Source organism: Mytilus edulis, chromosome 8 (genome assembly GCF_963676685.1).
Source record: "Mytilus edulis chromosome 8, xbMytEdul2.2, whole genome shotgun sequence".
In the NCBI taxonomy this organism is placed as follows: domain Eukaryota; kingdom Metazoa; phylum Mollusca; class Bivalvia; order Mytilida; family Mytilidae; genus Mytilus; species Mytilus edulis.
Genome location: NC_092351.1, coordinates 44,002,059 through 44,142,154, shown reverse-complemented (window position 1 = coordinate 44,142,154; position 140,096 = coordinate 44,002,059). Strand labels below are relative to the sequence as shown.

Genomic DNA, 140,096 nt, shown 5'->3' with positions numbered 1-140,096 from the left:
TTTGATTTTGAAATTAAGAATAACAACATAAAAAGTGTTTTTTTTTTTATCAAAAGCATGTGATATTTTTTTCATCCTGTCGTTAATTGGTTAGAAGTTCTAAACGTTAATGCATTCTTCATCAAATCTTCTAGACATATATCTTGAACATTCATGAGAAAAAAATTTCAAGTCTGTAAATTTCTAATCTCTTATATCTATTTATCTTAATATAAAAAAGAAGATGTGGTATGATTGCCAATGAGACAACTGTCCACAAGAGACTTAAATGACACAGACATTAACAACTATAGGTCACCATACGGCCTTCAACATATTTTATTGTTGAAAATTTATGCAAACGGAGGCACAAGTTTTACTATTTAGTATTGTTTCTCCGTTAAATACACAATTTAAAAATAATTGATCTTTAGAACAAATCTACAACATATACTTTTTATAACGTTTAAGTTCCGTTGAAAATAAAATTGTAAAAATGAAGTAGGTAGGTATTTTTTGTCCATTTCGACAGTAAGAACAGATATTACGTACCTTTCGATCATTTGTTATTCGTTTCATTAAATATAAGGATAGGACGCATATATATAGTGATTTGAAATGGGTCAAAATGTTAATAGAAGAATATCTCGTTTCCTGAAACAAAGGAAAAAAAAGCATTATTCTGGTAATCCAGAAAAAAAACGTGGTCACCTTTTATTGGGAATATTGAGAACAATAGTTTTCTCTAAATATATAAATGAGACTGATTCAATACATAAAGAACTCTAATTTTTCAACACTTTATTTTAACACTTGTAAATCATGTATTTGGAATCTTACAAGATCTTGCATTATCCAGACGTCATAAACAACCGAGGTAAGACAAGAGGATGCGTGAATAAAATTATATGTTAGAAATCGATCTTTGACATCATTGTTCAAAATTTATGTACTACTTACACAAAGAAAGGAAAGAATGTTGTAAATTGTATCATCGTTTTGTGAAGGTTTTCATTACATCTTCCTGATCGGACAATCAGGTGTTCAATCTTTAAAATTGCATCAATACTTTTTATAATTTATATTGAAAGACCATGGATAAATAAATGCAACAGTAATATACCGGTGTTCGAAATTCATAAGATGGAAAGCATGTTTTTCACACCGCTTAAGAAATATGAAAATACAACGAACATTAAAAACATATAAATAACACGTACACTTATCATCGCTGTATCAAATTTAACAGACTCTGATGTCATAATAAATAGAAACTCTAATATACAGGTAAATTTAAGTTAAAACATATACTGTTTTTCCAGCTATGAAGACCCCGAGATGATCATATATAAAAAATCCAAAATTGAGACATAAGACATGATTTATACTACAACAATATACGAATAATAACTAAGTTATAGAATTATTAGTCTTGAAGTGACAAAACATGAAACTTTGTATTTGCACCAGCCGCGCGTTTCGTCAACGAAAACCTCATAAGTGACGCTGGAATAAACATAAGTAAACAGAACACATAAAGTACGAAATTGAAGAGCAATGAGTACTTAAAAATTTGCCAAACACACTTAAGGTAATCTATTCCTGAGGCAGAAAAGCCACAGTTTTAAAAGATTTCATAGTTTGTAGAGAGTTAGTTTATAATTATGACCATACCAATGATAATACCTGTCAACACAAAAGTGCTGACTACAGCGCTTGTGATACCCACGGGGAATAAACACCCAGCAGCAGTGGCCTGGCATTGCCCTAGTGGTTGAAATTAAACTTATCATATATACCAGGTTTGGAATTTTGTATTTACGCCAGACGCGCTTTTCGTCTAGAAAAAAAACTTCACCGGTGACTTTCGAATAAAAAGTTAAAGAGGCGGCATGAACGTATCATTGGCTGGCAGGTAAATAATTCAACTCATTTGTATCCTAACTCACGTATAATTCAATGTTATCTTTACCAGATATTGGCTTTACATAGACTTATAATGTGTTTTTTTCTCAAATGAATAGAGTGTCAAAATAAAAGAGTAAAACAAGGCAGCCTTTTGTTGATTCGGCCATCAAAAATTCTTTCAAATACAAGTAAAACAATAATTTATATAATTATTTATTTCTATGACATGGACGGAAGAAACTCAAACAGATCTAGTAAAATCGTCATTACAGAATTGCACATGTTGGTATGTTTATCTATATTCATACTTATGTTTATTCTAGGTCCTATAACCAACGGAATTCTTCGGAGCTAGTTATATTAGTACTCATGATATGCTGATACATTATAAGGAATCAATGCATCATAAATTGTTTATGATTTTTTATTTGGACAGACGTTTCCGAATTTGATAAATAACACTGAAAATTTTAATTGAATCGATGAACATGAATTTGACAGCTAATTACCTTTCAACCATGTTCTTTAAGACTAAAAGCTTAATCAGAACCTTTAATGGAAATAATGAAAAGTCTTCATCATTTTCAAAAGCATTCAAAAAAATAAAATTTAAGTCTAAGGAGAGGGTAAATGATTTGGTTTTAAAAAAAAGTTACATTAAAGATCATAATTTAGTTTATCTTACCTCCTATACATTTCTATATGTTTGATTAAAAGCGTTCGCGTGGAGACCGTGTATATTTGATATTAGGGTAGTAGGGAGGCGGGTCTTATTTCATACACGGTTAGTGATGGTGTTACGTCCCTTTATATACCATATTAGGTAAGAAAAGAGGCGGGGCTTACTTCAAACACGGTTAGTCGTGGTGTTACGTCCCTTTATAAAAACCATATGGTTTTCACCCCATATTGAATTTACTGACCCCATTTATACCGTATTAGGGCACTATCAAACTATGTAACTAATAATCCGTCTCTATCTGTACACGATGATATCGATGAAGTTGGATATTAATTATTAAATTTCACCTGTTCATATGTTTCATTCACCTTTCGTCTGTCACGATTTTTCTCTGGGTGTTGATTTGATTAAAACTAATTTGGTTTCGATAAAAGTATTTAGGCTGTAAAGAACATGTGAAACTGTGATCTACTGCTCACTGATGATACCCCCACCAAAAAACGTAACGGTAAACAGGAAGTTGTTGAGTTGTGAATCTGTAAACACATCATTCATTATAGATGATTTATATAAACCCTGAAACCAAAGAAGAAGATTCAGTAAGACCCATTTCTGGCCCCAACATATATCAGTTTTACAAAATTGATATAATGTAAACTTTTAGCTATTGATTGGAAAGTAGAATACTTTTGCTACATAAATATGGGCTGTTTTTGACATTATAATGCACATATATCGGGTACTAGCGTCATTAAGTCATGCTAAATAACTGAAATCTTCACAATTTCAGCATTTGAGTTAAACTTTTCACGGTTTTTGTCTTAAATGGAAGTGGCTGCATCCATGTTCATTCTTAATATTCAAAAAACTATCTGAAAAGTTAAATATTATGGCATATTTGATAGATTTTTCATATTTAAGCTTGAATATGAGCGTCTGAAATGACTAAATCAGTTCAAATCTTTCACACAAACTAATTGAATTGACTGAAGTACACACTTAAGTGTTTAAAAAGTGTACAAAATCTTTTATGAGATGAATTTGAAATTTGAGGACAAAATGGACCCTTACCGTTCAGAAATCATTGTAAAGGAGTTCTCCCGAAAACTGTAACGAAAATTGTCAACTTGGATGCCATGTGTAAATGATGTAGATGTATTGTAAACAGGAATCATTGAGTGGTGAATATGAAAACGCATCATACGGTATAGCTAACTTATATAAAACCTGAAACAAAATTTCTGAAATTCTTGTAGTTCCTGAGAAAGATGCGACGACAAATGTTCATGGGACAGACGGACGGTTCGACAGATGGCTGGATAGACGGATTGGTGGATGGACAGACAGACAGAAATAAAACAGTATATATTATCAAGTTTCATCAGAAAGAAAAATAAACGATAAAAATACTTGTTGATAAAAGAAATATGAATAACATTCGTTTGCTAATGCTACACAATTAAAATACAAACATTTTTAGATAATTTTTAAATGTTTGAAGAACTCACATGTTGCAAAGTACCATCTTCATATGCGTTCACTAAACATGATAAAGATTTACTGTCATTTGATAATAAAAAAGCAATACAACAATACAAATACAACGATATATATACATTCTAGCTATAAATACGTTGACAAAATAACTTTGTGTGACATATCAAGCTATCAAGTCGGCTTACGACAGTGTCGGTAGAACTTTTAGGTGGGAGGGTAGTAATTCCTAGCTCATAAGGTTTAATAAATTCCTTTTTAGAACTTTCACCACTTCAAACACTGCCTAAAATTCTACATACATGTACACAGTTAACTGAAGTACTTTCATTATACTATTCAAAAATTAATTTGAATATGTATCATGACTGTTTACTATTTTTGCTATCTATAATAACTATAGGCTACTAGTGTATATAGGTCTTTTATCATGCAGTAAATATAAAATTCTCAAAAATATTCATATTTCATATTTTTCTACACCTGATTCATCGTTCAGTTTGGGAAAGTATGTTCCGTTGATACTGTATTTGTTGTCCAATCACTCTGTGCAGATACATTGACTCAAGTAGGGTACACAAAATAGCAACTTAGATTTCGGAATGCAAATACTACAGTGCCACCTTTGAGATATGGAGAAACATGTTGACACATCGAAAATAATTTTGTTATTCATATCGTTTATCTATTATATAGTCTATTTCTTGGATCTATTAACAGATACAAGATATTCGTGATAAAGAGATTAAGACACCAATAATATTCACTATTTCAATACTCATTTGACATATTCAGGTAACAAATGCATGTGGTCTTGTTTAAATTGAAATATTAGTTTTTCAACCCTATTTATTGCCTTGTCGTTATTCTATTTCCTGCCAATTGTTCATTTAAAAACATGATACCTTAATAACTCTGTAAAGGTTCAATGATATTCTATTTTCAATTTTGAACCTTTCTAGCTAAATGTGTATCAAGTACTTAAAAAACAACACTTTAAAGAAGAAATAAATAATTGAAACACCTGTCAGTCTATATAGGTCCCGGATGGTTATTGTTCTTTTTTTGTTTACAAAAATAAAGATTAACTGGCAAAATTATAGTTCTGAATGTGGTCTATTTCTATCAAGATTTTTTTACCTTAGAGTCCTATGATTTTTCAACTTGCACAAAAACAATTATCAGATTTATCTTTGTAGTTCTTTAATCAGATCAGAAATTTTAAATTTTATACTTAAGGGGGTTCGCGGGTCTAAATCAATTATATAGGATTTCTCTATATTTTTCTATAAATGAATTTTATCTTATAGTTAATAGAAAAATAAAATAAAAAAGTGGGGTCACCGTTCATTTGCGCTCACAATCTGCCTTCGACAGAAGCATACAATTTGTAAAGGTGGGTTTTTTCTGTTGTAATAGGAGAAATAAAGGTAATATCGAAATAAAAAAAGAAATTTATTACAGAAATCGCTCAAATTTTACAATAATTTGATTAAGTACAGCTTATATGGAAATTATTTTAAAAAATATAGGTCACCGATGAGTTAAAAAAAAGATATTTCAATTTTAAAGCCAAAAATGGCATTTTTCCACCAAAGGGAGATAATTTGGAACTTTTTCAATGATGTATACATTTTAAAAGTCAAATGGGGCCAACACGAATTGTTTGTTTTGAATGATTTTTGTACCATATGATAAAGTAACAACTACAAAAGGTAACAAATAAAATTTGAAATGAAAAACAAATGCGCAAACACTAGAATAAAACATTAAACCCATATAAAAAAGTACTAAGCTGTAGAGCATTGAGCAGCAATCATTATCAAAAGTTAGACAAATACTACTAAAGATGTACATTCCTGGGATAGAAAATCTTTATTATTTTTCTTTTTTTCTTTCAAACCGTTAATTTATAATTATGACCATACCAAAGATCAATTATGACAACATAAAAATACTGACTTCTTTAATTTTAGATTATCATTGCAGAAGTTGTGTATCTTTTGTTTTACGTTAGTTTTCCGATATTTGTATTTGTGCTATAATGTTTCTTTTGGTCTTATGATCTTTTACGTGACGCGTATTTGTGCATTCAGCTATGATGATTTTGGTTTTCCACGTTCCAGATGAATCTGGTTCAAGAGATGAGATTCGGAAGCATAAGATTTGTAAAGGGTTGTGCTGAATCTGAATACACTGCTATTTATATTTTAGTTAATTTGTATTTAGAAGAGGGGCGAACAATACCAAAGGGACGTTCAAACTCATAAATAGAAAATAAACTAAAAACGTTATGGCTACAAAACAAAAATGTATATTAACTTATGCTTTACTTTATTATATGCGGTTTCCTCAACATCCCAAATGACACCCTTTTCGCGCAATGTTGCACAAACGACGTCAATTAAAGGAATATGATACAAGAACCATTGCAAACATAGATTTTCGAGCGTTCACATTTATAATAAAAACCATCTCCATGTATCAAAAAGACGTTATAAAGTTCACATTAAATACAAAACACACGGTATATGTTTCGATAGTTCACACCATTCCAAGTATCCTGTTCATTCGTAAACACATGATATTGCTGAAGTTATGTTTTATACTAACACATAGTATTAATTCATTGTTTCATTCATAGGTAATAAGTGTCACTGTTACGGCTTAACTCTAAAAAAAAAAACCATGGAATAATGAGCAGCAGCGTTAAACATGCTTTCTCACAAATATTATGTTAATGATAATTTAAAAAAAAACCGAGGGATAACTTTATCTGTCTGTCAATTGTGTTAATGAAGTTTCGGAAACAGTAGTTAAACTAAAACATGAAGAAAAGTTCTCCTTGACGTCGAAATATCTGCCATGGAATACACGTCCATTCTATACTGTTGTGTGCAACCAGGTAAGTATTATCCAATTTAATAAATATATATTGTTTTCTTAAAATATATATTGGACATACATTGAATGGGTTCCGATGTGGAGCAAAATCTATTAACCATTCTGGAACAACTTTTTTGATTGAGTCATGTGCTCAGTCTTAAGTTTTCTATGTTGTGTTTTGTATTCTTTTTACTTTTGTCTGTCTTTTTTATTCTTATAACTTAGACTAAAGGGTTTGAATGTATTTTTTGTATCTTTCGACTAACATTTTGCGACAGTTGACATGTCATAATTAAGTAGTGAATTGTAATATTGAATTGATTGCGTGTACAATTTTTTCTTATTTGTACGAGTTTAGCTATGACGTTAATGCGGACTTTTTTCTTTATCAAATTAATGAATTTATTTTTTTTCAAACTAAATTGTATTATGTCTTTATGCAGTGTATACGAATCGGAATGATATTACTGAAATTGAAGAGTTTCCACATTAAAGCGGCACTAGTTGTCAGATTCATGTTCACCGATTTGACTCAAATTTTCATATTTGATTTACAAACATTTATTCGAATTGAAAATAGTATAAATACACAATTTACAGGACATGACTTCAATAATATGTAGCTTCGTTAAGTGTGTATTATATTCTTGACGCTATCTAATTAACTAACGAGCTGACTTCCGAAGACCACCGATGGTCATATAAGCGATATACTCATAAATTAAGATATAAAATAACAAACGAAATAGTGCAAATAGATTTTCTAGGTCTTTAAAATTATATTATAGAGTAAAAGTATGTGTTAATCATCGTTTTTAACTGCATAAGAAAGAATTTTTGTGAATCGAATCCGTCAATCAATAATTTACCTTTTTTTACTTTTAATGTTGTCATTCTTTTCCTTTAAATAACCAAACACATCATGTGTTGTGAATGTCTAGCTAAAAGGGTTACATTGAAGTTCATAAGAAAACGGAATCAATTAGATCGAATGATTCACTTGCAAGTGAATAATTCATCACCAAAGATTCTTAAGTTAGGCTTAATTTAACAAAATTTAACCATACTGGCTGCTAAAATTGAATTGTTATTTTACTATTTCACTTTCATAAATGATTGAACAAATCAAACTGATGCATTAGATTTTTTCTCTATGTTCTAGTGCTCCTTAAAAAAGGGGACGAAAGATACCAGAGGGACAGTCAAACTCATAAATCGAAAATAAACTGACAACACCATGGCTAAAAAAGACAAATAGACAAACAATAGTACACATGACACAACATAGAAAAGTGAAGAATCCGGTAAATAGTTTAAATTAAAATTTAAAGCCAAATATCCGTTTTTTAGCTCAAGAATTATGTGCTGAATGAGAGACCATAAAATCACCTGTGAGTGGAACGCATACGTATATCAGAAATTTTGTCATAAAGTTCTATTCATAACATTTAATTTCCAAAAAGAAAAAGGCAGGAGATTTATTTCACTCCCGGCATGCAAAAAGACTTCAACTACGTCACACAAGTCAGGAAGTTTGAAGAAATACAATTACTAATTCCCTATTTTCTTCTTATGTTTTTTTATGGTATTATGAACATAATAAGATAATAAGTGAAAAATCGCGAAGTTTCCCTTTAATAATGGAAGTTTATTTCTAAAACAAAATACAATCAAACCATGGCTGCCTGTTAATCAATTAAATGCATCTAAGATACGATGCTTAAAATTGTGTACGTCAGACGGGTCTAAATCAGTTAATAACCCCTGACGCCCGAACGGAAAAAGTTAAAACAAAAATCCAAATGAAGTACAAAGTTGAAGAGAATAGACACCAAAAAGTCCAAAAATATTTGCCTTATAGAGCTAAGGGGGTATATTTGCGGTAATACAATTCTTTTATAGAAATTTAAAAGTTTGTCAAGAGTTGATGTATTATTAAGACCAAATACATGATAATTAATGAAAACACAGTCTGATAACAAGACCAGGAGTTATAACTAAACAAGAACTATCTTTAAAAAAGATATCCGACGTATTTAAATTTGAGTACATGTTTAAAACTATCATTTCGATAACCTTCAGAAGCACAAAGATACCATTTAAATAACGTTTTCTCTGTTTGTGTTCAGTATTCTCGGTCCTCGTATCTTTCTGTTTACATTCACCAAAACCCCGCGGAAATCTCACATGCGTAGGTGCGTTCTAAAAGTCATGTACGTTCGTACAACAAAGTTTACATTAAAAATTATATAATTGTCCCGAATAAACAGCTTTCACGGATGCAAAGAGCTATTGGAGAAACAATTATTTTAATAAAAATATAAATCTTTGTAAGATCTAGTTCAAATATTTATAGTTTTTCACTTGCTTTCCATCACGATATAATTAACGAGACGTTTTTTCAAACACAACCAAATCACCCACCATGACAGCATTTTGTCCAATCACAGAAAGGATTTTCGAGCATGCTTCTTCTGTTGCCATAGTTAAGCGTCCTTAAGTTCAAAGGGCACAAACCGAAACTATACTGACTACGTCGGAAAAAGTATATTTATTTTCATATCTTAATTGCTGAATTTTTATTTGCTACAGTTGAATAACAAGAATCATCTCAATTAACTTTGAAATAATTGTTTTTATAAAGAAATCAATTGTTTTGCCAATTTCTTTTCTCACTTTATTGGATGTTCAAGCGTTTTAACCCTTCCGCCTGTTATCAATTTTGCCGTCAAATAGTTGGGTATAACGTCATAGTCAGAACTCCCCCGTCCAACTCACACTCTTTACATTACGACGAGTCTTTATTGTATTGGTTTATAAGACCATTTTTTTTAAAAGGGGCAACATAAATTATTGTTTTATGTCGATTGCTGCATTGTAAAAGGACAATTGTAGCTTTTTCGTTATCATACTGCTAGATAAACATTTACAAATTTACTACTGAAATTTATGAAAGATTTGCTACCTAAGCCTGTACCTGTGTTTTAACTAGATATCACGTGGTACAGAAAGACAAATGTTATGTTAGCTAGGTGCGTGTGAACTTTTAAAAGTAAACTAGTACTCAATTACTTTATGAATGAAAATACCATCAATATTTTGTTCTATAAATAGGCCATATATTTATTTATATATATTTACCAGATTTATCATAATATTATGATAAAGAATATTGTATTTTTGAGGGGTGTAAACTGCATTAACAAAGACATTTTTTTTTTATTTATATGTAGTTTATAATGAACTTGTTTGCCTTTTTGACGTTGTTTGCTTTTCTTATCGTGTCCTTATCAGTTTCTCTCTACCTATGAGTATCAAATGTGACCTTGATATCTCATATGTCTTTTCTTTTTAACGTAGTTTTAAGGATCAAATTTCTTAGCCTTATGATGAAAAATCAAATCATTTGAATTTGTCTTTGTAAAAAATTTATCTTTACGGTTTGTTTAGTAATACAGCATAATAAAAAACGAGAACGGTGAAATTCTAAGACGAACTAACTTACTTGCTTTATGGAGGCATTTTCGCATGCACATTTATACATATTTTTGAAATGTTCGAATGAAAATATTTTCCTTTCCATATTTCAATTGAAGTTTTTACAAAATAGTTAGGCTTAGTTTAATTTTTTCCTTTGCATGGTTATAATATTTGCCTTAAGGTAGATTCATGGTATACCGCCATCTTGGAGTGTACAATCACAGTACAAAATCGGTCTAGTTATTCTCCCAAACTAGCAAATTTGGAAACAGATTTGCAATTTAATGGTTAGACTGTTTATTAATATAAAGAAAACTTGTTGATTTAGTGTCTTATTCAAACTATTTTAACAAATATATACCTCTTTGGTTTTTAAAATCATTTTTCTCTAATGAGCCATTTAAGAGGAGATAACTCTTTTAGTACAAAATTTATACTAGGCTAATAGGGAAATTTCTTATTTTTACTTGTGGCAAGAAAACAAGTTCGGTGACACCGTGTTTTCTTTTTATTTTCTTAAAACATATTATGAAAACTATCTTCTCACAATTTGTTTCAAAATTCTATCTTATAGAATTTTTTTTATGCACTCTTATGTTTTTTTTTTCATGAACAAACTAACCAAAATTAGGCAATTTTTACCGACTCATAGCTTGAAAAATAGCACGGTGACCCATACTTTTTATTATATTTTTGAAAAGCATAGTAAAAATCTTCATTTGGGCAAATTTTAAGACAATTCTGTCTCAAAAAACATTTACTTATGATCTACCGTAAGCTTGTATTAAGTATTCTTAAGGGATAACCACGATAAAGTGCAAGTGATCTGATTCGAACAGAGATAATGAATCAAACAGAAGTGAATCAATAATACCACGTTAGAGCCTTGCTCAAGTTTTTACTGACTGTAGAATTAAGAATGATAGTTCAATATACTGAAAACAATCTACATGCATAAGAAAATCATTTGAACTATACACAATTGAGTAAAAAAACATGTTTTTTTCTTTTCTAAATAGCATGTAATTATATAATATTTTTTGAAAAAAAAACTACAACAAATTTATGCGCTTTTTTTAACAATTATTCTTACAAAATTTAGATCTGCATCGTTTTGAATTCGTGTTGTTCTATTGTCTTGTATAAGTATTTCATTAAAATTTGAAAACTATACAGTTTAATTAAAATGTTTAAATCTAGTGATGAAATAAATCAGAAATCCTTGTTGTCGGTTCAGATTTAAAGTTTTAAGTAACGTTTGCTTGTAAAACACAATGAATTAAATGCTTACTAGATTACTGCTACTTAATTTATCTTTAAATCTGATTGATATGTGTCGCAAATACGACGCCGAAACCATGTCAAACTCCAATTGACAGGTATCATGTACAAATCAGTAAATAAAGCTGTTTTAGTAAGAAATGTAAATGTAGTGGGGTGTAAGAACGTTGACTGAAATACATTCTTAAAATGTATGCAGGATCAACGCTATAACAACCTGTTAAAACTACTAAATAAGCATCGAACAAGTTCAATTCTGATCATTAATTTTTTTTGCTGGTATCATGATTGTTACATTTCATTTTGAAATTAATTTTCATTTTAAAATGCTACGAAATTTCTCTAAGCAAATCAAAATAACGTATTATAACGAAACATAAGTATTCGTGATCGTTTTATTTCGCAATAAAAGCGAAAGAAAGTACTACCACGAAAATTTCCCTGAGGTTTGTATTTGTATTGTACTTATAAAACTTTATAAAGATATTTCTAAAATATACATCAAAATGGGTTTAACGGAACAATATCTTATGAATATTAATAGAAACATTTTCGAAAGTATAAAGATATTTAAACATAGAAAAACATAATTTCACTTGTCGTTTGCTTTTTAACTTCCTACTTTTTTACCGTTCCTTCTTTTTTTATGCGAGCGTCACCGGTGAGTCTTTTGTAGACGGTACGCACATCTGGCGTTAAAATTTATAGTCGTCGTATAAAGTATGAGTTTATTTCCAACCATCAGGTTTGATGACATTGCTAGTAGTACTTTCCTTTATGAGGGTTTCACCAGCCCAGGAGTCAACACATCTGTGTCGATATACACTGTCATTAATATGGACATATTTATAAATGCACTTTTTATTGCATTTTCGAAATATATTGAATTTTCTAACCCAAGAATAAAGAACGTTATCTGTTAACGACAAAACCTTTTGAATTTGTGCTCTTCAGCAATATGGCTGTTTAAATTGTTGCCGATTATCACGGATGAGTCTTTTGTTAATGACATGGCGTAGACAATTGTATTCCTAGCATCTACATATGCTGAGTTTATTTTATTGTTTCAAGTGTAATGAGGGCAATTCTACTCGACGTGTACAAATGTTGTAATTCCATTTCCTAAATATTTTTTTTTATTTTTATACTTATTTTAGTTGTATTTCATTCAGAAAAGTAATGTGTGTTTGTTTTCTGTTAAATTCACTGATCAAACAAACATGTTACACCAATTATTAGAAAAAGGCAGTTTTTTTGTATCCTCGAAATGACAAAAAGTTCAATTGTTTGAAGATTATTTCTATTTTTGAAAGATTTTCAATTATAGTTGCTATGATACTTTAACTGAACTTATGTCGTATTTATTTCAGCTGAGCATAAACTAGTAATATACACTGCAAATTAAATTACAATAATAAACTAATTGTAGCTTTATTAATTGAAACGGTGATTATCAACAGGTCGTTTTCAGAATATCACTATTATATCGTTTTAGAATAGAAACATTAATTTTATTAGTATGTTCAAGTAAATTATGATCAAGAATACATGCATAGCTCGAATTGAGTATATTTTCTGATTGATCAAGCAAAAATCTATACAATTGCTAATTGATGGACAAAATGTGTCATGTAAAGGGGTAAAACAGGTGAGGTAAATACTATATGTACCCTTCCAACCTGTTGCCTACAAATATATTTTGCTATGTACTTACAGTTTCTGTTTGAATAAGATATTTTCCTAACGCTTCTGTACCAAAGAATTATACTCTACATTTAAATACACGTCCTTCATAATTAGATAACAAAACTACTATGATTAAACTAAAAGGTAATATTAAGTTTTAACTTATAAATTTGACATCGTTAATTGTCGTGTTTGAATTCTGTTTCCTGTCAATTGTTTACCAGTGAAATGTGATACATTTTTGGAAATCATGTTACTTTCCCTACGTGGGCTTTCTCAAAGAAAAAGAGAGCCATTTCCTGTAATAAACTATAGTCGAAAGATACAGAAGGGACATTCAAACACAGAAGTCGAAAATAAACCGACAATACCATGGCATTAAAAGAAAATGAAATATACAAAAAAATATACAAAACACATCATAGAAAATTTAAGACTGAGAAACTATATCTCCGCTCAACCTCGGGATGATAACCATTTTTAGTATTATATAACATATCGTCAAAAATAAAAGACTTACACATTTTGTACGTCATACTAACCAATTACACCCGGATAAAAAAAATGCCAAATAAAGTACGAAGTTTAAGAGCATTAAGGACCACATATTCCCGAAAGGTTTGTTAAATACATCTAAGGTATGACAATTGATTTGACAATCATTAAAATCTCAAAAATTCAATATTTTCAAATAAATTTGACCTACCTAGTAAATTATACTTTAATATAATTTCTTTCTATAATGGCGATACCTTAATGCCTTTTTATATATTTCAGAATTTGTGTCTTTAGGCCACCCCAATTTGATTAATAGTTCTTTGGATTTTCCCGCTCCTGTTTTTGAGAAATAAAGTTTTTAACAACAACAAAAAAACCTACCGCTTCAGTATTTTTTGGGTCCGCATGCCGCACCGAAATGAGTATTACCTTGAAATTTATTTTCTCACTGACGCTTTGTTTTTGCATATAATTTAATCTGGGTTCAGACAGGGCAAGGAGAAATTGATAGAAGCTGTTGTGTGACCTTATTGATCTGGCTAGTACTATATAGATTGTGGGTGATTTTCAGATAATTTAGAATAAGGGACAACTGTGCAGACTAAACTTTAAAATGCTTTGTGGTATAAAGACCCTATCCTACTGTGAAATATGTCAAAATCCTACTATCAAAAAAAAATCTATTCCATATCAAAAATTTATTCATTCCCAGAGTGCATCTTACAATTCACAGTAGTAGATAGTTTTGATGAGAACACATATCCTTCTGTTCGTCTTTTAATAGGTTAATTGACAATGATACAAATATCCACCAAAATTCAAAAGAAGTATAGATGTAAGCAATTATATGCAACCAAACATTCTTAAACCGTGAGAAAATCCTGTGTTTTGTTTGCGGCCTTTCCAGAATTAATTGTATGGGGAGAGAAAGGCACCTGTATTAACATTTGATTGGTGGTGGTTATTTTAAGAAAAATTGCTTGAACACTTAAATGAAGTATCCAAATGAAAATGTATGCATTGTTGGGTCAGATAAAAAGTGCCTTCCTTCCCTCCATAATACATTTATTTTTGGGACAGCCCTTGGTGGAATATAATTCAACCTCAAACATTGTCAAAAAAGGCTGTTCTCCATAAAGTTACAAACTGAAAGGTCTTTGGTATTGCCATTTCTAAGAAGCATTTAAGAGTTTTCTTTCCAATATTTGCTGCTGCAAGGTGAAAGAGTCTACAGTTGTTTGCTTAGAGTCAGAATAATGTATTCAAATGGGATAACAGGCCTTATGCCTCAAAACATCAGTGATTTTCCATCTTTTTCTGTTTGATAAACCTAGCATGTATCACTTTAAAAAAAAAGATATCGCTCGCTCCTCTTGCAGACCACTTGCCTGTCAAAAACTCATTTTTGACAGTTTTTGGCTCGCTCGCCCCATTTTTGTTTTAGCAAATGTCCGACGAACTATTTCTCAAATTGGTGTGGCCTTATTGAGCACTAATCAATATAAATCAAACCTAAGTAATGCATTTTCTCCCTATTTATGTTTTTAGAGGTAAAACCGACACACAAAACTTGGTGTACAATACTTGTATATCTTTACCCGGAGATGGCCTATGCACACCTAGCTCGTGCAATGAAAAGCGGGCACTTAAGCAAATATTATCATGAAACCAGTTGGTTCAGACATGTTGTTTTATTGTTTACTGCGACAAAAAAAAACACACACAACAAAAAACAGACACTTTACCCAAAAAAAAAATTCAAACCTTATGGAATGTTTTAACACAATAAGTAGCTTTCGAAAACGGAATTTTAAAAATGAGAAAATCGGGGGGGGGGGGGGTAAAAAAACGGGCATTATCGTACTTGTCGTTTGTTTATGTTGAAGGCATCTATCCATGTGAACAAAAAACAAAGGATCTGATCAATTAAATGTTCATCATATAAGACAGAAATCAAGAAATTTAGAAAGTCTATCTGTTAAGAACATAAATTTACGACAAATAGGATGTTTTTAGTGATTAAAAAGTAGTTAATTTAACTTTTCTATATAGCAACATTTCAGCAGTGCCTTTATATAAAAGAGATGTCTTCATGTTGAAACGATATTCTAGAAAAACTTGATAGTGGTTTGCTGCTGACAATAAGCGTTTGAACTAAAAATGGTACATCAATAAAGTGATATCATTCCTTTGAAGGTTCATGGACGTCATCATGATTTGGTGAACATCCATGGAATAACTGTGTTACATATGACATTTTATATGTTTGAATTTTGTAGTCATAAGTTCCCTGATCCTTTATGTAATATGAGCTTATTATGAACAACGCGATTCATACTAAATGTGGAGCAGGATCTACTTTACATACAGGAACGCATGCATCTTCCCATTCATGTTAGGGTTCGTGTTGCTCAGACTTTTGTTTTTGATGTAGTGTTTAAAATACTCTTGTTGTCTTTTTGTCGGTTTTTATCTTTGTTCTTTGTGTTTTCTGTTGATCTTCGATTTATGAATTTTATTGTCCCTCTGGTATATACCATCAGTCCAAATGACACATAGCCCGTCTCAACTGTTGATGCATATGAAATATATGTGTATTTTACGCACAGCCATAGATTGTCATTGCTATTTTTGGTACATCTTCGGAATTATTATTTTGATCAACCTCATCATTTGCATATTATATCCGTCCTTTCATTTGTTAAGATTCGAGCGCTACTGCTGAGTTTCAAGTAGAAAAAAAACGTGTGTTTTGGCGAACGTAATACAGAGCCAGGCTGTTTGGTGATTTTATTTGCCTCTTGTGTTGCTTCAAATCACGAATTGGTTGATCTATACGATGTTTCCTTGTCTTAACTTACCACTGACCTTTTTACCACGACATAGATTGTAAACCACAATCTAAGACGTGGAAAAAACGTGACCAATTCCAGAACTGTTGCCGAAGGCGAATTCGTATTTTTATACGACTTGTCTTGGCATTTATACAACCAACATTCATGTATTTAGTAATGATGTTTATTTTGTTAGTACGGTTGGATATAGTGTTATATCTTGTCGTTGGTGGTTTTAATTCTGTATTTTCGGTGCATTTCACATATGTCTTATTTGTCAGTATATTCGAGCATTTTTCCATTTTGATGGATAAAGTATTGTGTAGGTCCAAATAATTATTACGTCTTCACAGCATCAATTTCAAATAGCCTTTCTAGACCATCTTAAATAAAGGCAACAGTAGTATACCGCTATTCGAAGGTCATAAATCGGTTGAGAGAGAAAAAAAACGGGTTACAAACGAAAATCGAGGGAAACACATCAACTTTAAGGGGAAAACAAAAAAACACACGACAATGCAACACACACAGAAACGAACTATAAGATAACAACTGCCATTTCTCCGGGCTTGGTAGAGGATATTCTGCAGTTTACATGTTGTAATGTGCCATTACATCATTTATTTATGTACTTCTCTGTGCTGAGTGTGCTTGTGTACATTTGTACTGAACTCTTGTCAAATATTACTATAATTTTAGCGGTATTTTTTTAATAATCCGTGGTAAGCGGGATGTTTGGATTTATTTTCTTGTAAACGGTTGATGACATTTGAACAGCGGTATAATACTGTTGCCTTAATTCTTGACTGATGAGTTATCAAGCCTTAAACTAGCTACTTTGTTGGAGCGGTCTAAAACGTCAATTTTGATAATTTGACATTTTCATGTAACATTGTTTGCTTAAAAATATAACACAGAACGTTTTCTATATCTTAACAAAAATGCCTGGAGAGGGAAATTTAAAATCTGCTAAATTAATCAATTAACGTTCAGTTGAAATATTAAATTGGAAGGAGATCAAATTAGGTAGACAAGTTTGGTGAGTTTGATATATTGTATTGTAACTGAACCTCATACAATTTTTGTGTATTCTTTGACCCTGGGTATAATAGCGTTACCTTTCCAATTTCACTAAATAACTGATTGAACTCACATTTCCGACTGGACATGGTTTAGTAATTTTATTGATCGTCATCTGGTAACATATCATATATCTACACATTTATTTCTCACACAATATCGCACCTGCAGTGTTTATTTAAACAATGATGAAATATTACTATTCATTCACGCCCTAATTACAAAATAATGAATAAAAGGTTTTGATTTCAACATCGGAACTATTACCTAGTGTAGTTTAAAACCTATACAGTATTATGACACATTACATATTCTTGATTAAGTCTTTAAAATACTATTTCAAATGACATAAACACAAATTATTTCCTGTCTATCCTACAAAATATAGGAGGAAAGTGCGTTAAGCGTTAAATTACGTGCACTCGTTGTCATGTCGTACTTGCAAATCTTACAAAGCTATAAAAATTCATAGAAAAAGAAATTATTTCATTTAATAAAATTTTAAGATAACATATTTCTTATTAATCATTGAGACCCCCGCACTATAGCATACCTTTTTCTTGTTTTTCATATCAAGCTTCCGTAACCCCTGGCATTACGGAATTCTGATATCTTGTACATTTCATTGTTCACAGTTCCAATCCACACCCCTGAATCAAAAGCATGTTTGTCTAAATTGTAAGATAAATTGAAATATCTATATATTTAGTCCTCAGATTTATCTAAATCCGGTAATTTCGGAGTAAAAAAAATGAATTTCAAATATAACTACCAAACATTATATGTAACATTTTCCTTTTGCTTTTATGGTAACATTGCATATACACTTTGCTAGTAGTATTATCTCTCAATAAGTATTCTGTACACACCAAACACATAATACATAACTACTTAGTTTTGTTTTTATTAGTCTTATCTGTATAGAGTTGGGTAATTAGTCGAATGCATTATTTGCTACCTAAGTAATCTATAATATACACAAAAATATATCATACAGTATAACATGTACTAACACTGTATGTTTGAGTGATAAACAAAGAAACACATTCATATAATTATACTAGTAAGTATTTTAAGAAAAACAATAATGAATGATAGTGTATAACTGTAATTATAACGGAATAAAATTGAGAATGGAACTTCGGTATAAGCCAAAGAGACAACATTCCGACCAAAGAGCAATTAAAAGTCGAAGACCTCCAATGGGTCTTCAACGCAGCGTGAGAATCGCAGACCCAGAGTTGGGCATCAGCTGCCACCTAAATAAACATATGTACTAATTCATCTTTTTTCAGTCGATTTATACCATGCTATAGTAGCTATATTGTAAGTGACCCTCAAGTGTCTAGCATTGATGAACGTAACTATTAATCTGCATATGTCGTTGATGTTGCATGCCATACGTTATTTATATGTTATTGAAACTCTTGAGAAGGAATGCTTTATGAGGCGATAGGAAATGAAATTGGATTGTTAGAATCCACAAAGAAAGTGTTTATTTTCAATGATTTCTATTAAATCTTTTATGGAACTAGGTTCAATATAACATAGTAATATACGTATTTTCCCCTCTAAGTCATCACCTGAATATCTGTTTCAAGTCTGTAGCACTTAAAAGTCCGAGAGCAAGTTTTTCATTTTCAAAAAGAAATACTTTAACATGTATAATGAAATTAAAATCGGGAGTGTCATATGATGCTAAAACCATAATTCCGTATGTATTATTAGTTTTTTTTCTATGAAATAAACAAAATCCTTTTGGTTCAAGTTATTGACATTTTATTTTGTACCAAATGTATTTTAACTATGACAATGCTTGAATAAATTTCAATTTATTTACTCTCATTTTCATTTTAGGCATAAGCATTAATGCCTGGACATAATTTTTCAGGATTTAGGTATAAATCGTAGGTTTAAGGGAGCTCGCGGGAATAAATCAATTAATTTTTTTAATATTAGATTTCTCTTTATTTTTTTTATAAATGAACTTTATTATATACTTAATAGAAAAATGAAATAAAAAAATGGGGTCACCGTTCATTTAAGCTCACAATCTTCCTCCGAAAGAAGCAGACATTTTTGTTAATGTCCTTTTTTCTGTTGAACTAATAAGAGAAATAGAGGTTATATCGAAGTAAAAAAAGAACTAAATTACATAAATCGCTTGAATTTTACAATTATTAAGTTTATGTACCGCTTATTCGAAAACAATAATAAAAAAATATAGGTTACCGATGAGTTAAAAAAAAATTCAATTTAAATACCAAAAAATTGCCAAAAAAAATTGCACCAAAAGGAAACAATTTCAATGTTTTCATCTAGGGCCAAACCGAATCGATTTTTTGTTGATTTTTGTACCATATCATAAGGTAATGACTAATAGTGTAATACATTTGTAAATGAAATTTGTAATGAAAAAAAAATGTTTTATTTTTGCTGAAATTTTTGTACCCGCGAGCCTCAATAAAGTATTAATTGTATACTTAAATCATAGGATTTAATTTGAGAATTATGCCTAGCATCATTTAGACAATAGACTTACTGCCTAGGCGTTAGCCACTACCTGGGATTTAAGCCTAATGCCTAATTTCACTTATTGCCGCTAGCAAATAGTTTGCGATATTCACCTAGGTCCATTATTCTTGAATTATTAACAACCGTGTCATCAATTCTAAATTTACAGCGTGTCTCTACAGCAATAAAATTTTAATTACTATTAAATGCTTCAAAAAATTTCAGTCGTCAACGTCATGTTATGGCATATAAAGAATAAAAATGCAAAAATTAAAATCAATTAAAATCAATTAAAACATTTATAACCCCATTTAGATTTTAAACTTGCAAGTTCTCACAGTATTAGTTTTACGAAAGACATGTCATCAAATCCGGCCACAATGTTCTGATCGGTCCGTGATCTTACCTCCCTCCACGCCACGGGACCTCCCTCAACATGCCGCATGATTGGCTGAGAAAAAGCAAATAATTATTTCAAAGACAATAGCTTGAAGTAAAAATTAACTAACAAAAAGAACACAATAACAACCAAAACCAAGGAGTAAACAAAGACTAAAAAAAAAAAAGGACATTTACATCAACAGTTATAAATAATAAATAAGAAACAACACTAACTCTGCTTCACCGGGAGTGAAATCAGGTGCTCCGGAAGGGTGCGGCAGTTTCTCGCGACATTGAAGACCCATTGGTGGCCTTCGGCTCTATGGTCGGGTTGTTGTCGCTTTGACACATTTCCCATTTCCATTCTCAATTGTATTGACATAATGTAGGACCATAAGTGTGCATGATTGTACGGAAATACACCATTTCTCATGCTTTATTTTACTAAATAGATTTTAATACATAGACGAAACTCGCAACTGACGTATCAAAGTATAATGCATGCATGCAGTTATCTATTTTTCTAATTATTATTTTTAGATCCATATCTTTCGTTAAATGAACTTTAAAGGTTATCTTATTAACCTATTGAAATAATTTTATATATAAAATTTGTTTGTTTTTTAACTTTTAAAGAGATTAACTTAGGAGTGTGTCATTTCCGCTTATATGAATATTGTCGGCAATAGATGACATTGTCAGGTCGTATAGAAGTAGTGCTATCGCGTATTTTAATGTTATGCAGTTAGGATATTTTTTTTGAAATGTAAATGAACATGTATGCATAAGTCGAACTATACAATTTTTCTTTTTGTCTTTCAAATTGTTCAATTATGAGAATTGAAAATTTATTAAAAGTTTAGCTGTATAAGATTTAACCTTAGTTTGCACTAGATCAAAATGTTTAAATATATTTTTAATTTGATGATTCACACGGTAACAGTCCACTTGAATACATGTCATCCTGCTCGGATACAATATTCTGACTCCGAGCCGATCCGTTTTTGCTCTTACTCATTAATGCTTCGTGCTGAGTGGAGAAAAAGCAAATACAAAAGATTGACCCATGTTCAAAACCGCAACTTCCTGCACTCCTCACCCATGTTCAAAACGACGAATATCTGCACTCGAGGCAAACGACCATCCGCAAGATAACCTACGCGGCAATTTACAGATGAATAAATAATCATTAAAATTTGAAAGACCATAAACAAAACTTAAACCTACCTTACTCGTATACTGTATCTGCTTTTCTGTGGGTAGGAATATTATTATATCACATGAATTTCATTTTCCCGAATGTGTCCTTTCAGAAGGTAAATTATGTTTTGTTAAATGTCATCAAATTTGATCTCTGAATGTCCATCGTATTTGTTATAAATGTACTTGCATTAGTGCACTTAATCTTTTTCTCTCATAAAATAGCATTCCGTACACTTTGCACCACAATAAAACTGAATCAATAGATTACGTTAAAAAAAAGTATCCGGTCTCGTATTTTCTAGTGATTTCCTTTCAATTGTTTACCTGTAAGATCATATAGATATGAGAAAATGAATCTTCATATTTGCCATTCGATCTCACGTCATTTTCATATGATGCAAATATTGCTTGGAGGTTGTTTTATTGAAGTTATCAAAGGTACCAGGATTATAATTTAGTACGCCAGACGCGCGTTTCGTCTACATAAGACTCATCAGTGACGCTCATATATAAAATATTTATAAAGCCAAACAAGTAAAAAGTTGAAACCTTTTCCGTTCCAATAAAACTTTGCATGTTAATATCAAAATATCTGCTATGAAATTTTCATTGACACTGGCATTATTTTGGATTAAACGTTTACAAAACTGTGAATGTTCCGCAACGCTTATGATTTTCTACCTCAGGTATTGAAGAAATTGGTTCTTTTTTGACAAACCTTTCGGAATTTCGGGTTGTCAATGCTCTTCTATTTCGTATACAGTTTTTGTTATTTGATCGTTATTATGATGAGTCTTTTTAAGGCAAAACGCACGTATTGCGTTATACAATTGTATCTGGTGTGTTTGTGACTAGATGCACATTTTACACTCAGAATTGGTGTAATCTAGCTAAACAGAATTATGATTTTTTGATAAAATTGTGAATGGAAATGGGAAATGTTCCAAAGAGACGATAACCCGACCAATGCAATCAGCAAAAGGCCATCAATAGATCTACAGCACATCTAGATAATCCCACACCCAGAGAAGGACTTCATCTGGCTCCTAAACAGAAATGTGTGTTAGTTTAGTAAAATTGACCCCACACTAAACTCCGAAACATATAAATGAACTAAGATTAAAAATATATATTTGTTTAACATGGAGACTCCTTATTCGGGACAGGCGCAAAAATGCAGCGATGTTAAACATATTTTGTGAGATCTCAACCCCCTAATACATTTAACCAATGAAGAATAGATAAAAACTCATCAATATATATATGCACAGTAAAACTCAGTTCAAAAAAAGTACGAGTACAAAGGAACAAAAGAAACTAAACAAAATGACAATGATACATTAATTAACAAAGAACTACTAGCAGTTAATGACATGGCTGCTCCAGACGTCAATTTGACTGATTAACAGATTATTTCTTCATCTCGTTAGTAGATTAAGAAAGTATCATGCCATCATAAGAAATACATATGAGAAGTACATTACCCGTATCATGCAAACACTTTGTCTAAAATAAATGTGTTTACAATTGACGGAAAGACCCTACGAGTGAATCTATATACAAGCCAAACTATGTCATCTTCAATACCTGAAAACAGTATCGTTACTAGTATATCCCTTATGATACAGTCTGTTTCAATGTTTGGTTAGATTTTGATTAACAAAATTTTGTGCATTTAATATTCAAAACTATTAAGGTTTGAGTTTACCTAGTTCTAGTGTTCCTCAGAAATCTCATAGTCTTCTATAAAATATAAACCATCAAAATAGTGATTAAAAACTATTTGGGATTCACAAAAATGCAGACTAAGGTTAACAATTGGAATAATCTGCAAATGAGAATTTACTTTTGTCCTCGAATTCTGACTTCCAAATAATACATTCGACTGGTAAGATACCGCCACAAATATTCAGTTCACCAACAACTGTCTCAAGTGTATATGTTTGATGTGTTTGGAAATAAATTCACATTTGTCTTCGCATTTTTATTTTTTCTTGACATACCGAATTAGACTTTTCACCGGATTTGCACATGTACTAACACAATCAACGCGAAAGAGTGTTAACCTTACGGGGCTAATAATATCACACACAGAATTATGTTGGGTTCCTGCTGCTCAGTCATTGGTTTTTATGTTGTGTTTGGTATTGTTGTTTGTCTGTTTGTCTTTTCGGTTTCAGCGATAGAGTTGTCACTTTATTTTCGACTTATTACTTTGAATATCACTTTGGCATCTTGCGTTTTATGTTTATGGGATACGTTTGTACATTTCAATTGTGAACAGAATTAAAAACAACGAAGTTTATAAATTACTTAGAGATATATTGAACTCTTTCATTACAATGGTATTGTCTCTATGAGCTGCGACACCATATGATTTTTCTAGTTTTATTCACACCAAATTTACTGTAAAAAAAAAACTAGTATTATATCAAAGAATTATCACATTTGTAATTAATGTAAGATAACTTCTCTGTACATGTGTTTTTGAGATTTTTAGTATCTTTTGTTTGTTTGTTATAGAAGGGCGTCACAACATGCATACAGTTGTCTTAAAAAATGTTTAAGGAATCAAGTGATGCCACTTAATTAATTCAATTTGTCTGCATCATATAAATGGTTATTGAAGGTACCAGGATTATAATTTAGTACGCCAGACGCGCATTTCGTCTATACAAGACTCATCAGTGACGCTCATATCAAAATAGTTATAATGCCAAACAAGACAAAGTTTAAGAGCAATGAGGATCCAAAATTCCATATAGTTGTGCCAAATACGGCTAAGGTAATCTATGTCTGGGATAAGAAAATCCTTAGTTTTTTCGAAAAACTTAAAGTTTTGTAAACAAGGACGAAACATCCACCAGCAGTGGCATCGACCCAGTGGTATGAATAGTTATAAAAGGTACCAGGATTATAATTTAAATTCTGACATTGATATATACACAATATTAAAACAAAAATGCAGAAGCAGGATACATGCTGTAGTAGTTTAGATGATGCGGGCAACAATGTATCCTTGACAGCAGAATGACTACAAGTGTCAAATGAAACGTGTGTTGTTCACCTGTAAAAAAGTTCCAAAAATCATAGATATCGTATGATTTATTTTCATAAAACGGCATTTAAAGAATGAGGAAAATGCATTATCTGTAATAAAACCAAGTAACACGATGATGAAGAAGAAAAGGGGGGTATCGACCTTGATCGATTTTGCACGGTTTAAGAAACTTGTTTTGTAACTAAATGATATTTATCAAATTATGACAGGTACTTTATATTGATATATAATAATTCTAAACGTTTTTAAACAAATAAATTATGAATATACATAGATGTCTTTATTAAACATTTAATTAAAACTAACATTTAATTCATTTATAAATTTTGTAATAATTTAAAATTAAAGCAAATAACTATATGTAAATCTAAATTTATGAAACTGTTCAAGGCAGACAATAAACGCATCGATTCAATAGACTTTTTGGAATTGAATCATAGTATACAGAGGTGTCACTCAAGATTGCATAAAAATGACAAATCGAAGGAATTATGTTCTTTTTTACTCTGCTCCAAACATAAAACTTTTCTGATAACTTCAAAATCAAACAACTGAAGTCTGCCACTATTTGCAATAACAAGTTAAAATTGTCAACCGAAAGTTTTGCTATTATTTCATAAACATGCTGTCTTCTGTATTGTTATAGTTTGTGTATCTTTCATTTGAGTATTTAGAACAATAGAAAGTTTAGGCTTCAAAAGTCTACATAATTATTGACTTTATACAAAAAATATCGTCCTTTTAAAACATTAAGTGAATCACAAGTAATGAGCGACTTTATAGTAAAATCATTTCTTAAAACCCTGCAAAAAAATTCATTCTTATTGATATCAGTCATAAAGTGCATTAAGCCCCAGTCCCACTAGACCACGATCGCACCACGCTCACCGCAATCTAAAATAGATTTAGATTGTGGTGAGGTCGCGGTATGAGCGGCATGAAAATGTTAATTTTCGTTGCTTTCCCCTTATGGAAATATAAGCCCTCTGGCACATAGTTGCGGCAGCAGTATGGCTATGCTGCGGCTTTGTTGCTGCAAACTGTTGCGGCTTCGATGCAGCGATAGCATATTTCGTATGCAAATTAGTTTTCTGGCACCATAATTGCGGCTATATTCTGGCACCGTTGCGGCAATATTCTGGCATCATGTAGCGGCACTGATGCGGCTATAGCGTAATTCGTATGCAAATTAGTTTTCTGGCATTATGATTGTGGCGCTTTTGCGGCGCTAATACGGCTATATTCTTGCATCATTTTAGTGACAAAACATGCGAATAGGCCGTGTTTTGTATAAAATATATTGTGCCCGCAAAAACAAGTTGTCAATGCATATATATGACATGCATTCATGCATTATAAATTTGTATGCACAGGCACATAAAATAAATGTATCTGCATAAAAAATATGAAAATTTTTAATGTGCCCTAAGTTTAACAAATAATATTGTGTTATTTACCAAACTACAAGTATGCAATTAAACTGCTGCAAAAAAAAAACCAACACAAACTTCACCGATACATGTATAGTGAACTCAGATGAGGCCATGTTATTGAAATACACAATTAGTACAAGATTGATCTTTTCTATACATGCAATTACTTGATATGAGTTTACTTACAAGTCTTCAAATCTTCCAAAAAAAAAAGCTAGAACACCAAATTCTTCAATACAATTATAATCACAAGCAACATGGTGGATTTCTAACACACTAGTACAGGGAATAGCTAAAAACGCAGGAAATGACATCATCAAATTTTCTGGCTATATTGTGGTGCTCTTTAATTTTGAAAGGAATTAGTGTCGCAATGATGCCAGAACAATGCCGCTAGCAGCATCATCCGGCACTACTCCGGCAACAATCCTCTGGCAACCTGATTAGGTTGCAGCTTTAAAGCCGCAACGCTGCGGCAATGCTGCAGCAACATTTTAAATTTCATAAGGGTCACGATGCTACTACGTCCTAATTACGCTTCTACAACAATCCCGCTGCGATTAAACCACGTTCTCACCGCGCTTTTTCTGAGACCTCACTACGCTTATAAAGATCTTTCTACGCTCTTCACGTTCTCACTACGACCATACCACGAGTTATCCGATTGCAACACGATCTTACTGCGATTATACTACGTTCATACCGCGATTTTACTACTTTCTCAGCAATATCGTGTTTCATATCAATATAGTTCCATTCCTTCTATTTCTGATTAAAACGGAAATTTCTCGGAAACAATACAGTCATGCCACCAAAATCTACTAGAACACGTGGGCGTGGTGGTAGGGTTGGTGTAGAGGCAGAGGGATCAAAGTATGAACGCCATACTAAACTCCAAATAGTACACAAGAAACTAAAATTAAAAATAGTACAAGACTTAAAAAGGCCAGAGGCTCCTGACTTGGGACAGGCGCAAACATAGTGGGGTTAAACATGTTTGTGAGATCTCAACCCTCCCCCTTTACCTCTAGCCAATGAAGAAAAGTAAACGCATAACAATACGCACATTAAAATTCAGTTCAAGAGAAGTCCGAGTCTGATGTCAGAAGATGTGACTAAAGAAAATAAACAAAATGACAGTAATACATAAATAACAACAGACTACTAGCAGTTAACTGACATGCCAGCTCCAGACTTCAATTAAACTGATACTATACACATAAGTAGTGTAATACTTGTCATCAAGAGATGTCGGAACGACCAATCAAACCTAAATTACAACCTATTGCTGGTCCATAAAGCTCAAATGACGATATTTTAGTGAACGATAGCAGAGATGACACAGATGTTTCAATATATATAGGAAGATGTGGTATGAGTGCCAATTAGACAACTCTCCATCAACGTAAAAATCTATAAAAGTACACCATTATATGCCAAGGTACGGCCATCAATACGAAGCCTTGGCTCACACCGAACAGCACGCTATAAAGGGCCCCAAAAATACTAATGTTAAACCATTTAAACGGGAAAAACCAACGGCCTAATCTATATAAAAACGAAAATCATGGTTGAGCCGTTAGAGCAAATGGATAAAATAAATACATTCAGACAAACAAAATCTAGGGAGTTTTTTATATATTTAATGTGAAAATGACAATAAAAATGATGGTCGTAGTGTGAACGTAGTTATGTCGTGAGAAGAGCGTGATGAGGACGACAAGGGCGTGCTAGAATCATACTATGGTCGTGATCAGCGTGGTAAAGTCGTAGTGGAAGCGTAGTTGGGTTGCGTTGAGAACGTGATGGTCGTAGTAAGGTCGTGATAACGTCGCTGTGAGATCGTAGCGCAATCTCTCCGAATAGAATCACGCTTTCGCTACGCTCTCGCTACGATTGTACAGCGACCTTTGCGATCTTACTGCGATCTTAGTGCGCTCTCACTACGTTTCTACTACGACCTAATTTCGCCACTACCGCACCAAGATTGTTTTGAACATGTTCAAAGTTGGCCACGCTCTTCACGATCTTGAAAACCTCACCACGACCGTGGTACGACCTTACTGCGGCCTACACGATCGTACCACGATCATCAAAATTTGCATTATTTTCACAGATCGTAGTGCGATCGTGGCCTAGTGGAACTGGTGTATTAGAATGAACAGTCGATTTCCCTCACAAAATGTTATCACACACAATAGTTATGTTCAAAACTACACAGTAGTGAAAAACATGATATGACCTTTATGTCGTGGGCATTAATCCTCTTGTTGTTTTGGCGGACTGTAAGAATATAGTAACGCTCTATATATCGCAACTTTCTCATTTCATTAAAAAAAAAAACTAATTTATGATCATTTATGGCTGACGACACTTAAATTTTTCTCACCAACTAGCATAAGAAAAATATACAGTCCCGTAAAAAAATATAAAACAGGCTAAATGATGTTCTACATTTTTGGTAACAAGAAAACCCGAAATAGAGGTAAATGCATACACCATTTATTAACTAGATATAGTGGTACAGATTTGTATCCCTTTAAAATGATCAGTGCGTACAATGTACAATCGAAAAAATGGACATTATGTCTGCATATTGACATAGACATAGATAATTTAATTCAGATAATCTATATTGTCTACCCTAGACCTGTTGATTGTTTGTCTTTTTCATTTTTAGCCATGGCGTTGTCAGTTTGTTTTAGATTTATGAGTTTGACTGTCCCTTTGGGATCTTTCGTCCCTCTTTTAGAATGACCTGCTTATACATAAAAGTTTTTTAATACTTAATGTATTAGTCATATGCCATATTGTCTTATAACACACTAAAATTACTATAGATGAACCATCTATCTAATCTCAAAATAGTTAAAGGAATTAATACATAACTTAAATATGTACATGAATTAACTGATGAACGTATACATACTACATACATAACAGTCCGTATATAAAATGTCACGATAAATCATCCACCAGTCGTGCTTAATACAGGGGGAAAAAGAAGGATGGTCAGCTGAAATATGTAAGTTTATAATATTATCCTTTCGGTAAGTGCATTTATATGGATTATTATTTCTATTTTTGCAGCGTTTCACATTTTTTCAATACACAAAAGTCGTCACCAAATACCCAAAAAGAGTCTGATACCAAATTTTTGTTAATGAATATGCTACAGTGATTCACTCGAAGTCACTTGACATTAATGATGTGATCAAACTACCAGTCCTTGCTGTAACATTAAAACATATTAAGCATTATTACACAAAAAAGTTTGGAAAAAGCACCAGTTAGAAAGTCGTCAATAACCCAAGTCGAAGAATTCATTTGAAAAGGAACAATCGTTCTAACGATAAAAAATTAGACATAAGACATAAACATGGCGAAATAATTGAACACCGCACACAATCATATCTACGATTCAATTTTGATGCAAGGTCAAAAGACTGTAGATTCCTAATAGTCCTGATTAGTACAAAAAAGACCGGTGACTGTAAAAAAAAATTTGAAAAATACAGCATAGTCCTACAAAACTAAACAACCGGTCAAAATATATGGTCTAACTAAGAAAGAAAAACATAACAGTCATCATCAATAAGCAAAACCCCAATGCTGAGGAAATAATCGGAAAATCCACAAAATTTTTCGAAAAATCAGACAAAGAAAAATTAAGCACCAATACAGTCTAAAGTATGAATAGGGAATGCAAACCAACATATGTTTGCCGATAATAAACATTGAACACCTTGAATTAGCAGAACAGTCATCACATTTCCAACAATTCAGACGTTACGTTTAGTTGCTCATCATATATAGGAACTACATCAGCAACTGAAAGAATGCATCTTTTCATCATCAATTTGCACTATGAATTTACACTGTTTTCGTGTATCATTTATTTTCAAAACAGTTGGTCGTTAAATAAATGGTTCAATGTATAAGAGTTAAACTCTGTTTTATGGTGAGATTTGTGGTTTAAGCAATTCAAACAACTTGATAAAAACAAGAAATTTCATCCTCGAAAAATCGGGGGAAATTTGTTTCGACACAAATATACTGTTTCTTATAAATCAACTCATTATAGATAGCAGGACTAAATTTTGTATATACGTCAGACGCGCGTTTCGTCTACAAAAGACTCATCAGTGACGCTCGAATACAAAAAAGTATAAAAAGGACAAAAAAAGTACGAAGTTGAAGAGCATTGAAAACCAAAATTCCTAAAAGTTTTGCCAAATTCAGCTAATGTAATATATGCCTGAGGTAGAAAAGCTTTAGTATTTCAAAACTTCAATGTTTTGGTTAACAATATGGAGATTTTGGTTAAACGTCAATAAGAAAGCAGCCCAACAAAACAAACAATCAGAAATAGTGTGTTCAACAACACTACAGTTCGCCAAGCTGTAAATTGACCTGTGGCTAAGATAGTTGACTAACATACTTTATAATCTACAAAAAACACTAAATTTACATGACTTTTTCAGAATGAAAAGACAAAAGGAAGAACACATTATTGCTAGAAAAATCAACAAGACCAAAATGAATAGAATAGATGGCGGTTTTGGTTGGGTTATTGTTTGTTCCGCTTTCATGACACTTATGCTGGTTGATGGAGTGCTATTCACACTTGGTATTTTATATATAGAATTTCTGGATGAATTTAAGGAAGGAAAAGGAAAAACTGCTTGGATAACCTCTCTTATTCCCGGAACTATGCTAACAGTTGGTATGATTTTTTTAAACATGACTTTTGTGTGTGTATATCATTATGTATCTTTTAAACGTATTCCTGTAAAATCAGACAAGTTGATTAACAATATAAATTGAGAGTATTTGGTGGAGTCGTGATCGATTTTATTAACCATGACACCTATCGGTTTGAGGCAGTACATTATAAAACGAGTGACTATATTTTCCAAACGACAAACGAAAATCGACAAGTCATTAAATTATGGTTGACAGGTTCTACACCTTCATCGATAATCACACAACAGGCATTGATCTTTATTATATACAAGAGTGACTTTTAACGTGAAGTTCTCATTTGATCCTCCAAACGAATTCGAGATTAAATAACTGTTATAAAATATACATACTAGATAATTATAAACTGAATATTTTTACTATACTATATTGTGATTGTTGTGTTTTTTGTTAAAGCTAATACATGTAAATGGAAACAATATCATTAAACATAGTTGCCTTTATTAAGAACGGCGGTAAAGGAGTAGAACAATACGGTTTTATTTACAATATAAACCAGGAGATGTGGTATTATTGCCAAAGATACAACTCTTCACAAGAGACCAAATGTCACAGAAATTAACATCGTACTGTCTTCAACAACAGGCAAAGCCAACACCGCATAGTCATTTATAAAACACCAGGAAATCACAAATGTAAACAAAATCAAATAAGAAAAAATACGGCCAATCATTGAACAAGAAAGTGAACGGAAAGCAAATATGTAAATACAAAAAACAACAACCCCTGTATATTACAGTCTCCTGACTTAGTTAAGTCACATACTTGTCATTTGGTGTTTTTGCAGCAGAAACATTAAGCTTTATATACTAACAGTACTTTGCTATTTCTATGTGAAGTTTAAAAGGATGGAATATTCACTATATGCCTTAGTTGTATGCAAATTTTGTAAAATAATTTATTGAGTCAACAATTAACTGAAGGGTAATTTAAGTTCAACTAAGTAAACGAGTGAGAATATAACGTCGAGCGAAGAAGGATTTTATATCTATATATATTTATATTCAATTTTAAGGTCCAATTACCGGTGCTTTGACAAATCATTTTGGGTGCAGACTAGTATGTATAATTGGTGCTCTTCTCTCTGCCACTGGATTTGTTCTCAGTTGTTTTGCTAACAGTGTGTATCACTTGTACTGTTCCCTTGGAATTATTACAGGTAAATGAAAGACAAAAAGTATTGCATATTTTTCACATAAATGATAGCATCATTACTTTCGATGTTTGTATGTATGAGTTGTGGTGTTTCCTTAGTTATGCCGGTCGCCAATAGGCAAAATTTGATTGATGATTGATTGATTCTTTACGCCACTTTCATCACCAAAGTGCTATTAGTATTCTTGGCAATCGGTCTGCATTTGTGGAGGAAGCCAGAGTGCCAGGAGAGACTCGGTTTTGGTGAGAAAATTTAACAATCCTATTACATCAAGATATGGGTAGAACGCACCTGTCATGGGTGGGATTCGAATTCGCAACCCCGGTGTTAACAGGATGTTGATACAATGGTTTGACAACTTAGACCACTAGGTCACTGATACCACTTCCTATGTGTATGGACCGTGTTAATAAAAAAAAGTTGTATTTAAATTATGCATTACCTGATTATGCCATTGAATTGAGATTGGTATACCTATTGCGATTTCAGTTAAAGATAAGACCTTTTTCCAGACCCTCTTTAAATAGGTAAATAATTGATAGCACAGTTCACTGCATATTGCTGCAGATTACAATGAAGTCAAAACGGAAAGTATCGAAATGTCCATATGTTTTATATTTTGCTTTCTTATTTCCAGTTTTTACACAAGACAACAAGACCTTTATTACTTTATGTATTTAACAGAAACTTGTATGATGAGGGTGTGTATGCTGTAGCATAAATAAGGTTATATTTTTGTAAGAAAGGTTATTTGAAAGAAGTCTCTCCTGGGGATTGATGAACAAAGTTTATTATATCTACATTGTCTAAATTGTGTTAGTTAGCTATACAACCAGGTTTAATCTTCGATTTCCTTCATGAGAAAATGTCTGTCCCAAGTAAGATATGAACGTTGTTGTCCAATCGTTTTATGTAAACGGACTTTTGGTTTTGTTTTTAAATATACGGACTTTCAATTTTGAGTTTAAACGGCGTTCGGTATTTTTGTTATTTTACTTTTTATATGTATAGTTCGTGCTAAAAAGAATTATGTGCTACCATTCGTCATAAGGATGCTTTGAAATGGAATAAGTAAAAAAAAAAAAAAGTACTTCGTTTCATTGCAAAATATAAAAATGCTTTTATTTCAATGCTTCAATGTAAGGAGTCAAGGTAAATAAAACAACTGTCTGTTTGAATATAATTCTTTATATCTTTTAAGGTTTAGGATTTGGTGGAATTTTTTTATCAACATTAGTATGTGTTGGACATCATTTTGAAAAGAGACGATCGTTTGCTATGGGTATATCTTTGAGTGGTTCAGGGGTAGGAATTTTTGTATTAGCTCCAGTTGTGCGTATTCTTATTGAAGAGTTTGGGTGGCGAGGTACTCTGTTGATAGAAGCAGGATTTATACTGAACATTATTGTGTGTGGTGCTTTTTTTCGACCGATGCAAAAACAGAGTGGAAGAAAGACTAAAAAATCTGAAACCAAGGAAGAAGCAATTGATTTATTACGATGCGACGATAATTTGATAAACATAAAAGAAAATTGTACCCCAAGTGATAAAAAATGTACTATTGAGGAAAATGCAAGCCAGGACGATGATGTACACGCATCTAAACAAGAAATAATAACACAAACAAAATCTACAAAAAATACAACTTTGAGTTTCTTTTCTAGACATTTTGATTTTGGGTTATTGACAAATCCAATATTTACTATTTTTGTAGTATCGAATTGCTGCACATGCCTCGGATTTAATGCACCATATGTGTATTTGCCAGATCGGGCAGAGGAAAAAGGTATGAACAAGTTGGACAGCGCATTTCTTCTTTCCGTTATTGGTATTTCAAATACATTTGGGCGTATTTTATTCGGATGGATTGCAGACCGAAAGGGTGTAAATCGTCTTTTGCTTTACGGTACAGCACTGGTCATTTGTGGCACTGTGAATGTTATGAATCCCCTTAATGATAGTAAAATTTATCTTATGATCTACGCATCTGTTTACGGAATGTTTATAGGTGAGTATGTATTCTTCTTATTCAAGATTATTGATTGGAGCTACAAAGGCGTAGCGTATTTTAATAAACAGTTGTAGACTGAAATAGAAAGTAAAAAAAAAAACAAAGAATAAGGTATTAGTTCTTTCGAAATCCAAACGGGGGGATAGGCTAATTACTTAAGAAGTTACTTATGGCAGCCGTAGATTTGTTTTTATTTAACCATGGGTTGGGTATTTTATATATTCAATTATCGTATCCCGAGCGATGAGTTAATATTATTCAGTAATAAATGGAAAAACTCACATTCTTCACCTAGATTAATTCTTTTGTATTATTTTATTACATTCCGAGGCGTAAAAGGACTAGTCAATTTTAGTCAAGGTATTTAGTACCACCATAAAACAGAAAAAGTAATGTTTATAGCAGCACAAGAACGAAACCAAAAGATTGAATGATTGATCACAGAAAGACATTTCTCTCCTTCCTGATGCTTGCTACGTTCTTTCTTTTCTTTTAACATTGTATCCTCTTTTCTATTTTATTTATCATATTGATGCTTCCTTAGTTTATTTACTTATATGTTTTGGAAAGAATGGTGATGCTAATAATACAAATAAACAGACGTTTTGTATAATTTAACTGTTAGTTAAATAATGAATAATTTCAATGTAGGTGTATTTGTAAGTTTGAATGCTGTGATACTGGTTGACCTCTTAGGATTAGCACGTTTAAATAAAGCATTGGGACTGCTAATGATGTTCCAGGGAATTGCAACTTTCATAGGTCCACCTTTATGTGGTAAGAGTTACATGTATAACATGTATTAGATCTATACAAAACGGATATACGTCAATGAAAAAGTAAACTTAACAAAAAAGAAATTTATACTTCAACATACAGTCTTCAAAAATATAGATTTGAAATAACATTGAAAAGATGCTACATGCACTAAAAAGAATGAAACATGCAGTTATAATTGACCCGTTGAGATATATTTGTTTATTCATTAGCATGTTTAGATGGTTAATTAGAAATTAAGATATACAGACACGGCAAGCTATACAAACTTGAAGCTGAAACCAACGGAAATACAAAAATAATAACATCAGTAAAATCAAGGTTTGTTTATGATTTGTTTTAGAACTTAAAATAGACCCGTCAGGATGGGTAAAATGGAACATACAATTAGTATGAATACAAGATTAGTACTTAAAATAGACCCGTCAGGATGGGTAAAATTGAACATACAGTTAGTAGAAATACAAGATATGTGAGTATACGTCAATGTGATGGCAATCCAATGAAAGGAATGACACTCTAGATGGTAACATACAGTCTTAAATAATAGAACGTCTATGAACTCTTTCACGCACAAAAATGTGTATAAATCCAAAAGAAACTGTCTGACGTAAACAACCAATTCTTCAAATAACAAAATTCCTCAAGATATGACATACGACAAATAACGATGTTGTTCCTGACATGAGACAGGCACGTAAAAATTGGCAGGGTTAAACCAGTTATTAAAGATCTCAAAACTCCCAAATTAAATCTCTATCAGAATACTAACAAAGCAATATAAATTATTCGTTCTTAAAAAATCATTGATCATTTTTCAGTTTTTAACTTATCATTTGCTCATTGACAAACTTAAAATTCACCTAAACGTATTATTATATAAAAATATTACTTTCAGGTTGGTTATATGATGGAACCGGAAGTTACAACATTCCGTTTTATTTTATTGGCGCTCTTATTATATTTGGCGGCGTGGAGTTATGTCTTATTCCTCTCTGCAAAAGAAGATTGTCAAGGAATATATAATGCATTATGGGAAAATAGCAAGATAACTATTTATAATAATAATTGTTCTTACTATTTGTGTGTTAAAAGGAACACTGCTGAAAACAGCTCCTATATTAGTATTTTGTTTGCATAAATAACAACATAAGAATAATTGATGTGGAATGATTGCCAATGGGACAGAAAACTAGCAGACACTAAACGAAGAAACTAAATGTAACCGTAGGACCATTAAAACTTCAGATTGCTAGTTGTTTCTGTATTCTGTTTGTATAAGGCAACAATGTTAACAACAATTCACATCGCATGGTGATTTCAACTTCCAAATTTACAACTCACTAGAAACATATTTTTGCGGTCTTTGACATTTAGATAGTCGAAGTCGACCGGTTTGAGAATTAACCGATTGTAACATATGAATGAAGATGCTGGATTCAAATGGATGGTGATGCATTCATAGCACAAGACGATTACCCAGTCAAAGAGACCGGTCTCGCATCTTTTGGATTTCATGAAACGATATAGATTCTACCAAACGATCCCTTTGATTGCGACATATCATCCATTCAAGATAGTTAAATATGAGGTATGTATATATTATAAAGAGTGAATAATAATGGTAGTCGACAGTATATAATAAAATCTGTTTATCAAATATTACCGTTTCAACATGCAAGAACATGCCTTTGGAATACACCTGATGCGGTTAGCGCGGGGCCTAATATCTTGAATGGTTACTTGCATGTACTTTTGAAAAGTTCAAAACAGAAAAACAATAACAGTACATCCACATTCTTCGAGTGACAATCTATAAAGATAGATTTTTAAATCTTAATCTTTATGAAATACTAAAAACGTACAACTAGAACAGATCATTATAATAATTTCAATAATGCAGCACTGGCTTGCATCTTAGCTACTGGAATTTTCTAACTATGACAATTCACTTGAAGGTTAAATAATATTTTGGTATATGTTTGTTACGTGTACCTTATCCTGCCATAGCATTTGAATTCACACTCAAATTTTAATGAAGTTAGCATTCATTAATCCTTAGCAATGTTATTCAGATCCTACAAAAATTAGTATTGCTGGCTCTATTTCGAAAGGTTTTTAAAAAAAATACAAAAAACAAAAAAAAACTACAGCGTCACGTAAAGAAGGTGAAATTCTAATGATATCGTAGTTCATCTTTTGGCTTATGGCCAAATTATAAATGCCATCAAAAAGCCAAAAATGCTGTTGTTATAGACTTAATAAAATTTTAAGTATATTTCACAAATGTTAAAGGATGAAAAAAACCTATCGGATTTAAAGCTTTGTAGTTTTTGTCGAACCTGCGAATTTTGTCGCAGAATACTCGACATAGGGATATTGATCCAGAGGCGGCAGTCGTTAACTTACCTATTAAAAGCTTTATATTTTAGCAGGTGGAACACTTGGATGTTTCATACTTTGTATATAGGTGCTTTATGATATGAAGTTTCCGTCTGTCATATATCCATTGTCCTTAACCTCATTTTCATGGTTCAGTGACTACTTGAAAAAAAAGTTAAGATTTTTTGTAATGGTTATTTCTTTCTTTATATGAGTAATATGATAACTATATTGAGTATGTGCATACCTTGCAAGGTCCTCGTGCCCGTCAGATAGTTTTCATATGACCTCGACATACCTGAAGCGAGACAGACGGACAAACGGACGAACGTTTTTTGATTTTAACGAACGTAATCTTTGTATTACTGGTAAAGTATTAAACCAGGGATATCGTTACCAAAAATAACTTAAAACCTTTACTAAATTTTTCCATAGATATAAAGATTTGGTAATGAAGTTTGGTTGTACCTGTAGAAAACTTATTTCAAACGGGATAGCACATCCTCATTCCTACGGAAATGTTGTTAACTGTGCACGGAAATTTAGAAATGATCCTTGTAAACTTATCGCTCCTTTAAATAAACTTATTAAGGTTGCCTATTCAACACTGTAATAAGATCATTGAATATTGTTTTTATTGGTATAAATATTGATTTTGTTATCGGTAAATTAAAAGCGAACTAAATAGTACTAGTATGTTATATGCATATACATATTCATCGATACCTGTAACTTGGCATTGCACAAGGTCATGTTTTTCTCTGACAGTTTATGACGTCTTTACCCTAAATCCATTGGATGTTGGATGTGTACGAATTAATAATTTAGTCTTAGATGCTTGATTTTTTTATTATTTGTTTGTGGCTTTGAACTAGCTTTCAGATAACTGCGAGTACTCTGTTCCTTGTGTTTTTTTTTTTGTTTTTTTGTTGTTGTTGTTGTTGGGATGTACAAGTACCTGGCCAGGTTCAATTGTATTTTTGTCAATCTGATGAGTTAAGCCTTTTTCAACTGATTTTTATAGTTCGTTCTTATGTTGTACTATTATACCACTGTCCCAAGTTAGGGGAGGGTTGGGATCCTGCTAACAGGTTTAACCCCGCCACATTATGCATGAATGTGCCTGTCGCAAGCCAGGAGCCTGTAATTCAGTGGTTGTCGTTTGTTTATGTGTTACATACAAATGTAGTTGTTTTTCGTTTACCTTTTTTATATATAAATAAGGCCGTTGGTTTTCTCGTTTGAATTGTTTTACATTGTCATTTCGGGGCCTTTAATAGCTGACTATGTGGTATGGGCTTTGCTCATTGCTGAAGGCCGTACGGTGACCTATAGTTGTTAATTTCTGTGTCATTTTTATCTCTTGTGGACAGTTGTCTCATTACAATCATACAACATCTTCTTTTTATGATTAATAACTGGGAAGCTAAATTCATATATTTTTCCGTTGAGTTTGTTCTCAACCTACTCGCATTATAAATTTTTAGACGTTAGTCAAGATATGCGGCAAAATATATACCTGTATCGTTTGTACCTTTTAGTTCAAGTTTTACAGGATAGATGCGTTCAACATAATCACAAAACTTTGATTTAATTTCTTCAGTATATCAACTGTAGAGTGGAACGTGTAGTTCAGGGATACTGCTGGCTCATTTACGTCTTGCCTAAGAAGCTTCTGTATGAAGTCACCTCGTGTGAATAAAGGAACAAGTCGGTAAGAAGAAGATGCGCACAATTCGTTCTCGTTGGACTGCCGTTTATTTGTTGAAATACACGTCACACGTAATTAACCAGATGCTCCGCAGGGCGCAGCTTTATACGACCGCAGATGTTGAACCCTAAACGGTTGGGGCAAGTATGGCCACAACATTCAAGCTGGATTCAGCTCTAAATTTGGATTGTGATTAAATAGTTGAAACAGCATAGGTATCTGACACAGAATGAATGTGGTCTAATGAATTTATTATAAAATATTTTATTTGCCTTTGAGCAATTCACTATGCTGTTGAATATTAATCCTCTCAAAAAAATGTTTGAAGAAATTTTCTTTCTATTTATGAAATCTGAAATGAGAAAAATTTAACCCCCCACCCCCATTTTTTTTCACATCCCCCTTTCCCTTTTTCCAAGACTGATCTCAATTCAAATTTCTAATGGAGTTTGCAACAATAACTACTCATTAAAAAACATCATAAAATATTAAAATGTAAAATAAAGTGCTTGTTATCACTGAATGGTAAAGATTGTTTTAATCTATCAGTTGGTAGTAAAAGTGAATATACATATTATATTGTATAAAACAATGATTTAAGTTGATTCAACTACTATTCTGGACAAAGAAAGATAACTCCAATTGAAAATGTCTTGCTATTGCACAATATTGTGCAATTAGATATTTCTTGCTATTGCACAGTACTGTGCAATTGAAAATATTTGCTATTTTACAATACTGTGCAATTGAAAATATTTGCTATTTCACAATACTGTGCAACTGAAGATTTCTTGCTCTTGCGCAATACTGTGCAATTGAAAATTTCTTGCTATTGCACAGTACTGTGCAATTGAAAATTTCTTGCTATTGCTGAATACTGTGCAATTGAAAATTTCTTGCTATTGCACAATAACTAATATAATAATTTTGGATCCTGATTTGAACCAACTTGAAAACTTGGGCCCATAATCAAAAATCTAAGTACATGTTTAGATTCACTTTTTGACCCCTAATTCCTAAAATGTTGGGACCGAAACTCCCAAAATCAATCCCAACATTTCTTTTGTGGTCATAAACCTTGTGTTAAAATTTCATAGATTTCTATTCACTTTTATTAAAGAGTGCGAAAACTAAAAGTATTCGGACGACGACGCTGAAGACGCTGACGACGACGACGACGACGCAGACGACGACGCCAACGTGATACCAATATACGACCAAAACAATTTTAATTTTTGCGGTCGTATAAAAAGTAGAATTCCAAAAATATCGAAATTTAAACGGAAAGTAAGGGGATACTATTAACCAGGAATCAAGCATCTTGATAATGTCAGTTTCAAAATTTTTTAATTTAAACAGAGTGATTGTTTAACAAAGTATGAGTTATCCCACATTTCGATAAATACTTGTATCTACATTTGCCATTCTTTTCTATGCAATGAGGTAAGCTCAGAGAGATATTCAAGCTCATAAGTCGAAAATAAACTGATCTTGTCATTACTAAGAAAAATAAGACCAGCAGACAAACAATAGTACACAAGAAACAACAACGAAAACTAAAGACTGAGAAACACGACCCTCACCAAAAGCTAGGAGTGTTTTCAGCTTATCATGAATAGTAGGCAGATCCTGTTTCACATGTGGCATCCGTCGTGTTACTCGTGTTTGAACAAACCCGGGTAAAGAGACGGGATAGTAGGTAGAAACATTAGGAACAAATCCGTTATTATCAGTGAGACGGATATTCCATAACTGCCAGTCAACTTCCGATGTCATCCGTAATACATAAAATGGATGATTTTTACGTCACCGCTTTGAACTCTTGGTTAAATAACTTCCTTTTGAGCAGCAACCCTCTATTAAGGAAATCATGATAGGAAATACAAACCTTAGAATATTTTATCAGCTGTGATATACATATCCCGTATGCAGTCACTGCTGGAATACTACATATTTAGAAATGGAAAGTTCATACTTGGGAAGCTGAAATCATCTCCTTTGTCATAAAATTTTGTTTTCAACCGGTCTTCATTGTTAATTTCTTGATAAGTCAAGATATGAGACAGACATAACTGTATCTGTTGTATCCTTTATCTAACGTTCCATTGGATAGATTGGACATAGTCACAATTTGTTTAATTATATAGTGAGAGAACATTATCTATATATAGCGGAGTAAAGTAAAGTTAAAACCTGTATAAAAGTCAGCCTTTTACTGATTAAGTAATAAGTCAGCAGGAAGAGGAGCACAGTTTCTTCCAATGGTATGTACAACTTTTTTTTAAGTTTGGAATTGAAAATATTTGAGTAAAGTCGAAAAAAAGTCAGTTGTTATATGGTCTCCATGCAAATATTCACTAGTAATTAAAATATGCATTATTTTTTCTTCTATTCAACAACAGTATTGCACAAGCTGTTAACAATTAATTTTCTGACACAGCTATCTCAGTGAAGATCTCTGTTTCATTAGTTCAGGCATTCTTCAGGTAGATAAACTGCATATTGATAGTCGTTTACAAAATATTAATATAACATTATAGATAAATAATGCTATTTTATTATAAAAAAGTATTTATATCATCTGGCGTTATTTTCGGAATTTCATAGTTCATCCGAGATTGGGATGATTTATAACCTATTACCAGTGAAATATATAACGTACCACGAAATGTTCACAGAAGGGGAAGATGAATGCAGACCTAAACTATACACATGTTACGTTGTAGTTCTCTATAACACATAATATAAAAACAGGTTCCCAATACGCGGTGAACAGTTATTTCCCATTGGAATTTCGATAATTTGACGATATTTCCATATCGAACAAAAGTGTTTATTGTAGCATTCTTTCGATTTATAACATAGTTGTTAAATCAGACTTATTAGCTCCTATACCTTACTAGAAATATGATTAGTTCAAAGCAATCGCGTGGAGACCGTGTATATCTCATATGGGGTTAGTAGGTGAGGTTTAAAGGATGTTACGTCCCTTCATAAAATCAACACGGTGTTGCGGAAACATCTTAAAGGTTTCGATAGACGGAGAAATTGATCTGAACGATTAAATTAATGCATACGTTTTTATATTGCTTTTGTATAGACATTTGGTAGACGGTTCTTAATATTGAAGACTTGCTCACTTAGATAGGCAACTACTAAAGTAGTCTAAATACCACATGTTAAGAAAGTCGGTAAGATCAATTCATTACAGACGTCGCGTACGGTGTTGGTGATAATACGGGTTTTGCTTTCCAGTTCGCCTTTATTGCATTTGTTAGAAGTTTCGGAATTGATAACTATATAAATGTATATATCAAAATGTGCGTAATTAAAAGTAGAAATGGAATATGCCTTAAAATCAATACTTTTATTAATTTTGTTACTCGAATGATCCCTAATAACACTGATTTTGAGCGTATAGACAAGTAACACCGCGACATATGATCAGCGTTGCTTTGAAGTTATTCTTGTCAATTTTTAAACTTATTAAAAAAAAGTTGTACTCCTAGCAAGAGTAGTCTTTGGTGTAAATGGTGTATGTTTTATTTATGACGTCATCGTTAACTGGACGCGTCTGACCAGGACGAAAAGTTCACTTTGTTTTGTGGTCAAGCCGAAAATTGAAAAAAAATATGGATAGGGGTGAAGTTAAGAGTGATTTTTAAAGGTAATTCAAATAGATTATTCCGAAAATGATATATCTTTTCATTCCGTATATAATAAGGAAAAAAAAAATACAAAGTTGTGTTACAACATTTCAAAAGATCGTGGCAGAGTTAATGATTTTTTGAAATTTGTTTTTCTGTCACAAAACCCAAATCTCGCATATTTTTTGGAGCTCTTCAAAATTCGAACGAATGCTGCAGATCCAAACCACAATTTACATATCCACCCTGCCTATGTCAAAATTATACAATGAAATTAATATACAACTTTTTATGTCTTCAATTAGTAAGTATTGTTTAAATTATGTCCTAAATTGTTCATTTTATTAAATCCGTTGAAATGTCACAGTCGCAGTTTTCTGACGTTTTTGCGTATTTGTAAAGTGTCTTATGAAAAGTAATAGGCATTTGCAGTCTTTTCTACGCTATGAAATTTTATTCAAACGTGAAAACTTTTTTTTAAGTGTATGAAAAAAAATTGTGTCGAAGTTTTAAGAGAAAATTTTGAAAAAAAATTAAACGCGATCTTTTTGTTTTTGTCTAGTCAAAATGGCACAAAACGCCGTATTTTACATTTTTGTTACAAGTATGATAAGTCATATTATACAGTTTTGGAGGGGGGGGGGGGGGGAATTTGAAATTATAATAGCACAAAAAATACTTTATAACATTAAAATCTACTGTTCAGGGATTTTTTTGAACCCATTTTCGATCACATGTCGGAAGTATTAACGACACAGTCAGCGACTACTTTTGTCTAGTCATAATGTCACACCATGCTTTTTTACTTGTTTTGACGTTACGTTCTGTAAAACTTGACATGTAGTGCCTAACGTCGAAAATTGCGGAAGCCTTTACGTGCCATGCTAATTTTAAACTTTTTCCAATCTGATATAACGAATTATGAATTTGATATAACATATTATGAATTTGATATTACAAATTATGAATTTGATATAACAAATTATAAATTTGATATATAGAGATTAATACATGGCCTTTTCCATATCAGCCTGGGTATCATCCCGAGACCCCCATATCAGCCCGAGACGGAGTCGAGGTGCTGATATCGGTCGAGGGATGATACCCAGGCTGATATGGAAAAGGCCATGTATTAATCGCTTTATCATATACTTCCGACAATAGTTTATGTAAGGCAAATAAACTAATGCAATAACTAAAACAGTCAAACATTTTATAAAGAAAATTAAAATTATGAATCAAATATACTATAGTTGTCCAACAACAGCATCATTAACTCCTTACATATTTATGGTAACATTTCCTATAGAGGCATTTTGAAACATTGAAAATTTGGAAGAGTTTTACGATCATTACTACTCCATGTTTGTTGTACTATAAAATGATTCATAATTGTCAATGGCATTTGTTAGCAAGTATTTTAAAACTATCCCCACAAAAGTTCCCGTAAATTTTGACGTCGTCATAAAAAACATCTGACGTCTCAATGGAAAAGTAAACAACCGATGACGAAAACACCGGAAGTAACTTGCACGAGAGGCACTGATATGGGTTTTTTGCACGAGATGCACCTGATATGGGTTATCAGCCCGGGTGGGAAGATATGGCTTGTGCACTTCCGCCCATTACACATATATGCAAAAGCTACATGTATCATATTAATGCTAAGTATATGATAAAACAGATTCTCTAATTCTTCGTCAATTTATCCCTTTCTGCACCCATTGTATAAAAAAATTTAATCAACGTGTGGTTCGTTTGATCTCAGTACTTCATTGGTTAAAATCCGATTGTGACGTCGAATTTTCTTGCTGTCCTCTGAATTTCCTATTGTGACGACATGAAAAAAGGCGACCATGCCTGACGACGTCACATAGAAAGAACACATCTTTTTGCAGATCATTCGAAAAGAAGGAATAAGTTTGCCTGCATAATGTTAGAAAATCATTAGAGAAACAGATTCCACCACCAAATCTCGTGTAATACGATATTTATCCACTCTCGACAGTTAAATTATCAATTTTAAAGTCCTCGCCGAGGCGGCTCGGACTTTAAAATTGAAAATTTAACTGTCTCGAGTGGATAAATATCGTATTACACTCGATGCAGTGGTGGAATCTATATTTATCAATTTGGTATAACAAATTATCAATTTGAGATAACAGATTATCAATTTGATATAACAAATTATCAATTAGAAATAACAAATTGTCAATTTGATTTAACAAATTGTGAATTTTTCTACCAATAGTATGATTTAATTATAATAATGAGATTGGTTGAAACATTGCGTAACCCAAATTGGCGCATTTTTTTTGTGTATTGATTCATTGTTTATCTGACGTCCAGCGACAAATATGTCATTGAATGCTTATTCAAAACTTTCTTAACAGGTTTAATGTTTCTGAAATCCTCTCCCTCCCTTTTTATCTATAATTATTTGAGGCAGTTTGGGGGACTAGTTTGAATGTTCTCTATTCAGTACATGGGACCTGGTGTCTTAGAACGAACGATTAAAATAGAAAAAGGATCAATTTATATTGCACATTTTCAAATCAGAAAGAATGGATAGTGTGTTTCTAGGGACATAGGAACATGAAAGAATAAAAAAATGCTGGCATGCTTCTTTATCAATTTCGATGGGCACATACAAGAATTAATAAAACATCCTTAAGTTCGTCCTTGCATTTTTCTTTATATATTTGTTTCAATATTTATTTTGTTTGCACACTTTTCATTAAAAAACAAAAACCCATGCGCGAGATCTGGAAGAGAAAACCCATGCACAATCAGTACAATACTGTCGATAAAGTTGCAGTAGGACCTGATTTTTCTCTTTATCTTGTCTAGATAGTGGTGCACATTCGCCTATACATTGTATTTTTATATAGGCAGTGGCTATTCGTCCGGCTAGCCGGACAAACATCGTGTTTTGAAGGTTTTGAATGAAGCACGCGTTGTTTTATAATATATTGTCTAACCTCGGATTATGAAAAAAAAAACTCATTCTTTAAAAAAAAACAAAAAAACTATACATTTGATTCAGATTTTTTTTATTCTAAAGGAACTTGGGTATTGGGTGGGCGGGTGGGGGGGATGCAAAAATGATTCTCTCTTTTGTTGTTCTGCCTATGAATTTCCTGTAAGGTAAATAGTCGGGCCAATTATTATTGGCTTCATCTATAATTTCAAAAGATCCTGAATTTATAGTTTCTGTGAAGTTTGGTTAAAGTTAGGTCCCCATATGATTATGTACGATTCTTCATTTAAATTGTTCGGCGATTTTTAATTCATATGAAATTTGAGAAGGGCAGGCACGTGTAACCTGTACCCAAAAGTAGGATTGTGTTTTCGATAAGATTTTTTTTAGAAAAAAATGTATATTAGATACAACAGAAAAAGGGGGGATACCAAAACCCTGGTGTCATATTCCCAGTCCAGGCATATCAGTATGTTTATAGATCTGCGTTGTAGTTACTATACTATATATAAAAATATTAATTTTCGCGAACCATTTAGGTCACGGAAATTCCAAAATATGGCATCAGTAAGGAGAGTTGTGCAAATAATGTGAATACACAGAACCCCCATCCAAATTATCTCCAGCTAAAAGTATTCATCTTTTTCTATTTTATATGTACTAACAATGTTCCATTTTTCTATAATTTCGATTAAAATATTCCAAAATCTGAGTAAAATTAGACAGAATGCCCCAAATAAACATTGTCTGATTGGTTGAAGTACTGTGGCGTCGATGCTTAGCATAATAAGCCTCGATGTAAAGCACACGCTTCACAGGAAGAAGGAGAGTTTTACAAATAATGTGAATACACAGATCCTCCATCCTATTTTTATTTTGATGGAAATGTTGCAGTGTTCATCATTTCTGTTTTGATTCTGCTCACAAAATTCCATTTTTTCTATAATTCCGATTTAGATATGTGGAACCCGCAATAAAAATAGATGGCCTCAATCACGTGGTTTCAATGATTTAATAGCAACGCAAAAAATTCCATTAATCATGTTGTACTTTGTTACCAATCGGAACTACTCGGCCTTTCTGGTTGCACGAAGTGAATAGCCGAGTAGTTCCGATTGACGATTGTTACATAAGCCGAATCACACATACGATCTTTGCGCTCAAATGTAGTTCTTGGTGAAGTATACAGGTAACTTCGTTTACGAAAATTTATACACACTTTTTCATTAACATATTATCAGACTTTTGCATATTCACGTTTGTTTATGCTGAACTGTAGTCGAATTCAATTCTATACATTTTTTTTTACGTGAAGCAGTAGGAGTAAGAATATTTTTTCGCGCCAATTTAAGCAGTTTCATCACGAAGAACAAAATTATTTATTGTTATTTTCGTGAAATTTTAGTCATATAGTTTATCAATTAGAGAATTTTTTGTAAGTATTACTTATTCATGTTAAGGTTCTACTGATGTGCTTCTCTAGACCTTTTTGACGGTCCGTTTTATCCCATTTATCTCAATACTATCTCCGATGACACAGACAGAAATGTCAACTCGACCTATTCGTGTCGAAAGTGAAAATCCATCTATTTGATGAAATAATTTTTTCTTCAACGGTTCATGCATTATTTTTGTATTATTTGATAACCAATCACATTCACGTTGCATGTTTGCATGAAAATGGTTATGTATTGGTGAATTGTAAGGGCGATGCAACATGCGAGGTCAGTGCGCGATCACGTGACATTATTATTTGTAAACAAACATGCTCCCCGTGTAACACGTGTCTGGATTATCCTTTCAAAGTGTTGTGAATTTTTCAATCACTATTTTATGATATATTTCTTTTTGTTTTTAGGTTTGCATATTAGTAGTCCAAGTGAATTAGACATAGTTCTGAGTCGTGTGTGTTTTTTTTTTTATTGAATTAGAAGGTAAGTCTACATAAGTTATATTTAACTTAAGTTTAAAAAGACGACTCCACTTTCACTCTATATTTAAAACCCGCATACTAATTTAAACAGCATTTGCTCTGCTTGAATGTTAATTTGCCCCTTCCCCGTCATTTCCCAGTGACGGATCCAGGAATTTTCATATGTGGGGGCCCACTGACTGACCTAAGAGGGGGCCCGCTCCAGTCACGCTTCAGTGATTCCTTATATAAGCAACCAAATTTTTTCCCAAAAAGGGGGGGCCGGGCCCCCCTCTAAATCCGCCTCTGTTTCCCTTTTAAATTTGCGCAAAAGTCATACTTTCAGTCCATTTCGTTAACGGCTGATTTGTGATTTTACCATCTTAACTGCAATTTTCATATTGAACACATTTGACCATTCAGTATGAGTTCCCAAGTTTTTGACTTATATGAAGGAGGCTTTAGGTCATGTTTTCCTAAACACCTTATTGCTATTTGTCTGTCTGGATTGTTATACCCATAAAATCTGATAGTGATGTATATGCAAGTTTTCAACAATCCCAGAAAATACACCTTATTGCTATTTAGTCCAATCTGGCAAAACCAGTCACATGTAAAACCATAGGCGGATCCAGGGGGGGGGGCCTGGGCCCCCCCTTTCGTGGGAAAAATTTGGTTGATTATATAGGGAATCATTGAAGCATGACTGGAGCGGGCCCCCTCTTAGGTCAGTCAACGGGCCCCCCCTTAGGAAAAGTTCTGGATCCGCCACTGAAAACTTCCTTTTTGGTTTTCGTGAACCATTTAGGTCACGGAAATTCCAAAATATGGCATCAGTAAGGAGAGTTGTACAAACAATGTAAATACACAGAACCCCATCCAAACTTGCTTTAGCTAATAGTATTCATCTTTTTCTATTTTATATGTACAAACAACATTCCATTTTTCTATAATTTCGATTAAAAAAATCCAAAATCTGAGTTAAAATAGGTCGAATGCCCCAAATAAACGTTGTCTGATTGGTTGAAGTACTGTAGCATCGATGATAAGCATAGAAAGCCTCGATGTAAAGCACACGCTTCACAGGAATAAGGAGAGTTTTACAAATAATGTGAATACACAGATCCTCCATCCTATTTATGTTTTGCTGAAAATGTTGCAGTGTTCATCATTTCTGTTTTGATTCTGCTAACAACATTCCATTTTTTCTATAATTCTGATTTAAAGATGTGGAAACCCGTAATAAAAATAGATGGCCTCAATGATTTTTAAAAGCAACGCAAAAAATTCCGTTAATACGACCTTGAGTTCAACCGGGGTTATAAAAACCGATTCACAAAATAGATCTCCTTGCGGTCAAATGTAATTCTTAGTGAAGTATACGGGTAAATTCAATTACGGAAATGTATCCACACTTTATCATTAATATATTACCAGGCTTTTTGCATATTCACGTTTTTTTATGCTCAACTTTAGTCAAATTCAATTCTATACATTTTTTTTATGTAAAGCAATAGGAGTAAGAATATTATTTCGCGCCAATTTAACCAGCATCACCAGCACCATCAAAATTATTTACCGTTATCTTTGTGAAATTTCAGTTATATAGTTTATTAATTAGAGAAATTTTGGTAAGTATTACTTATTAATGTTAAGGTTCTACTGATGTGCTTCTCTACCTTTTTGACGGTCAGTTTTATCCCATTTATAAATCTCAATATTATCCCTGATGACAAAAATGTCAACCCGACCTATTCGTGTCAAAAGTGAAAATCGATCTATTTGATGAACTAATTTCTTCATAAACTCTACATGCATTATTTCTGTATTATTTGATAACCAATCACATTCACGTTGCATGTTTGCATGATAATGGGTTATGTATTAGTGGATTGCAAGGGTGATGCAACATGTGAGGTCTGCGCGATCATGTGACATTATTATTTGTAAACAAACATGCTCCCCGTGTAACACGTGTCTGAATTATCCTTTCAAAGTGTTATGAATCTTTCAATCACTATTTTAATTTATGATATATTTTTCTGTTTTTAGGTTTGCATATCAGTAGTCAAAGTGAATTAGACATAGTTCTGAGTATTGTGGTTTTTTTTTTTTAAATTAGAAGGTAAGTCTACATAACTTCAATAGTCATTATTTAACTCTGAGACTACTATAACACATTATAGAAGTCTCAGTTTAACTGAAGTCTAAAAAGATGACTCAACTTTCCCTCTTATTCTCCCTCTATTTTTGAAACCTGCATACCAAATGAAAGGGCATTTGATCGGATCAAAAACAAATCCTCCTGCCCCCTCCCCCAGAATATCAAATGGTCGACCCCTAAGTCTATATATAGGATTTTTTTCTGCGACAAGTGCCTCAAACCATGTATCAAGATTTTTGAATAAAGGACCACAATAGGTAAAAGTCCAATTTAATATTAAATGTTTAAAGTTCTTAGACTACATTCATTCTGTGTCAGAAACCTATTCTGTTTTGACTATTTGATCACAATCCAAATTCAGAGCTGTATCGGGCTTTAATGTTGTGTCAATACTTGCCCCAACTGTTCAGGGTTCGGCCTCTGCTGTAGTATCAAGCTGTGCCCTGTGGAGCATCTGGTTTATTTGAAGGGTAGATGTTCCCGACCTGTTTATTAGTGGAATTGTGAATCAGGCCATTACTCTTCTCAATTGTATTAATGCATACTTTTCATGTTGGGACAGTTTCCCTCATTTTTGAAGGCTGTATGGTTGCCTATAATTGCTTTGTCATTTGAACATTTGTGGGTAGTTGTCTTATTGGCAATCTTATTACATATTTTAATTTTTATACGTATCCATCCTTCAGAAAAGTTGTTCCAAATGTAATGAATCCCCTCCAGGCTTGCCTTTATCTTCATTGGAACAATTTTTGGGATACGATTGCTTTCAAGCAATCTGTAGACTTATACTGGTGGCTCAGAGCATTGCCCTCGCGTCAATCGTTTTATTCTAAACATTAAGGAACATCTCAGATTCTTATGATTGGCTTTAAAAGGTAAAAACAAACAAAGGGATTGAACTTTAACAACTTTCCTATAATGTTCTTTTCATAATCTTCATGTTTGATAATTCCCTTGACTTATATGCGTGTTTTTAACAACATGGAAAATCAGAATTAAGCAGTATTTATATTTAGTGTTTTTATAAATTTAGAAACAGTTAGAGGGAATTCCCAGTTTTGATAAAATGCGAGGGTTCTCTGAATTCCGATAAATCTATTTCTGTCATATAAGAACTGAAGTGGAGTTTTTCTTATAATTTACCTTTATGAAGGTACCTTTTGAGATTGTACTTCCATAAAGAAATAGAGAACTATCTAGATATAGGAAGATGTGGTGTGAGTGCCAATGAGACAAACTCTCCATACAAATAACAATTTAAAAAGTAAACCATTATAGGTTAAAGTACGGCCTTCAACACGGAGCCTTGGCTCACACCGAACAACAAGCTATAAAGGGCCCCAAAATTACTAGTGTAAAACCATTGAAACGGGAAAACCAACGGTCTAATCTATATAAACAAAACCAGAAACGAGAAACATGTGTATATATTACATAAACAAACGACAACTACTGTACATCAGATTCCTGACTTAGGACAGGTGCAAACATTTGCAGCGGGATTAAACGTTTTAATGGATCCAAACCTTCTCCCTTTTTCTGAAACAATAGCATAACATCACAACAAAGAAAAACATACGATAAAATATCAATTGGCAGACTTAACTCAATCAAAAAACATATGATTAATCTAGGTCGTTTAATAAACATTTAATATACGTTCTTGATCCAGGTTATTTTGGGAAATTATGCGCATGGGTATTGTTTTCTTGACTTCGAGGGGTTTTCAATTGAATGGTTGCTCTGGATTCCCCACTCAATTAATTAATTTTTATCTCATGGGATCTTTTCTATGTATGTCTGGTATTGAAGGTTATTATTGTTGCATAATTTTAAATCATATGCATCATTTAAATTAAAATAAATATAGTCCACATCGTAGAACACCCCTTCAGGCGAAATGGAGTCTTCCATCTTATTGTTTCGAGTTGTCTCCCTTCCGGAAGTAACTTCCGTGAATTCTGAATCAAAACAATACGTCGAGTATTAGCTCGTTCTGTCAATAAAGTGTATCAGTGCCGGATCTAAAGGGGGGGTTCCGGGGGTTGGAACCCCCCCTTTTTTTGGCCGATCAATGCATTTGAATGGGAGCATATAGTTGGAACCCCCCCTTTACTCTGGGTTGGGAACCCCCCCTTTTTAATATGTCTGGATCCGCGCCTGTGTATTATATTAAAAACGATCGCAATTTAAACCGATAAATGTGTACGGAAAGGAGTCGTGATCACTGACCGAAAGGAAATTAAATATTTAAAGAGTTAGGAATTGGGTTCCTCCTAGAATTAAAGTAGGAAAATAGGTGAGAAGATACGAAGTGAAATTCCTTCTCTCACTCTGAGTCTCAGTGACTGCTGTGGAAAGTAAACCTGGAAATGATAGTACAAAAATTAAACACAATAGGCCTAATTGCATTGTTCATACACTTTTATCTGGGATTTGCTATTTTGTAACTATTTTACATGTGCAGTTAATTAGTTTTGAAAATAATATTATCCAGCTACATGTATACATGTACATGTGTCAACGAAACAACGGCAATCGTATCCCTCAGAGCAATCTGCTCTTTGATTTTTTTGGGGGGAGGGTTCCAAACCAGTTGTTTATAAGTTGCAAATCAGGCCATTACTTTTCTTAATTTAATTGTTGCTTACTTAACATGTCTAGACTGTTTTTTTCTCACTTTTTAAGGCTGTATGGTTGCCTATAATTACTTTGTTATTTTAACCTCTGGAAAGCTGTCTCATTGGAAATTATACCACATATATACAGATTTTTATATGGATTGTAGACCTGAAAAAGATTTTCAAAGTTGAATATGCTGCAAACTTCAAACAACCTACTACTTAATTACCATGCATGTCTATCATGAAACTTTTGATCAGAACTATATATAAGTGATTTCACCATTTCTTCATATGTGTACCACTATCAATCAACAGAACAAATGCAAATTATTTTTTTAATATTTGCATATGGTTTCCTTTAATTTCTCACATCTATTTTATTTGAATTTAGGGAAATAAGTATTATGTATATACAGACAAAACAAATCTCATGTCGATATATAACATGTATAACAATCAAACATCAACCCACACCAAACTGGCTGTAGTTGAAAAACATCAAAAGGGAAAATACAGTGAAATTTGGAGAATTTATATTATCACATGTACATTCATTTGAAATATATTTAAAATATTTTTTTCAAATTTTTTAGTTTTAGGTTCCACCTAGCTACCATATTAGAAAACTGGGATTTAAACGCTAGTCTATTAGAGGGATATTTCCAGTGGCGAATCCAGAAATTTTCATAAGTGGGGGTCCATTGACTGCCTAAGAGAGGGCCCACTCTGATCATGCTCCAGTGGTTCTCTAAATAATCAACCATTTTTTTCCCAGACAAGGGGGGGGGGCGGGGGGGGGGGGGGTAGGGCTCTTAATTCGCCCTCTTAATTCGCCTTTGATTTCATTGGTTGTAATTTTTATTTTATCATGAATCAGATTTGAACACGACTTGGGGAATGAAGGTAAAGACCGAATGTCAGTTTTAGTCTTATATATGTACTTTAATTTTAGTCTTATATGTATTTATGTGTACATATATAACTGATTCAGTGGCGATGGTGAATAGCTCTATATAGACACTGACAAGTCTTAGAGAACATTTATAGTTTTGAATGTTTCTTCATCAGTTGACTAGACTAAAATTAGGTGGAGGTATGTTTTTATTTCCAACAGAGGGGCACTCATGCTCAACCTATATCAGTTTGTGCATGAAGCGATTGATAGTTGCCAGACCCTGAATGATTATACCACAAATTTGTGAAAGTTTTAACCTATGCATATATACTTTAAATACGATAAAAAAAAATCATGTCTTTTTCAGGACTTCTGATCCAACCATGTAGAATGGCATGTTATTGAGATATGGTTCTGGTTGATGGATGTTCATGAAGGACCTGTAGTACAAAGTATATCACTGGATTGAGCTCTCTGTCAAAGTGTATTATTAAAGTGCTTTGCTTTGAGCTTGGTTCATTGTTATGCAATTCATTCTTTGTGAAATAAAGATTTTACAGACAACTCTCATGTACAAGGATGTCTGCAAGTATTATCATTTCTATGTACAATGTAAGTAACAGGGAGATAAAAGCATTTTTTGTTTGTTTGAACCAAACATTATTTGTCCATTGACCAAATTTGTTTTGCTTTCACCAGCTTTGAAGGAGATATTATCAAAGAATTGATAGAAAACAGCACAGAAGCTTACTTTCTAGCTCATCAGGCCCAAGCATCATGTTAGGCATTGTCATTACTAAAAACCAATAAATGTCTTCTAATCTGAGGATCAATTCAACATTTTAAAGTGTTTTACTAATGATACTGACAAGCCACCACAAAGATATACTGAGTGCCAATGAAAACGAACACTTTTGTTTTTTAAAAAAGTCTGATAATTTTTATTTATTTTATATTAGAACTTTGTAAAGTTGGTTGAAAATGACTTTAAAGACAATTGTCAACAACTTTACGGTTGGGTGATTTTTGGAACAAATGCGAAGTAAGGGTTATTTTGAACGGACATAAACCGAGTTCACCGCTTTTCAACATACGCACTATTTTCACGATTTTGTCATTTAAAGCTAGGCTAATGTCATGAATTTTCCCGCCCTTATTGTAAGGAAACTGCAATAAACATCTGAGTAAATTCCAGGACTTTCTGACAACCAGCGACATGCAGTTTCGGGCATGATCCAATGAAGCCTTTCACAGCATACAATAACCCAAATCATCCACAAATTCAACAAAAATGGATCAGTTAATGATAAGCCACATCCCGGGGTTCAAAAAGCAAGAAACGCTCAGCAAAACCGATACATTTGGTCTTTAACATATCCGATATCGACTCTGATGGATGTCCAAAGGTCACGTGAGTTCAATGGTGGTCACGGTAGATCCTATGGAGCAATTTCAGTAAAGCACCATTTGCGCAGAAATTCAACGGTTAAAGAGGACCACAGCCGACATCTAAACGGCCGTCTGGTGTAAACATCGAATTCTGTAGACCAAAAATCATTCATTATGTACCAAAAATCGTCAGTGGTGGTTACATAGACGTTTGGCACCCGCCTTGGCCAAAAGTTGTGCGTTTCGCCAGATTTAGGTCCGATAGAGCAAATTTTGCATCAGATTTGACATGGTTTAGAAGATGAAAACCACCACCAATATCATAAAGTCAGCTTGAGTTTGCTTTACAGGACAAGTGGAATAACATTCCTCGAGATAACATTAAACGTCCGGGATGATCAATTCCACGGCTCTGTCGAGATTGCGCTGCACAACGGGGTTGTAACATTTTTTTTAGGACTGTGATTTGATGATTCGACATTGGATCTTTCGTTTATCTATTACGCCCGAAAGATGACAATGAAACATTTTTGTTTGATATCGATCTATTGTTAGAATTGTTAATTTTCAAGAACAATTCATTTTGAAAGATTATGATTTCTAATATAAATTTTATTTTTGAAAAACCAAGTGTTGCGTTTTCATTGGCACTCAGTATATATAACTAGAACCATACAAATAGTTAGCAAATACAATTAAAAAAAGATGTGATATGATTGCCAATGAGACAATTCTCCACAACAGACCAAAATGACATAGAAATTAACAATAACAGGTCGCCACACAACCTTCAACAATGAGCAAAGCTAATGCAGCATAGTCAGCTATAAAAGGTCTCGAAATGACAATGTGAAACAATTCAAAGGAGAAAAATAACAGGCTTATTTATGTACAAAAAATAAAGAAAAAACGAATATTTAACACACAAACAAACGACAACCACTGAATTACAGGCTCCTTATATCATGTTCTCAGATATCATCTCCCAATTTAAAAAAATCACGAAAAATTGAACCTATTATGTGTTGCTCTCCTAGCTATAAAATGTATCCAAAATCAAAGATGTGGAACATACTCTATCATAATCATTTGGTAACTAATGCAATTAGTGTCTCTTCCATGCCTGTCTTGAACATAAAAACTAAACTAAATATAAAATAAACAATACTCCTAATGCTCCGGTTGGTTGTCATCGTGCAACACAGTTAATAACACATATAGGAAAATCATAGAACTACATTTATCATAAAACACTGTCAAACATCCAAACATACTATCCACACTCATCTGTGTCCACACTTGTATAACTAAAAAATAATGCATCCAAGCAAGTTTGATATAGTATTTTTCCGAATGCGTTTTGCCTCCATAAGGTAAATGGGGGTAAATCATCAATTTCACTTTAATTTCAGGCTTATTCCTCACAGTTAACATATATCACTTCTATAGACATTTGTTTAAAGCAATCACATTCTCTCTGGTTTTATCTGTGACATCTTTAAATATGAATCACGATCTCCAATTCTCAACACGTCCATTGCATACGCGCTTGTGTTATCCGACACCTCATCCGGGACACTTTCCACGTCACATGACACTTTTATTGATATTAAATATTTGCGCATCCGCAGACGGATGGCCGGACGAATAGAGATTTTTAACTATTCGTCCGGCTAGCCGGACGAATAGACACTCCGTTTTATATATGTTGTTGTTTGCAATTTGATGATAGTATCAAGAAAAACGAAAATAGCTGAGTGACAACTATAGAACTACTTTTATTTCCATGATGAACCAAAGTGAACATATATACATACAACTTTAATATTAAACCAGCATAAATTAATGCTCGTGGTTTTAGTATAATTATTCAACTAGGAAAGTTTTCGCTAAAATGGGCTATCGAAAATACAGCTGATCGGATTAATCCTGCGCTAAAATGGGCTCTAATGTCTGCGCTAAAATGTTCCCTAGTAGTTTTGCGCTAAAATTATCTGCGCCCATCTGTTTTCTTGTTCATAGTTGAGATTAAATTTCTTTTTGTTTATGAAATTGGCAAATTTTATTAAATTAATTTTATTGTGGTTAATTTGAATTTGCTTTCAACTGTTGATTCTTTTACCATTTAATACAGGCGATGAAACAAACGATTCAACTAATAAAAATTTTATTTTCGGAAATTACCAAAAGCGGATAACAAGAATAAGCCCTTGACATGCACCACTTGCGAGTATGATGGTCTTGCTGACCCGTGTTTTATTAAGAGAGAGCAATTATCTCTTGCACATAAAAGTCACCCTTTTAGATTTCGAAAAGAGCAGGCTAAGGCTACAAGGAAGCATTCGCACCCTCGAAGTGGAAACGGATTAATATAAGTTGTAATAACTTGTTTCCCAATCCACTATAAATAAATATGTTTAAACTAAAAGAAAAAGCAGCAGAAAAGACAGTGGTTTAAACTTTTTTTTTAAATATCCTATTTCAATCAAAAGAATGAGAAAATATCTTTGCTCCAAGGGGATAGTAATGTAAATGAATATTATTTTTCCGTTTTAATTTAACTGTACTTAAAAAAAAATATGTGCCGCTTTTGCATTTCGGTTCTATGCGTAGCAAGTCAAGCAAACCGCTCATATAACTTATGCTGTATAATTGAGCTGCACGAAATGAAAAAAAAGTACGACGTTATTTATACAATGCATGACAAATAACGTCAAAATAACGTTACCAAAACTAACACCAACACCGTACGGGACGGGACGTCTACACTATTTGCTAGTGGCATAATACGATATATATATGGGTCAGTAAATTCAATATGGGGATTCGAGCTTCACCATATATCGAGGTATGTCACTAGAACACTGTGTAACTATAGTACTCAAATATTTCTGAATAAGCTTGAAATAAAAAGAAAATCATTTAATCGTATACAAATTGTTTGCTTTTGTTGAGAACATGTAGAAGAAATGGTAGATTTTGCACCAATGTGAATGTCGTTGTAGTTGTTTTGAACGTCACTTGACGTATACGCGCCTGTCTATCATAACAGTGAGAGATTTAGCTAGCTATAAATAAATCCAGGTTTAATCTACCATTTGCTACAAAAAGGAATACCTTTACCAAGTCTGGAATATGACATTTGTTGTCCATTCGTTTGATGTGTTTGAGCTTTTGATTTTGCATTTGATAAGGGACTTTTTGTAATAAATTTTCCTTAGATTTCAGTAATTTTGTTATTTTACATCAACCATGTTCAACTGACGATGAACATGTTATTATAATAATACAATAAAACAATACCTTTGAAGTTTTAAACGAAGTATTTATCTGCATCACTCGAGTCTTCGTCCATTCTATTCAATTGTTTGTCTGATAAAAATAGCTTTAAAACATCCTCCTTCAGAAGAAAACTGCATACAGATGACGGAATTTGTTCATTCATTATATCTAAAAACTTGAAAAGTTTGTAGCCCATATAGTGCTGTCGGATTTTGTTTCTACAAAAAGTTTTTAACGTTTTCACTGGTAGGCAAGGTAACTCGGTTAAAGTAAATCTTTCAAAAGCTTTTATTTCGTCAGTTGACAGAGAATAATTAGTTATTTCTGACAGCAAGTCAAATAATGTATCGTTGTTTAAATTAAAACTCAGTGATTTAAACTTTACTATTCTATCTATATCATTGGCCTGAAGTCGCATTGATGAATTAGATCTAATTATTAGATGAAACATGTGTGTATCACTTATGAAAGATTGGTGATACGGCAACGTAAATAGGAAGTCGTCAATGTTCCCTAAACCTTTGTCATGGAGAAGAAGATATTTGATGACATGAAATGATGGAATAGCGCTATTCAACGTAAGAGGGGCTCGGTTAGTGTCGAAAAACACGCTTGAGGTAGTATTTTCATATAGACGATGGAGAATAGATACACGATTATACTCTGGGTCTGCTAATGTAGCGTAATAATCTTCATACGTTATTATTACATTTTTAAATTCCTTGTACATTGGATTGGCTACACGCCGTGCACCTGCCTTCAAAAGTAACGCAACAATTTCTGGAAAATTTAGCTGCTCGGCCCAGACAAGAATACTACATTCGTTAACTTCTGTATTTACATTAAACCCATATTCCACAAATTTGTTGAATGCAACAGTATCACCATGCAGAACTGAAGTAAACAATATTTCCCTAAAAAGCTTTGATTCTTTTTTAATTATTTTCGTTTTCCAAGATAGAAATCTTGAACAGAAATCTGATTTGTCAAATATGGTTGAATAAATCCACCTTGCATCTAAAACAAAAACAAGAAATTGATACATCAATATTGTCAGACCATATCAAATAGTGATATATATTTAAATAATGCAAACGTCTGAAAGAAAGCAAATAATGATCAGTTGTTCGATATAAGTTTTAATATAGTCTAAAAAAAAGTCACTTGAACTTCTTATGCTATAATAAATATCGTTTTCAATCTGATGTGTACGAATGAAGAGATTTTTCATTTTCGGAAGCTTAAGGTAAACGTAATTTTTCTGCTCATTCGTCGGGTTGTTGTCTCTTTGACATATTCCACATTTCCATTCTCAATTTCATTTGTTTGTTTGAGCTTCTGATTTTGCCATTTAATTAGGAACTTTCTGTTTTTAATTTCACTCAGGCATCGGTATATAAATATATATATATTATTTTGTGATTTTATTTTACACTGTCATTTGGTAAGGCCTTTTGATACTTGATGTTTGCTGTGAGCCTAGACTTCGTGTTGAAGGCTTTACTTTGACGTATAATGGTTTACTTTTAACAAGTTTTGACTTGAATGGAGAGTTGTCTCATTGGCAAAGTCTTCTTATATTTTAGTATATAACAATAACTATTTGAAAATATTGTGTTTCGAACCATACAGTCGCCATACTTCATTTAGACGAGTCTTAAATTACCTGATTTGTATATCAAATGAAACAATGATACGTAAGACTCTAATGGTAATTTCTTTACAGAAAGTAAATATTCCAGGTCATCTACATGCTTGTGTATGATAAGGTTATTCATCGTGTCACTCAGTAAATTACAAAACTCCATGCCGCTAACGTTCGCTTCTCTTAATAAACACCGATCCTTACGAATAATCTTGTAGAGCATTTTAAAATCGTGGATCATTGTAAGCTCTAAAACCAAAGAAAATGTGCCATAATCACAATTCAACACTCTTCCATTTTTGTTTACGGTGCAATTTATCGGAGCACTTAATATAGATCTTGGGTAGTTCGATACAACTTCGTACATTATGGAAGAGTTTTCATGCAAAACGGACAATAACGGTACTGACAAATGATGTAGAAGTGTAAATAAAGGTACATCATACATTTTTTTCTTGCAATATTTCAACATGGACACAATAAATTTATTCTTTCCAAAAAATATAGCCAAGTGAGTCCAGTAAACTCCAGCCGCCTGTTTCACTGAGTTACGTATTCTTTTATTACATGGAGGAAAATTCTTATCACATCTTTTCAATTTCCATGATTCAAAAATATCTTGTGGCATACTTGCGTGATTTTCCGTATCGACATACGAATCGTCACATCGCTTGGTAACCTGCGCAAAACCCTGATTCTGTAAAACGTGAGGACACATGCAATACGAAATACTTATTTCAAGAATATCTAAAATAGTTTGTTTTGAAACACCATCTTTAAATCCTCCTTCTAAATAGTGTGAGCATCCACAATTTTTTATCGATTTGTCAGTTGTTTGGATTTCTGTAAATGGACCAAAACATTTATGCTGAAGAAAAAGCATTATGAAAGACTATAAATAGGTTAGTGCATGCGTAACATGTAGATGTAAACACGTGACAATGTTAGCGGATGCTACACGTGTAGCAGGATTTGTTTAAAAGTTTATAGTTTGTTTACACTCTACGCTCACATCTGAATGTTTCAGGTATAATTTAAAAAAAAATACTACTTGAGTGTTTCATAATACTGAAAGACGAATATATATACTGTAACGAAAACCGAGCAGTCAGGCTTTGGTGTTAAACTATAAATGTGTAACCCTTAGTGTGTTGCTATAAGGATGTGTTTTATACCAATGTATAAGTATATATGAACTTAAGTTATAACTGGCGACCCTTCTTTGGTAGCGTGGTACTCTGGTATCCTGGTACTTTGTGGTATTCCGGTAGATCTAAGGTTGGTTCTGTATAGGTTTTGTGGTACTTAGTGGTATTCTGGTAGATCTTAGTTTGGTTCTGTTTAGGTTTTTGTAAGAATAACAGACTCGTTAAATAAAAATCAACTTGAATTAACTTTAACAACTGTTTAAGATGCGTTAAATATCTATAATTTATACAAATAGTATATGGCTTAACAGTATTCTAGTCTTACAAATAAATACCTTATTTTATTAGAATATCGTAAAGAAAATGGATAGCGGAAATCTGAGGCGGAAATATAAATACCTCAAAAGTTTAGTTTAGTTATCGGCAAATGGTAAATCAAATTCAATGTCAAAAGATAACGTTTCTCTCAAGAAGTTATTATCTAAATGTAACTTGTTAAAGAATTAACAAGCCCACATTATACGGAAGTAGTCTGGTTACTACTTAGTCTGGTATATATTAATGGTTTCGGTACATGTGTAGCGGAATCGGTTTTTATATATCTAAAATTATATGTTAGATTGCTTATTTCAATTTACAATTCATTTTCATTGTTATTATTTTGCTTACATGTTCGTATCTAGGGTAAACTAAAAAGTGTAGTTGATTTCCATTGGTTAATCACTAAGGGTTCTCGGTGTTTTACATAAGATAAATGATAAAAAGCTTTTCTTTCCTTCTCGGTAGTAATCAATAGTTGTTTGGATTAAAATATATTCGAGTGCACCTTTATATACAAGTTTGTATCGAAGTACGTGGTTGGTTAAAGTTGTTATTTCTTCACCTGTAATTAGTATATAAAGTAGATATTTTATTAATTCGGCCGCTTGATCGTATAAAGCCAAGGTCTGTATAAGACATAATCGACATTTGGTTTGAATAAAACCGCCGTTGTTTATCTTTATTATTAAGGGCTTACGGGTGTATTACATTTGTATACCCCGATGTCTGAATAAGACACTGCAACTTGGTTTGAATAAAACCGATATGCTTTATTTCTTAGGGTGATTGTTCGTTGCTTTATTTGGTCCGCTTTTAGTCCATAGCGTGTTCTAGTAAGAATTTAGTAAAGAAGCTTTTATATTTTGGGGGTTTGAATTTAAGATTTAATGAGATTACGATAGAGTTTCACCGTTTAGGGTATTTACGGTAAAATGCCATTTGTTTAGAAGCCGAAACTAAATATTCATTTTACATTTTTTATAGGAGTTTTTACATTATTTTACAATGTAATATTTTATGTGACTTTGATACTTTGTATTGTTATTGCAATATAATTTACATCTGTTGATATTTTGAGAGACCTTATTAAATTATATAAACTTACTTATCTCGATCTCTTCAGACAAGGAGACTCAGGGCCCAGTGGTTCGAACCTTTACATAAGGTTAACAGACGGTTTTATACAATTTATAGTCGGAAATATCAAGTAGACTTGTGTTTCGGGAATTAATCATTTCCGAGCCATAAGATCAATTACGCTTGATTTAATATAATTGTCCGATTACAGGTGTTTCAATTTGTAGTTAACTTAGGTATATTGAGGTCAATGTCAAGTATTGATTTGTCTGTGTACTTATAGGTAAAGGTGTGTTCGAAGAGTAGACACACGTATTTACAGTATTGTTGATTTGGACACACGATAAAAAGGAACTCGTCATTACAATGTAGAAATACCTGTAGCTTTAGAGGCTGAGTTAACATTATAGCTGACTTTAACAAATAAAACACAGAGTTAATAAAAGAAAGATATTTTATACATAGAAAAATACTGAGGTTAAACCGTCTCCTGTTACACATGTATAACGTGACGGTACCCAAATTGCACCTATTTTGACGGTTTTTTCATCTACGATTTTTAATGATAAAGACAGACATGTCCATTCTGTGTTTATTTTGTAGCTGTATCCTTCTTTATTATAAAGGTACACCAATTTGATTTTTATTCCATATGGAATCATAGAAAAATTGGTCTTAACTGACCTCCAAACCGGCAATGATTCTGAAATGAGGAGTACCCAAATTGCATCCATGCATAAATTCACATCGTCAAAAGTCTAATAACAGAGCTTTTGTTTAATTTCTTCAAATATTTTGAACAATTAGATATTAGTCTATGCTTACTCTTTATTATTTTTTAAATGGATACTTGTAACATATTGTATTTGCTCATTTTAAAAAGATGACGTTTTGATGACGTCGCATGGCGACGTTTCAGTACAGTTTGCTTTTTCAGTAAATACTTCATCTGTTGATAAATACTGTGAACGTTTTGTCCATATCTAAATAGTTTTACCTGTGTTGAAAGATGTGCTAAGTATCAAATCATAAAAATACAAATTGTTTAGTCTCTAGGAATTCTTGTAAGATTTTCGCTGCTAGTTTTGCTATAAAATAGGTGCAATTTGGGTACTCGGTGCAATTTGGGTACCGTTACGTTATATATTTTAAAAAATCGCTTGGAATTAGCGTGTGTTACTTGACCAGGGTAAAGTCGTTCTGAAGTCTTATCCATTTTCTCCACCGTATTTATACTTACAGTTGGAAAGCAGGTCACGGTTTGACCCCAAGTTTATCAGCAACAATAGAGTCACGTGACCGTGAAAATTCAGTAAAAAACCGGATGAGACAAACCTCATTTTAACTCACTGAATACTATTGTCGTAATAAAAACTTATTAACCTAACTAATCTTGAGTATCCATAGTTTATTCTCGTCAAAGCTCACACATCAAATCAAAGTCCTTTATTCTTTATTTTATCTGCAAACTTGGAGTTTGGGTGAAAATTGTCAAGTCTCCTGAACGAAAAATCTAAATATTTACGAGGAAACTAAAAATGATGGGCTGAATTTAAATTTGATAAAGCATCTCATTAAGACAAACACTCGATATGAATATCTCGGCAATAGAATGTTGGATACGCAAACGTCAAATTGATTTCAAACCGAAGCGGTGGTTTTTATGCCGATTTGTGCAAGTGGTTATCTCCCCTTAATATCACCAGTCAAAAATAAAAACCCAGCAAAATGCATAAAAATTAAAAAAGGAGTTTACTTTACAAAAATTAGAAAGAAAATAAACGAAACTCGATTTATAACTATGTTATGATAATATAAAGAAGAGATACTTCCCCCTATTTTTCAGAGAAGGACTAAATGTAAATATTAAAAGACAAAATATTACTGCAGTAAAAAAAAAACAATTCAGAAATGTGGATAATGACACCTACAAAATTAAAAACCTAGCTATATTGAAAGAAATTAGATCTGGCGGATGAAATATACTACATGTAATTTTTATATGTGGAATCATTCCTAGCAGAATTTTTTTTTAAACACTTCTGATTATATTTAATGCAATAAAACATAGTTTATACAATTTCAATAATCTTTCTGAAAATTGATATAATTATTAAATAAATAGTACTGATCATATATATTTTATATTCTATAAAGTGTGACCAAGAGTCACAACAAATTTCTTCAAATTAAGAGAGCCTTTAAACTCAAGCCTATGTTTCTTAGTTGAACAGTAAAATACAAAAAAGGGATTTATAAGTTTTATACCAAAAATATTGACAGAAGTTCTGTAAAAAAATATGCTTTAAATTATAAGTGAAAGTGACACAATTTTGAATTTCAGAATCATGATTATTGTAAAATTAAACTATTAGATTAGCTTGCACAGTAGCCCTTTGTCTTATTTCTCAGGGTATTTTATAGATTATGAAAGTAAACTTTTTGGAAAAAATGGGGCTTCTTCTCTTGAACAGGTTGCTGTATCAGCTTCTTTAAATAATTACATATTTATAAACAAAGTATTGTATATATACTTTTCATGAATACTAGTAATAGGAAATGAAATGAAACTGGTGGGACAAATTTTGTGCATTTTACTTCAATAATGATCAAAGATGCTTAAATTTGACAAGAATTTGTCTTTTGAAAAAATTCAATTTTGTAAGAACACATCTCTATGAATAAACTTCTTGTTTGGCTGACTTGGCTTGATAAGCTAGTTTTTGGTCTTATTTCTATAAAATTGAGAATGGAAATATAGCTTACTAAGTAAAGAGATAATAATATAAGCAAGATTTTATTAACTGACCTTCATTTTCTTTTTTCATATGTTATTTTCCTACAGAATTTTCTTTGCAATTCATTTTCAATTGCTATTTTTGTGCTTTTGTCCATCCATACAGTAGGCTATCAATAATTTGTCAGATCTGTCAGAATTTTCCAAGACGTTTAGCTTTAAACGCAATAAAGAAGATCTTTGTTTGTTGTTTCACTCCAATGTGTAAATTTTTACTATGCACATGACCCTGACACATATTTTGTTATAAACGTTACATGACGTATGTTGAAAAAAGAAAACAATGTCACCGTCAATTTGTGTAGGGGATCAAAAGGGGTTTTAGTTACTTTAAAATACAAGTATCGTATGGAATTGTGAAAATCCACAACTTTTAATCAAAATTTCATTCATGTCTTTAATAAAATCAGTATTTTAGAACACTTTGAAACAGGTACAATGAAAAGAAGCTAAACTTTACTGTTTTAAAGTAGAAACGTAGCTAAAACCAGATAAAAATTGACATGGCTGGTGGTCACTAAAATTGATGTATAAAAGTAAAAAATGATGGCTTCAAAACAGTGCATAAATTTGAAATAGGTTTCCCGGTTTCATTTAAGATTATAACCGTTCTTTTCTGTATTTGGATACGCAAACGTCAAATTAGGAAAAATCGATTTTTTTTTTTAAAAAGACGGACAGGATAAGGGAATAGCAATAACAAGCTATTTTTTGTAATGTTTGTATGTCGTAAAGAAATTATATTGGTCACAAAACCTACAAATTTTAAAATTTAATTGTAATAAAAGCATGACAAGTTGCAAAAAATACTTTAAACGTCAATCTTTTAGCCGATTGATTTGGCGGACTTTTTGACGTTACGGACGACCGTAGCGCCACCTAATTAATTCCCCCTGCTATTATAGCTGATAAAGCTTGACGACAACGGACGTTTCCAAGGACTTGCTTTCCAACTGTTAGGCTTACCATTCACCGAAATTACAAAATCTAAAGCCGACGTCATAACAAAAATAGGTTATGACGTCATTGTGGTGTACGTCATTTGAAGTAAACACAGCTGTTCCGATTGTAAAAACATAGAAAAGAATAATAAAAAGTTAACAAACATAGTTACACAAGAAATATATAATAGGAACAGTCAATTAACGGTAAGTATTTAACAACATCATCACACAATTTTAGGGAAAACAAGTTCCATTCCAAGGGACCCCCATTTCGTTACAATACATATATATGATACGTCATGTACAACGAAAGAGTCAAAATTACTTACCAAACCAAAACAAACATGACAAGTATAGTGGATTATCCTTGAACTTTCTAATTAATTCATCATCCGTGTCGTTTCGAATATCATTGAAAAGATCGCATTTCTCTTTCCTAGACAACTGACGGAAATACAAATCTGCAATGGATAACTTTGTTTATAGCATATATATACGAAGGAAAAATTGCTCCTTACCTTTGTTCTTTTATGCATGTAAATTGTAATATATACATATGACTAATAAAAAAAGCAACACAACTTCAATGACTGACAATAAAGTAAATTCTTCTATTCATTTTGATATTTCTTACTTGTCAATCATGTATGTATGTTATATATATGGTCAAATTTCAGGTCTACAATGTTCGCAACATTTGAGCGAAGGGATTAAAATTGAAAGTCAAAATGTTAAGGACTTTTGCACTTGGTCTTATTCATAAATGCATGCAACACAAAACATTAGCAAAGTGTTGTTACGGACGAAGGATGGATATATACCCTCCCACATCCTTCGACTGTGTTTTTGATGATTGATTTTCTTTGTTTCGATCTTTTGAGTTCAACCCTTTTCAACTGCTTTTTATAGTGTGTTCTGGTCTTGTGCTGTTACATCAATGTCCCAGGTTGGGGGAGGATTAAGAGCTCACATACATGTTTACCCCCACCTATTTTTTTTAAGTTTGTCATAAGACAGGAGTCTAAAGTTTCAGTAGTTGTCTCTGGTTCACATCTGTCATATTTGTGGGGTTTTTTTTGTAAATTGTTTTGTTACAAAATAAGCCCGCTAGTTTTCTCACTTGATTTTTTCTTTCATATTGTTCATGTCTGGGGTTTTATAGCCGACTATGGACTTCGTCTCATTGTTTAAGACCGTACAGTTGTCATCAATTTCTTACATCCACTTTATTTGACCTTTGGTAGATAGTTGTCTCATTGGGAATCAAACCACATCTTCTTTTTTTATATTCATCTGAAATTAAGTCGAACATTTTTAGTCTGCAAATTTGTGAAAAAAGCCATATCATGGCATTTAAGTATTTTTGTTTTGTTACAGAAGATCATTGGGATCAACATTTTTTGGGGTTTCTAGGCCATAATTTCACTCCTACCCATTTGTTCAGTGTAAGTCCAAAAGTCTTCTTCCCATCCTGATTTATCAATTTTAAAGAACCCCTATTTTTTCGTTTAGCAAACAGCAAACAGCTCTAAGACATACAAGCTTTATTTAAATTTGGCATATACGAGACAGTTGAAAACATCAGCTTTTAACAGATCAAATGAAATAATACAAAAAATGCATTTCAAAACACATAAAAAAAAGATGTTAGTATAACAAAACTGGAGTTCCGGTGAGCTGCCTTGAGTTTTATCTGTCATGTGACTTCCATCGCTATGTAAACAAAATGTAGACATCGTCACTCCCATCATATGTTGAGGAAACGGATGAAAGGGTTTGATTTTATACTGCACAAAATATTTAAAATACCCACAGTCTTACGGGAATCAAGATTACGTGTCGTAAACATAAAATATTTCTATACTAACCTACAGCCGGAATGAAGAGTCTGAAAGTGCTGGAAACTTTTAATACGTATAGAAATGACGTATTAAAAGTTTTAATTTTTTTTTATTTTATACATATACATGTGACCGAAACACAAAAGTTAAATCCAATAGTTCAAACAAACATATGATATCAAGGCATGCATGCACATATTGAAATGTTTAGCATTCACATACGAACATAATGTGGTTGTTGCGAGAAGACTTGGTATAATTTACGTATATTCTCTATATTGATAATGTTAACATAATAATGTATTTTCTGTAAAAATAGAATGATTTATCTTTATAGCATTACTGAATGAGCTAAACAGATTGCATGTAATCAAATTGCATAAAACTTCTAAAGCTTCTTTCATAAAATAATGTAGTGTCGATCAATTTTGATTACGTAGGAATTTTCCTAGCATTTAATTTTAAAGGAAAAATGCGTAAAACTCCGGCCTGTAGTAAGGAAAATACAAGGGGGGAATTTACATTGACTCGCGAAGCAATCATACTCAATAATGAATTCAACCCCTCGAAAACCATGTGTTTTATATACAAGTTAATTGATTATGAATTATAAATTCGAATGACTTTTCCCATCGCATGATTATATTATCTTCGCATTACTAATTAAAATCAATACACATGGTTGATGCACTAACTATAAACATGATAAATGTAAACAGTTTAACTCTTACCATAATTAAAAGAAGATTCCATTCGTTTTGAATGTTGTGTACTCATTACGTAAATCCACCCTCGCGTGCAGCAAATGTATAATTTTGTTTTACCAAAATGTTTGTAAACACTTATATATTATGGCCTAGTTCGATCACCAACCATACTTTAGTTTTGTTGGTATTAGTGCGCATGTCTGGTTAATTGAATAATCGAACTAACTTTGGTACCAGTTTAGTAAGTTAATATGGCGGCGTTTTTACGAAAAATGTGTATATTGGAAATGTTTGATGACGAAGACGAAGATATTCATCGCTTGCTTGCCAAGAGATCAATAAATACATTAAGTGTGATTAATATGACGACCAGAAGAAGTTTCATGCCAAAAGTGACGGATTACATGGCAGTAGTCGGACAAATGGCGGTCCCTCAGCACATAGATGATTTTAAAATGCATTACCGCATCAGCAGAGATGTTTTTCATATCATATTGGAAAGCGTTCAAGACTTATTAATTCGAGGAGGAAGGGGGCCACATGACACTGTCACCCCAGAGAAACAGCTTCTAGTATGTGTCAGCTATTTAGCGACAAACCAGTCTATGAGGGAAACTGCACATTTCTTTAATCTGTCGAAGTCGACAGTGCATCAGATCATTAAAGAAGTGTGTAATATTCTGGTTAATCTGCGTGATAGGGTAAGAAAATGTCAGTGACCTAGGAAAACTAACTCTGGACCATATTATTTTTGGTGTACTATATTGCGCTAGAAAATTTTAATTGATCTTATTCTTAATTCTTGACATCTTGTTTACAATTTTTAGCCGATTTATGGGGGAAAAGGTTAGTTATTAGTAACCATAGTTATTAGTAACCATAGCATATTTCTGAATTGGTATCTACAATTTAAACAATATAATCAAATGCTAATAATGTAACATGTGGTTTTTTTTTTAGATTATTCGTTGGCCATCACCTAGACAACAAACAGAAATCGCAACTGAGGTAGAAGCAGTATGCTCTTTGCCTGGGGTGACAGGTTTCATAGACGGTACACATATTCGACTGTCAGCTGCTATTGGTGGTGAAAGGGACTACTATAATAGAAAAGGGTATCCATCTATTCAGTTGCAGGTAAAACATATCACAGATCTTTCATTAGTAGCTATACAAATTTTAATTGAAGTAAAGTTTAATCATGTACAAAGATGTTTGTATATGGGGTTTCTGATTTTCATCCAACCGATTACAACTTCCATTAAGACTTTTGTCATGTCTTCCTTCAGGCTCATTGGTTGGTCCCAAAGTTTTTATGCAATTAACAACTTACACATTTCTTTTCTTTGGTAAAGTTGTTGTCTCTTTAACAGTTTTTAATTCTTTATTCTAATTTACATGATTATTTCATTGATGTTTTGCAGGCAGTGGTGGACAACAATATGAAAATCATTAATGCCTACACCGGATGGCCAGGCTGTGTGCATGATGCACGCGTTTTAAGAAACTCAAGTGTATACATCAAAGCTGAAGCTGGCGAGCTATTTTCACAAAATTATCACATCTTCGGGGACAATGCATATCCTCTTCGTAATTGGTTAGTTACGCCATTTAAGAACTTTGGAAATCTGACAAGGCAACAAATTAAATTTAACAAAAGGTTATCAGGTGTGAGACAAACAGTTGAAAGAGCCTTTGGTCATCTTAAAGGGCGATTTCGCAGACTCAGAGATGTGCCTCTTCATGATCATAAAGAAGTTTGCAATCTTATTATTGCTTGTTGCGTCTTACATAACTTGTGTATTATTAATGAGGATGATGTTGAAGGATACATTGAATATGAGGAAGAAGATCCCAATAACTTTCCAAATGTTTACCAAAATGGACATGCTGGTGTTCTAAGGCGTTTACAGCTTGTTAATATACCATAGATTTTACAATTAACATTACATTGGATGTTTGTATATTGTGTAATTCTGATACATGCAAATAAATCTGTTGCTGTTTAAATAAAATACTATTTTCTGTATCAATTACTTTAATTTCTATTAGGTTCAGGGAAAGTTTCTTAATATTTATGTTCTATAGTATAATCTTGTTAACTGAAGTTTGACAAATGAACCATAGAATAAGGTCAAGTAAACATACGTCTTGGCATTATTAGACAGACAGACATGTACGCGTTACAAGTAACCACACCAAAGATTAAATTGACCAATAAATTATGAAAATTAGGTCAGATGATTACTGAAAGACGGACATTTATAACTTTCAACCATTCAATACACCAAATATAAATGGACTGCTTATAGTAGTATCTGAGAAATAGACCATACAAGGAAAATGAGGTCAAGGTCAATGCAAATGAACATGCCATGTATGACAGAAAGAAACATTGTAACATAACGCATCTATATACTAGTATATATACAAAGTATACATCCAGGTCGTCTACCTTCTGAAAAAAAACTTCATCATTCTTTAGTAACAAGAATGGGCACACCAGATCATTATCCTTATGTTTCAGGCGAGACAAATCGGCAAATCACAATTTTAATTTCTATGTTCAAAACGTTGTACAAACCTAAATTGAGCCTACAATTCTGAAAGATCACATCATGATATATGTAATATGAACATCATTATAAACTAATCTGACCAAAAACTACAACTGAAAATGTACTTTTTTATTAACTACCTTTCACATGTAATTTTAGTGAACAGTAAAACCGTTGCCAATCCAATATATCAGCATACAATGAAGAAAGACCTCAACACAAGAAACATATGTACCAAGTTTCAAGTTGATGTGACTTCTATTTCACAATAACCTATAGCTACCTGACCAAAACCTGTAACTTGAAATCAAGTTTTTTGCACTCACATTTCGAAGTTAAGTGAACTATAAAATTGGGATCTAGACCGTTATTTGGCATAGAATTAAAAAAAATCCCATTTAAATCAACATGTGTACTAAGTAAGTTGATGTGACTTTTATTTCTTTTTAAACTAACTTGACCAAAAAATGTGACCTGACCTGTGACAGACGGACACACATATCAGAAAACAAAATGCCAATTTCCTACTGTAGGTTATGCACAAAAGGTTTAAAGACCGACAACAGACGCAAAATGATTGCAAAAGCTTACCCTAACTCGGTCAGGTAAAACAACAACAAAGATTTTTTGCTAAGGACAGACACACATGAATATGGCAGGTTATACTAGTTTTAAACATCCTTTCAACAGATTTTATTGTAACATAAAAAAATAAAACATTCAATCAAAAACAACCATTTTCTTTATGGTAAATTTAAAATAAACAGCATATAACAAACAAATATATTATGCTCATCAAAAAATCTTATTCACCTAACCAAGCTAGCTAAATGAATGGGAATAATACATGTATTTCAGCATGCTAACTTACATTTAAAGAGGTTCACTAGTAAAACAATCTAAAAACAAAATAATAGGAACTCCTTCAAAAATTTACATGTTAGACTTCCGTATTCAATAAAGAGTCATTTAGGAGCATGAAAAGCCATTTAATACAGATTTTAACTGTTTTTCATTGATATTTCAAAGACAATTGAAACATTCGATATAATATATATAAGATTTTAATTGAATTTGCCAAATTATATTTCTATCCATTTTTTTTTATACAATAAGAAAAATAATAAAGTGCCAATAATTTTGAAAGATTTAAACATGTAAAACCCATGAGTCTCCTTATAAGTCTTTATTTAACTAGAAAATATGACTAGAAAGAAATTATAATTCAAATGTAAATATTTTCCTTAACAATTAAATACAACGTACATTTATTGTACTATATTAACAGAGTTTCTCCCTGAGGTTTATCAAATAATAACATAATAATACGACTGGCATGACAGGTTCTCCTTCATTCTACACAAGGAAATTAAAATTAATAAATTCTGTAACAGGTAAAAATATTTCCCATTTCTTTCAATCATTTATTTACGATCTAGATCTTTTTTGTAAAGATCGAGCAGTTTATCAAATCTGTTCATTTTGTCTTTATGGAATTCTTCCATTTTATTCATGAAATCAGTGTTTTGCTTTTCAAGAAGACAAACAACATCTGTACTTTTTCTTTTTTTCCCTTTTCCATCTTCTCCCTGTCCCTTGGTAACTTTTGATGCTGGATTTTCAGTTTCGTTCGTTTCTTTTGCGTTTTTATTTTTATCTTTATCTGCAATTGTATCAAGCAGATAGGCAGGTCTGCTACTGGCCTTTGTGCCATATTGTTGATCAAAATCTTCTTTTAGCCTGAAATATTTAGCCTCTGATCCTGACCCTCTTGCACCATCAAGTACCTCTTTCCATCTCTTTTTTAGATTGAAGTACTTGTTCATCACTTGGGTTGCAGTAATGTTACATTTGAAAGTGCTATTAATTTCGTTTGCAATGTCTTTCCATAATGTATTGTGATTTCGGGTTTTACCAAATGCATCATGTCTTTCATGTCTTAAATGAACTAACATATCTTCTTGTTTGTCTGTCCAAAGATGAATATTACTGGTGCTACTAGTACATGTAGATGGTGTGTCTGCATTAAATGATGATGTAGATGGTGTGTCTGCATTAAATGATGATGTAGATGGTGTTTCTGCATTACATGATGATGTAGATGGTGTGTCTGGGTTACATGATGATGTAGATGGTGTATTTGCGTGATATGATGATGCAGATGCCATATCATCTGGCGAAGTATTAGAGTGCATATCTACCTGTGCTAATGGCATAAGGCCATTGACTATAATTTCTTTAACAGCCGGGTCTGAAAAAAAAAAAGATATCAATGATCACAATAACATAGATAATTTGGGGCACATAGAAACCAATGGAAATCTTGTAGTATTTTATCACAAATCAGCAAAATATAGGATAAACCTAGGTCAATAAAGGGTAAAATGTAGGTCACAGAAACTTCCTCGAAAAACATGTAACAAATCGTGATTGAAAATGAACAGTTCTTTTTGTGGATTAAGTGAATATAGCACAAAACTATTAATGAAAATTCATTGGATAAGGAGTTTTAACACAACTTTCATGTTTTTTTTTATTCCACTGGATATTTAAATATCTAAATCAACATTGAAGATTTTAAATTCTAACTTATATACCTGTGTCTTTAGACAGCAAAATTTTGGCAATGTCATCAGTACATTGCAATTTGTAGTCTGTCCCTTCCTTTGTCTTTGACTTCATTATAATTGTCTTCATTCTACAACATATTGATAAAAGTTATCATTTTGTAATGAATAAATCAAAATCAATTCACAACCAGAACATAGCAAATGGTATGACCAGAGTACTTCAATTAAGTGCCTTGTAGATCTTAACATTTATATATATACATACACTGTTTGGTGTAATTTTCAGACTTTATATATACGGACAAAATTTGTCAGCAGAAAATCTAACTCTAACACTGTTTGGTGTAATTTTCAGACTCATATATATATATATATGAAAGGATATTGCTTTTTTATAATTTTTTGTTTGAACACATTTAGTGTGTGACTATCCTAATCACAGTGTCTTGGAAATTATGACCGTCCATGTTTTAACTTGGTGTGCAGTATATTTACACTGCAACTTTGAGTTTCGGTATATTGCCTTTTAAGTCTTATCAAAACTTTTCTTTTTGTATGAAGAGAGTGTTACATCTCAAATTTGATATATACTGGATGACTGGTATATGAATGATTCGTTCATTGTTTAAGATTCTACAGTGACTTTCAAGATGAAGAACAGAAATAAAAACACTGTTCAATAATAATTTGTATCTATTCTATGTAGTTTCTGTTAAGAATTTGTATCTCTATGATTTACATTAGCTTCAAATCTAAATTTGGATCATTGTTTTCCTTTCATTGTTGTGTTTTTTTAATGTTGCCATGTTCCTTATAAATTGCCTTTCAGATGCTGATATTCTTATAGTGAAAGTTGTGTTTTGACATTTCTACTATATAATAACCGCCTTCAACAAGTTGAAGTTTACGTCACTACATTTTTAAGACATTACCAACAAGATTGTGTCTAAATAAAGTACAAGTACCTTAGTTTGCTGTTGCACAGGGTTCACAAGTTACAACTTGTATTTCTTTAGTGTTGAAAAATTCAAGAAGATCTATAAACTTTGCGCAATCAGCGTGAAAACAATTCATGCACGATGAACACCTCAAAATTGACCTAAAATAAAAATGAAATTCTGTTTAAAACTATGCTACAAACACACATTTTTGTTAGATAAAATAAATTGATGCAATGGACCACCTCATTCATAAAAAGTCATGTTCTCCATTTGTAAAATAAGATGAAAACAGGAAATAAGAATAAATGGAGAATGTGTTTATGTGACACAGATGACCCTGCTTACATGTACGAACATCTTAAACGGGGGCAGAACAATAACAGTTACAACACCCCAATTTCGAACTTGAGCTGTGTTACACAAATGTATGTAGTGACTACTAGTAATCAGAATTGTGCATAAATTGTGATAAAGAATCATCATGATCAAAAGTGTACCTTTGTGCATTTTGTTTGAAAGTACAACATGGCGACATGAGGTGAGTTTGTCTAATTGTCATTATTGAAATGGGAAAATTTATTTATTTATATGTAAATATATATATATTTTAATTTTAAAAATATACCAACATTTTGAACTGGTAATGAGCCTGCCAATAACTGGAAATAGCAGGATGAAAATGAAAACTCTGTCCCCCATATACTAGGAAAATACAGGATTCAGTTGTTTGAAAATAATTGTGCGGCAAAGCCATGAAAAATAAATACAACCAGCTTAGAAAAAAAAAGTACATGTATAAATAACTCATCTGAAACAAAATCCTGGCTCCCCCTAGAATATTAAATGTTTGTTCTCTTATCATGACTGTAGAAATGTGATATGCAACCGTAATGACTATTAGCTCAGTAACAACTATTAATTGTATACATATATTTTTTGTGTTACATACAGATAGACAGATTCATACCTGTAATCCCAATCAATATATATGATGACACCCGACTTCTCTTGACGTTCCAGACTTTCAATACTCAGTGGAGGTTTTTGGCAAATGAAGCAAGTCCACTTTTGCATTTGGCTTAGTTTTGATTCCATCTGAAAAAAAATATATTGATGTTGCAGAATTTTGATAATAACAAGAGAAATTCACTTTTCATGGATTTAATGAGTCTTGAGTTAGAGTGGCTGGACTCACAAACTTGACTTTAACAGTCACAATTCGAACAAAACATTGCCTTTAAACGTGCTTATTTGTTTTCAAGGGGGGGGGGGTTCCCCCAAACCCCCTGGCTACAGGTATGCGCCCTATGAGTCAAGAGCTAATAAAGAATAATAAGTCTACTATAATAAGCGATAGAAATAGGCATATACCGAGTTAGTCCAAATAATTATGACGTCTTCAAAGGCTCAGTTGTAATGGTGTTAATAGGCGTCAGACTCCAGGGGCGTATCCAGCCATTTTAAAAATGGGGGGTTCCCAACCCAGAGTAAAGGGAGAGGGGGGTTCCAACTATATGCTCCCATTCAAATGCATTGATTGTCCAACCCCCCCCCCCTCATGGACTTGACTGAGGGCAAAGATATTGCAAAGGCATATATTGTAGAACTACCTACAATGTAACATGGTTTAAGAGAGATCGTTCTCGAAAATCAATGTCACTCGGAATATGCGAAGTCTATCATGCTTATTTTCCGAACGAAAACGCATTTATTTTCCATACAAACATATCTTAGTTCGCTATGTGTTTTCTGGTATCAGTTCTACTTCTTTGTAATACTAATTGTCTACTGTATAAAAACATTTCCCCATTTTTCAATATTGACAATTGGACAAACTCACCTCATGTCGCCATGTTGGATCCAGAGAAACCCACGCTTTCAAATGGTTGAACCCTAGTCGGGCGCTGACATCACTTTAGTCGAACCAGAGCTAGTTCGATCACACTTTGGTTTCACCACTGTAACTACGGTTGATGATCGAACTAGGCCTATATGTTTTTCGACGGTCGTCTGCATATGTTTTTATCTGACTTCTGTGTATCGATTAGTTGTTATTAGAAGGGAGACAACTGCAAATACAATCATCATATGTACCAGGATTGAAAATTTATATTTACGCCAGACTCGCGTTTCGTCTACAAAAGACTCATCAGTGACGCTCGAATAAAATTTTTTAATAAGGTTAAATAAAGTACGAAGTTGAAGACCATTGAGGACCAAAAGTTTTTTCTAAATACAGCTAATAAAGGTAATCTATTCCTGACTCTGAGGAGGTAGAAAAGCCTTAGAAATTCAAAAATTCAAAGTTTTGTAAACAGTCAATTTATAATTATGAACATATTAATGAGAGCTCAACTCAACACATAATTGCTAACTACTGGGCTTGTGATACCCTCGGGGGGGGGGGGGGGGATTCCACCAACAGTGTCAAAAATATGTTTAACAAATATTTGATAACATCAAACATGTGTGGGTAGATTGTGTTTACTGCGGAAGTGGCACTTTAATATTTGTCTTGAATCTCTTTTAATGACGAGTAAGGATTTCATCTGGACACTGTTTGGTTGTTCTACTTAAACTGGTTGGAAAAAAAACCAAGATGCAATTATAATGTTACGTCTTGTGCTCCATTTATTCATGTTATTTAGCAATCGTCAATGGTCGTGCTAGGTTTCAATGTTGTTTTCAGATTAGACAATGTCATGTAGATATAACACACGATAACGCACATTTAGACCCTCATTACAGTATCATGATAAACTTCTGTTTTTTAAACATTTCAATAGAAACACTCATATTGCCCCTAATTTCAATTGATAAAAAGTTATTATAGGTCGACGAAAATACACATATTCATTATCATGATTGAACTTTGAATTATAAGATAACAGATGTTCATCATATTTATCGCTTTGCTCAAAATAACTAGTTGTCTCACTGTCTTTGTTATGTTTATGTAGATTATGAAACTGAAGGGATGTATTGTGGTAATATCCTATTCGATCCATATTCCGAGTATGGTAAACGGTTTAACTGGTGTAAGTACAGACAAGCATGTAATTTAACGTACGTTATTTGTGTTTCTGTTTGAACAGATGTATTAATGTTTCTTTAGTGTGAATATGAGAGTCAGGATTGGGTCTGACATTTCTCTTAAATCCCCTGGACCATTGGGCCAGTGGTCTTTTCTCAGCACTTTGTGTCCGTCGTCCGTCGTCCGTCGTCGTCCTCTGTTAAATTAAAAAAAAAGATTTTTCCTGAAAAAACTGCTGGCTCAAATTTAACGACATTTGGCTACAATCATCAATAAAGTATTTAGTTTTAGAAATGTGTCCTATAACCGTTTCACAGATGATATCTGATATGTTCCTCATGCCATAACTACAACCCTTCCCTTTTCACGAATGTTGCCTACCGAATTAGACCATTTACCGGATTAATAATAACTTGAGCATTGAGACGGGTGCCACATGTGGAGTAGAATCTGTTTTACCCTTAAGGAGCATCTGAGACCACACCCAGTTTTTGGTGGGGTTCGTGTTGCTTAATCTATAGTTTTCTATGTTATGACATGTTTACTATTATTTCTGTATGTCTTTTTCTTTTTAGCCATGGCGTTGTCAGTTCATTTTCGATTTACAAGTTTTCCTGTCCCTTTGGTATCTTATGTCCCAGCTCTTTTACGCCAAATCTGATTTTTTATCTGATTTTTTTTATATTGAATGGGAGGTAACTCTTATACAAATTTGAGTAAAATAAGAATTTGTAAAGTTAAAAATACTATGAGTTTCTCCAATTTAATGAACAGCAAAGATAAATTTGTTCTTGTTGGCTTAGCCAAGTTCTGTAAAATTGTAATGTCAATTTACAAATGATATTTACCTTCCCATTTATTCATGCATTTGTAAATATGTTTGTTCATGCATTATATCTTATTTGTTATATTGTTGTACTATCATGCCTCATGAGAGGCCTTTAGTGAAATGAAATGTTTCATGTTTCATGTTTCAAGAAAACAAATTAGTTGATTTAAAATAGACTCAAAGCAGGTACATTTAACCCAAATTTGATTTGATTTATCATATGCTTTTTGGGGAATAAAGTTATATTATCCCTATTGTAATTGTATTATATATATATTTTATTTTAAGTCTAAATTCATGGACTAAGTAATTAAGTAATTGTGTTATAATGTGTATCATAACTTATTTAGAAATTTGAAATAAAAATCGCAGTAAATTCATAGTAACCCCCCCCCCCCTTCCCCCACCCCCACCCCTTTTAGGGCCTTAGTGTATATATATTAACTTTAATTTACCTTTTGATCACACAAGTTGTCAAACAATATTGTATTAATCACGTGCTGAACCTTGTTCAATTCTTGGTTGCGACTCTGTGCAAGCAAAGAGTAAATAAACCCTATCCTCGGGACCATTGATGTAATTCGATAAGACTTTGTTTTTTTCTGTCAAGTTATCTGGTAGCATAAAATTCAATATTGTGCGACATAAAACTGGGAATTCATCACAAAGTTCTTCTACAATTTGACTCCAATTAAAATTTATCATATCCTCAAATAATTTCCCATACACTAAGTTTGCCTCTTTTTCTGTTTTTTTAAATATCATGCTGGTTGGATAATATTTTCATCAGTTCATCAGTTATAAGATGTTTGAAGGAATCATACTTTAAAAGAGTTTGAATACAAGTGCAGATCTGGATCCAAGTGGCACGATTTCAGCTAATTCTATTGGTGATAAATTATCATATTGTTGTTGTTTGACTATTATTTTTTTCAGACTTTTCACTGCTAATGTCTCTTCTTCTTTGGGTAAAGTTTCTTTTGTAGACTTAATTTTTAATCTCTTCCTGTGTGTACTAACAACACTATAGATGTGATCATGACATTCAACATTTATAGGTGTATCCTTAAATAATTCTTTACTACATGTAACTGTACTATTTGATTTGTTTTTCCTATTAAGACTATTTGTTTCAATTTCAGGTGTAGACAGTAATATCCCAGAATCATTAAGCGTATCATGCTTGGGTCTGATTGGCGTGCATGTAATATTTGATATGTCCCCAAGCTGTTTTCTCACAGTGTTACAATTTTGTGGTGTTGAAATATTACTGGAAGTTGACATGTGGGTTGATTTCGGTGATGAAGGTGTAAGATTTTCAACATTTTCTCCATTGTTACATGTAATAATTTCTTTTGCTTCTATTTTTACAATGTATATTAATGTTTTTCTCTAGTCTGATTCTAAAATTTCTTTCAATTCTTGTTAATTGTTAAAAACTACTGTCGTCTGTTTTGTTTACATTTTTGTTAATATTCCGGATGTGGTACAGTGACGTTGCTATGTAACATAGTAACGTGAAATCTCGTTAAAATCTCCAGGGCAAAAATCGGGCCATAGCGGTTGTTTAAGTGAAGCGTAATACAAGCGGATTCCAGTTTAAATTTTCAATTGATTCCTTATGAAGTTATTGCCCTTTATATCATTTTTTTCGTAAATTTGTGTAATATTTTACAAAAGATTTACCACTTAATCTACTGGTCCAAATAGAATAAAAGTTAAATTAGCACCAATTTTAAATAAGGTATGTTGACTGAAGAATGTGTCAAATGCGCCAGTCATCCAACCAACATGTCTGCAAAGGCTAAATAAAACCTTGGGGTCTACAATGGAAAAAAAACCTATTGCAAATGTCACAACTTTGAAACTAATTTCAATAAGGGGTCTTCAGTAACTATTATAAGACTACAATGGGAGGACCTGCTTTTGTTTAACCACTGGGCCAACAGAATTGCCTCAATTAATATTAGGGTATCTTAGACTATTAATTATGGTTTTAAACTTATTTTACATGATATCGAAAACAACAGTAGATGCAGGTGAGCGACACATGCTATTGGGAACCTCTAGTTTCTTTATTATTTATTTATGAATCCTCAAAATAATGATGTAAAATCATAATGACATTGTATGACTATAAATCAAAATTTATCTGTAATCGTATGATTTCTTTACTTTAAACATTGTACATTTCTGTAATCAGTATTATATTATCTATTTTTCATATTTTTCACTGTAATTTCATAGATGCTTTAACATACATAGATGTATAAACATAGATGTATACACGAAAATGTATAAACGTAGATGTATAAACATACGGATGTGTTTTTCGTTCATTTTTTTTTATATAAATAAGGCCGTTAGTTTTCTCGTTTGAATTGTTTTACATTGTCTTATCGGGGCCTTTTATAGCTGCCTATGCGCTATGGGCTTTGCTCATTTTTGAAGGCCGTACGGAGACCTATAGCTGTTAATGTCTGTTTCATTTTGGTCCTTTGTGGACAATTGTCTCATTGACAATCATACCACATCTTCTTTTCGATATATAGATGTATAAATATAGATGTATACACATAGATGTATAAATATAGATGTATAAACGTAGATGTATAAACATAGATGTATACACATAGATGTATACACATAGATGTATACACATAAACGTATAAACGTATAGATGTTTAAACATGGATGTATAAACGTAGATGTTTAAACATAGATGTATAAACATAGATGTATACACATAGATGTATAAACAGAGATGTATACACATAGATGTATAAACGTAGATGTTTAAACGTAGATGTATAAACGTAGATGTTTAAACATAGATGTCTACACAAAGACGTATACACATAGATGTATAAACATAGATGTATAAACATAGATGTTTAAACAAAGATGTATAGACAAAGATGTATAAATAAAATTATCATAGATACGAGGATTAAAACTTGAATTTACACCAGTCGCGCGTTTCGTCTAGTAAAAAAGATTCAGAGTTTATACGCGATAGTTTCATCTACAAATGACCTATCATTGATGCTCGAATTAAAAAAAGTTAAAAAAACCAAATAAAGTACGAAGTTGAAGAGCATTGAGTTGTGAAACAATTGTTAAGATTGTGGTAAAAACATCAAACTTTGCAGAGTTTAAGTGTAGGTCATAACCAACATTTATAGCTATGCACCCAAATCAGAATATAAATATGGCCGCTCTTGGCGCCCAATTTAAAATGGCCTCCATCAATCAACAGAAATCACAAAAATAATTAATAGCTTCACCAGTTTTTTGATCGTATTTGGTAGAGTAATCACTAATGACAAAGACTATCATCTGAGGACTTTGGATATTGAAGTACTGGTGGCTATATTGGATGATGGCCAATTTGAAAACAAGAATTTCAAATATATCAATTAATATCATTATTCGCTTTTTTAATAATTGGTATTTGCATTGAATAATGTTTTGATGCATTTACAACTCGATTTGCAAATGATTGTTATATAACGGATACTCACTAAGTTTACCTAAATAACTATTTTCGACAAAAAATACAAATATATCAATATCACAAATATGACCATATCAATGATAAATTCATTTCTATGCTGACTACTGGGCTGGTGATACCCTCGGGGAATTCAAACTCTACCAGTAGTTGCATCGACCCATTGGTTTTAAATTAACTCATCATAGATACCAGGATTATAGTCGCGCGTTTCGTCTAATAAAAAAGATTCAAAGTTTATACATGTATGCTTATACAGCTATAAACATAGATGTATACACATAGATGTATAAACATAGATGTATGAACCTTTGATTATACCTCTATGGTTATACTTTATACTTTTGCACCCCATTATTTTCTATTCTATATGAGCCGCGTCGGATAGAAATCGACCTTATGCAAATCGACGTCAAACCGTGTAACGTTACGATAAAGTTTCACAAAAGTTGACAATAAAGTAAATTCTTCTATTTATTTTGATATTTCTTACTTGTCAATCATGTATGTATGTTATATATATGGTCAAATTTCAGGTCTACAATGTTCGCAACATTTGAGCGAAGGGATTAAAATTGAAAGTCAAAATGTTAAGGACTTTTGCACTTGGTCTTATTCATAAATGCATGCAACACAAAACATTAGCAAAGTGTTGTTACGGACGAAGGATGGATATATACCCTCCCACATCCTTCGACTGTGTTTTTGATGATTGATTTTCTTTGTTTCGATCTTTTGAGTTCAACCCTTTTCAACTGCTTTTTATAGTGTGTTCTGGTCTTGTGCTGTTACATCAATGTCCCAGGTTGGGGGAGGATTAAGAGCTCACATACATGTCTACCCCCACCTATTTTTTTTAAGTTTGTCATAAGACAGGAGTCTAAAGTTTCAGTAGTTGTCTCTGGTTCACATCTGTCATATTTGTGGGGTTTTTTTTGTAAATTGTTTTGTTACAAAATAAGCCCGCTAGTTTTCTCACTTGATTTTTTCTTTCATATTGTTCATGTCTGGGGTTTTATAGCCGACTATGGACTTCGTCTCATTGTTTAAGACCGTACAGTTGTCATCAATTTCTTACATCCACTTTATTTGACCTTTGGTAGATAGTTGTCTCATTGGGAATCAAACCACATCTTCTTTTTTTATATTCATCTGAAATTAAGTCGAACATTTTTAGTCTGCAAATTTGTGAAAAAAGCCATATCATGGCATTTAAGTATTTTTGTTTTGTTACAGAAGATCATTGGGATCAACATTTTTTGGGGTTTCTAGGCCATAATTTCACTCCTACCCATTTGTTCAGTGTAAGTCCAAAAGTCTTCTTCCCATCCTGATTTATCAATTTTAAAGAACCCCTTTTTTTTCGTTTAGCAAACAGCAAACAGCTCTAAGACATACAAGCTTTATTTAAATTTGGCATATACGAGACAGTTGAAAACATCAGCTTTTAACAGATCAAATGAAATAATACAAAAAATGCATTTCAAAACACATAAAAAAAAGATGTTAGTATAACAAAACGGGAGTTCCGGTGAGCTGCCTTGAGTTTTATCTGTCATGTGACTTCCATCGCTATGTAAACAAAATGTAGAAATCGTCACTCCCATCATATGTTGAGGAAACGGATGAAAGGGTTTGATTTTATACTGCACAAAATATTTAAAATACCCACAGTCTTACGGGAATCAAGATTACGTGTCGTAAACATAAAATATTTCTATACTAACCTACAGCCGGAATGAAGAGTCTGAAAGTGCTGGAAACTTTTAATACGTATAGAAATGACGTATTAAAAGTTTTAATTTTTTTTTATTTTATACATATACATGTGACCGAAACACAAAAGTTAAATCCAATAGTTCAAACAAACATATGATATCAAGGCATGCATGCACATATTGAAATGTTTAGCATTCACATACGAACATAATGTGGTTGTTGCGAGAAGACTTGGTATAATTTACGTATATTCTCTATATTGATATTGTTAACATAATAATGTATTTTCTGTAAAAATAGAATGATTTATCTTTATAGCATTACTGAATGAGCTAAACAGATTGCATGTAATCAAATTGCATAAAACTTCTAAAGCTTCTTTCATAAAATAATGTAGTGTCGATCAATTTTGATTACGTAGGAATTTTCCTAGCATTTAATTTTAAAGGAAAAATGCGTAAAACTCCGGCCTGTAGTAAGGAAAATACAAGGGGGGAATTTACATTGACTCGCGAAGCAATCATACTCAATAATGAATTCAACCCCTCGAAAACCATGTGTTTTATATACAAGTTAATTGATTATGAATAATAAATTCGAATGACTTTTCCCATCGCATGATTATATTATCTTCGCATTACTAATTAAAATCAATACACATGGTTGATGCACTAACTATAAACATGATAAATGTAAACAGTTTAACTCTTACCATAATTAAAAGAAGATTCCATTCGTTTTGAATGTTGTGTACTCATTACGTAAATCCACCCTCGCGTGCAGCAAATGTATAATTTTGTTTTACCAAAATGTTTGTAAACACTTATATATTATATGTTTTTCGACGGTCGTCTGCATATGTTTTTATCTGACTTCTGTGTATCGATTAGTTGTTATTAGAAGGGAGACAACTGCAAATACAATCATCATATGTACCAGGATTGAAAATTTATATTTACGCCAGACTCGCGTTTCGTCTACAAAAGACTCATCAGTGACGCTCGAATAAATTTTTTTAAAAAGGTTAAATAAAGTACGAAGTTGAAGACCATTGAGGACCAAAAGTTTTTTCTAAATACAGCTAATAAAGGTAATCTATTCCTGAGGTAGACTCTGAGGAGGTAGAAAAGCCTTAGAAATTCAAAAATTCAAAGTTTTGTAAACAGTCAATTTATAATTATGAACATATTAATGAGAGCTCAACTCAACACATAATTGCTAACTACTGGGCTTGTGATACCCTCGGGGGGGGGGGGGGGGGGGGGGGGATTCCACCAACAGTGTCAAAAATATGTTTAACAAATATTTGATAACATCAAACATGTGTGGGTAGATTGTGTTTACTGCGGAAGTGGCACTTTAATATTTGTCTTGAATCTCTTTTAATGACGAGTAAGGATTTCATCTGGACACTGTTTGGTTGTTCTACTTAAACTGGTTGGAAAAAAAACCAAGATGCAATTATAATGTTACGTCTTGTGCTCCATTTATTCATGTTATTTAGCAATCGTCAATGGTCGTGCTAGGTTTCAATGTTGTTTTCAGATTAGACAATGTCATGTAGATATAACACACGATAACGCACATTTAGACCCTCATTACAGTATCATGATAAACTTCTGTTTTTTAAACATTTCAATAGAAACACTCATATTGCCCCTAATTTCAATTGATAAAAAGTTATTATAGGTCGACGAAAATACACATATTCATTATCATGATTGAACTTTGAAGTATAAGATAACAGATGTTCATCATATTTATCGCTTTGCTCAAAATAACTAGTTGTCTCACTGTCTTTGTTATGTTTATGTAGATTATGAAACTGAAGGGATGTATTGTGGTAATATCCTATTCGATCCATATTCCGAGTATGGTAAACGGTTTAACTGGTGTAAGTACAGACAAGCATGTAATTTAACGTACGTTATTTGTGTTTCTGTTTGAACAGATGTATTAATGTTTCTTTAGTGTGAATATGAGAGTCAGGATTGGGTCTGACATTTCTCTTAAATCCCCTGGACCATTGGGCCAGTGGTCTTTTCTCAGCACTTTGTGTCCGTCGTCCGTCGTCCGTCGTCGTCCTCTGTTAAATTAAAAAAAAAAGATTTTTCCTGAAAAAACTGCTGGCTCAAATTTTACGACATTTGGCTACAATCATCAATAAAGTATTTAGTTTTAGAAATGTGTCCTATAACCGTTTCACAGATGATATCTGATATGTTCCTCATGCCATAACTACAACCCTTCCCTTTTCACGAATGTTGCCTACCGAATTAGACCATTTACCGGATTAATAATAACTTGAGCATTGAGACGGGTGCCACATGTGGAGTAGAATCTGTTTTACCCTTAAGGAGCATCTGAGACCACACCCAGTTTTTGGTGGGGTTCGTGTTGCTTAATCTATAGTTTTCTATGTTATGACATGTTTACTATTATTTCTGTATGTCTTTTTTCTTTTTAGCCATGGCGTTGTCAGTTCATTTTCGATTTACAAGTTTTCCTGTCCCTTTGGTATCTTATGTCCCAGCTCTTTTACGCCAAATCTGATTTTTTATCTGATTTTTTTTATATTGAATGGGAGGTAACTCTTATACAAATTTGAGTAAAATAAGAATTTGTAAAGTTAAAAATACTATGAGTTTCTCCAATTTAATGAACAGCAAAGATAAATTTGTTCTTGTTGGCTTAGCCAAGTTCTGTAAAATTGTAATGTCAATTTACAAATGATATTTACCTTCCCATTTATTCATGCATTTGTAAATATGTTTGTTCATGCATTATATCTTATTTGTTATATTGTTGTACTATCATGCCTCATGAGAGGCCTTTAGTGTAATGAAATGTTTCATGTTTCATGTTTCAAGAAAACAAATTAGTTGATTTAAAATAGACTCAAAGCAGGTACATTTAACCCAAATTTGATTTGATTTATCATATGCTTTTTGGGGAATAAAGTTATATTATCCCTATTGTAATTGTATTATATATATATTTTATTTTAAGTCTAAATTCATGGACTAAGTAATTAAGTAATTGTGTTATAATGTGTATCATAACTTATTTAGAAATTTGAAATAAAAATCGCAGTAAATTCATAGTAACCCCCCCCCCCCCCTTCCCCCACCCCCACCCCTTTTAGGGCCTTAGTGTATATATATTAACTTTAATTTACCTTTAGTTCACACAAGTTGTCAAACAATATTGTATTAATCACGTGCTGAACCTTGTTCAATTCTTGGTTGCGACTCTGTGCAAGCAAAGAGTAAATAAACCCTATCCTCGGGACCATTGATGTAATTCGATCAGACTTTGTTTTTTTCTGTCAAGTTATCTGGTAGCATAAAATTCAATATTGTGCGACATAAAACTGGGAATTCATCACAAAGTTCTTCTACAATTTGACTCCAATTAAAATTTATCATATCCTCAAATGATTTCCCATACACTAAGTTTGCCTCTTTTTCTGTTTTTTTAAATATCATGCTGGTTGGATAATATTTTCATCAGTTCATCAGTTATAAGATGTTTGAAGGAATCATACTTTAAAAGAGTTTATATACAAGTGCAGATCTGGATCCAAGTGGCACGATTTCAGCTAGAATTCTATTGGTGATAAATTATCATATTGTTGTTGTTTGACTATTATTTTTTTCAGACTTTTCACTGCTAATGTCTCTTCTTCTTTGGGTAAAGTTTCTTTTGTAGACTTAATTTTTAATCTCTTCCTGTGTGTACTAACAACACTATAGATGTGATCATGACATTCAACATTTATAGGTGTATCCTTAAATAATTCTTTACTACATGTAACTGTACTATTTGATTTGTTTTTCCTATTAAGACTATTTGTTTCAATTTCAGGTGTAGACAGTAATATCCCAGAATCATTAAGCGTATCATGCTTGGGTCTGATTGGCGTGCATGTAATATTTGATATGTCCCCAAGCTGTTTTCTCACAGTGTTACAATTTTGTGGTGTTGAAATATTACTGGAAGTTGACATGTGGGTTGATTTCGGTGATGAAGGTGTAAGATTTTCAACATTTTCTCCATTGTTACATGTAATAATTTCTTTTGCTTCTATTTTTACAATGTATATTAATGTTTTTCTCTAGTCTGATTCTAAAATTTCTTTCAATTCTTGTTAATTGTTAAAAACTACTGTCGTCTGTTTTGTTTACATTTTTGTTAATATTCCGGATGTGGTACAGTGACGTTGCTATGTAACATAGTAACGTGAAATCTCGTTAAAATCTCCAGGGCAAAAATCGGGCCATAGCGGTTGTTTAAGTGAAGCGTAATACAAGCGGATTCCAGTTTAAATTTTCAATTGATTCCTTATGAAGTTATTGCCCTTTATATCATTTTTTTCGTAAATTTGTGTAATATTTTACAAAAGATTTACCACTTAATCTACTGGTCCAAATAGAATAAAAGTTAAATTAGCACCAATTTTAAATAAGGTATGTTGACTGAAGAATGTGTCAAATGCGCCAGTCATCCAACCAACATGTCTGCAAAGGCTAAATAAAACCTTGGGGTCTACAATGGAAAAAAAAACTATTGCAAATGTCACAACTTTGAAACTAATTTCAATAAGGGGTCTTCAGTAACTATTATAAGACTACAATGGGAGGACCTGCTTTTGTTTAACCACTGGGCCAACAGAATTGCCTCAATTAATATTAGGGTATCTTAGACTATTAATTATGGTTTTAAACTTATTTTACATGATATCGAAAACAACAGTAGATGCAGGTGAGCGACACATGCTATTGGGAACCTCTAGTTTCTTTATTATTTATTTATGAATCCTCAAAAGAATGATGTAAAATCATAATGACATTGTATGACTATAAATCAAAATTTATCTGTAATCGTATGATTTCTTTACTTTAAACATTGTACATTTCTGTAATCAGTATTATATTATCTATTTTTCATATTTTTCACTGTAATTTCATAGATGCTTTAACATACATAGATGTATAAACATAGATGTATACACGTAGATGTATAAACGTAGATGTATAAACGTAGATGTATAAACATACGGATGTGTTTTTCGTTCATTTTTTTTTTTATATAAATAAGGCCGTTAGTTTTCTCGTTTGAATTGTTTTACATTGTCTTATCGGGGCCTTTTATAGCTGCCTATGCGCTATGGGCTTTGCTCATTTTTGAAGGCCGTACGGAGACCTATAGCTGTTAATGTCTGTTTCATTTTGGTCCTTTGTGGACAATTGTCTCATTGACAATCATACCACATCTTCTTTTCGATATATAGATGTATAAACGTAGATGAATAAACATAGATGTATACACATAGATGTATACACATAAACGTATAAACGTATAGATGTTTAAACATAGATGTATAAACGTAGATGTTTAAACATAGATGTATAAACATAGATGTATACACATAGATGTATAAACAGAGATGTATCCACATAGATGTATAAACGTAGATGTTTAAACGTAGATGTATAAACGTAGATGTTTAAACATAGATGTATACACAAAGACGTATACACATAGATGTATAAACATAGATGTATAGACATAGATGTATAAACATAGATGTTTAAACAAAAATGTATAGACAAAGATGTATAAATAAAATTATCATAGATACGAGGATTAAAACTTGAATTTACACCAGTCGCGCGTTTCGTCTAGTAAAAAAGATTCAGATTTTATACGCGATAGTTTCATCTACAAATGACCTATCATTGATGCTCGAATTAAAAAAAGTTAAAAAGGCCAAATAAAGTACGAAGTTGAAGAGCATTGAGTTGTGAAACAATTGTTAAGATTGTGGTAAAAACATCAAACTTTGCAGAGTTTAAGTGTAGGTCATAACCAACATTTATAGCTATGCACCCAAATCAGAATATAAATATGGCCGCTCTTGGCGCCCAATTTAAAATGGCCTCCATCAATCAACAGAAATCACAAAAATAATTAATAGCTTCACCAGTTTTTTGATCGTATTTGGTAGAGTAATCACTAATGACAAAGACTATCATCTGAGGACTTTGGATATTGAAGTACTGGTGGCTATATTGGATGATGGCCAATTTGAAAACAAGAATTTCAAATATATCAATTAATATCATTATTCGCTTTTTTTAATAATTGGTATTTGCATTGAATAATGTTTTGATGCATTTACAACTCGATTTGCAAATGATTGTTATATAACGGATACTCACTAAGTTTACCTAAATAACTATTTTCGACAAAAAATACAAATATATCAATATCACAAATATGACCATATCAATGATAAATTCATTTCTATGCTGACTACTGGGCTGGTGATACCCTCGGGGAATTCAAACTCTACCAGTAGTTGCATCGACCCATTGGTTGTAAATTAACTCATCATAGATACCAGGATTATAGTCGCGCGTTTCGTCTAATAAAAAAGATTCAAAGTTTATACATGTATGCTTATATGCCAGCTATGCTGGCACTTATGGTAGAAGCATCGTTTTGGGACAAAGAACGATAACTCTTTCTAGACGACCCATCTGAAAAGTTTCGTCACTCTCGTTAAATCTCGTACGATTTTATTTTTTTAATGGCGGCCAAATTTAACGTTTCAACGCGATCTTGTAAAAACGGGACAGATCGGAAAAATTACAATGTTTAATACGACATGAATTTCTATTTGTTTGCAAAAACAAGAATTCAGAAATTTTTGTAACTTGTGAAGCTTATCTAAATTTAATTGTACCACGGAAATTACCGAAGTGAGGACAACAACATCTGACGCCATGTTTCGTCTGCTTCAACATTCCATTATCAGTGAAGTCAAAACAAATTACCTAAAAATCACAGGTACTTCATTTAAAAGTCACACAATCTCAGTTAACGATAACATATTTAGTGTAAAAGTTCCGTCCAGGCATGGGAACACAGAAAAGAACTCCGCAAGCAATACATTTCGGATTTTTTTTTTTATAATGGCCATGCGGCATGCGGGGTAAACTTCGGTGAATTGGTTGACCACGACTACTTATGTTCATCTGCCACATTATTCCCCAAATCAAGGAACAGTGATAATTATACTGTTGACTGGTTGTCACGGTTATTCATGGAGTCAATGGCGAATCCAGCATTTTTCATAAAAGGGGGGGGGGGCGCTGACGGGGTGCTCCAGTCATGCTTCAGGCTTCAGTGATTACCTGTATAATCAACATTTTTTCCCCACGGACCGCCCCCTCTGGATCCTATGGTAGCCCACAGACTAATTCAAAACTTAACAAAAGTTTAGAACACAAACAAATATTCAAATAATTCACAATCTTCTAATTCTGTACTTCTTTGGCAAAATCTCAACAAATCTTTTCTATGATTATGTCACACCATATACAGTATGTACAGTCCCAGGAGATGGAAACTGTTTTGTTTTCTCCCTCTTAGTTTATTCATAAAAGGAAACTTGTGTCTGAGTAGTACATTTAGAACTGACTACTGTATATATTGTATGGGCCTTGTATGCTCCCATATTGTCCAAAATTGGATTTTATTGGAAGATGGATTTATTTTAACCCATGAGAATGAGAACTTTGATAGGTATATACAGGGCATGTTACTTGGAAGTATGTGGGCTACATCCTTTAAAATTCAAGCTGCAACAGTGGCCTGCATATTTTATGCATCAGTTTAAACCTAATCAAAACATTTTCACTCTACCAAGTACTTTATCGCTATATCACTATCAGGTTCACATTTCAACCTATTTAGCAATACACACTTATGGTTATATAACCTCACAGTACCAAAATTATACTCAGTGACCAAATTGCACCTATTCAGCAAAAAAAACCTTCAAAAATTTTACTAAGTTTGCTTTCACCATGTGAAGTTATCTTATTATCATCTTTTTAAAATGAGCAAATTAAATTTGTTACCAGCATCCTTTTGAGTTTTCTTAAAAAAAAATAGTTTAAAGTATTAAATAATGTCAAATTGTTTGAAATATTTGAAGAAATAAAACAAAATTTATGTTTATATCCCAGTTTTAAGGATTTGAAAGTAACCATACATGTAATGATGTATGGAATTTGGGTACTCACCTCATTACAGTATCATGGATTGTTTAGATGTAATTTCAAACCCATTTTTCAATGACTCTACATGGACTCAAAATTAAAATGATGTATCTATATTGTAAACAAGGATAGTCTACAAAATTAGCATAGAATAAACTTTTGTCTAGTACATCAGAACTACAAATTTGTTTTCATGACCAAAACAAAAAAAAGTACAAACCTAAAGGCAATAAAATGCTTCACCATGCACAGCCTGATACAACCTCAGATGTATGTTTAGCATATAAAATATATTTATGTCAGTTAGAATCAAACATGTTTTAGTTTTGGATCCTTTAAACTTCAATATATGGACTAATTTAAAAACAGGTATCAGGTGAACCCACATATTTCTATTCAGCAGCAGTCTCTAACTACATATCTCCTTAATTTCATATGATAGTAAGTCCTAAAAAAATATTGAAAATGTGTACATTTAATTTTTTTTCTAGCTTCTCTCATGTGAAAGCAGTACCTTTTTGGTCACTATTTATGTGTTGCGTCTAAATAAGAATTGTAACACTTTATAGTGACTGAACAGGTTAAACAAATACTTCTCAAGAAACAGAAAAAGAAGAGAACTTAAAACAGCACCAGCCATGCCAGTATATGTATGAATAAAAACTCAGATCAGAATAGCATGGACAATATGTTAGTTCTAATGTACTTGTGAATATATTGTGAGGAAAGATATCAATAATTCTGCAGATAATGCAATTTTATCAAGTGTTTTGTACATTTTCTGTTAAAAATGTTCATAATCATTGAAACTTTCAAACAGGCTAAACTAAATTTTTATTATTGAAAGTTTCAAACAATGACAAGTGTTTTATTTACTAAATTTTTATTATTGAAAGTTTCAAACAATGACAAGTGTTTTATTTACCAAATAACTCATGTGTTTCTGTGAGAACAAACAATCATGTGTAATTTTTGGAATTGAAGGGAAAGAAGATCCTTTTGCAGTGCACTTGAGCAGGTCAATTGTGAATATATACTTACTAAATATATTTTCTTCATCATGATACTCACATAGACATTATCAAGAAGTACATATCATTGGAAAAGTGCACAAATTACAGATAAAATATTAAATAAAAAATACCCTATTTTGAGTGCATCTCCTGCCAAATCACTATTTGTTGCATCTATATATAATACTAGACGAGTATAATCAATGTAAATAAGGTAATTTTTGGAAGAAAACCCCAAAATTTGGAAAAGAACCCTCCCCAATAATGTTGTACCAAAATCAATTCTAATCTTCCTTTTGTGTATTAAAGTTTCATAGAGATCCATTCACTTATACTCAAGTTATTGTCTAGAAACCAAATGTGTCTTCTTGAAAACAACTATGACACAAAAATATGACATGATTACTTTTGTATGCTTGTATTTTAAAAAAAGAAGATGTGGTATGTTTGCCAATAAGACAACTATCCACAAAAGACAAAAATGACACGGCCTTCAACAATGAGCAAAGCCTTAACCACATTGTCAGCTATAAAAGGTCCCGATAAGACAATGTAAAACAATTCAAACAAGAAAACTAACGGCCTTATTTATGTAAAAAAATGAAAGAAAAACAAATATGTAACACATAAACAAACGACAACCACTGAATTACAGGCTCCTGACTTGGGACAGGCACATACAAAAATAATTGTATTTCCCATTTCCATTCTCAATTTTATTTTGCTGCCATTTAAAAACTTGAAAAGTAAGCTACATCCTGTACATGTAACAAAAAAAAATATATATGCAAAAAATAACATAAAACCGACTCTTAATTAGTACAAAAAATTGATGTAGAACTCACAAACTGACGATGATCAGAATTACAAATGTTTGTTTATTAGAGTCTGATTTTTTTTTTACGAAAGCCCTTCAGCGCTATCAATTAAACTTATTTAGTCAAAATTTAACACTAGTTTAAAGGTATATCATAACAAATTGGCAAATACAGCCTTATTATCACCTTAAAAACTACTGTGTACGGAGTTACATGTGCGGTTTGGGAAGTTTTATGTTTTTAGATATATAAAAGTTCAATTTATTTTGCATTTCTGAAAGATAAAATCATTTTTGGTCAATATCAAAATATTTTTTTTGTCGTATGCTTGAATAGATTTTTTATTCATCAATTTGGGAATCAGAATATTTTTTTTCAGGAAAAATACCATTACCCCTCATGCCTTTTCAAGTTCAATGTTCGTTCCCTACACATTTTCCATCTGAACTTATAATTTTATTTTAGACATAAACAATATATTAATGTAGGGGGTCTCATTGGGGGGTTCCGATCCCGGATCCTGCTTACTGATTTGTCAGATTCCCGTATCCCGCTTACACTATGTACGTAAGCAATTCTCATTATTTTTGTCATTTCCCGGGTCCCGCTAGACCGTGGCCTCATTTCCCGTTTTCACGACACAATTATTTGACTTTCACGTGTCACGCTTACAAAAATCGTCAATCCCGCGTCACGCTTAGACCCCAATGAGACCCACAATGTAGCCTAGGACATTCGTTCTGAACATGCATGAAATATTTGCCACTGGACGTTAAACAACCAACAACCTAATCTATATTTAGGACATTGTCTTAGTACAAAGCTGGCATTTAAGGTAGCGCCTTCCTCATATTACAGCTATAAACATAGATGTATACACATAGATGTATAAACATAGATGTATGAACCTTTGATTATACCTCTATGGTTATACTTTATACTTTTGCACCCCATTATTTTCTATTCTATATGAGCCGCGTCGGATAGAAATCGACCTTATGCAAATCGACGTCAAACCGTGTAACGTTACGATAAAGTTTCACAAGTTTTCATACAGGTACAGTACTCCGCCATAAGTATTCGTAAAACAACAATGGCGGTCACGTCACGGAAGGGTAAACAAGATTTGACCGTCGTCTCCATGTCACAATCGGGATGGCAATGAATCTATATATAGATGATCATGTGGAAAAACATGTGGTTGTCATGTGACACGTGCGTTATGACGTCAGAGGCGTCTGCACTTACGTTGTATCTAATGTAAACAAAATGGGTCGCAAGGGAAAAGAACAAACATCTGATCAGAAAAGTCGTCTCGCTGCATTAAATGATGCAGGTTACAGAAAAAGTGAAATCGTCAAATTTACAGGCATTAAACAGAGTACTGTTTACAGTTTTTTGAAGAGGTATGAGCACCGAGGTGATATAGAAACTTTCGGAGAACAGGCAGACCAAAATCCTTTCATGACCGGGATATGAGAAAACTTTCCCGTTGTGTAAAAAAACATCGCCGTAAATCTTTATCTGAAATTACTAATATTTTTAATGAGAGCATTGATCGACCTTTCTCTAAACGAACTGTTGAACGTAAATTACATTCTGATGGGTTTCACAAGCGGTCAGTAAAGAAAAAAATTCGTATCCGTGAGGTCAACAAGAAGAAACGAGTGGCATATTGCAGGGGGGATTTACATAAAACTGTAAATGCACACTGGAGTAAAGTAATCTTCAGTGATGAGTGCAAGGTAATCATTGGGCAGGATTCTCGTGTCAGTGTCTAGAGAAAGGTCGGAGAAGAGTGGCTGACAGATTGTATTTGCCCTCCATCTCAGCGCAAGTATAGTTTAATGATCTGGGGATGCATCACTTACCATGGTGTCGGAACTATTACTGTTGTTGAAGGTAATATAAATGCCTTAAAATACATTGAAATTATTGACAATAACTTGTGGCCGGTGGTTGTTCGTCATTTTCCAGATGATAACTACGTTTTTCAAGATGATAATGCCCCCGTCCATCGAGCCCGATCTGTTCAAGATTTTCGTAGGGAAACGGGTCTAAAAAGTATGAACTGGCCAGCTCAGAGTCCCGACCTCAATATTATAGAGCATTGTTGGTGGGTATTAAAAAGGGAACTGCAAAAACGAACTCAGAACATAAATAATACCAAAGACATAAATAATACCAAAGACCTGGAACGTGAAATTCGTGACATATGGGACAAATTAACTGTTACTTACCTGAAATCGTTGTATAACAGCATTCCAAGGAGGATTTTACGAGTAATGAGGAACAAAGGAAACATAACAAAGTATTGAGGTAGGATTTTTTTATTTTGTTACTTGTTAAATAGTTCCAAGTTTTTTCAGGTGCAGATTTACATTGACTGGCGGCCATTTTGTTTTTACGAATACTTATGGCTGACGTTATAAAAAAAAACATGTCGCTTTCTGACAAAACTACGTTTTTTCAAAAAAATATTGTGGGGACATTTCTGGTCGGATTTTAATGTACTAGGTACCAATAGAAGCAGAATTGTCACAGTTATATTTGTTTATTTGGATAGATTTTTGTTGTATAACGTTTTCAATTTTTGGTAATATAACCAGTATTGTTTTTGTTCAAAAATTTCTTGTGTATTTCAACGAAATTAAATTGTAAAAACTGTTATACATGTTCATAACATGAGAAACAAAAGTTATGGTCGACAAAACTATGACAAATTAAACTAGTATACTTTAGACGAGTCTGCGTCTTTTAACTCTGTACTGGTGAAAATCCAACATAATATATGCCTTCACATTTTTTAGTGGGGTTTTATATGAAATTTGTAAAAATAAAAATATACGGGGAAACCTTACAATTTTAATCTTATTAAATCGAGCCTTTAGCTAACGTATTCCATACATATAGGACAAAACTAGTATATTATTTCTGATAAGTTTAGTAAAAAAATGCCGATAATCTTTCACGGAAACCGCTTTATCCGGTCCGACATGAACATTTTCAAATTATCTGATAAAAAAATTCTTCCTGAATCCTGTCCTTTTCTAAATAACATATTTCTCAACCTTAGTATCAGTTTTGGCTTACAGGAATACATTGTTTTGCTAAGGTATGTATTTCCTAATACGTTCTACATTTTATACAAAGTGAAAGTAACACCTGTCTTAACATGCTTAAAAAAATAATTGTATGCAATTCTTAAGCTTAACTAAACTTAAGTAATATTCTGAAAAACTATTTCTGGTAGTATAAAACGAAATTTGTGCTGTATTGCAAAACTTCGCTACACACAGTGAGACACGCAAAAACAAAATTAATTAAAAAGTTATTCATATCATTGTACCGTTGCATTTTGAACAATCCAAAAAGAAACAACAACACAAATATACAATATTAAACAAAGACCAACCCGTGCTCTAGGTGGATTTTGTACTATGTGCGTGCAATTTATCTGTTCATAGCTATTCAGAAATTTAGAAATATGTTGCGTGTAATTTATGTTCAATGACATTTTTATTTAGAAATTGAAAGAAAGAGGGAAACTTTTGCATAATACATATTTCGAAAACTAATAACTTTCAAAATAAAACCTTTTAAACCCCCTTTTTCATATCCCGACAACTTTAAAATTAGTAGTCGGGCAATAAAATTCCCGATCTATGCATCGGTGGATCTTACAATTTTGCGTCCGTCCGTCCGTCTGCGTGATTAAGGTAACAATTTTGAAAGATGTAAGCTGTGATGTCGGATTAATAAATAATAAACTAAAATTTCATCTAAAAAACCCGTTTATTTTGAAATTTGAACTACTATAATTTAAATAGATAGTACTTGGAATTTTGATCTACCTGTCACAAATCACTGTTGAACTATTCAATGTATTATGGCAAAAAGCGCGACAACCAGTCGTATCGAAAAATTCTCTTGGTTCAATTTGTCTTTAATTCCATTCCTTTTTAATGTTGTGGTAAATTTCTACCTTGTAGCGAGAGCAAGAAATAAGTACACTCCAAATTATAATGTTAGTTTATTCGTTAACTCAGAACAACAATATGTTCAACCATAGATGTAATACCTATGTATTACATCTATGGTTCAACTAACCGTATTTAAAGAAGTTTGGAATGCATCTGTCCCTCATATTCAATTTATGAAACCAAAGACGGATCTGTGTAAAACGCGTTTTCAGTTGAGGGATGATATTTCCGGATCTATTTCAGAAGACGCGAAATAAGAGAGAACTCAAAAATTAATTGACCATATACAGTCTGCGCGGACGCAGCGTGAATATTATAAATTATGTACACAAAGATCACGTGATGAATTTAGTTGGCTTAGTCTCCAATAGGAAAGTATAACACTCCATGTTCAAAAATTTTTGAAAATGTTCATTACACTATTGACTTTTCACAATATATAAACTTGCAACATTCGTCCCAAGAGGTTGGAGCTATTTACTTTTTAACGCCTCGAAAGGTTCAAATATTTGGAGTTTGCGATGAAAACTTTCCAATGCAAACGAATTATTCTATTGATGAGCAACAAACAATCGGGGAAAATGGAAGTCGGACACATGGACCCAATGCTGTTTTAAGCATGCTCCACCATTATCTGCATGGTAATTCTTACGATGAAAAGGCGTGTCATTTTCATGCTGATAATTCTGTGGGACAAAACAAAAATAAAACTACTTTACATTATCTGTTGTGGAGGTGCGCAAAGGGTTTACACAAAACTATTAATTTGCATTTTATGATTGCTGGGCACACAGAATGTTTATGTGACGCATGTTTTGGCATGTTGAATTTTTTTTAGAAAGTTGGACGTAAACACTGGATCACAACTGGTTTAAATTGTTGACAATTCTGCCAAATGCAATAGGTCAGAAGTTTATAATGAAAATGACGATGACGAACACAGCTTAAAAGTGGTACAGATGGGATAATTTGTAAATTTTTGATTAAAAATGATTAATTAATGAAGAATCAGAAAAACAATTTAGTGAACTGGTAAATGGACAATTGGTCTCACTTCATTTAACAGTGAGCACATATCTGGTCAAGGTTTAGTTGCTCTGCTTTCTAAATTAAATTAAACACGTTTTTTATTGGTCAAGCAGTACAGTAATTTATATTGGATAAAAATTTCAATTTAAAAGTAGAACTCACTATTGATTTTCACTTTTCAGAAACACCAGAAAACAGGTAGTCAACATTTTTAATAATTTAGAATTTTTATGTTTAAATATGTCTTAGTTTGTCGTTGAAACTTCTATCAGCGTAGCCAATTTGTTAAAGAACATTGTGTTTCGTCGTTTGTTCTTTTTTCAAAAAAGGCTTAGCAGGTAGTCATAATCATATATATACATATGTCAAGAATATAATACAAATGAAATACAAAGTGATCATAGATTATAACTGACAAATAAACTGAATTAAAGAACTACTAAGTAGTATCTTCATAAATTTAAAGAATGAAGCATAACAAATTAAAAATTCTATGAAATACAAATGAAATATAAATTTCATACCCGCCTCGGCTTAGCAGGTAGTCATAATCATATATATACATATGTCAAGAATATAATACAAATGAAATACAAAGTGATCATAGATTATAACTGACAAATAAACTGAATTAAAGAACTACTAAGTAGTATCTTCATAAATTTAAAGAATGAAGCATAACAAATTAAAAATTCTATGAAATACAAATGAAATATAAATTTCATACCCGCCTCGTACAAACATATTCCACCTTAAGGGAATGGGAGGGAGGGTTTTGAAAAAAGAACAAACGACGAAACACAATGTTCTTTAACAAATTGGCTACGCTGATAGAAGTTTCAACGACAAACTAAGACATATTTAAACATAAAAATTCTAAATTATTAAAAATGTTGACTACCTGTTTTCTGGTGTTTCTGAAAAGTGAAAATCAATAGTGAGTTCTACTTTTAAATTGAAATTTTTATCCAATATAAATTACTGTACTGCTTGACCAATAAAAAACGTGTTTAATTTAATTTAGAAAGCAGAGCAACTAAACCTTGACCAGATATGTGCTCACTGTTAAATGAAGTGAGACCAATTGTCCATTTACCAGTTCACTAAATTGTTTTTCTGATTCTTCATTAATTAATCATTTTTAATCAAAAATTTACAAATTAATTCAGAAGAAAATACCGTTTAAATAAAAACTTTTATTTAGGCTTAGCAGGTAGTCATAATCATATATATACATATGTCAAGAATATAATACAAATGAAATACAAAGTGATCATAGATTATAACTGACAAATAAACTGAATTAAAGAACTACTAAGTAGTATCTTCATAAATTTAAAGAATGAAGCATAACAAATTAAAAATTCTATGAAATACAAATGAAATATAAATTTCATACCCGCCAAACCGAAGGTCCGCCAAAAAAATAACCAAATCACAGAAACTGCAAATTGCAACTTTTATAATAATTCTAAAATAATAAGAGAGTGAGTCTACACCATCTTCTATAATCCAAGTCGAGGACTCGAACCTCGATCCCCCATCACAAGGACAGGTGTACTAACCATTGTACTAACAAGGATGCATGATAGAGTCAACAGTGTAAACCTTCTAGAATAATAGAAAAAACAGGATCAAAAGTCTACTCTCTCTCGTGCGGAGATTAAGAGTAAACCTTCTCCTAAAATTAAGCTGCAATTTACCAGTAAATTTGAATTTTAAATTCTTAATCAAGTTTCAAACACAAATAAAATTCATTCTACCTTAAAGGATTTAAACATGTGCAAGAGTATTAGCTATAAAGCTAAAAACTTTATTAAGACCAGTGGTGGACAAATGTAATTTGTCAACTGTAAACAAAGTGTTAATTGGCTTTCTCACTCTACTATAAAAAGTCTTCTCACATTGCATGTATTTGACATCAGTTAGAGAGGAAGCCAACTGTTTTAGTACATTGTTAAAATTAATGACGAACAATTCAGACTGATCAAAATCACATGGTCTAGGTAATACAGAAGATAAAATAATAACACAATCTGGATTACAAATTCTCAATTCATGTATAATATCACGAATGTATTTTTCAAATAAATTAGCATTTATATTAAATACATCATTTGTACCAACATGTACAATTATATTATTAAAATGGTACCAGGTGAATACCCTGTTTTTTAATTTCCTTAAAAGCATTTCACAACTCAGGCCCCCAAAGGCATGAAGTTGCGTATTCCTCATCTCTGGAAGATACTTTAAAATTGAATCTGAAATAACTAAACTGGGTTTACCCCATGCCTTCAAACCTACAATATAATTTAAATTATTAACTAATAAAATTATAACACCAAATAAAAAACATATATCACAGTCGACACATCATTTTTGACGAGACTTGCATCTTATCATTTAAACCATATCTAAGATACAATTTATAGGCGTCACTCTTCCAATCCCCTTGTAATTGAATGAGTTCAGAAGATACACCACATTGGAATGCCCAAGTTGCACCTCCTCTTCTGAAGCTATGAGAAGAATATTGTGTTGGATCTAACCCAATTTTCTCCACAATGTTTTTCAAAAAATTCTGTAACATATTGTAGGACACTGGCTTAGTTTTTCTACCAGATAAAACAAGAAAAGCTGGGGAAGATGCTAAAGCAGGAAATTTTGCGCACATGGCCTTAAATGCACTAAAAGCACACAACGGAGAGGATAAATTTTTAACAATTGGTATTTCTAAAACTCTCTCCCCAAATTGTATAGTCTTAGACCAACGAAACTGAACTAGTAAATAATCTTCAAAAACTGAAATATTTTCTCTATGCAAACATTTAGAGCTATCATCTACTGTCCCAACCAAATTGGATTTTCTACAAATCAAATAGAAAGCAAAAAGAAAAATGCACCAATAAGTGTAACTATTGATCTCATCAAAATTTAATTCCTCCCTTATTTTTAATAAAATACTAGGTGTGATTGGAAGAGCTGCCCGAACTGTGTGAGGATTGCATCGTTTTAATCCCTTCATAAACAATCTAAAATAGAATGACTCAAAATGAATAAAAGGTAGATCAAAAAGTAGATGTAACACCTTAACTCCATTCAGATAATTTCTGATTGAGTCTACACTTTTGAATGATCTACTTAAAAATTGTGCAAACAAGCAAAGTGTATTTAACTCGCAAGGCAATGTCTTTAAATTATAAAAATGACAAAACAGGAAAAAGGCTTTCCACTGTATCTTTAAATTTTTTCTAGTTCCTGAAGCGTGTGCAGATTTCAAAGATTCTTGTGCTTGTGTTTTAAGCATGTGAAGATCTACCGATAAACTAAGTTCACCAATTGTGACAGAATCTGAAAAAATTTGAATCTACATTAACATGTTGAAAATTTCTACCTTCAATTGCTTCATAAAACTGCACAGAGTAACTATCTGACAAACTCCATCTGGACAACATATCTGGTAACCTATTCTCAATACCGTCTATATGAATAGCTCTTAATTCACATTCTTTAATTGCACAAATAAAACATATTCTCTAAGACAAGCTTGTAAAAAACGACTCCTTGAATTCCCTTGATTGATAACTTGGACTGAAACCATATTGTCACACTGAATACATATCTTTCTGCCTCTCTGTCCCCACAATTTCAAACACACAATAACTGACAATAATTCCAAAGCATTTATATGTAAGCTTTGCTGTACAATGAAATCTGGAAACACACAGTGAAAAAACTGTCCATTCGAAACTCCTCCACAACCTACCAAACATGCATCTGAAGCCATATACTCGTCTGGTTCTGTCCACTCTTGAAGATTTAACAGTGAAACACCATTATATATCTCCAAGAATTCTGACCACCAGAGAAGATCATGCTTCAATTCCACGGAAACCTCTAAAATACAATCCTCATTTTTAAACTCCCTAAAAAAATTTAAAATTCTTGATATAAAAATACGACCTTGTCGAACACAACTAGCAATAAAATTCAGTTTTCCTATTAATTTAGAATAAACTGGAACTTTAAATAAATCAAAATTATATCCTGGAACGCCAATAAAGGAATTGTGCAAATTCAAAAGAAAATTTTGTTCTGGTAAAATAACTTCAAAAACTGCAATACACAATTTACAATGATCTTTCTTATGTAAACATGCGTTTAGTAGTCAGGCTTTTTTATTTGGGCAATTGTCTGAACACTCAGGGTGTGTTTTTTGGATATGTTCTTTTTGCCAACATGAAGCACATATGTGATGCACGGTTCTAGTTATACCTCTAATAACTGTAGTGTGAGTTGAGTTGCTGTGCTCACATTTATTGCGTTGATACTTAACACAAAACCAAATTTGCCCCTCACCATTCTGGTTTTTGGACACTGAACTAAAATTGGCTTGCCTCACTTCTTTTGGCAAACTTTGTCCACTTAACATAACATTTTCCAAAATCTGTGAGTCATCAGACCATGTTTTTCTACCTAATTCAATTAATCTTAACCAAGCGGCGTAAAATTCTAAAACCGATGCCCAGTTATAAATGGAGCTAAAGTATGCGATTTTCTGTAATAATTTTAAACGTCCTTCTTTTTCCAATTTATTTTTGCAGAAATTATTTATAATTTCAAGTTCACCTGCAACAAGCATTTTAAAATTCAATTGCTTAAACTCCAAATCCTTACTCACATACTCATATTGTAAAAAATTATGTGGAAAAGACTGTGGATTTATAACTTTATCTGCAGATTTTATTTTAAGTCCTGACTTTAACTTTTTACTCTTTTTCCTTGATGATAATTTCGCTGACAATTCATAATCAGATGAATCCTCAGAGCTGGAATTTGAACTTGTTTCAGATTCAGACTCGGTACTACTGTTCCCTCTCAATACAGATTCAGGCAACTGTACTACCTTCTGATCATGAGATTTAGAATCCAAATGTTTTTTCTTATGTTAAGTAGTTTTAGAAATAGAACCCTTAGCTAAATTCATCTTTTTCAATTGCTGCAATAACTCTTGTTCATTTGTTACTTTTTCGCTTTTAACTTTCACGTTTTTCTCTTTTGAAGTTTCAGCGAGATCGGACTTTCCACTAAATTTAGTGTCAAAATCCAAACCTAACCTCTTCAATTCATCATTAACCTCTTTATTTAATTTATCATTAGCTCTTAAATTTGTTAAAGTGATCTCACCCTTTGATTTCTTTGATTTCTTTTTGGGCTTTTCTTCTGATTTTGACAGCCCATCCACTTCCGCCTCCAATTCTTTGATACGTTGGTTGAGCTGCTCCCTCTTGAGTCTTTGTTTCTTTTCTTCTAATAGCTTGACTCTTAATTCCAGCTCTTCATCGGACTCCCGAGGTTTCAACTCTTCACTCTCTTTGCTATTTTTCTTGAGGGGCGTGGTGAAGATCAATGCTGCGGCTTCATTTATCTTGTTATTCTCATCATCTGACATAAGATCAAGCATGTCATCTTCCTCTGCATGCAGTTCTAATTCATCCCGATCTGAGTTATTATCGGCCATTTTCTGAAATACATACTCATAAGCCATGTCATCTATACAAGAAGTTCCAAAATTATTAAATTTTTTATAGTCTATTATTCCCACTTTTCTCTTAGGACGATCCATAACTAACGAAAATATTAAATACAAGTAACAAAAGCTGTACAATTCTCAACGACGACGACAAGCGTTGATACAAATTGAACAAACGACGAACTGCTCAAGTTGAATAAATACTATATATAATTCGTTACATAAACGATGATTCTTTCTGAAGAAATGAACAAACGACGAAAAGCTCAAATCAAATCAAGAATAACTTTTTGAAAAAAATATGAAAATGACGATGACGAACACAGCTTAAAAGTGGTACAGATGGGATAATTTCTTCACTAATTATTTCAAACCACCCAGAGGTATAGGAAAATTCCATCACTTCCGATTTACTAGAGTCGTATTTGCGAGAGAAACTCTTGATCAACCGGAGTAAAGACTGGCTTTGCTTAAGGAAAGCACAAACGTACCGGAGTTACTCACGAAACTTCCAGAAGTTATTCAGCCAGCAGGGCTGACAGAGGAGAGAATGCGTTATCTGTACAATGAAGTCCGTCCTTTTTTCCAGTATAATTTCCGTGACGAATTTTGTCCTCGTGCTTCAGAGGAGTAACATTTCACATGTACTGGTTACAGTTGGATTGAAAACTAGAGAATCATTTATGTTTTCATTGTAACAATCTTATAAAATAAATTAAATATTGTATACCAATGCATGTTTTCGTGGCTCTCTCTATAACGAGAAAAGGACCGATAAAGAATAAAATTAATGCACGATAATGCTAATTTCACGACGTTGTCGTGAGATTCTGAAGTTAAATATATGTAGCCGTCACAACTTTGAAATAGCGAAACTTTTGAAAGAGAAAGCTAGAGTAAAACGGTTTTTTGCATTCAAATTGTATGACTAAAAGCAAAATTAATATGAACAAAACTTATTTTTTTTTTGCATAAGGTCGATTTCTATCCGACGCGGCTCAATTATGTTTTTGCTAAACTTTCTCTATTCAATCATTATTTTTGGGACCATTAATTTCTTTACTGTTAACCACATATCTTAATATCATGTTTACATAAACCTCATATTGTTCTTACGTAGTTCAACGTGTAAAAACCAACATCAAAAGGTCACAGGCAAAAAACGATATAAATGCCATATTCTTTGCAGTTTGAACTTAATTACATGCTTAACATGCTGATTTTGTATCTGTTCTCTGCCCATTATATCACTTTGCCTCATAATCTCTTTAAGAAAAATTAAAGCATCTAATCAAATGGCTGTTTATAAAGTTAGAATGTGACTATATATGATCAAACTCTTTATGTAATTTTTATGTTCATCCGTAGCGGCGGAGGCATTCACTTTAAACTTCGTCCTTATGTAGGTTCGTACGTCGGTTAATGATGGCACATTTTGGAATTAATATTGATTCACTCATAGGGTCTTTGAATCGGAAATAAATAATTATAAATGCATTCTAAAACCAGTTGTTGGCATGGTACAAGTTATCTTCTTCTTATATATTTTTTTTAATGTATGATCTTAAAACCCGTACGGGAGGGATTGCGATTGATTTACATATATGACAAACACATTGTCTGTCAATCAGTTCAATTTAGGGCTGAAGCTGGCATTTCAGTAACTGCTAGAAGTCCTTTATTAATGTATGTATCATTGTCATGTTGATTATAGTTCATTCTGTTATCTGTTTTGTATGGCACGCCGTTATTATATTTATTCAATTTCGAGATATCTTATTTAGTTAAATAAGATATCTTATAAACTAATTGAGATATCTAAATAACAAAATGAGATATCTTATATATTAATTGAGATATCTGATTTATTAAATAAGATATCTTATATATTAAATAAGATATCTTATTAAAATGTTTATAAAGATATCTTATTAAATATATAAGATATCTTATTTAAAATATAAGATATCTCTATTAATTTATAAGATATCTTATTAACTATATAAGATATCTTTTATATAGTTAATAATAGAGATATCTTATTTACTAAATAAGATATCTCCATAAGTTAATAAGATATCTCTATTAGTTTATAAGATATCTCTATTAATTAATAAGATATCTCTATTAGTTTATAAGATATCTCTATTAATTAATAAGATATCTCTATTAATTAATAAGATATCTTATAAAGTATGTATTTAAAAGATATCTTTATAAAGAAGTAAGATATCTTATATACTTTATAAGATATCTTCTTAATTAATAGAGATATCTTATTAACATATAGAGATATCTTATAAACTAATAGAGATATCTTATAAACTTTTAGAGATATCTTATTAACTTATAGAGATATCTTATTAACTTATAGAGATATCTTATAAACTAATAGAGATATCTTATAAACTTTTAAAGATATCTTATTAACTTATAGAGATATCTAATTTAATTGGTTACACAGATATCTTATTTAATATATAAGATATCTCCATAAGTTAATAAGATATCTCTATTAGTTAATAAGCTATCTCTATTAATTTATAAGATATCTTATAAACTAATAGAGATATCTTATAAACTTTTAAAGATATCTTATTAACTTATAGAGATATCTAATTTAATTGGTTACACATATATCTTATTTAATATATAAGATATCTCCATAAGTTAATAAGATATCTCTATTAGTTAATAAGCTATCTCTATTAATTTATAAGATATCTTATAAAGTATGTATTTAAAAGATATCTTTATAAAGAAGTAAGATATCTTATTTATTAATAGAGATATCTTATTAACTTATAGAGATATCTTATAAACTTATAGAGATATCTTATAAACTAATAGAGATATCTTATTTACTTTCAAATTAAATAAGATATCTTATAAAAATTAAAGATATCTTAATACTTAATAAGATATCTTGTTAAATAAATAAGAAATCTTCAAATTTGAATAAATATGAAAACGGCGTGCCATAGTTTTGATATCGGACTCGCATATCTTTTGAATTGAGTTTTACTGTGCGTATCCTTATAATATATTTATTTCATCATTCTACATTGGCTGGCGCTCTCATTTTTACAGAATACTGTTTGGGGTATAGATTTTCAAGTATCATTTTCATTATTTATAAGATAATAATCTTTTTTAACATGCAATCACAATCAAATTTCGGAACTGTTATAAGCTTTAATGTTTTATCCATACTATCTTAAATGTTTAGGGTTCGACCTCTGCATAAAAATCCGGTTTAATATCACTTGTCAGCCTCTTGATTTTATTAAGATAAGACTGCTGGTTTCCCGTTTGAATGGTTTTACACTAGTCATGTTGGTGACCCTTTATAGCTTGCTAACTGGTGTGAGCCAAGATACGTACTTTGACATATAATGGTTTAATATTACAAATTGTGACTTGAATGGAGAGTTGTCTCATTGGAACTCATACTACATCTTATTATATCTATGTGTTTCTGTACGATCATTCCTATATTTTCCATTCGTTGTATTTTTAGTGGCGGATAGAGTGAAACTGACACGTAAAGAAAAGTACGAGTTCTTGCTTGCAGTAAAAAATAAACCGGAAGAGGATGTTATCAAATTTATAAGAGAGCATCCTTGGGTAATATCATGCATGTTTTGGTTTGGTAAGTACCTATAATACTAAAATGACGAGGTACAATTTGTCAGCCGTCATCACGTAAAAACGACGAGTCAAAGTATTCAATATAATAACTAATATAGTAAAAAGGTGTAGATTAAAAATTACACCACTCCAGGCCCTGTTGTTTTCCACGTAATTAATATTGCCAAAAATTAAGAAGTTCTGGGTCGAGTCCGATACCGATACCAATAGTATATTCACTTGTTACCTATTAGCTTATCTGTACGTTCCGCATCTGACAAGCGCACCACCAAACGGTGTATTCAGGATTAATATGCTATATACACGGGTCATAATCACCGGGTTGACAATACTAAATAGTCAAATTGTTACCTATTGTAGTATTTTAATCAGTAAGACTATCTACCTTATCTGTACGTCATCACGTTAAAACGACGAATCAAAGAATTCAACTTTATATATAACTAATATAGTACAAAGGTGTAGATTACAAATTACACCACTCCAGGCCCTTTTGTTTTCCACTTAATTAATATTGCCAAAAATTAAGAAGTTCCGGGTCGAGTCCGATACCGATACCAATAGTATATTCACCTGTTACGTATTAGCTTATCTGTACGTTCCGCATCTGACAGGCGCACCACCAGACGGTGTATTCAGGATTAATATGCTATATACACGAGTCTTAATCACCGGGTTGACAATACTAAATAGTCAAATTGTTACCTATTGTAGTATTTTAATCAGTAAGACTCTCTACCTTATCTGTACGTTCCGCATCTGACAGGCGCACCACCAAACGGTGTATTCAGGATTAATTAATATGCTATATACACGGGTCATAATCACAGGGTTGACACTACTAAATTGTCAAATTGTTACCTATTGTAGTATTTTAATCAGTAAGACTTTTTAAGATTACAATACGAATACTAAAAATCTGGACTAAAACTAAGGCGTATAGGTACAGTTTTCAATTTGGTAGCAGCCATGACGTAAAACAGCGAATCAAATAATTCAACTTTATTTATAACTGATATAGGACAATGCTGTTGATTAAAAAATACTCCATTCCAGGACCTTTTGTTTTCCAAATAATTAATATTACCAATAATTAATAAGTTCCAGTTCGACGGGTATAAACAGAAAGATTTGAAAGCAGAGGAAACTGTGTATCTTATGATCGGTATGTCTTTATCAAATGACAATGCTAATACTAAAATAAGGCTTGCGCATAGTTATATACTTTAACATGTTTAATTCAGTCACGGACCCGCGATATCACGGGTGTGTTCTAGTATATAAAATGAAGCCGTAATAGTGCCATTAGTTTTTATTTAAAAAGGATTATTACTTAAGTTGTGTTTTACTGTTTACCTCTTCAAAACAAATATCATGTTTATCGTTTCCAACGCCAAAAGCAAATCATTTTGTGCTTTCTTAGTACACAAATTTAAAATTAATACCATACAAATCCCTCCTCTACACAATTTTTGCATTGTTTCTACTACAAATTTCAGAAGCGTATTTTCATGAAGTCATTTTGTTTTAATTTTTAACATTTTCCGACACCGCTTTGTCAAGAAAGACGGGTTGTATTGCTGAAGTCCGCCCGTTCGTTTGTCTTTTTGTCCCACGTTTGCACGTTTGTGTTCACAACTTCTCCTTGATATATAAACGCTTGACAAAAGTGTATGAAACATTCACAAATGTATGTGTCCATCTTCTATTTGATTTCTTCATTTTAACAATTTTCCAGGTCATATTTGGAATGCGTATGCTATATGTTTAAAGCACATAGATGTGCACTTGAAACTCTTTATTAAACCCTTATAATAATATTGCGAATTTTTAAGGTAAAACGACATTGTGCACCTTCATTTTTTATAAGAATATTTTCTGAGGTTACTGCACAAAGTCCGTTATTTGTATGATGACGGTACCCGGTGTCCATTTGGTATCGGTTATTCTTACCCCCCTTTATAATGACAATTTATCGGAATTTTCTAACAATCTTAATCATATAAATGCTATTGAAAACCTCATATTTTTTTTTAATTTTAGAATCAATTCTGGGGTTTCACTGAGCAAATCAAAGATTATAAAATGAGAGGAGCTTGGCTTATTTATTTTATGCCTTTCTATGTTGTTACACCATGATTTCAGATAAGTTGATGGTTGGTACCTATTTAAACATTTAAACCCGCTGCATTTGTTTGCACCTGTCCCGAGTCATGATGCGGATGTTTATAGTAGTTGTCGTTTGTTCATTAGTGCTTCTCATTTTTCGTTTCCTTTATTAATTAGACCGTTGGTTTTTCCTGTTTGAATGGTTTGACATTTGTTAATTTTGGTGCCCTTAATAGCTTGCTTGGTATTCGGTGTGGGCAAAGCTCCGTGTTAAAAGACCGTAGTCTGACCTTTAATGGTTCATTTTAATAATTGTGACTTGTATTGAGAGTTGTCACATTGGCACTCATGCCACATCTTCTTATATCTGTATTAATTTAAAAACTTAAATAATATTACCCGTCCTGAACAACTCTTCTTAATTACATAGTGTGATACTGACATTATACGGTATATATTGGGTCAGCAAATTCCATATGGACCCATATATATTCCGTGTTACGTCACATGCACACTATGTAATTAATCTTACCGACTATCTGAACATGTGGTCTTTAGAATAGTGACCTTTCATAGAGAGCAAGTATTCAGTTAGCATTAGGAAAATACGTGATCCTATTTGTCGTAATAAATCAAATGCCAACAACTTGTTAGCTTTAAATCTGTTTTATGAACTTATGTTAATCTTTCATCATCAATTTTCTCGTCTATTGAAACCTTTAATTTTTTTTCTCAGTCCTTTTTTATTTTATAGACTTCTGTCAAACTATCATTAGTTACATCATTTAATTTACTTGTAAATTTTTACTAATATCAATAGTATAACAGTTCCATAAATATCATGTTTTTCACTTAAATGTATTGTAAAAACGTATGTATGCACTGTAGTTTGAACACCAAATGATCAATAAACATTAAAAAAAACAAAAACAAAACTATCATTTCACATGTTTCAGTAGTAGGTATGGACTTTCATACAAAAAGCTCAATCTATAGAAATGAAGAATAAAATTATAGTTCGAAATACTGGCACAATAGATATGCAAGTGGTTATATCACTGCTTTCGTGTTTTTCAGAGACCGACACTTGTACTATAGAGAATGGAACCAAAACTTTGCATGATAGGAGGAACTGCTCCTGTTCAGAAGATTTGGAAATATGTAAAAAAGAAGGTATAGATGAAGATGAAATGATAAACAGATTAGAAATAAGCATTGCATATGGCATGTGTCCACACTTGATATTTGCCAAATATGGACTTAGTGTTTCATGTAAGCAAGAAATCACATCAACCGAAATTTTTAAAGTTTGGGATACCAGTGATATAACGAATAATGTAAGACATATATCTAGACCTAGTGCTGGTGTATATTTAATCCATTTACTAATACTGTATTGCAAATTTGAAATACTTAAAGCAGTTTTACCTCTTTACACTACCATGAAAGTGAAAATTGAGGACATGATTTCAGTAAAGCATCATATTTCTCCCGTGTTGTTTGCAGTTGCGCACTATAGGATTTCTATGGCAAAGATGATTGCACAAAACTTTCCACATTTTCCAGAAGACTTAACGTTCCGTGAACCATGTTGGGTAAGTTTTGATTGCTTACGACATGGCGAACTCTACGTGGCACTAATGACGAATCAATTCAATGGATTTACAACGCTTTTACCATTTCATAATAACTTGTGCCATGATAAGTTACTGATGACATGGGAGCTTTGGGCCAAGAAACTTGGAAAATGCATTGAAGAAAAAAGGAAAGTAGAAGCAGAGCTTCTTCTGTCGCCTAAAAAGATACCAATTTGGGGATATAACTATCTCTTTCATTACGCCTACGAAACAGGTAAGACACGAATACCTTTAAAAGTATAACAGTATAATAGTTTATCAGTATAAAAGAATAATATTATATCAGTATGACAGTATAATAGTATATCAGTACATCAGTATAATAGTATATCAGTATAACAGTATAATAGTATATCAGTATAACGGTATAATAGTATATCAGTATAACAGTCTATTAGTATATCAGTATAACAGTATAATAGTATATCAGTATAACAGTCTATTAGTATATCAGTATAACAGTATAATAGTATATCAGTATAACGGTATATTAGTATATCAGTATAACAGTATAATAGTATATCAGTGTAAAAAGAAAACGTATAACGGTATAACAGTATATCAGTTTAACAGTATATTAGTATAAAAGAGGGACGAAAGATACCAGAGGGACAGTCAAACTAATAAATCGAAAATAAACTGACAACGCCTGGCTAAAAATGAAAGAAGACAAACAGACTAACAAAAGAACATAAGCACAATATAGAAAACTAAAGAATAAGCAACACGAACCCCACCAAAATCTAGGGTCTGATAGCAGGTGCTCCGGAAGGGTAAGCATATCCTTCTCCACATGTGGCACCTGTCGTACGCGTGTTGCTTATGTTATAACAAATCCGGTCAATAGTCTAATTCGGTAGGTCACATTCATGAAAGGTAAAGGGATTGTAGTTATGACGTAAGAAACATATCTGATATCATTTGTTAAACGGTTATTCCATAACGGTCAACCAACCCGTGATGGCGTCCGTAAAATTTACGAAGGGATTATTTCACGGGAATATCGTATCAATTTGGAGATATATACTCCGTATGCAGGTGCTGCTGGAATGTTGCTACTTAGAAATGGAAAGTTCATAATTGGGAAACTGAAATCATCTCTTTTGTCGTATAGTTATGTTTTCAACCTATCCTCTTTGTCAATTTCTAGACATTTCAAATTTTGATACATGTATCTAAATATTTCAGGTTGTTATTCAATTTACCATAAAGTTTTGAGGGACACAAAGTTTTATCGACAGTTCCTGAAAAGAAAACAAGATGTACATATGACAAGAACATTAGATGAACTGATGGTCAAGGCTGTGTTTTCAGGAGATCCTAATGTTGTCCAGCTTTTTGTAAATCGTGGATTTAATGTCAATGCAACTTTTCTTAGAATTACAGTCCTAAAATGGGCTGAATATTTGGCGTATGACGATGTTTGCAAAGTTTTGGAATCGAGTAAATCCTTTCGTAAAAATGATAATGGTGATCCCATTTTGGTTTGCCTCATCAATCATGGTGTATTTAGACGTATGTCATATCGTTCCCCTGCCATTGACCCGTTACCAATCATTCACCAGGCATGTGAAAGTGGTAGGTGCTCTTATTTGCCGTTTGATGCGTTTCAGAATGCTTTCAGGTACGAATACATGCAGTATGATATTATAAAATATTTTTTATTACGAGGGTGTGATGCTTCATATTTTATGGAAAAACTCGACCATAACGACAGACGTGTACCTATATTCTTCCATTTATTAATAAGCTCAAACGCAAAATTAAAGTTCGATGCAATACTAAAGTTTTATACAAAGGGAATATATCGACATATTATAAAAACTGTTGCAGAACCCAATGTTCTTGATATGATTTATGATGTTACAAGCAATCACCTTAATGCAAACAAAGAGGAACTCCTTACAAACAATTTATTAAGAACAAGTATTGGAAAGTCCGAAGAAGACTTGGCAAAGTATGTTGATTGGATTGGTAAACCGCAGTCACTTAAAAACATATGTCGTCGTTTCTTCAGGTCAACATATAGAGTAGCAAAATATGTCGTATTTTTGAAATCAATTAAAACTGTCGTTCCAGCATCTATACATAACTATTTATCAATGCAAGATTTTCTAGAGTTTTTACTGCCTGATTCTGAACTAAAAGAGATAGAAGAAAAGACTAAGAATGCAGAGAAATACGTATTAAAATGCTCTCCTGATCAGTATGAGTTACACTTGCATGATTCGAATTGAAAAAAACATAAAGAATGCAGAAAGAAACGTATTAAAATGCTCTCCTGATCAGTATGAGTTAAACTTGCATGATTCGAATAGAAAAAACAGAAAGAATGAAGAAAGAAACGTATTTAAATGCTCTCCTGATCGGTATATGTTAAACATGCATGATTCGAATTTAAAAACCTAAAGAATGAGGAGAAATATGTATCTAAATGCTCTCCTTATCAGTATGAACTAAACTTGTGTAAAATAATGGCCTTGGCCTTTAACTGTGAATATATCTGTTTCAATGTATACAATTATCTTATTTTTAAATTGGCAATTCTATTGAGTTTAAAGAATTATAGAAAGAGTCCTTGTGACTTAATATTAATTACAACTTTGTTCAGGAGACTTCGTAAGAGCATAATGTTACAATCATTTCTTGTTACAAAGGTATGTTATTAGATAAAGGGATATTTGCATCCGAATTTCTTTTTTATTCCGTCTTGTGATCCATATTTTGCACATGCAAGCTGACTCTCACAAATATCTGTTATTACTGTTGGCTGACATTCAAGTAAGAAGTTTAGATAGCTAGAAATCAAATTTAATCCACCATGAGAAAATGCCTGAACCAAGTAAGGAATATGATAATTATTATCAATTCGTTTGATGTGTTTGAGCTTTTGATTTTGCCATTTCATTATAGTACTTTCCTTCTAGGATTTTCTTCGGAGTTCAGTATTTTTGTGTTTTCACTTTTTTTGGAACTGCATCTTATACAAGTCTTATATCAGTTTGAAGGAGTGGCAAATTAATTTTGTCCAATGTTAGATTATGAGAATTATATGAAAATCACCCTAGTAACAGGACAAATACAACACAACAGAGTACAAACCTTCAACCACCGATTCATACGAACAAATATTTGAACAAACCATAGCCCGTTTAGCCTGAAAAGGTGCAGGTACAATATGAAAATGATGAAGTTGTGTCTAATCAAGTTTTACGCGTGCACAAACGCTCTGACATGAAAAGTACTAAAAACATCGATTTAGAAAACTCAAGGCCTAATTCATAAGAAAACAATTTACGAAAAAGAGTACTTTACAAAGAGTATATTCTGACACAGAAAAATGTCGACAGAGAACTGAACATTTTAAATTGGACTCCATAAAAAAATCAGAGAATATTCTGAAAATTAAGTTATTCAGAAAAAGAAAAAAGCCTATCATGCAGTTCTTGAAATAAAATTACAAAAATAGATGCAACTATTAATATCCAAAATCTCATTGATTATTAATACAATGTTTTTAAACATTCTATTAAACATTCCTTTAACTATTTTCAAAATATTTGATATTGAATTATATATTTAATAATATCACCTCTAAAACTAAAATGTGATGCTATTTATTTTTTAACACTAAAATACATTGGTTTATCAGGGTCTTTGTGTCATCATGTGTTACTTACTTTCATACTTACTGGTCAGGAACTTGTTGTTTGGTGGTTGCAATTTGTTGATGTCGTTCATACGTGTTCCTCATTTCTTTTCTTTTTAAATATTCTTTTCTATTCTACCATTAAGTAACCGCCATCAACAGATTGAAGATTATGTCACAGGAGGAAACTTACAACAAGACATAGATTGCAAAATGTACAATTTAAAAAAAAATACGAAATAGTTTAAAAAATAACATGTTTTGTATAATTTTGTAAGATGTTTTGAGTTAATACTGATGCTTTGAAATTAAAGATTTGAAAGAGTCTACTAAAGTGCAATTTACAATGTTATCCGGTAGTTTGTTCCAGTCGGTAACAGTTCTTCAAATCAAATAATAATTTATAAATATAAAAACTTGATAGAAATTTGTGTTCAAATCATTTTGTTATCACAAATTGCGGAACGGTATACAAAGAAAATTTACTTATCCAATAAAAAAAAATGGAAACAATTTGAGCAAATATCTTTTTTTAATTTTATCAACTTTTGACCAGTTCAAACCAGCTCGATTGGTAAAGTGTACAAATTTTCAAATTACTCTAAAGAATTTCCCCCCTTTTTTAATTGGATACAATCACTTTTTTAAATCTTTTTAATATTTTGTACTACCACGAAAACATGAATGCATTTGTATGAGTTAATTATGTTTATTAACTGCTAAAATAAGTAAACTTTCTAAATTTGAAGATCTATCAAATGAATGTATATTTATACATGTAATATTAGAAATATAATTAAGAGACTACTTTATCTCAAGAATAAATCACCAAATATGCATAAATTCCAGAGTTTACTTATTGCCTAAATTATGTTCGGCAATAGGATGAATAATCATCATCAGATTTCAGGAAGTAAGCTTAATGCCTGAAAATTTCAGGCAATAACTTAATGCCTAGGCGTTAGCTTATTGCCTAGGATTTAAGCTTAATGCCTAATTTCACTTATTGCTGCTAACATATATATATATTTGGAACTTTAAAATATACTATTTCCACTTAAAATCTTGGCGATTTTAAAAGGCTTCATACAATGACGAGATGTTTGCATTTAATATGCCGGTTACAACCTATATAAATTAGCATATATGCTTGTATGAGAAAAAACAATTGACAAGGATAATGGTATTAATTTATTCCGACAAAACATTCATCCTGATTTCTCTAACGAAATGAAAAAAGACGCCAAACTGACGTAAAAGATAATGATAAATTATTAACAACCTTCATGATATTAGTTGCTATCATTCAGATTTATCATGATTGAAATACGACTGTGAATCACTTTTTTTGCATTTTGAATAAAATTAAAGTTAAACTGATGTCGTCTTCTATCACTCCGGGCCGAGTTGTCCAGCATTTCTTTTAATATTATATGTATATAACGCATGATGAAACACAGTCACATAGACCCTGATAAACCAATGTATTTTAAACGTTTAAAATAATAGTAGACTTATAGACCCTCATTACAGCTTATTGATCAACAGAAATACACAATACACTTTATCATAATTAAACGTTGAAGAAGATGTGAAATTCAATAATTATTTGTAAAGGAAAATGTAGCCGTTAATCATATTCATTGCATTCCTTAAAATATCTAAATACCTTTTCTCAGTGTTTGTTATGATTATGGGGGTAATTGAAGCGAGGTGATGGGCAATTGTGGTAGTACATGTAACCTCGCATGTAACCAACAGGATCGATATGCAAACAGCGAGGGTAAACAGTTGAACTGGTGTAAGTACAAAATAGTTTGTTATTTAACGTATGTCGTTTTTGTTTATGTACAACATATCTATTTTTGTACATTCACAGTGTATATTGGGGTCTGAATGGGTCCTACATATCTGTTTTTATTACAATCAAATTCGTTTTCCTCTGTCGTTTAAGTAGTGCTGATTATGTAAAATTCATCACAAAAATATTTAAATACAAATACAAATCAAAATTTATATATAATCGTATGGTTTCTTAACTGTGTATATTGTATATGTCTGAAATCAGCATTATACTATTTAATTCTTATATGGTTTACTGTTATTTCATAGATGTACAAAGAGATTTAAGAATATAAACCCAGATGTACATAGAGAATAATACATGGCAAAATCCGTATCATATGTCGTATCATCCCGAGACATCAATATCAGCCCAAGGGCCTTTAGGCCCGAGGGATGATATTGGTCGAGGGTGATACGGCATGTGATACGGATTTTGCCATGTATTATACGCTTTATCATATATTTCAACAGAAAAGTATTATATTATATGAACTGTTTTCTGATCCATAGCACTGGGTTACCTTCAGTTCTACTTTTGTCTTGTTTCAAAGGCCTTAAAAGAACTGCTCAATTACTTATCCGAAGCACCTGGGTTACCTTACAATTTGCATGCTGTTGTTTTAAAAATATTTTGTTTATTAATGTATTAATTTGTGTGTTTTGTATTTTTCATAGTTGCATTCAGTGTGCCAAAAAATATGAAAACTTGACGTTCGTGACGTCACATACAATGTGAAAACTAGACGTTCGTGACGTCACATACCAAACAATGACGTCATTCAAAAAATTTACCTATTTTGAGGAAAAATTTTCTTAAAAGCAAAAAAAAAACCAAAACTGACTATGTTAAAAAAAAAAGAAAAAAAAAGTAGGGGTGTGATAAAGGGTAGGGATGTGATAAAGGGTATGCGATAAAGGGTAGGGGTGTGATAAAGGGTATGCGATAAAGGGTGCGCATCAAAGTTGCGCGATATGGATTAAACAGCAGGCTATTTATCACATATGCAAAACTACTGTATTTACTACTAAACATATGATAAAAATGTATATACCTTAATAAACACATCTATGGTATGACTGTATACTTTTGCAATCCATAATTTTCTATTCTTTATTGGTTTGATCTTCTTTCTATATTCAATCATATTTATTCTTCTATAAAACACAGCTCGAAATCATTGTATACATGAACCGCATACTGTTTGAAATTTATAACACTTTAATCATACATAATATATATAATTGTTTACCCTTTTTTACCTGTTTAGATATATGTTGATTGAATATACGTTGTCTATATCACATCGCATCTTCTGCTGTAATATTCTATACAAATGACAAAAATGTCGTCATTCACCTCAAAAGCTAACAAAACCTTAACATATATTTATATAAAAGGGATATAGTTACAACATAGTCGCAATATTGTTGTCATGTCATTAAAGAGTTCATGCTTTAAAATTAATTGATTCGCTCATAAAGTCTTTTCATCAGAAACAAACACATTATTCTCAATCCATTAGTTGGGATGATACGGGTTATGTTTTTCTAATATTTTTTTTTTATCATGGTATGATATTAAAATCCTAACATGAGGGAGTGTCCTTGATTTTCATATGGTGAAGAAATAATCTTTCAATCAGTTCGATTGAGGTCTAGAGCTTTCATGTAAGTATCAGCTAGAAGCCCTCTGTTAATTTATGTATCATTGTCATTTTGCTTATAAATAGTTATTCAGTTACATATTCTGACATTGGACTAGGACTTTTTTAATTGAGTTTTACTGTGCGCATTGCTTTGCATTTGCTTATTCTTTTTTAGCTGAAACTATCAGGGTGGTTCAATTTTTTTCATTTTTGCGCCTTGCCAAGGAATACTGCATTTGCTGAAAGTAAGTTCAAAAGTAATTTCAACTCATTAATAAACAAGGTTATCATCAACCAAAAGTTTGTCTTAACACTAAACGTCATGCTGACTATGTGGTATGGGCTTTGCTAATTGTTGAAAGCTGAACGGTGACCTATAGTTGTTAATTTTTGTGTCATTTTGGTCTCTTGTGATGAATTGTCTCATTGGTAATCAAAACCAAATATAAGGCGGTTTGATTCAGAACTTGTGCCTTGCACCTTAACAGATCCCTCAAATTGTTGTGGCAATGTTCATAGTTCTTAAATGTATGTAGAGACAGAGGAACTTAATCTGCAAGAGGCATAAAATTCAAGGATCGCCTTTCCTATTTGGCGATTTATCTACATCCTTATGGCATTCTCACACACACCCCTGCTTTAATATAGTTCAAATTCCGACGGGAGAAAACGTTGATCATATTTGCATTACACTCAATCATGTTGGTTGAATATAAAAGTACTGTTAATGATATTTGTTTGTATTTGAAAGGATTATAATTTAAGTTATGTTCTAATGTTAACTCCTTTAAAACATTTTTTTCGTTCAATACGACAAAAATAAATCTTTTTGTGATTTCATGGTTCATAAAGTCTGAATTAAAAACCACAGCCCCAGCTTGGTTGTTTGTCTGTCCGGCAATCAGTTTTTACACACTTGTTATTTTCACGCTTGTAAATATTAATTTGATATTTTGTGTATTTTTTTATCATGAAAAGTTTCAGATAAAGTTCAAATTTTGTTCTGGTCTGATGATATGTACAGATATATGGTCGTTCGACTTAGAAATTTCACTCAAATAATCAGTTACACACTTTTTTTTTCTTCATTCTTGTAATTTTGCCATGGCAAGTAACAGATAAACTGTGATTTTTGTTCCGGTATGATGGTTTTGTGCATAGAAATGGTCCTTGGACTTAAATATTCAGTTTTCACGTTTCTTTCGTCATGCTTGAAAATATAGACATGATATTTCAATTAAGCCGTTTTCAATCAAAGCCGTTTTTTTAATCCGATTCAAATCGGCTTTGTATCTTTCACATAGTAAAACACATGGCGTCTGATGATGCGATCGATCAGAAATCACACAGTGACCATACAGTTGACGTGCATTATCCGTTACAAAAAACGTTGCATTTGATAGTCAAAATATTATAAAACAAATTCAAATTCAGTTCGCATTCGCAAAGATCTGGATGCAATATGGGCTCAATCAAAACAAAGAAAAATAGTATTGGCAAATTTCTTCGGGTCATGCCCGTTCCACAGGACACCGTCCAGAAGACATGGAACATTGTTACAATTTTGGTTCGATATAGCTTAATCTGTCACAACATAATCATAATTCTAATCCGACTAGACAGAATTGGCAAAGTATCGCTAAATGTCGACTGACGCACCTAACTGTCGGGATTATTAGCCGACCCCTCCGTACCATTCTCTATGCGTTATTATGTGTTACGAACGTATACGAATACATTCAGACAATGGAAGACATTACAGATCATTGAATATACCAATTTGACTTTTAACCTATCGTGTCTTAGTTCTGTATGAACTCAAACGGAAGCCATAATCAGCACTGTGTGAACGCTGCATTATCAAGTCATAGATTATTCAAAGGGAAGGGGCAAGACTAATTTTTTACAGACATCTCAATACACAAAAAAAACCTATACTTCAGTATATTGCGTTCATTATCACTGAACTAGTATATTATATATTTGTTTAGGGGCAAGCTGAAGGACGTCTCCGGGTGCGGGAATTTCTCGCTACATTGAAGACCTATTGGTGGCCTTCTGCTGTTGTCTGTTCTATGGTCGGGTTGTTGTCACTTTGACACATTCCCCATTTCCATTCTCAATAGTATTCCTTCACTTCATGACCTGTTTTTTTCAGAGACCTACACTTGTATCAAAGAGAAAGGAACTTCAACTGAGCATGTTGTGAATTGCTCCTGTTCACAAGATTTAGAAATATGTACAAGAGGAGGAATAGATGAAGATGAAATGATGACATTCGTTGAAGTTTTGCCTCTTTATACTACATTGAAGATGAAAATTTGGGACACGGTTTCAGTAAAGCATCACATTTCTCCTGTGCTGTTTGCAGTTGCCCACTTTAGGATTTCTATGGCAAAGACGATTGCACAATATTTTCCACCACCCAAATGGCACTGTGATCAATGTTGAGTCGATATCAACGACTTACGACATGGCGCACTCCACAAAGCACTAACGACGAATCAATTCAATGAATTTACAATGCTTTTACCATTACATCCCAAACTTGTGTGTTGGAGACATTGTTTAGAAGCGACATGGAGATTACGGGCCAATAAACTTGGGAAATTCGTTGAAGAAAAAAGAAAAGAGGAAGCAGAGCTTCTTCTGTCGCCTAAAAGGGTACCAATTGAATGATATAATTATCTCGTTCAGTATGCCTACCAAACAGGTAAGACATTTATACTTTAATATAACAGTCACACCTAGTACAACAGTATAGCAGTATAACAGTCAAACATTGTTACACATAGAATAACATTTGTTGATCAAATACACATATTTTACACATAATATATTGGGTTTTTTTGTCTTAATAATTTTATAACTTTTTTTAGTGCATCATCTGTAGGGGATTTTTGTATTTTAAACCGATGAAGTATTCCTTTACAATTTTGCTCAAACATAAAATGTCAAATGCCTGGTGCCTGGTGCCACACATAAGTAGCTGCTCAACCTTCCGGAATACCTGAGATCAACCAAACTTTTTGTTGGGAATCGTGGTGCTTAGTCTTTAACTTTCTAATTATTATTAAGTGTTGGTCTTGTAATTTTTAGCCATGAACATAATGAAGTTGAACGTTGTCAATTTATTTTCGAATTATGAGGGAAAATGTTCCTTTTTATCTTTTGTCTCCCTGTAACTGCCTTGCACTTGTTAGTTGCCGCTGTTGTTAGTATACATCAAATTGCCAGTGCTTTGATTTATATGAACTTGGGTTTTTTTTAATTATCTTACTTTTCTTATACTAATATAAATCAATCTTTCCTGCAAGAAATGGGTCTTTTTATTTGAAGTTGACTTGAAATGACATTTCTGTTTTTTGCACTCTTTGAATTTTCTAAAAAAACTGTTCTTCCTCTTTGAAGTAAGGAACCGAATTTGTACTCGAATATGTACCGTCGCGCAAAACTTAACGCAGTGTCCTCTCAAAGTTGTTTATATTTTGCTCTTCAGCTAATCAGTTTTGATTCAAAACACGTGGAATATGCGTACTTAAACTGGGTTTTATATATTTATAATACTTTGTGTAATTATTATGAGTTTACCTAGTACACATTACCACGTTGCAGTATTGCATCTCCATTTTGACTGATATAGTACCCTTTATATAGACCAGTTGAAGTCCACCTCCGGATTTGGGATTTTCGTGTTGGTGTTGAAGACCCATTGTTACCTTTTGATGTATTTGTTTACTCTTTAGTTCAGTTGTTGTCTTTTTGACACATTCCCCATTTCTATTCTCAATTTCATTGCTTGGAACCAAGCCTTTTAAATACCAAAACAAAGCATATCTTTAATACCAAACCAGAGCATATCTTTAATACAAAAATGCAGGTTTGTCTTAGTTAGTCTTGATTAGACTATGTTGAAAGATTTGCCATTATAACCATTAATGTGTAATATAATAATATAAGAAATATTTGAAATATGTCAGTAAAATATAGGAATTAACACATACATTTTTTAACAGATGAAATTTAATATAGCGATGCTATAACCTTGATAATGCACAGTTTGGTTGTGCATTAACAATTAATTGACAGGTCACGTGTAAACCAGGACATGCATTTCGAAATAATCCTTGGTAGTTGTATGTGCAATATAGCATTGGCGTAGCCCTCCATTATGTTCTATGTATAATCTCGTACCAAAAGGCGTGCTTCATCTGATGGCACCAAAAATATGTCCTAGTTCAGTGAAAATAGTTGTAATACTCAACTCCAAAATATGTAAATCAACTGAAATCAAAATGCATTCTAGATTAACAAAGGACAATGTTCCTGACCTCGCACAGGTGCAAACATGCGCCTGGGTTAAACATGTTTTGTGAGATCTCAACCCTCACCATCTAAAAATGAATAACTAACAACACGAAATGAAAATCATCTCTTTTATCAACAATTTTGGTATTAAGCTTCCCGTTAATGATATATACATCCAGATCAGGGATTACACAATACATGTATATTTTTCAGGTTGTTACCTAACTTATTATACAGTATTAAAGGATAGAACGTTTTATCGACGATTCCAGAACAGAAAAATATCTCCAAATGTATTAAATGAAATGATGATTAAGGCTGTGTTTACAGGAGATCCTAGTGTTGTTCAGCATTTTGTGGATTGTGGATTTGATGTAAATGCAACATTTTATGGAATCACAGTACTGACATTGGCTAACTTTTTGGCGTATGACGATGTTTGCAAAGTTCTGGAATCGAGAAAAGCGTTTCGAAAAAAGTATCATGGTGATAATTTTTTGATTAACCTCATAAGAAGTGGTTTATCTAGATATCAAATAATAGGCATGTTCCGTGAGCTTATTGACCCGTTACCACTTGTTCATCGGGCGTTTGAAAGTGGCAATTGCTCTTCCTGGTCATTTGGTGCACTTCAATATGCTTTCAACACAAAACAGTATGATATTGTAAAATATCTTTTATTACGAGGGTGTGATGCTACATGTATTGTGGAAAACATCAAACCTAAAGACATACCTGTATTATTCTATTTATTAATAAGCTCAAACTCAAAATTAAAGTTAGATGCAATACTAAAGTTGTATACAGAGGGAATATATCGACATATTATAACTACTGTTGCAGAATCCAATGTTCTTGATGTGATTTATGATGTTGCAGGCAATCACCTTAATGCAAACAAAGAGGAATTCCTAACAAACAATTTATTAAGAACATATGTTGGGAAGACTTGGCAAAACTTGTTGATTGGATCGGTAAACCACACTCACTTATGAACATATGTCGACGTTTCTACAGGTCAACATATAGAGGTGCGAAATATATCTTGTTTTTAAAATCAATTAAACCTTTGGTTCCAGCGCTTATACATAACTATTTATCAATGCAAGATTTTCTACAGTTGTTACTGTCTGATTCTAAACTAAGAGAGATAGAAGAAAAGACAAAAAATGCAGAGAAATACGTATTTAAATGCTCTCCTGATAAGTATGAACTAAAATTGGGTGATTCGAGTTTTATTGAAATGTTAGACTGATATAAATTAAGTTATTTGTGAATAAAGAGTATTTAGGATAAAAGAATATTTAATCATTATATTTTAAGAATGCAATCCAACAGCGCTAAAGGCGCTGAACTTTCTACTTTGACTCAGAGGTCTTCAGTATGTCAGACTTACATGTCTATTGGGGTCATTAGGTTTTTTGTGCATTGAACTCTATAAAGAGGTACTTCAAAAGGCACAAAAAGAGAGGAATTTACCATTTAAAAGCTAGTTCGTTTTTTCTTATCTTCAAATTATTATAAATTGATAACAGTTAGCAATATACACATGAGGTCTTTAGTAATTACCCTGTGAAAATATTACCTACTTCTAGCCAAAAAAGTCAGTTGTCAATTACGACCTTAACCTTTGACCCTTCACCAATGTTTTTCTGTTTAATACAGCATGTTTCTAAAAATTGGAAATTTATTTGAATTGAACAGATAATAAAGAAGGTCCTAGTGGGGTTGAACCTACGGGGACTAAGTTTGAGAGACTTCGTAATAACATCCTATTTCAATCATTTCTTGTTATTCTATTTCAGTCATACTTTCAATAGAATAGAAATGGGGAATGTGTCAAAAAGACAACAACTGAACTAAAGAGTAAATCAAAAGGTAACAATGGGTCTTCAACACCCACAATAAAATCCCAATTCCAGAGGTGGACTTCAACTGGCCTATATAAAGGGTACTAGATCAGTCACAAATGATATCGGATATGTTCCTTACGTCATAACTACAATCCCCTTCCCTTTCCTGAATGTGACCTACCGAATTAGACTATTTACCGGATTTGTTATCACATAAGCAACACGACGGGTGCCGCATGTGGAGCAGGATCTGCTTACCCTTCCTGAGCACCTGAGATCACCCCTAGTTTTTTGGTGGGGTTCGTGTTGTTTATTCTTTAGTTTTCTATGTTGTGTCATATGTACTATTGTTTTTCTGTTTGTCTTTTTCATTTTTAGCCATGGCGTTGTCAGTTTGTTTTAGATTTATGAGTTTGACTGTCCCTTTGGTATCTTTCGTCCCTCTTTTCAAACAAATTTCTTTTCTGTTATACCTTGTGTTTCTTTTTTTGCAATAACAACTAGTCTTCTCGAACGCATGAGTTTCAAACGGCATATAAAACTGGCTCAAATGAAAGACTTACTTTGAAGGTAAATATAAGTGATTAAACTGTGACCAATATTAGATTTAGGAAGATTCTTGGAATTGATACAAGTAACAGGAATCCAAAAAATCAAAAACACCTAATTCATACTAACAAATTACTCACATACAACGACCCAAAAGCAAGGATAGCGTAACTAAAGGTGGTTTGGGAAAAAAATCACAATAATACTGAACTCCAAGCAAAATTCAAAAAGGAAAGTCCCTAATCATCATCATCATCATCATCATCATCATCATCATCATCATCATCATCATCATCATCATCATCATCATCACCATCACCATCACCATCACCATCACCATCACCATCACCATCATCATCATCATCATCATCATCATCATCATCATCATCATCATCATCATCATCATCATCATCATCATCATCATCATCATCATCATCATCATCATCATCATCATCATCATCATCATCATCATCATCATCATCATCATCATCATCATCATCATCATCATCATCATCATCATCATCATCATCATCATCATCATCATCATCATCATCATCATCATCATCATCATCATCATCATCATCATCATCATCATCATCATCATCATCATCATCATCATCATCATCATCATCATCATCATCATCATCATCATCATCATCAAACTGACCCTCAAATAAAAAAAGGTTCCCTTTACTTGAAACAAGTGAATGCCAAAGGAGATCTACAAAAAAAGAAAACCGTCTTTAAACAAAGAGGCGATATAGATAAATTGGTGGGTATTTGTTTATATCAAAACAACAAGTCACTTGGTTTAAATCGTTAAATCCTCTCCACTGCTTAAATATATATCTCAGTGACTGGAGCATGCTTAAAACATATAACTCTGGACCTTGCGTAAGCAGACGTCCATCTACCATTTCTGCATGTCGATTAACATGATTAATCTCATTGTGTTCGGAAAGGCGGAATACCTTCACAATAATTCTAAAAACGTTCTTTTATCTCTTCTAAGAACACACAGTTATCGTATTGATTTTGATAGCATTCAATATAGTAATAATCTTAAACGATTTATTCCTTTAAGAATGTTCGCTCAAAGGAGGGTGATTACTTCAAAAGGTTACTTCAAAAAGACATAAAAAGTTCTTTAATCTTTAAAACAAACTTTGAGGAAAATTTCACGGCAACAATTCATTTATATGTTAATTTATTTTGATTGGTGACGTTCTAAAAAGTAAAATAACAAAAATACAGATCCCGGGGGAAAGTTAAAATGAAAAATCCGTAATCAAAAGGCAAAATCAAAAGAACAAATACATCAACCGATTGGATATCAATTGTCATATTTCTGTCTTCGTACGTGCATTTTCTTATGTAGAAAAAGGTGGAGTGAACCTGGTGTTATAGCTAGCTTAACCTCTCACTTGTAACAGTGAGACATGACAAAGTCTTAGGATGAAGGCTCACAGGAAGAACATGCTGCATTTATTTGACATAATTAACGAGTTAATAATCAGCATTTAGTTAGATCAAAAGAATGTTTTTTAGTTGTGTAATTTATTTATGTCTTTGTTTGGTTACTTCATCTTCTCGATTGTGAACTTTGTCTTTCTATATACAAACATTCCTGCAGCATCTGCATACGGAGTATATACCATTCAGTTGTGGGATATATAAATGCTTGTATTTCCTAGCAGAATTATTTTGATATATGGCAGCTGCTCATAAGGGAGCTATTATACCAAAAGCTCCAAAAAGGGAAGTCGAAATCATCCTTTAAACATAAGACACACATGTGGAGCAAGATCTGCTTATCTCTCCAGAGCATCTAAGATAACCCCTAGTTTTTGTTGGGGTTCGTGTTGCTCAGTATTAATTCAATGTTGTAGTTTGTGTTTTATTTTTACCCATGGCGTTGTCAGTTTCTTTTTGGATTATGAGTTTGAATGTTCCTAATTTAGAATGAGATACAACAGAAGTCAACCGATGTTGAAAATTCTTCTTAAGATTCATTTTAACGTTGCAAATTAAGGCCAAAAGAACTAAAATATACTGAACCCATAAAAAGGTGAAATCAGCTATAAAAAATAAAATTGTTCGAGACGACAATAATAATAGAAAAAAAGTTTGTCGGAGATTTCTGTCCCTTTATATTTTGCGTGAAGGGAAACTGTATTTCCTAGTATTGATGATGATTGACTTCAAGACCCTTAAGTAGCTATGTAGTGTATATTGATTTTCATGATGAACTTGATCAATGTATTACAACATCAGATAGAATCAATGCTTAAATATCTGGAATTGAAAAACAGTAGTTTTGTACAGCATTAATTTTTATAAGGTTGTGTGAACAGTCGAATAAAAAAGAAATAAGTGTGCCTTCATTGTAATTCTTGAAATTTGATGCAAGAGCATAACGATCTGTATTGGGGGTTATACTGCTAAAGTTATATAATGTGTAAACACCTCTAATTATAAGCTATAAAGGTCAAGTAGTTCGCGATATTTTCCAAGTAGGTTTAACAAAATTGCAAACAAATCTACTGTGTGGTGGGTTAGCATTAGTTAACTGTCACTATCCTATAGATTAAAAAATGTTGGTTATATTTATCAATTAGATTCTTCATTGAAGGTTGAAAACGAATGCTGTGTTTATCAATAATTCGTTTGACGTGTCATTTGTATGCAAAAGTGACATCTCTTTGTACAATGTTTCTATTCGAAACTTGTATCGAATTAAATGTGTTTATTGTCTCATTTGAACAGGTTCATAATTTCATCTTGACGAATAAGTATTTGATTTATTTTTAAATTATTACAAAATTTATAAATCTAATAAATCTTAGTATTTATTATTGATGTATTAAAGACATTTAAAAGTGTATCTATTATTTCGTTTTTTGTTTTGTTTGGAAACGCTTAGTTCATAGTTTTACCGACCGTAAAAGACCCTAATGGGTAGTCATTTGTCGTGAAAAAAATACACAAGGTACACATAAGCAGAAATACTAAAATAGAACACCATTACGACCACTTTATTCCAAAAAATGTATACTCATGTCAAATGCATAAGTGAGAAATTATGATTGGAACCAACATAAAACAGTTTTTACTTTTACAAAAAGACTATAAATGAAACCCGCTTGTTATTATCTCTCCATGAAAGGATGCTACTGCTTCTTCGTATGTTTCAGATTGGTGAAAATATTGAGAAAAAAAAGTATTAACCTACGCATGTGTTTCTGCTATCATTTAACACACTATTCCTTTCATTAATATTTTTTTTTCATTCCTTCATAATTATGACCTTCCAGTCTTTTTTCATTTTTACATATAATGGTCTGTTTTTTAAGTGGAAATTGAAAACGATTGGCAATCAGCGAAAAGTAAGGGATCTTTCTGGTAAACCGGATGACGATGTTTATACTAGAAAGCTAGTGTTCACTGTCATGATTTTTTTGGTTTGATTTGTACATTTAAAAAATATATTGATATTGGGAGTTTTTGGTTTGTTTTTTTGTTGTTGTTCCATGTGTAATATATTCAAAATATATAGACAAAACAAAGTATCTTGAGAAATACATTTCGTATGTGTCAACCCGATCACTATGAATTGCATAGAGATTAGTATATGGCCTTTTCAATATCGGCCAGGGTATCATCCCGGGACCCCATATTAACCTGAGACGTAGTCTAAGTGTTGATATGGATCGAGGGATGATACCCGGGCCGATATTGAAAAGGCAAAAGTCTTGGTATTTATTTTGGTTATGATGACGAATACTGCTTGATATTAGATATAGAAGATGTCTTAGATGTATTCGAGTATCAAAAAGATAATAACTTAAAAAATATGTAGATGTCAATTACGAAGCTGTTCTTTCAACGGGAAAACTCAAAACACAACCTTTGCACGTAATGAATTAGAATTAGATAATTACAATCATTTTGTCATAGCCTTTTCCTTTGGTAATTCATTGAAAAGTGTGGTTATAAAATTTTACACAAATGAACATATAAGCTTTCATTCTCTGGTGAAAAATGAAATATAAAAAAACAGAACGCCGAGGAAATTCAAAAAAGTCCCTTATCAAATGGCAAAATCGAAAGCTCAAACATATCAACTGAATGAATTACAACTGTTATATTCCATACTTGGTACATGCATTTTTTTTATGTATAAAATGGTGGATTAAACCTGGTTTTCTAATTAGCTAAACCTCTCACTTTGTATGAAATTCGCATAAAAATCCATTATATTGACAACAATACGTGAACAAAAACAAATGGACATAGTGGGTAAAAATGTTTTAGATTTAGAGAAATGTAAAAACTAATCCCAAAAGTATTTCGTAAATGAGGATGGATTGTGAAATGTGTCGACAACTTTTAATTAGGTAATTCCTTGCTGGTATTTTGTCGCTATGAAAGACATGAAGCATGTATGTTGAAATGTGTCTTTTTCAGTCTCACGCACATTTTTGCCGAATATTTCCCTCTCACATGTTTATAAATGTATACCATTCAATGATCACGACGTTTACTCGTTAACCATTCGTTTGTACAGTCCCTTTTGCTAAAACAGGTCCATCTTTATACAACAGCAATGTAGGCCATACTACAAATTCCACGGTTGTTCCAGATCTGTTATATTTATTAAATTTCGTAGAGTCAATAAGTTTTCTTTCACAGTTTTTGTATTCGATAACCATCGGTGGATCAGCAATACATATGCACCAGCAAAGTTCAGAACATTTTTTAACAAAAATTATTTCATTTTCTGTAGCTTCCTTGTTTGATTTTAGATAGTCGTCAACACATCTCTGAAAAAAAAATTAAGAGAAATCTGACCAAAATGATAATGTATTGAGTTGAACATAGAGATATTTGGAGATATGACTTTAGAAAATATATAAAACACAGTAACACTGAGAGACAGCTATTTATGATCATTTATGCATTATATGTTCAGAATGAAGTATCACAAATGCCTTCAATAAAATTGGTTATTACGAAAAGTTCTCGAAACATTCTGTATATGCAATGAAAACACATTTAATCAAACGAAGAGATTTCCCAAATTCATGAAAAAAATTTGGAGATATAATCAGTACAAAGAGAGAAAATGGTCAACGAAAATTATGTTACAATTCTACACAGCATCACTGAAGAGACATGTTTGGTCGAAATGAACATCTGATGCAGAAAAATTGGTACCGTTAATGTTGTTACTTCTACTGGGTCGATGACTCTGCTGGTGGACTGTTAGTCCCCGAGGGTATCACCAGCCCAGTAGCCAGCTAGCGCAGTACTCCGGTACTGGCATGAAAATACGGATTTTTTGTGTTGTTAAATTTGCTGTTACAAAATGTTAAAAATTATTATAAATTAAGGAATGCATTTTCCTCATGCAAAGCTCTGATTCCTTTCACGGATTTGGCTATACTTTTTGGAACTTTTGGATAATAGCTCTACATCTTTTATATAAGCTTTGGATTTTACATACTTTGGCCACTATCATCACTTAAGAGACATGTTTTGTCGAAATGTGGATCTCTAGCAGAAACATTGGTACCGTTAACGTTGTTAAAACAACAAACTTTAAATATAAATGCACACCTCTTAAACGGCAGAATGCGACCAAATTGAACAACGTTAACAAGAGAGAAAAGGAATTAACATTTCACACGACTATGCATCAGATTTCCATTGACAGAGCTTAAGGCAGTTCTAATTCCACTGCTATTTATTTTCGGAATCGCAAGTAGTTTAACAGTTTGAACTGTCAATCAAATGATTTACTGTTCAACTTCAATTTTTTTAAACTACACAAAGATTAGTTTTGATTATATATTTTGCCGCTTTTGATTTGTGCATTTTCAATTTACTTCGATGCTACATAATGAAATTATCCTATTATTAGTGAAGATTTCAACACCTCAAATGAAAAACGAACTCATGCATTGACATGGTTCAAGTTTACTTATGGTAATACTTATAAATACCGTATACGGTCTACGGTCATTTCAGTTTCTTAAGTTTGAATAAAATATAAGCAATTGTGTTAGATTTACATACTTTTACTGCTGTCTCCATCAAGCGCTCATTATTCTGACGTTGACTTCTAAAGGTTTCAATGAAAGGCTTAATTGAGTCGTCTTCTTCGGAGACTGTGATGTTGCATTTACCATGGATATTTTTATTCTGGAAAAAAAAGAAATGTTGGATTTTTAGTCATTGTTTGGCAAAATGAGTGTGCTAAACGTTTTGATTTATGTGAAGAGTTTTGTGGACTGTGGATTGTTTTTCTTTGGTAATGATCTTTTTAGTACATTATTCTGACGTTGATTTCAAAAGGTTTCAATGAAAGGTTTAATTGAGTCGTCTTCTTCGGTGACTGTCATGTCGCATTTGGCATGGATATTTTGATTCTGAAAAAAAGAAATGTTCATTTTTTTTCATCGTCTGGCAAAATAAGTGTGCTTTACGTTGGTTTTTTTTTAAAGTTTTGTGGACAGTGTTTCTCTTTGGTAATGATCTTTAAGTGTTGTCTTACCGCCTAGGAGTTCCGCCCCCATGTGTTGCTTCTGTGTGAAATTTTGTGAATAAGGGGTCATTTTTCCCCTGTCATTGTGTACTTAGTTTGTTTTTGTCTTATCTTCTTGTTTACTCTTCTAATTTTATGAACTGACTTCGACATGGTTTTAGCTTTAGCCTTTACCTTTCAAAGTATGTACACAACATACAGATTGAATCAGTTCTTTATGCATGAAAAGAAAAAATTCTAAGGAAAGTTCAAAACGGCGAATCATTTATCAAATGGCAAAGTTAAAAGTTCAAACACATCACATAAATGGAAAACATCTCTCTCAATCATATTGACAACAATGTGTGAACAAAACAAAACAAACATATGATGTACTTAAAAATGTCAAAAATAAGGCTACAGCAGTGAACATTGTGTCATAATCTTAATCCCTATAAAACAAACAAAATTAATTATAAGAAAACAAAGAAAAACAAAATGACATATAGATATAGCTTATAAGAAAACATAAAAGACAAGATTACAAAAATAACCATAGCACAATAAAACGCCAAAGGGTAAATAATTGTCAGTAGCTTAAATATATACTTCAAGAACATCATGTATTATTTGTGCTGTTAGTTTTTCTTTTTTTTTATTGCTTAAAATACCATGCTCAATGTATTTATTTTGGCAGCAATATAACATGTATATATGTACAAACTAAAAAATAGTTGCTCAATTATGCTCCTATACTACTTCATATACGGTTAGGTTTTTTTTTGTTATTTGTTATCTGTTTTTCAAAGTAATCAATAGCTAGATAGAAATGTGGTTTTTTAAGGTTGATGGGGTTTTTTTTATTTCAAAAGCCAGATAACTATATAATTTGATAAAAATACTTACGATGTCATTTTTACTTTCGTCTTGTAAATTCAACTGGAGAGCAACATCCCGAAGCAGCTTCTCAATAACTTTGGCTTGGTTCTGAGATAACTTGCTACATGTAGTATAACACCACTTGTGTAATAAGAAAAATAATAATGCATTGGCAAACAGTAAATAAAAGCAATTTATAATTGTTTAAAAGAGCTTAATTTCTATATCTTTGGATGGCAAAACCGTGATCAAAAAAAATTATCGATTGATTGAAGGAGATACACTTACACATTTTAAGTATTTGACAGCTGATTCTTATACAATAACGAAAGTCATTTTTTAAAGTTTGTACATGTACATGTATATGCAATAAACTATCGATTCAGTAGATAACAGTTGTCGATAATTCTGTCTTTTCAGAATGTCTAAATACTAAAGAAAGGTGATGTGACATGATGGTCAATAAGATGAGTGTTAATAGACATACACGTAGATCAAAGTTTATAATAAGAAAAGTATACTGTATGTGGCATTTTTTTCAAGTATGTTCAAATCTTTACTTCTTACATCAACTATCTTCAGTAAAATCTTTTCTGGGACAGCAGTCTTATTTGTCTTGCATTTTGTACTTATTTCTTCAAAAGCGTCTGTCCATTCATCGGTATAAAGCGAACTCCATCTTTCTCCAAGTTTTGTAGGCCTGTTTGGGTCCCCAAGATCTGTTATGGACGGATTTCCTTTTGCTAGTTTCTCTCCGGCTATTTTACTTAACCTATGTTTACAATAAATAATGTATATGCACTTAACAGTGGTAGAAACAACATTTTGTTGGATACGAATGTTAACAACAATATCGTGCAAGGAGAGAATAGAAAATGTTTCTCAAACGAAACTTTAGACAGAGTAAAGTTTCTAAGGAAACATCATTAAACTTGTAATTAAAAAGTAGATATTTAAAATGAAAACAAACATATTTTATCATTGAATCTAATTAAGGCATGCAGTAGACATTACGGATACTTATCATATGAAAAGATTTAAAAGCGCGATCGGTTCTAGTATGTCAATGGCATTAAAGACAACACAACAATATTTGTGTTTACAGAAAATACTTTAAATGTAGATAATGATTATGGGTACATGTAGTATTTCTTTATTTTCATTATATACTTAATAATTTTGGATATCCTGTTTGAGGTTGAATAAACTTCTTACCTTGATAGAGCAGCTTCCTTATCCCTTTCTAATATTTCATTTTTCCTTTTCAGTCGCTCATTTTCTAAATATAACTGTTTGTTTTTCTGATCTATTTTATCCAGCATGTCCTCTTTTATTTTCAATTTAGTGGTCAACGTACTAAAATCATGATCAGTAGCACATGGGAATAGTTTTGGAGTTTTGTTTTGTGGTTGTCCTCTACTTTTATTCGCCATTCCGTATATGAAGTCTCGACCGAGTGTAGGTTATTCTTAAAACACAATACATTCAAATCAGAATAAAAACAGATTATACAAAATATATTTTCAGACGTGATTAACTTAAAAATGATATAATGATTAAAAAAAGATCGAAATTTAAATTCGAAAAATTGTTTAACTGAAATCAAAAGTTAATTCAACACTTATTTTGACGAAATCAACTTAAATAAATATTTCAAAGTGTTTGTTTTAAAATAAGAGAATATAACAAAAAATAGTTTTATTTATATTCTGCTTACAAATTTTATGATTTTAAATAAATCCTTACCTGGTAAATGTTGATGAGTCGGGGAAGCTTAATTTGGAAAAAAAAAACTCGGAAGCAATCTGACCAGGAAGTTATTTACTTTATCTGATACGTCATTATATATGTTTACCTTAAGTGTGTGTACTTTATGTATGCTAATAATCAACCTGTGCATGATACTAATCTTATAATAGACTACACATCAAACTAGAAACCCATTTTGGTATTATTATTCTTATTACACACTTCTGATAGATATTGTCAATTTTCTCTTTCGCATTTGGCATATTTCAATTTCATTGTTTAGCATGTACATGTACAATATTATACCCAGTCCCATCAGAGTTTCTTGCTGTTTGCAGTTATTTGTCTTCTGGAAATAGCAGGATAACTTATTAGTTTCTAACCATTACAGCTTATTCGAAAACCAAAAACGAACCTGCAAAATTTCTACGCCTTTTTTTGAATTAGCCGTCATCAGGAACGCCGAATATTTAAAAATTAATGATGTAAAATAAACGAAAAAATTGGAAAGAAGAACTATCGTAAATTGGGTTATTTTGGTTGTAGTTTAATAATGGTTTATTCGGTGCCTCTAATGAAAGTGCCAAAATTAAACACACGAAAATAAAGAAAAATTGAAAAATTTAAACGACAAAATCGCGTACCGGTACGACAATATCGTTTTGTTAATTATGGGGAAAATATTTTTTTGTTATCATATCTTCCGTATATTTCCTATGATTCTATACAAAGACAAATCTGCAATTAAATACTTGATATAATTTGACAACAACACTTAACAATTTTTACTTAGTTGTCAGTTTTCTGAAATCGTTAAGAAAACACAACATGAATGTTTATTCACATATGTCATAAATATACCAGGCTATTGCCTATTAGACACCGTTTATGGAAATTAGAATATCAAAACTGCCTGTAATCCTTTATCTCCAATTTAGAATATAGCAAAGAGCTTTCGTTCAATGAAATTGTAGAATTTGGTGTTTCTTATTTGTGAAGAATGCATGAAAGCATGTTCTTAGTAAAGGATTAACCTTTTGTTTAGGCCTTTTTACAGTTCAAAACAAAAAGTTTATGTGAATGAGTTACAAATGCCCGAAGCACATCTATCAGCTTAAAAGAATTCGTGATGAATACTGACTAAAAGTTAAATTTTGAAACAAACAATTAAATAAAATTTATATGAACTTAACTGATGCAGTAACATTAGTACCGTTAACGTTATGGGAATATTAATGACTTCAAATTTATACTAAAACAAAACAAACATTTTCAAAGCAATGCAAGAAAAAAAGGATGGAATAATATATTAATCTTTTTAGCAAAATATACTATTTTAAAATCTCAGATCATTGGAAAAAGGAATTTAGTTAATCAACCAAAAGTTTTCCATAAAAGAGAGACGTCTGACTTCCCTAAATCTTATGTAAAGGATTGTTCTAACAACGGCTGTCAAATAAAATTTAGATGTAATTCAAATTTTGAATTTAATGATTTAAACTACACATAAACAAAAAAATAATTCCTCGCTAAATACAACATGATTTACATGCATGCTCACAATCAGAAAACTTGTCTAACCATTTATTGTATTGTTGTGTCGTCTAATGTCTAAATTACAACTTTCATATTTTCCAAAATTAAAAGAAAGTCCTTACATCACTAAAACTAATCCATAAATGAAAAGCTAATAAAGGACGTCAGGCATTAATTGCAAACATTGCACTGACAATGAAACTATTTTTTAAAGACAACTATAGTGTGTGATAACATTGTGTGAGGGAATTCGACGTTTGATGTACCACTGTTCACTCCAGTGCAATTTATGACAATACCACTGCATCAATCAGAATTATTTCTTTTGCAGTGTTTTAAGAAATGATTTTGCTTTGTTGTCGCGTATTATTTGTGAAACATTTAATGTTTTAAAAAGGCGAATTTTCTTTATAAAGTCAATGATTATGTTGACTTTTGAAGGCCAAACTTTCTACAGCCTTAAATACGCTAATGAAAGATCCAAAAACTATACCAATACATAACGACATGATTATGAAATTATAACAAATCTATTGGTTAACAAATTTTTACTCGTTATTGCAAAATAATGAACTTAATATATCTGACATTTTCTCCCTACCCAGTTTACCCCTATACATTTTTATGATGTGGACTGGTCATTGTTATTGAATCGTAGGCAATTTGATTGGATTAAATTGTTATTAGTTTACTTTCAAACTTGTTTATGCTTTTCATACATGACTATTGATTAATAAGATGGTGCATGAATGTGACCGGTAACTAAAATGACCTTCAAACTGGACACTGGACGAGTCAATATTATGTTTTATCAATGAAAGTTAAGGTATGAAAGGTAAGAATTGCCACTTATTCGATTTTCACAAAATTTTCGGAATATACAGTTGGAAAGGTTATTTTTTTAAAGCCTATTGTGAATAGTAAAGAGAAAGTTTACAAATAATACGTTTTGTTCCATTAAACAAGTCATTTTCGTAAGAGAAATACCGAAATATATTTTACGCACGACTACGGCAGGTAAAATTATTATTTATCATAATAAAAAAAGCATTTTTCAGTCTCATTGGAATATGTTGATTACAATTAATCCCAAACTTAAGAAGTAAGTAACTAAAGTCAAAATATGTCCGATCTGCCTATTTCTGCACATCAAAAGTCAATACGATGGTTTTAAAGTCAATTTCGTCTACCTCACAAAATCTTGTTAGGCACTATAACCAAGAGATCATTTTATCCTTGAACACTTTACAAGATTCTAAGTTTGTAAGGGATTATCATTCTCTTACTTATACTAATTAATATGTACTGCCAGAGGCATACGGATTAAAATTTAAATCTTTGACCATCAATAGATTAACATGTTCTGCAATAGAGATGATTAACATTAACATCTATTTAAAAAGTGATTTTAATGTTAAAGAATTTTTTTTTCATGTTTTCTTTCAACTTTGAACCACAATATAGGGATTAATACGCCCTTGATCTAAAACATTTGGTTGGGGTTTAGTGTTTCTTATTACGATAAATCAAGCAAAACGTTATTTTTCTTTTCTAGTACAGTGTCGTGATCGCCCTTGATGGACTGCTAGTCCCTATATGCATGGCTATCATTATCTCATCAGTCATTGATTGAAAACTGACATGCTTATAACTTATTTTTCTTAAATTCCACATTTAGAAATGAGATTTTAAGGGCAACTCTGGTGCCAACTTCTTAAGTTATATATATATGTAATAAAAGTGGGAGGTTTAGCTAGGTAAAGAATCATTTTAAACCTATAATTTTCTCTGAAAATGCCTCTTCAAAGTAAGGAATGTCAAAGTGGATTATGTTCGTTAATATATGATAGTCGTACGTTTGATTTTGTCAGGTTTTATGGTCTTTCAACTTTTTTAATTTACCTTGGAGTTCGATATTTTATTTCATAATACCTTTTCAGCCGCTGATGCATTTGTCTATTTTTTTAATCATATATCTGCTGAATATTTCTAAAATGATGAATTAAAATATATAATGGGTTACTTCTCTCATTAACAGAGATGTTTGCTATATGTATTTTTAATCACATGTCTATCATCTTTCCAGTGCCAATTTACCTACAAATACGTGTAAATAAATATAGGCTCACCTGGTATCAATTTGGCATTTTAATATTCATTTTGACCTTATTCCCCGTGATATATGTTGTGGAAACAAATAATGAATTCAGAGTATACACTCTAACAACGCTCAAAAATGACTGATATTGAATTCGTATAAATAATGAAAATATGAATTGCATTTTCCAACTAATTTGAAAATCCTGATAATGTAAAAACAATTTCTCATTTTTAGGATTTGCCAATATGTTTTTTTGTATTTTTGGTTACCCGCATTTTTAAATTTCCTTCTGTATGACTCTGAACCAAGATAATAGTCCGAAGTGCGACGGTTATACAGATTGCGATAGTAGGACGCTAGTTAAAGTGGGTTTTTGTTTTATTATCCTGAGTGAGATAGTAGAATTGTGATGCTATCTTGTTGTAGCACTGATTTGAATATAGTACTGTCCGATCAAATCAGTACTAATTTTAAGCTAAATACTGAAAACAAGGAAGCTATCAGAAATTCAAATGCCTCTTGCCTAGTTATAACAACAAGTAATAAATAACTAATGTATTCGGCTGCTGTGAATAAAAGCACGGAATAAGATAGATCCTCGTATGTCTTTACTGGGCCGGGGGGATATCTAATGATTTGTGCTATACCATGCTCTTGTCTCGGACTACGTCAATATTATAAAATATAACGGCAGACCATCGCACGTCAGCGCTAACATCACACTTCAGTATCCCCATTGTACCTCTTAGTTCTACATATTTACCAGCAGATATATAGATGAATAATGGAAACAAATATATGGAGTAGTTAATTACAAACTATTCGCATAAAGTTGGATTTCAATTAAGAAAAAGACCAATATGTGCTACAACAGTTAGATTGTTACACTCTATGAAGATGCAGATACTATAACTTAGAGAGGCCGATTATAATTTATAGATTAAGAAATATTTCTCATCAGAATGTGGTCATTTGTGTAGTTTCCGTGAAATCTTGACAAATAGTATTCTTTTTTTGTACATTAATAAAAAGTGAATATTTCTATCGTTTTATATCGCTGCTGGTGACCTATCAGTCCCAAAGGGTATGATCATTTCCGCAGACAATTCTAACCGACATGAGTTTTCACAAACATTTCTAAAATTTTTCGTTTATATTAATCGATTATTAAAAATTGAGTGGTAACTACCTCAGAGAAAGTTGACCTTAGATGGATGTTGTTATTACTTGTATGCCCTGTTTGTTCATAGAGCTCTTCATCTGTGTCGGTTCTTATACAGCGTGTACTTCATTGGCTTAAATATTCGACTTCAAGCATTCGTGGTGAAGGCTAACCCAGAAAAACACGCGGATGCATGAAATATATAATGTATTAATTGTTCTTATTTTTATAGCACTGGGTCGATCCAGTGTAATCAGTCCCCCGAGGAAATCATAATCTCAGAGATCAGTTCTTATGGAAAGGACATAATTTAAAGCAAATATTAATTATGCATTTTGTTCTTTTTACTATAAATAATGAAACTGTTTCTGTTTTGTAAACTTTTTGTCAGAAATATTTGAAGACCAGATAAAAAAAACACAATCACTTTCATATCTCGTCCATATAAACTGAGTTTATATAAAGGTTCATATTCTTGTGGTGAAGAATGGGGTCGTATATTGGTTGCACTTTGAAATAATAAATAAATAAATATTACAAATTTAGTCTAAGTATCGTTAAGCAGTTACATCGAATGTAGCAGATACATAAGCAAACAAATGCATTATATTTGTATGTCACAATGTACTACTGGTATTCAGATAAGAAACAAAATGTCCATCCTTTGGAGGTTTCAGCTTATGTTTTTTATTTGGAGACTTTGTTC

General features: G+C 32.2%; 8 protein-coding genes and 1 long non-coding RNA gene across 14 annotated transcripts in view; 5 read left to right on the top strand and 4 right to left on the bottom strand.

Annotated features, from left to right (window-relative positions):
• Positions 1–30,867: 30,867 nt before the first annotated feature.
• On the top strand, positions 30,868–36,188 carry LOC139485658 (monocarboxylate transporter 12-like). Of its 2 annotated transcripts, none has more exons than XM_071270286.1 (5): positions 30,868–31,126; positions 32,180–32,323; positions 33,522–34,106; positions 34,983–35,108; positions 36,007–36,188. In XM_071270286.1, exons 1-5 carry the CDS (start codon positions 30,886–30,888, stop codon positions 36,132–36,134), a joined length of 1,224 nt encoding a protein of 407 aa, XP_071126387.1. In that variant the 5' UTR covers positions 30,868–30,885; the 3' UTR covers positions 36,135–36,188. The 2 variants fall into 2 exon arrangements, with proteins under 2 accessions (XP_071126387.1, XP_071126386.1); XM_071270285.1 differs by having other exon boundaries at positions 33,522–34,328.
• A 21,924-nt stretch (positions 36,189–58,112) lies between these two features.
• Positions 58,113–84,637, bottom strand: LOC139485655 (uncharacterized). Of its 3 annotated transcripts, none has more exons than XM_071270280.1 (4): positions 84,452–84,637; positions 66,356–66,487; positions 59,761–60,582; positions 58,113–59,111 (listed from the first exon to the last, which is right to left on the bottom strand). In XM_071270280.1, exons 1-4 carry the CDS (start codon positions 84,495–84,497, stop codon positions 58,126–58,128), a joined length of 1,986 nt encoding a protein of 661 aa, XP_071126381.1. In that variant the 5' UTR covers positions 84,498–84,637; the 3' UTR covers positions 58,113–58,125. The 3 variants fall into 3 exon arrangements, with proteins under 3 accessions (XP_071126381.1, XP_071126380.1, XP_071126382.1); XM_071270279.1 differs by lacking the exon at positions 84,452–84,637 and adding an exon at positions 68,599–68,714; XM_071270281.1 differs by lacking the exon at positions 84,452–84,637 and having other exon boundaries at positions 59,761–61,076; positions 66,356–66,480.
• Positions 66,115–114,276, top strand: LOC139485653 (uncharacterized). 3 transcript variants are annotated; one of them, XM_071270277.1, is made up of 4 exons: positions 66,115–66,230; positions 107,711–107,842; positions 111,028–111,801; positions 112,776–114,276. In XM_071270277.1, exons 2-4 carry the CDS (start codon positions 107,830–107,832, stop codon positions 113,822–113,824), a joined length of 1,836 nt encoding a protein of 611 aa, XP_071126378.1. In that variant the 5' UTR covers positions 66,115–66,230; positions 107,711–107,829; the 3' UTR covers positions 113,825–114,276. The 3 variants fall into 3 exon arrangements, with proteins under 3 accessions (XP_071126378.1, XP_071126377.1, XP_071126379.1); XM_071270276.1 differs by lacking the exon at positions 66,115–66,230 and adding an exon at positions 85,527–85,633; XM_071270278.1 differs by lacking the exon at positions 66,115–66,230 and adding an exon at positions 94,905–95,961.
• LOC139485656 (putative nuclease HARBI1) lies at positions 68,725–70,687 on the top strand. Its single transcript, XM_071270282.1, has 3 exons — positions 68,725–69,275; positions 69,535–69,711; positions 69,999–70,687. The coding sequence occupies exons 1-3, from the start codon at positions 68,826–68,828 to the stop codon at positions 70,503–70,505; spliced, it is 1,134 nt and encodes a 377-aa protein (XP_071126383.1). The 5' UTR covers positions 68,725–68,825; the 3' UTR covers positions 70,506–70,687.
• Positions 71,811–76,638, bottom strand: LOC139485657 (uncharacterized). The gene is made up of 5 exons (XM_071270284.1): positions 76,484–76,638; positions 75,611–75,738; positions 74,668–74,801; positions 73,730–73,830; positions 71,811–73,383 (listed from the first exon to the last, which is right to left on the bottom strand). The coding sequence occupies exons 4-5, from the start codon at positions 73,827–73,829 to the stop codon at positions 72,557–72,559; spliced, it is 927 nt and encodes a 308-aa protein (XP_071126385.1). The 5' UTR covers position 73,830; positions 74,668–74,801; positions 75,611–75,738; positions 76,484–76,638; the 3' UTR covers positions 71,811–72,556.
• On the top strand, positions 94,912–105,167 carry LOC139486647 (uncharacterized). Its single transcript, XM_071271571.1, has 4 exons — positions 94,912–95,023; positions 96,738–96,757; positions 97,987–98,456; positions 104,650–105,167. The coding sequence occupies exons 1-4, from the start codon at positions 94,912–94,914 to the stop codon at positions 104,822–104,824; spliced, it is 777 nt and encodes a 258-aa protein (XP_071127672.1). The 3' UTR covers positions 104,825–105,167.
• A 1,831-nt stretch (positions 114,277–116,107) lies between the features above and the next one.
• LOC139485652 (uncharacterized) lies at positions 116,108–123,978 on the top strand. The gene is made up of 3 exons (XR_011655362.1): positions 116,108–117,037; positions 120,886–121,440; positions 123,249–123,978. It is a non-coding gene; the product is annotated as an uncharacterized lncRNA (long non-coding RNA).
• Positions 123,979–128,451: 4,473 nt separating this feature from the next.
• On the bottom strand, positions 128,452–134,684 carry LOC139485651 (uncharacterized). Its single transcript, XM_071270275.1, has 6 exons — positions 134,589–134,684; positions 134,058–134,310; positions 133,410–133,614; positions 132,870–132,983; positions 131,516–131,641; positions 128,452–130,260 (listed from the first exon to the last, which is right to left on the bottom strand). The coding sequence occupies exons 2-6, from the start codon at positions 134,273–134,275 to the stop codon at positions 129,985–129,987; spliced, it is 939 nt and encodes a 312-aa protein (XP_071126376.1). The 5' UTR covers positions 134,276–134,310; positions 134,589–134,684; the 3' UTR covers positions 128,452–129,984.
• A 5,234-nt stretch (positions 134,685–139,918) lies between these two features.
• LOC139485650 (uncharacterized) overlaps positions 139,919–140,096 on the bottom strand; it is a 10,073-nt gene continuing 9,895 nt past the window's right edge. Inside the window, exon 6 of the mRNA XM_071270274.1 lies at positions 139,919–140,096. This exon is cut by the window's right edge and continues 658 nt beyond it. Coding sequence (XP_071126375.1) covers positions 140,008–140,096 — 89 coding nt within the window. The 3' untranslated portion in view covers positions 139,919–140,007.

What these genes read in the sequence shown, in the direction of transcription:
- LOC139485658 (XM_071270285.1), top strand. Translation starts at nt 30,886, where the DNA reads ATGAAAAGACAAAAGGAAGAACACATTATTGCTAGAAAAATCAACAAG. An exon ending in CGGAACTATGCTAACAGTTG is followed by an intron (nt 31,127 to 32,179) that starts GTATGATTTTTT and finishes TTCAATTTTAAG; the next exon opens with GTCCAATTACCGGTGCTTTG. An exon ending in TGTTTACGGAATGTTTATAG is followed by an intron (nt 34,329 to 34,982) that starts GTGAGTATGTAT and finishes ATTTCAATGTAG; the next exon opens with GTGTATTTGTAAGTTTGAAT.
- LOC139485656 (XM_071270282.1), top strand. Translation starts at nt 68,826, where the DNA reads ATGGCGGCGTTTTTACGAAAAATGTGTATATTGGAAATGTTTGATGAC. An exon ending in TGGTTAATCTGCGTGATAGG is followed by an intron (nt 69,276 to 69,534) that starts GTAAGAAAATGT and finishes TTTTTTTTTTAG; the next exon opens with ATTATTCGTTGGCCATCACC. An exon ending in ATCCATCTATTCAGTTGCAG is followed by an intron (nt 69,712 to 69,998) that starts GTAAAACATATC and finishes GATGTTTTGCAG; the next exon opens with GCAGTGGTGGACAACAATAT.
- LOC139485657 (XM_071270284.1), bottom strand. Translation starts at nt 73,829, where the DNA reads ATGAAGACAATTATAATGAAGTCAAAGACAAAGGAAGGGACAGACTAC. An exon ending in TTTGCTGTCTAAAGACACAG is followed by an intron (nt 73,384 to 73,729) that starts GTATATAAGTTA and finishes TTTTTTTTTCAG; the next exon opens with ACCCGGCTGTTAAAGAAATT.
- LOC139485655 (XM_071270280.1), bottom strand. Translation starts at nt 84,497, where the DNA reads ATGAGTACACAACATTCAAAACGAATGGAATCTTCTTTTAATTATG. An exon ending in GTCATGTTTGTTTTGGTTTG is followed by an intron (nt 60,583 to 66,355) that starts GTAAGTAATTTT and finishes GTCCATTTACAG; the next exon opens with AAATCCAAACAACTGACAAA. An exon ending in TCATTTGATATACAAATCAG is followed by an intron (nt 59,112 to 59,760) that starts GTAATTTAAGAC and finishes TTTTTGTTTTAG; the next exon opens with ATGCAAGGTGGATTTATTCA.
- LOC139485653 (XM_071270276.1), top strand. Translation starts at nt 85,573, where the DNA reads ATGTATTGTGGTAATATCCTATTCGATCCATATTCCGAGTATGGTAAA. An exon ending in TGGTAAACGGTTTAACTGGT is followed by an intron (nt 85,634 to 107,710) that starts GTAAGTACAGAC and finishes TTGTATTTTTAG; the next exon opens with TGGCGGATAGAGTGAAACTG. An exon ending in ATCATGCATGTTTTGGTTTG is followed by an intron (nt 107,843 to 111,027) that starts GTAAGTACCTAT and finishes CGTGTTTTTCAG; the next exon opens with AGACCGACACTTGTACTATA.
- LOC139486647 (XM_071271571.1), top strand. Translation starts at nt 94,912, where the DNA reads ATGGGTCGCAAGGGAAAAGAACAAACATCTGATCAGAAAAGTCGTCTC. An exon ending in GAATACATTGTTTTGCTAAG is followed by an intron (nt 96,758 to 97,986) that starts GTATGTATTTCC and finishes TAGTTGGCTTAG; the next exon opens with TCTCCAATAGGAAAGTATAA. An exon ending in TGTTTTGGCATGTTGAATTT is followed by an intron (nt 98,457 to 104,649) that starts TTTTTAGAAAGT and finishes ACCGGAGTAAAG; the next exon opens with ACTGGCTTTGCTTAAGGAAA.
- LOC139485651 (XM_071270275.1), bottom strand. Translation starts at nt 134,275, where the DNA reads ATGGCGAATAAAAGTAGAGGACAACCACAAAACAAAACTCCAAAACTA. An exon ending in TTTTACTGAAGATAGTTGAT is followed by an intron (nt 132,984 to 133,409) that starts GTAAGAAGTAAA and finishes TTATTACACAAG; the next exon opens with TGGTGTTATACTACATGTAG. An exon ending in ACGAAAGTAAAAATGACATC is followed by an intron (nt 131,642 to 132,869) that starts GTAAGTATTTTT and finishes TTTTTTTTCCAG; the next exon opens with AATAAAAATATCCATGGTAA.